Source organism: Notamacropus eugenii, chromosome X (assembly GCF_028372415.1).
Source record: "Notamacropus eugenii isolate mMacEug1 chromosome X, mMacEug1.pri_v2, whole genome shotgun sequence".
Classification (NCBI taxonomy): domain Eukaryota; kingdom Metazoa; phylum Chordata; class Mammalia; order Diprotodontia; family Macropodidae; genus Notamacropus; species Notamacropus eugenii.
Genome location: NC_092879.1, coordinates 28,541,011 through 28,685,189, shown reverse-complemented (window position 1 = coordinate 28,685,189; position 144,179 = coordinate 28,541,011). Strand labels below are relative to the sequence as shown.

The following is a 144,179-nucleotide window of genomic DNA, read 5'->3' as shown; positions in this document are numbered from 1 at the left end:
GAAGGTATCTGATGAGAGGAACTGCAAGGAAGCCAATATTGCTAGATAACAGATAAGAAAACTAGAAAGTTAGGAAGGGGCCAGAGTATGAAGAGTTTTTAAAGTCCAAAAGAAGGTTTTATTTTTTGATCTTAAAGGCAACGGGGAAATATGAGACTTGTTGAAGTCTCTGTTGAAATCTTTGGGATGTATTATGTATGGATAATGGTATGCTCAGACTTGTGCTCTAGGAATGTCACTTTGGTGGCTGAATAGAGTAATGGTATAGGGAGAGCCTTGTAGCAGGTAGCCCCACCAGCAGCTACTGCACTAATCCAGGCAGGAGGTGATGAGGGTCTGCACTAGGGTGGGGGCAGTGTCAGAGGAGAGAAAGGGGCATATACCAGAATTATTGGAGAGGTAGAAATAACAGTACTTGACAACTGAGTTGATATGAAGAGTGAGAGAGAGGGAGAAATTGAGTATGACACCGGCTTTATAGGCTGGGTGGCTGGGAGGAAAAAGATATCCTTGATAATAATGAGAGATTTAGCAAGAGAGGAGGGTTTATGGGGACAGATAATGAGTTTAGTTTTGGAAATGTTGAATTTAAGATATCCATGGGATATCCAGTTCAAGATGTCTAATAGGCAGTTGGAGATAGGAGACTGGAGGTTAAGGGAGAGGTTACGGATGGAAAAGTAGATTTCAGAGCCATCTCATAGAGATGGTAATTGAAACCATGAGAGCTGATGAGTTTCCCAAGTGAAACAGAATAAAGGGAGAAAAAACAGGGTTCATGACAGAGCCTTGGGGGACAGCTACAGTTAGTCTATGTGACCTAATAAAGAGCTAACAAAGGAGATAAAGTGCTCGTAAAGGAGGAGAACCAGGAGAGAGCAATGTCACCAAAACCTAAGAAGAAGGTGATCGACAGTGTCAGAGGCTTCAGAGAGGTCAAGAAGGATAAAGGTTGAGAAAAGGCCATTGGATTTGGTAACTAAGGGATCATTGGTGACTTTGACGAGAGCAGTTTCAGTTACATGATGAGGTCAGAAGCCAGATTGCAGAGTTAAGAGGACAGTGAGAGGAAGTGAAGGCACCAGTTTTAGATAGATTTCTCAAGGAATTTAGTCCCCCAAAAGAGAAGAGACACTGACTTCTCTCAGGGCTCTATGGATCCAAGGGAGAGTTTTTGAGGATGGGGGAGACATGGGTATGTTTGCAGGCAGTAGGGAAGCAGCCAGTAGATTAGTGGGAGATTGTAGATGATAAGCAGGGGCATTCTCCTGGAAAAGATGGGATAGAATGGGGTCACTTATATAGGTAGAGGAATTTGCCTTAGCTAGAAAATGGTTTGCCTCTTCAGGTAAGACAGAAGTGAAGGAGGAGATAGTGGAAGAAGGCATCTGAATAGTATTAGATAAAGAAGGGGAGAAGAGGGAGCTCTCAGAAAGTGTTTTCAATTTTTTTCAGTGAGGTTTGAGGAGGGATGAAAAGGTTTGGAAAAGGTGCTGTGGTAAATGAGATAGTGAATTGATTGGGAAGTTATAAAAAAATTGCCTTGTCTGAGTGAGGGCCCAGTTGAAATTAAGCACTTTAAACTTGTAGTGGACCCAGTCATCACAGTATCATGATTTATTCCAGCTTTATTTAGCTGTATGTCAGTAGAAGAAAAGGCAACAGATGGTGGGAGTGATCCAAGGCTGAGTTTTGGCAGGATCAGATCTTTGTTGGGATAAAGGGACAGGGGACTCGAGAGAATATGACAGTGTAGCATTGAACTGGTTCACTGAGGGGTCAAGATGGGGAAGGGAAGAGAATGTAGCCAGTGTATGGGTGATCGTCTGGGAAAAAACTGAGGGGTGGAGGGACTGGAAGTTACAGTGAGGACAAAGAACAGAGTTTGAGCTTGCAATGCAGAGGGAGAAATAGAATGACAACAGATTGTGATCAGATAAAGGAATTTCTGAGTTCATGCACATGGAAGTGGAACATTTGTGGGTGACAGCAAGATCAAGGTTATGACCATCTCTGTGTGAAGCCGAGGTAGGGTGGAGGAGGAGGTCATGGGAAATGAGTAAGTTGAAGAACTCAAAGGTTAGGGTGTTTGAGGGAGAATCAACGTGTATGTTGAAATCCCCTAGTAGGAGAGCAGGAGTTGGGGAGGAGAGAAAGATTGTGAACCAGGCTATGAAGTCATTCACAAAGGAAGGAGAGCAGCTTGAAGTTTGGTAGATAACAGCTACCTGAATCTTGACTGGGTGATAAATGTGAAGTGAGTGAACCTCAAAGAAGGAGAGGGTGATTGTGCTAGAGGGAGAGCCTGGAAGTGGCCTTGGGGAGCAAAGAGTGTTTCAACTTCCCCACTTCCATGGGAGAGTAGGGGGTGGGGGAGAGGAAGAGGTATGAGCTAACTCCTTCGGCAGCCTTCAGCTCATTCATATATGAGGCAGTCTTAAGTGCTGTACATCTGGGTACAGCCAACTTCCAATTATCCATGCAGGGATTATCCACATTGCAGATTCTTCACACACATGGCCAGCCAGTCCCAGCTGTGCAGATCCCGTATCACCCAGCACAGAGGCAGAGACAGACACAGGGAAATAATGCAAGGAAGATAGCTGCATGGAAAAGCATCCTGACATGGGGAATCAACAAGCTCTCAGCTCTGACCCAGCTGGGGGAATTAGCCATGGATATGGACTCTCCAAATCAATGTTCTCTTTCACTGGGACAGAAAACTGAGACCCAAGACCAACAAGGCAGGGGCACTGAAGAGAATACAGAGATAACTTATCCTGGACAAAGGGACACTTACAGGGGACATGAGATAGATAGATAGATGGACAGATAGATAGATAGATAGATAGATAGATAGGTAGATATAGATATGTATGATATATGATATATATTATATATATGACATGTGATATATAGATGTAGATATGTTACATATATGACATAGATAGATATGACAGATGATATATATGATAGATATATAGATCTATATGATATGTAGATATAGATGATAGATACATATATATATAGATAGAGGTGATATATAGATAGATATGATAGATATAGATAGATTATAGATAGATGACAGATAGATATATGATAGATATAGATAGATATGATATATCTATATGATAGATATAGATAGATATATAGAGAGAGATGGTAGTCGGTCAAGTCAATAAGCATTTATTAAGCACCTACTATGTGCTAGGCACTGTACTAAGCACTGAGGATACAAAGACAAAACAAAACAAAAAAGAAATAAAAAAAATTCCTAGTTCACAGTCTCATGGAGAATAAAGTGCAAACAACTGTGTGCAAACAAGCTGTATACAAGATAAATTGGAGCTAACAAGAGTGGTAAAGCACTAGAATTAAGAGGGATCAGGAAAGGCTTCCAGTAGAAGGTAGGATTCAGCTGGGACTTGAACACTTCAGGGAAGATGGGAAGTAGAGAAAAGGAGGAAGATTGTTCTAGACGTGAGAGATGACCAGAGGAAATTCCCAGAGCTGAGAGATGGAGTATCTTGTTAGAGGAACAACAAGGAAGGCAATATCACTGCATCACAGAGTATTTAGAAGGGAGTAAGGTGTAAGAATATTGGAAGGTTAGGAAGGGATCAAGTTATGAAGGGTTTTGGTTGGTGGTTGTTGTCCTTAGTTCTCAAAGAGGACCAAAATGACATCACTATGATAAAGTCAAGTTTCAGTGTGTACAACTGTGGCTGATCAGACCAACATGAGCTCAGAATGCTCTACCACATTGGGTACAGATAGTCCGTGTGAGCATTTGGGGTAATTACTCCTAATTTGTGCATCCTACGTTTCCTTTGAGCTGTTTCAATTCTGCTTTGCTCATGAAGCACAGCACCTTTTCTGATGTGGGCATGCCATGATGAGCTGTTCTGTGCCAGTGTCTCCCATGTTACACAATCAAATCCAAAGTTTTGAGAGAGAACTTGAGTTTTAAGGTCAAAAGTGTTTTTAAAGCCACACAAGGGGTTTTCTATTTGATCTTGGAGGATACAAGGGGCCACTAGGGGTTTACTGAAAAAGCGAGGGGTGACATTGTCGAATGTACCCTTTAGGAGAGTCACTTTGGTAGCTGAGTGAAGGATGGATTGTAGTAGAGAGAGACTTAGGGCAGAGAGATCAGCCACAATAGCCCAGGAGTGAAATGATAAGGGCCTGTATTAGGGTCAGAGGAAAGGAAGTATATATGAGAGAGGTCAAGAAGGTATATTCAACAGGGTTTGGCAACTGGATGTGGCGATGAGACAGAGAGTGAGAAGTTGAGGAGGGTACCTAGTTTTGAGCCTGGGTGCCTAGGAAAATGGTGGTGCATTCAAGGGAAGTTTGGAAGAAAGGTGGGTTTTAGGGGAAAGAGAATGAAATAAAGTTGAATCTAAGACATCCATGAGACATCTAGTCTGAGATGTTCAATAAGAAAGGGTGGGTTTTAGGGGAAAGATAATGAGATAAATTTGAATTTAAGAGGTCCACGAGACATATAGTTTGAGATGTCTAATAAGCAGTTGGAGATGTGGGTTGAGACAGATGAGGACAGAGAAAGAGCCATTCGATGTGGCAACTAAGAGATCTTTGGTGACTTTGGAGAGGGTTGTTTAAGCTGTATGAGAAAGTCAGACTGCAGAGAGTTAAGAGTGAGAGGAAAGGAAGTGGAGGCACCCATTTTGAACAGCCTTCTCAAGGAGTTCAGCCGTGAAAGGGAGGAGAGATCTAGGTTGATAACTCTCACCTCATAGGGAAGTATGGATCCAAGGGAGAGTTTTTGAGGATGGGGGAGACATGGGCATATTTGTAGGCAGTAAGTAAAGAGCCAGTAGACAGGGAGTGATTGAAGATTAGTGAGAGAGTGGGAATGGGAAGAGGGGGCCTTCTAGAGAAGATAGCATAGAACAACTCACTTGTGCACGTAGAAGGGTTTGCCTTTAAAAAAAGCTATTTTTTCTTTTCTTTATGGGATACTAAAAATGAGGTGGTAGAGCCATTTACTGGTTCTTTACTGGGGCTCCAATGGTACTAGTCACCTCACACATGCTTCTCTGTATCCAGAAAAAACTGGCAGTGGGATGGTTTACTTTTAGAGGAAGCCTGGAATAGGAGATAAGAATGCTGGACTTCGAATCAGGAAAAACAAGACTCAAATCTACCTTCTGGTACTGGCAAGCTTTATGATCATGGGCAAGTTACTTATCCTAGCCTCAGTTTCCTCAGCTGTAAAATAAAGATAACAACCATGTCACCTACTACACAGACCTATTGTGAGGCTTATGGGAGGTAATCAATGTTAAAGTATTTGAGAACCTGTAAAACTTTACAGTTATTAATCTTTATTTACTTTAATTAATTTAATTTTAAAAAAGAAGAAGGGTTTGCCTTGGCAAGGGGAAGGGCCATTTCCTCATGCGATACAGAGGTAAAGGAGGAGAGAGTGGAGGAAGGCATCTGAGTGATACAAGATGAAGAGGAAAGGGGAAGAGAGAGTTCTTGACGAATGGCTTCAATTTTTTCAGGGAAATATGTGGCAAGGTTTTCATCCTATAAGGTGGGGTACCAGTAATTGAGGGGCTGTCATGTGGAAGAGGGAGAGAATATTCTGCTTGGCCACAAAGGGTGGAGCCTGAAGCAGTGGGCAGATGTTATGATGAGAAAAATTTAGGCTCGATTTCAGGAAAACCCTTCCTGGCTATGAGAACAATCCCAAAGCATAGTAGGGCTTTTTGAGAAGCAGTGAGCTCCCCATCACTGGAGGTCATAGAGAAAAATCAGAGGCTCTGAGATCTAGAACCAAAAGAGACCCTAGAGGTCATTTATCCAACCCTTCATTTGATAAATGAGGAAACTGAGACCCAAAGGAGTTAAGTTACTTGCCCAAGGTCACCAGGGAGTAAATGATAGAGCTGAGACTACAGGCTTGGGTTTGATTAGCCTGCTTCAGAGGTTCCTTTTAACATAGAGATGCCCTGCTATCCTTGAGTTCATAGTCTAGAAAGAGGAGCCAAGAAGCTTACAAAATCACCAAGGGTGACACACAAAATACGATAAGAGCAACTATTTCCCGATTGATAAATGGTCAAAGGATATGAGCAGGCAATTCTAAGAGGAAGAAATCCAAGCTAATCCAAGCTACCAATAACCATATTAACAAATGCCCCAAATCACCAATAATTAAAGAAATGCTGAAGTTCTACCTCACACCCCTCAGATTTGCAAAGTTGACTTAAAAAAAGGAAAATGATAAATGTTGGGGGGCCCATGGAGAAAACAGACCCATTAGCACATTGTTGGTGGAGCTGTCAATTGGTCTGGCCATTCTGTAAAGCAATTTGGAGTGATGCATAAAAAGGTACTGAACTGTGCATTCCCTTTGACCCAGAAAAACCACTACATGGTCTATACCCCCAAAAGATCAAAGAAAGGTGGAATATATAGGTGGAAACTGATTTATAGCAGTTCTTTTTTTTTTGAGGCAAAGAACAGGGAACCAAGGGGAAGTCCATCAGCTGGGGCACTACTGCACAAATCATGGAATATCGATACAATGGAATACTAGTGTGCTGGAAGAAGTGCTGAAAGGGATGGTTTCAGAGAAACCTGGGAATGCTTGTGTGAACTGAAGCAGAGGGAAGTGAGTAAAACCAGGAGAATAAAGGCAACTAGATGGTACAGAGGCTAGAGCTCCGGGCCTGGAGTCAGGAAGACCTGAGTTCAAATGTGGCCCCAGCTACTTACTAGCAGTGTGGCTGTGGGAAAGTCTGTCTGCCTTAGTTCTGTCAACTATAAATTGGTGACAGTGATAGCACCTGAGGGTTGTTGGAAGGATCAAACAAGATATTTGGAAAGCATTTAGTACAGTGCCTGATACACAGTAGGTCCTTAATAAATGCTTTTCCCCCTCAAAATTGTACAGACAAACAGATTGAAATTCTAAGAACTCTGACCAACCATAATTCCAGAGGATAGACAATGATCTACCTCCTGACAAAGAGATGATGGACTCAAGGAACAGAATGAAACATATTTTTTAGACATGACCTCTGTTAGAATTTGCTTTATTTGACTACGAACATTTGGTGTAAGGGATTTGTTTTTTTCAAAGGAAAGTAGAAAGGAGAGAAAATAGTTTTTTGTTAATTGAAAAAAATTAATTACCTTTCAAAAAAAGCCAACCCAACAAATTCAAAGGGAGGTCAGCCAAAAGAATGTTCACATCTGCAGGGGAGTTTCAGGAAGAAGAAAGTGGCGTGAATGGGCTTTGGATGCTGGGAAGGATTCTGATGGGCAAAGATGGAGGCAGAGAAGGGAAACATGTCAGACGGAAGGAAGAACATGAGTAAAGATTCTGAGATGGAAAAGGGAGTCCTTGGGGAAAGATGACTAATACATTTCACTGGGTGCAAAGAATTGGGGAGGAAGGGTGTCATGGAGGGAGCATTGGTATAATGGAAGATAAGACTGGTAAGGTAAACTGAAGCCAAGCTATGATGGGCTTTGAAAGTATTTAAGTGTGTGTGTATGCGTGTTGGTTTCTTTTGGACTAGACCTGCAGGAAACTCATAGTGCAGGAAAGTCCCTTTACCAAAGCAGATTGGCACCTTCTCTGTAACTCAGACTCTTCTGGAGTTGCCTAGGGCCCAGAGAGGTACTCCTGACTTGCCCAGTGTCATGTGGATAGTATGCTTCAGAAGGAAGACTCGAACTCAGGTCTTCCTGACTTTGAGTCTGTCTCTCTGTCCATGATTGGTCTCATGCATGGTACATATCATCATCAGGTTAACTGATATGAACATTTTATAAAGCACTTCATACATGCTATGTCATTTGGATTGGACTTTACCCTGGGAGCTATAAACATCATTCTCCTCATTTTATAGATGAGGAAACTAGGCTTCTGAGAGATTGTAGCTCTAGAGCTTGAAGGACATTCAGAGGCTATGTGGGCCAGTCTCGTTCATTTTACAGAGAAGGAAGCTGAGGCACAGAGAGGGGAAGGGTCTTATCCACAATCACATAGCCTGTGTCTGAGGCAGAATTTGAACCTTGGACTTCATGACTCCAAGTCCTGTAATCTCTCCGTTAAACCACTTTTCCCCTATAATCCTCAGTCAGAGAATGTTGGGGATGAAGGAAGTCTTAGAGGTTGCCTAAGTCCAATCTCTATTTCACAGCTGAGAAAACTGAGGTCAAGGCCTGTGTCTGCTTCTTCTTATGTCCCCCCGCAGGCACCCAGAAATGACCAAACAGTTTTAAGCACAGGACAGGAAGCAGGAGAGATGCTGAGTACAATTTTACCCCCAAATAACGACATTATAGCAGTTTCCCTCTGACTATGGAAAAGTCACGAGCCAGTGGGACTTCAACTTTGGTCCCAGTCATAGGACCATAGATTTGGAGACATAATAAACCTTAGATGCCACCTAGCCCAACCCTCCCACCCCAGTTTCATAAGTGAGGAAGAGAGGCCATCTGTTGGGAGCTCGCTCTTCTCCCCAATTCTATCTCAAAACCTCTCTACATCACTCTCTCCCCATTCCTTCCTCCTCTGCCCTAGTCTCCAAGGAAAAGGCAACCCTTATCCATGCCAAAGTCAACCACTCAGCTTGTGCCTTTTTCCCCATGTTCTCAGGGAGCCTTCCCAATGGGTCATCTCCTCAGCTCCATCTAATCCTCAATCTCTCCTTATCTACTGACTTCTTTCTTGTGGGTCAACAAGCATGCCCAAGTCTTCCTATCCTTCCAAAAAAAAAAAGCTTTCTCTTCAGTCTGCCATTGCCTCAAGCTATTGTTTTATATCTCCCCTTCTTTTCACAGTCAAACTTCTAGAAAATCTACCTGCCCTCTACTATTCTTATCTGCACTCATTCCTCACTCTTGTATAATCTTGCCTCCATCCCCACTTCTCGATGTAGTCTCTGAGGTCACCAACAATCTCATAAATGCTCAATTCATTGGCCTTTTTCTAGTATTCTTCTGGATCCTTTCTTCTCTTGGGTGTCATGACCCTGTTTTCCCCTTCCCTGTCTGATTATTCTTCCTCAGTCTCCTTTGTGGGATCATCATTCATGCCCTACCCCTAAACTTGGGTGTACCCTACTGCTTGGACAGGGTCCTTTTCATCTAGTTGTTCAATATGCTTTTTTAAATAAACTCTGATGATGCCATCAATTTCTATGAGTTCAATTTTCATATCTATGCATTCCCAATCACCTTGCCTAGTCCTCATCTATTTCCTGAGCTCCAAGCTCACATCACCAGGTTCTTCAGCTGGCTGTCCCATAGGCATCTCAAACTCAACACAACTCATTATCCATCCTCCCCCAAATCCTCCTTTCTTCTGAACTTCTCCATTACTGTCAAGGACCCCCACCATCTTCCCAGGCACCCTGGCTTGAAATCTCAGGGTCTGTCATCTTTAACTCCTCACCCTTACCACCCTTACCCCATTTATCCAATCTGCAGAACATTTCTCTTTTGTATTGATCCCCTTTCTCCTCATGTGTCCAGCCAGTACCCTTGTTCAAGCTCTTACCACCTCTCACTTGGACTGTTGCAACAGCCTCCTCATTGGCCTCCCTGTCTCCAGTTTTTTCCCTTGTCCATACAACTGAGGCAGTTAGGTGGTTCAGCGGATAGTGTCCTGGGCCTGGAGTCAGGAAAAACTAAGTTCAAATCTGGCCTCAGATCTCACACTCATTGTGATCTTAAGCAAGTCACTTAACCTCTGTTTGCCTAGGAAGCAGCTAGGTGGTACTGCAGCGGATAGAGTCCCGGGCCTCGTGTCAGGAAGAATCATCTTCCTGAGTTCAAATCTGACCTTAGACACTTCCTAGCTATGTGACCCTGGGCAAGTCACTTAACCCTGTTTGCCTCAGTTCCTCATCTGTCAAATGAGCCAGAAAAGGAAATGACAAAGCACTCCAGTATCTCTGCCAAGAAAACCCCAAAAGGGGTCACAGAGAGTCAGATACAACTGAACAAATCAAACTGTCCACACTAATGCCAAATTAATATTCCAAAGCCACATCATTCTCCTGCTCACAAGGTTTCTCTAGTTCTGTATTTCCGTGTAGTATAAAGTACAAACTCCTGTTTGACATTTAAAGTCCTGTATAACCTGACTTGCCAGGCTTCTTGTACATCAGCTGTATCAAAGTCAAATGGAAATAGAGGCCACTAATCATAAGTAAGGATTCCTGCTGGGCTGTATAATGACTTCAAAAATCACAAATGAACATTATCTATGTTCTATTATATTCTATTTATTTTATATCTTATATTCTATTTATTTATATAATATATATGTATATATATATATATATATATATATATATATACAATATATTAGATCTTTCCCAATGACATTTTAATCTGGTTCTGGGAGCACTGGGGAGTAGGAGCTCCCCTTAGCCCATTTTCTGTTCCAGCCATAGTGGTATCCTCACTGCACATCCTACACAGCATTCCTTTTTCTGGCTACACACCTTTGTACAATCTGTTCCCTGAGCCTGATCCATTCTCCTTCCTTATCTCACCCTCTGAACTTCCAACCTTCCTTTCAAGGTTCAAATCAACTACCACTTCCTACAGGAAGCTTCTCCCAATCTCCTCAGTGGTTTACTTTGTATTAATTTATCTAATACAGATTGTTTATCCTGGTAAAATGTTAGCCCCTTGAGGGCAAAATGGTTTCATTATTGTTATTTGTACCTTGGACATAATAGAGACAATAAATAAAAATAACTCATATATTATATATTATATCATATTGTGTTATATTATGTTAAGATATATTATATTATATCGTATTATGTTATACTATATTATGATATATTGTGTAATATTGTGTTGTATTGTGTTATATTATATTATATTGTATATATTATATTATGTTATATTATATTATACCATACCATATTATATTATATGACAGCTAGGTGGTGCTGCAGAGATACAATGAGTCAGGAAGACTTGTCTTCATGAGTTCCAATCTGGCCTCAGATACTTCCTAGTTGTGTGACCCTGGGCAAGTCACTTAACTCTGTTTGCCTCAGTTTCTCATCCGTCAAATGAGCTGGAGAAGGAAATGGTAAACCAGTCCAGTATCTCTCTGTGACTCCATTTGGGGTTTTTTCCATCTGCTTCCCCCGCTCATTTTACAGATGAGGAAACTGAGGCAAACAGGCTGAAATGATTTGCTGGTGATCACACAGCTAGTAAGTGTCTGAGGTCAGACTTGAGGTCAGGTCTTCTTAACTCCAGGTTCTGGACTCTATCCATTGTAGCGCCACCTAGCTGCCCACATAAGATCATACATTTTACAAATGAGGAAACTAAGACCCAGAAAGTCTAAGTGACTTGTCCAAGTTCACACATATGACCCTAGGCCTAAAGTTGGAAGGGACCTCAGAGACTATCAAGTCCAAACCCCTCACTTTAAAGATGAGGAAACTGAGGTCCAGGGAGGGAAAGTGACTTGCCCTTGGTCCTATAGATATGAGCAGCAGAATTGCTATTCTAACCCAGGTCTTCTAACTCCAAATCTAAGCAACAGAGTAGAGTGGAAAGGGTTCTAGTCTTGGAGTCAGGAGACCTGGGTTCAAATACTAGCACTGGCACTTATTAGCTATAGAATATGCAAGTGAAGTTGTACAGTGGAAAGATGGCAGCATGTATTCTGTAGTCCAAGAATCTGGGTTCAAATCTTGCTTGTGATACTAGTAGGCAGTTAAGTAGCCCAGTGAATAGAATGCTAGACCTGGTCTCAGAAAGACCTGAATTCAAATCAAGCCTCAGACACTTACTAGCTTTGTGACCCTGGGCAACTTATTTAACTTCTGTCTGCCTCAGTTTCCCCAAATGTAAAATTGGAATCATAATAGCCTCTCCTTCCTAGGGTTGTTGTGAGGATCAAATGAGATATTATTTGTAAAGTGTTTAGCACAGTGCAAGGCACATAGTTGGCACTTAATAAATGCTTGTTTCCTTCCTTCCTAGTTACTCTCTGGGAGACCTCAGGAAAGCTTCTTATCCTTCCTGGGTCTTGGTTTTCTCTTCTGTAAAATGAGGGTGTTGAATTAGATGACTCCTCAGATCTTTTAGTTGTAGAACTTTGATCCTATGTGTTATCTTGGACAAGCCACTTCCCATGGGCCTCAGTTTCCATATCAGTGAGATGAGAGGGATGGACTAGCTGGCCTCTGAGGTCCTTTCCAGCTCTTATCCAACCTTGGACAAGCACTTATTAAGTATTTACTATGTGTCAGGCACTGAGTCTACCCTTTAACCCTTGACCACCCATACTCACAGATAAAGGAAGGACCTCTCTATACCTCAGTTCCCTTACCTGTAAAATGAGAGGATTGGTCTCTGATGGACCTTGCCAGCTCTAGATCTAGGAGTCTATGCTGTATAAGCAGGTGGCTTCCACTTCTCTGAGCCCCAATTTTCTCATCTGTAAAATGGGGACAATTCTACTTGTATTCCCTTTCTACGGGGCCTCTGTAAGTATAGTACTTTGGAAACTAACATTATGTAGAAATACAAACTGTGTTATGATGTGTGAGTGTTGTACAAGCCACTTGGGGGATCAGGGAAGGTGAGAAGGCCTGGGGACCTTGAGCTAGGGTTCAGGAATCAGTGAATGGACAAGGAAGGAGGACAGAGGTGTTTCAAATAGCTTTTAAGCAGAAATGCCAGGGTCCCATGAAGCACACTAGTTTGGGGAGGCTAACAGCTGGATCCTTCCAGGCCAGTCTCCTCAAGCTAGGTGGAGAGGTGAGGAGGCACATTGGCATATGATCAAGCCAGGTAAGCAGGAAAACACCCTGACATCAAATATCCAGCCATGTAGATGATCTAACTATCGAGTAATGGAAATGCAGACAGGGCATCCCCAGGTTTGGGGATTTGAGGCGGGGGACTTTCCTAGAGTGAAGGTCTAGAAAATGGAAGAGAAGCAAAAGCAAGCAAGAACCAAATGAGGCCTCTGAAAACAGCAGACATTCTAGGGGATGAGAAAGGGTTCCGGATTGGGAGTCAAAATGCTGGAGCTCCAGTGTGACTTTGGATAAATGACGCCCCTGCTCAGAGCCTCAGTTTCCTCAGTGAATCAGAGGGTTGGCTGAGCCAATTTCTAAGGGCCTTTTCCTGCTCTAATGTTGTTGTCTCTGTGTGCATGAGAATGTGAGGCTGTTCAGCTAGCTGCTCCCTTCCCATCCTGCTCAGCCTCGGGCTGACCTCGCAAGCTACCACACCATTCATGTATAGTTCTATTTATACCAGACTTTTCTCATGGCCAAACATCTCATTCCCTGGCCGCTCCATGTTGCTCCAGGGGGTCCCTGGACAACTCTGGACACTAAGCCTGTTCTCTTGCTCATTCTTCATCTGCTCCAATGATTCCACCCCTTAAACCCTGGCCACCCATACTTGCAGAGCCAGGCAGGGCACAGGGAAAGATAGGGATCACTAGCAGGAGAAACAGTCTCTGTTCTGCCCTGGAATGAATTGGACTCAATTTCTAGCTCTGATAGATACTGGCTGCGTGACCCTGGGTAAGTCACTTAATCCCTTGGTGCTCCAGGTTACTTTCAAAGACAATTCATTACTGAAATGTAGAAGTTGACCCCTTGAGCAGGCTACTGGGGGTCTCCAAGGGGTCAGAAGAGAGTAAACCTTTGAAAGTTGAACCAGATTATCTGTTCTCTGAGAACACTTATCAAGTCTTTGCTTCCGGACAGGGCTTCTTCTAGTCTAGTCCCAAATGATGGGGATTAGGGGATGAGAGTCCTCCTTTTCCTAAACACTTGAAGCATAAAACTCTTAGAAGACAGAAATAGGGGATAGTCTGGCATCATGAAAAGAATACTGGGTGGAGTCAGAGGACTGGAGTTCTCATAAATGTCTTTGCCATTTTTTAGCTATAGGACAAATCCTTCCCCCCAGGCCTCAAGGCCTCAGTTTCTATATCTGTAAAATGGATGGGAGGAGCAATAGATTAGATGATATCTAAGGTCCCTTCCAGTTCTGACATTCTATGTTCTAAGGTCCTTTCTGGATTTAACATTCTATGAGTCTATGAGAAACTGCATCTTTCTGGACCCAGTCTGCAAAATCCAACTGACCTGACATCCTGAGGCATCCTAAAACTGAGAAGGAGTCTGCGGATAGAGTTCTTACTCAGTAATGTGTGGAATATGAAGGATGGAGAAGATGGAGAATGTCCTGGAGTCAGGCGAGTCCAGGAATTGGGTACATATGTATACATATATATACACCACATGCAGTTTTTGTATCTGTTCCTAGTATGAGTGTGCTCAAGCTATGAATGAATGAATGAATAACGAAAACATTTTAGCATTAAAACTATATAAAAATCACTGTGCTAAGCTATGGTCACCCAGTAACTGGAGCATAATGCCAAGAATGGGCTCTGTGAAAGGTGCCACACTTTACTTTCCCGGACCTCAGTTTTCTTATCTGTAAGATGAGAGGGTTAGACTAGATAGTCTATGATCCTATGACTTAGTTTGATGCTGAGAGCAAATTCTTTCCCAAGCCAGGTTATGTCTCCTGCCCTGGCCAGCTTTCCCAAATGCCTAGATCTTCCTATTGCTCACAAGGGGTTCTAGACAAGACTTAAAGCAACTTATCTCCATTTTTTGAGACACAATTTCAAGGGCAAGTAGATATTTGATCAGGGGAGCTCCCTGATCCAATAGATGAACTTACATGGTGATGAACCTTTTGAGGGGACTTTTGGGTGTGTCTTCCAAAGGAGGGAGTGGTTATGTCATCTTGAGGAGAGGTCCCATTGATGAGGGCTGCCCCCAAGATGAATTGATTGTTATGCACTAGACTAATGGGAGTAAAAGTTGCCTGCTTGTCTTAGTCAATACAAGAAAGCCTACAGACCTTTTGGACCTCTTTCTTCCATCAAGAGAGATCCTTAGAATAAAACCAAAGATGGAAGATTGACAAGAGATTCGATGCATAACATGAGGGGAACAAGGGACCAAGACTTTGCACTCTTGTATTGGCTCCAGCTATTCAGATGGTGTACATCCTATGGGAAGAGGAATACCCATCTAGAGCCCTAAATGCATTTCTGTCTTGGGGGAGACAAAACCCTTAGGGTGAATGCCTCCCTAAGGCATAAAAGTGAGACTCACTGGAATGTTGTGAATTGCCCACTAACAACTCCAAATTCATTTCCCTTCTGAGAGGAGTCCAAACCACAGGGAGATTCTATGAGTTGGAGGACTTTAGAATCCTAGAAAAATTAGGACTTGCTGGAATTGTATTAGGCTGCTTTGAGCCCTTTGTATGTTTTACTGAATTGCTTTTGAGATATTGTGAGGTATTACGTATGTTTTTCCACGTTCTGTGGGATGGACTAAGGGTTGTTCTGTACTTAATATATGTATTTATTACCTTGAGTGCTTATATAGGATCTAGATATCCTTTTACATTTGTGCAGATCTAGATATGAGCTATATTTGGAGATTTTTCAATAAGCAAACTCTGGATGGGGTCATAACTTGCCAAAGAAAGGGTGATATTCTTGGGGTAGTCCCTGAGATTAAATTCCACCTGTAAAAGCCCTGCCCACGCTTGGGGTGCTGGACCACATGGGCACACATACTCCTGATGGTGAATCGCACATTACAACCTTTTTATAAGGAAAGAGAGAGACAGTGTGGCTTATTCTGTGATTTGTCTGACTTTGTCATTTATTTTCTGGGCTCCTCACTTGCACATCTGTAACATGAGGGGGTTGGGTCAGATGACTTCTGAGAGCCCCTTTGCATTTACTTTTCAATAGCCTGTGACTGTGGTGATATGGTGAACTCCCCAGTGAGGAGTCCTTTTATAACTGCAGGTTGGTACTTTCTGTGCGATGTACCATCCTGGAGTCACCTAGAGCAGGGAAAGGTTAAGTGCCCCGTGATGCAGCTAGTATGCGCCAGATGTAGGGCTCAAATCCAGGTCTTTATGTCCTATACGACACTGTCTCTCATTCATATTCTATGATTACAAATAGATTGTACATCAATAGGTGTGTCTAGCGATACATGTGTGCCTCTCAACCCATGTGACACATGCACATAGTCATCTTTAAGTGCCCATGTGTGTTTGCGTGACTTTTGGTCAAGCCATCATGGTCTCTGTACTCTGTGAGTGCATGTATGTATGAATGGAAGTGTGTGTGGATGTGTGTACTGGAGTGGTAGGGTGGGAAGCATGTGTCTGGTGTCTTGGTGACAGAGAATTTAAATTATGTCCATGTGATAATGCTAGGAAGCACAGAGATGATAAGAGATGCCCTCCACCTTTCTCTCCACTTCCTGGAAACATCCCCCTTCCTCACCACTGCTACCCCTTCTCTCCCCAAAGACAAAGGGGTGGGATGGGATGGGATGGGGCAATAGAGGGATTATAGATCTGCCTCTTCTTACCTTCGACTTTTTGAAGCATGTCCAGAGATCTTCAAAAGGCATGGTGGGTAGATAGAGTGGGTAGGACCGAGGGGAAAGTGAGATGCCTTAGGTTCGAAGTTCCTTGGCTGTCCCAGTGGTGGCTGGACAGGGAGAGCCCATGCAAGGAAGGGAGACAGTGCTGTCAACCCTGAGTGGAAGAGAGAAGCAGCTGGCCTCACTGCTCACTCTGCTCCAACTGGAGGCACCTCAGCTGAAATGCAGAGGGAGAGTGTCAGGGAGGGAGAGGGAGGGATCAGGGGAGAGGGAGAGAGAGAGAGAGAGGAGAGAGAGAGAGAGAGAGAGAGAGAGAGAGAGAGAGAGAGAGAGAGAGAGAGAGAGAGAGAGAGAGAGAGAGGAGAGAGTCAGTGGGGGGAGAAGAGGGAGGCAGGGGAGAGAGGGACAGAAGGAGACCTAGAGACCAAGAGACAGTGGGGAGGAAGGGGAGAGATAGAGAGAAAGGGAGAGAGGGAGAGAAGAGAGATAGAGTGAGTGTGAAGGAGAAAGGGAAAGAGAGAGAGGAGAAAGGAGAGGGAGAGAGAAGGAGAGAGGAGAAAGGAGAGGAGAGAGGAGAAAGGAAAGGAGAGAGAGAGGAGAAAGGAGAGAGAGAAAGAGAGAAGAAGAAGAAAAGAGAGGGGGGAGAGAGGAGAAAGTAGAGGGAGAGAGAAAAAGGAGAGAGAGGAGAAAGGAGAGGAAGAGAGAGAAAAATAGAGGGGAGAGAGGAGAAAAGAGAGAAGAAAGGAGAGAAGAGAGAGAGGAGAAAGAGAGAGAAAGAGAGAAGAGAGAAGAAAGGAGACGGGAAGAAAGAGAGAGGGGGAGAGACAGAGGAGAAAAGAGAGAGACAGAGACAGAGAAATAAAGGAAGGAAACTGAGAGCGAAACGAAGGGAGAAGGGAGGAGGGGCAGAGGGAAGGAGAAAGAGTGAGAGAGAGAAAGGGAAAGAGAGTGAGAAAAGAAAAGGGAGCTGAGGCAAGAGCAGGAGGAAGGCAGTACTGGGTTTTCCACCCTGCACAGCACCACAGTTGAGCTGATGGGGAGAAGGGACCATGGGCTGCCTGCCTTCCCAGCCTTTTTCAGCAGGTGGGCCATGGGGGATTTCCAGCTCCATTCCTGGGAAGGGATAAAGTCGCTCCCCTTGTGGTTATGCCCTCCCTGGCTGGCTGGCCAGCCCAGTGTGCCAGTCCGCCTGCTTGGGCCAAGGGGCTTGGGCTGGGATATCTGACAGCTGCCCCCTTGCCCAGAGCAGCCCTGAGCCAGCATAGGGTGATGGGGGTGAGGGGAGAGGGGAGGAATTAGGAATATGGGACTCCAGGAATCAGAGGCTCCCATCACAGGAGAGGTCCACAAATGTTAGTTATCCATCGTTCTGTCTCCAGATATGGGAGCCCCTGGCCCCCCCAAACAGACCCCAAGGTCTTTTCTGAAAGTTTTTAGAGAATGAGTTATTCCATTCAAGCTCCTTTCATCCCTCATCCTTGTGAAGCATCACTAATGTGTTCAAAAGAGCACTAGGTTTAGGACCAGAGGTCCTGGGTTCAAATCTACCTTCTGGTGCTTACTAGGTATATGACCTTCAGTAAAGCATTTCTCCTCCCTGGGCCTCAGTTTCCTCCTGTACAAAATGAGGGCTTTTGAGGACTCTTCCAGTACTCCCATCTTTCTTTGTCTCATTAATGAAATATCCGAGGCCGTGGAGCCAGAGATTGTAGCTCAAGACCCTTTCCAGGAGGATCATAGCTCTAGAAGTGTAAGGATTCTCAGTCAGACCCTTGACTTCATCACAGAGGGGGAAACTGAGGCCTGAGGAGGAGAAGGGCCTTGCCCAAGGTCACATATGGGATTCTTGATTTCAAGTTGGTAAGACCCTCAGAGACCATTGAGTCCAACCATTTTACAGAGAAAGAAACTGAGGCCCGGTCAGGGGGAGGGCTTTGCCCTAAGTCACCCAGCTAGTAGTGAATCTCTAACTCCAAAGTCAGTGCTCTTTGTACTATACCTCCTTATATACCAGAAAGCTGCCTCTTCTGAAGATTGAACAAGTCTAGGGGAAAATAGGCCTCTTCCCAGAAAACAGAGCTCATCTGTGCTGCATCCAGGTCTCTCCCTCCCAAACCAAAACATCCAGGTTCTTAGGGTATCTCAGAACTCAGAGGCCAGAAGAGGCTCCTTAGGGTAGCAAGGACAGTTCGTGCTCCAGATCCACTGTCCTTTCCCATTCACCCTTGGCTCAAGAGCAGGCAGAAAGTTGGAGAGAGCCTTGCATTTCTAAGCATGGAGGGAACGGTGTCCCTTTTTCTTAATGATTTGGAGCTGAGGAATGTGCTCTGACTGCTGAGACAGTGGGAGGAGTTGGGGAAGAAAGCCCAGAAGGTCAGGAAACCTGCAGCCAGGGCTCAGCACCCCCCCCCCCTTTCATTCCTTCAGATTAAAAATAAATCATTGCTATATCTTTTTTGGAAGCTAGGTGCCACAGTAGATAGAATGCTAAACACAGATTCAGGAAGATAGGAATTTGAATCTTGCCTCAGACACAGAATAAGAACTAGGATTTCTATAGTACTCATTTTACATATCTCATTTGGGCTTCTGTGAGACATTATTAGATCCATTTTACAGATAAAGAAATTGAGGCTAAGAGAGGCCAAGTGACTTGCCCAGGGTCACACAGCTGGTAAGTGTCTGAGGCTGAATTTGAACTCAGGTCCTCCTGACTTCAGGGCCTAGAACTCAGTGCACTGTGTCACCTAACTTCCATTTTATACCCATTTTAGAGATGAAGAAACTGAGGCACTGTCCCTGACTTTCTTCATCTCTAAAATGGGTGTAAAATAGCACCTACCTCCCAGATTATTGTGAGGCTAAAAGGAAGATAATCTGTGTAAAATAATTCACAAACCTTCAAGAGCTATATCAACACTGGATACTATTATCATTATTACATGACTTTCATTTTTTAATAGCTTCCCCCTCTTCTTCCAATGAACTATTCCTTATAACAGAAGAGGGGGGCAAAGTGCTTCAGCAAAACCAACCAATACCTCAACTGAGTCTGACAGTGCATGCAAGATTCCTCACCTTGGCAAAGAAGGAAGATCCCATTATTTGAATTCTCTCTTTGCTCAGTACTGAGTTTTCCTCTTTGTGACAATTATTTCCCAGGGTGCACCAGGGAGTACCTGAATGTCTTGGCTAAGCTGGGAGCCATCTGACCTCCTTGAATAACTCTGGACTTGAGCCTCAGTTTGAGTTTCATCATCAGACATTAGTTGGTGACCTTGAGCCAGTCCTTTCCCCTCCCTTGGCCTCAGTTTCCACCTCTGTAAAATGAGGCAGTTGGGCCAGCTCGCCTCTGACACCCCTTAACCCTTTGACAATCTATGATTCCTCTGCCATATGTCAAGGTTCGTGGACCAGTAGATCTGAGGGGACTGTGGAACATAGAACATAAATGGAGGTGGGGTTGGGGAACATGCACCCAGACAGAGTTCTGGGCACGGCATTGCAGAGGAGTTCAGTCAGGAGCACAGTGGGATGAGAAGCTGGGGCTAGGGACATTATTGGGCAATGGCATTGGCAATTCTAGGACCACAGGCTTGTAAAGAGAGGAGTGGAAGGGGGCTTTCAGTTCATCCAGTTCAATCACCTCACTTTATACTTTCCCAAGGTCATATTGCTAGTAAATGGCAGAGGTGAGATTCAATCTCAGGTCATGTGACTACAAGTTTTTCTCTTTCTGCACAACAGAACAGGAAGCCATCCTGGACTAGGAGAAGGGACTCAGACCCCCAGGACAATTAAAGGGACTCCCCTCCTCCCTGCATTTCATCCCCAGGTTCCCAGGTCCTCATTAAGAGACACACCAAAAACAGTCAACCCTGGGAAGCAAAGCAGGGTCATGGAAAGGGACTTGGGACTTGCCTTCAGGAGAACGGGTTCAAAGACCAGTTCTGCCACTAATTTTCAGGATGGACTGGGAGTAAGTCACTTCTCTCAGTCTCAGTTTCCTCATCTGTAAAACAAACAAATGAACTAAGGAACAAATGAACAAGCAAACAAACGAATGAACTAACTAAAAAACAAATAAACAAATGAACAAAGTAAGGGACAAACAAACAACAAGACCATGAAAAGGTCAGACCAGGTGACAAATTAGGATTCGCTCTAGATGTGTCTGTCTGGGAGAGGGAGCCAGGAGGGCTGGGAGAGGGGATGGAAGCTCAGATGGGCTTGGGGAGCCCACAGACACAGCAGGGAGAAAAAGGAGCTGGCGACTGAGGAACGTCTGAGCACGAGCCCCTGAAAAGTCATTAGGGGCCCGTCAGAGGAGTGAAATTCCTGCTGTCAGAAAGTCTAGTCTGCTAGTTGCCAGGGCCCTGGGTGGGAAGTCTTTTCTCCCGCTTAGGAACGCAGAGTCCCGCCTGCTACCCGCAGCCTGGCAGCTAGCTGGGCAAGCCCTGGACCAGCTTCTATGGAGGCTGAAACGTGAAGCCAAGAAATCATCTAGTTCAAGCCCGTTGCTGGACAGACGGGGGAAACTGAGTTCCAGAGAGAGAATGGCACTTATCCAACGTTGCAGAGCTAGCTTGATGAAGCCGGTATTCTGATACCAAATCTGGTGCTTTTTCCATCAGCCTGTCTTGGAGAATGGGAGAAGGCAGGCAGGAGGTAACTGATGGACCGACCCATCTGGTGCTTAATGTTCCCTGTCTCTCCTCCTGACAAGCCACCCTAGTCCATCCTTTTCTGCAGACAACTCATGGTAGTAGAGAGAGGGCTGTGCTTGCATTTGAATCTCAGTCCTCAGCCTTACTAGCTTTCTAACAATAGGCAAAGTTATTTCACCTTTTCAAGCCTCAGTTTCCTCATCTGTAATAGGGGGATAGAATTGATCATCCCTTCAGTTTTCTCCTCTGTAATATGGGGATAGAAATAATAATTCCACATCCAGAGAAAAAACTGTGGAGTCTGAATGCAGATCTAAGCATAATATTCCCCCCCCCTTTTATTGTTTTTGTTTCTTTTTTCTTGTGGCTTTTCCCTTCCGTTCAATTCTTCTTTACAACATGACTAATGTGGAAATATGTTTAATATGAATGTACACATATAACCTATATCAGATTGCACACCATCTTTGGGAGTTGAGAGTGGAGGGAGGGGGAGAAAATTTAGAACTCAAAATCTTATATAAGTGAATGTTGAAAACAAAAAACCAAACAAATAAATACATTTTAAAAAAAAAGAAATGACATAAGAATAAATTCCAAATGGGTACATGATCTAGGTATAAAGATTGATACTATAAACAAATTAGTGGAGCAAGGAATACTGTATTTATGAGATTTATGGAGAAGGGAAGAATTTTGACTAAACAAGAGATAGAAAGCATTATGAAGTGCAAAATGGATAATTTTGATAACATTAAACTGAAAAGTTTTTGCACAAGCAAATCCAATGCAACCAAGATTAGGAGGGAAGCAGAAAACTGGGAAAGAATTTTTGCAACTAGTGTCTGTGATAAAGGCCTCATTTTTAAAATATATAGAGAACTGAGTCAAACGTACAAGAATACAAATCATTCCCCAACTGTTAAACGGTCAAAGGATATGAATAGATAGTTTTCAGAGGAAGAAATTAAAAATATCTATAGTCATATAAAAAAATGCTCTAAATCACTATTGATTAGAAGGATGCAAATCAAAACAACTCTGAGGTACCACATCACACCTATCAGATCAGCTAACATGACAAAACAGGAAGATGATAAATGTTGGAGAACATGTGGGACAGTTGGAACACTAATTCATTGTTGGTGGAGCTGTGAGCTGATCCAACCATTCTGGAGAGCAATTTGGAACTATGCCCAAAGGGCTACAAAAATGTGCATACCCTTTGACTCAGCAATATCGCTTCTGGCACTGTATCCCCAAGAGATCATAGAAATGGGAAAGGATCTCACATGTACAAAAATATTTACAGCAGCCCTCTTTGTGGTGGCCAAAACTGGAAATCAAGGGGATGCCCATCAATTGGGGAATGGCTGAATAAATTATGCTATATGAATGTAATGGAATACTATTGTGCCATAAGAAATGATGAACAGGAAGACTTCAGAGAGGCCTGGAAAGACTTATATGATCTGATGCTGAACGAAAGGAGCAGAACCAGGAGAACTTTGTCCACAGCAACAACCATAGTGTGCGAGGATTTTTTCTGGTAGACTTGGAACTTCATTGTAATGCAAGGACTTAAAAAATTGCCAATGGCCTCTTGAGGCAAAATGCCTTCCACATCCAGAGAAAGAACTATGGAGTTCGATCACAGAATGTAGCAGATCATTTTCTTTTGTATTACATTTTGGTTTGTTATATGATTTCTCCCATTCATTTTAATTCTTCTATACAACATGACTATGGTGAAAATGTATTTAATAGGAATATATGTGTAGAACCTGTATAAAAGTGTATGCCATCTTGGGAGGAAGGGGGAAGGAAAAAAATCTAAGTTATATGGTAGTGATTATAGAACACTGAAAATAAATAAAAGAAAAAATTTAAATATATAAAAAATAATAATTCCTTCAGTTTTCTCATTTGTAATATGGGGATAGAAATAATAATTCCTTTTGTTTCCTCAGTTTGCTCATCTATAATATGGGGATAGAATAATCATTCATTCAACAAATATTTGTTTAGTGTTTACTGTATGCAGTAACAAAGTCACCGAGATCTAAGGGCCATTTCCCAGTCCTCATCCTTACTGACCTTTCTGCAGCCTTTGGCTTTGTTGACCACCCATTCCTTCTGAATACTCTCTTCTTCCTGAGGTTTTGAGACACAGCTTTGTGTCTCCTCCTACCTGACAGACTGATCCTTCTCAGTCTTCTTTATTGTATCTTTGTCTATGTTCTACTTCTTATGTCTGAGTGTCCCCCAGGGCTCTATCCTGGATCCCCTTTTCTTCCCTCTCTACCCGCTCACTTGGCACCCTCACTGGCTCCCATGAATTAATTCCGCAATGTGGGAGAGAGGATGGTATGGATGGAGACCAGAATATAGGCCAGTGTGAGGGGGGCAGAGTGACATGGCTGCCATTCTTTGTAGAGGCTTGTGTACAGAAGACTCCCAGATCTTCATGTCCAGCTGCTAGTCCTCTCCTGAGCTACAGTTAGTCCTCTCTCTCCAAATATGTAACCAGGTCATCAACCTAGGAGTCATCCTCCACTCCTCAGTTTCACTTACTCTATTGTCAGTTACATCTATTGAATATCATCCACATCTGTCCCCTTCTCTCTAGGCACATCCCAGAAAAGCCTGGAATGCTCTCCCTCTTCATGTCTACTTTTTGGAACCCCTAGTTCCCCTCAAGGCTTCCAGGGTCCTTCAAGAGGAATTTTCTGGCTCACAGTTGGTCACCTCGCTGATTCATCTCTCTGTGTTTGTTTTGTATACAACAGGTATTTATTTCCTGGGCTCTCTCCCTACTGGCAGGGGCTGTCCAGGGTCCTAGGGTAGCAGATGTTGCCTTGAGTGTGGCTTCACTGGCAAAGGCTGATTGATTGTTTTTCCAGTCTGGGTCAGATTAGGGGGCCACAGTAGCAGTATCAGTGTGGAGGGTTGTATGGGGTACTCAAGGAGGACCAGTTCCTCTGGGGTGAGGGCTGCTCATCTACTTTTGGTGTCCACTTGTCACCCAACTCTCATCTGTGGCTCCAAGAAGCTATAGTATGGGCAGTGACCACACCCCAGTAAAACCATCTCAGCAGAGATGGTTAGTGACACAGGTGGGATTTGAACCCAAAGCCACCCTCAGGCTGAGGGTGACCAACAGGCCTCAAACCCATCAGTGAGTTAGGAGATTGTCTACCCCAAGCATGTGAAGACTTCCCTTGGAGCAATGGACTGATGAGAACAATTTGTTCCAACAGTCATGAAGGGGTCTGAAGCAGATGCTAGAGAGCACTTAGAGCTTGGTTGGACACGAATGACTCCAAGGTCATCCTGGGCCATCACCGGTCATCCTGACTTTTGTCATGTCACCGGGCTTCGATAACTCTGGAAGAGAGAATGAAACCAATGACTTTGAGCAGCTCTGCTTCACTTAAATCCAATTCAGGAGTCAAGACATCAACCCATGATGCCACTGATTCTCTTTGAAAACAAAAGAAGAACATAGGTGTGGGATTCCATGCATCTGAGCTGTCAATGGCCACGTTTGTCCTTCTAGGTGAGCACTCAGAGAGTACCTCTGATTCCTGCTTCCGAAGTTTGGGTTCAGTTGCTATCAGGATGTTGGCTTTAACATGTCAGCTATGGCCTGGGGTAGGGAAAGGAACAGAGAAGACAAAGGTACCCTATGGGCACTGACTTATAGGCCAGTCATAAGAGCACTGACTCTGAAGGCAAAGAACTTGGGTTAAAGATCCACTGTTGGCACTAACTGGGTGATCTGGGTGGAACTCTTGGGCCTCAGCTTCCTGCTCTGTAGAATGAGTGGTATCTTCTCCTCTCCACTCCAGCTCCAGAGAGATGATTGTAGCTGTGACTTTGGACAAGTCTCTTCAGCTCCCCAGGCCTTTTGTGTCAAATGAGAGCCTTGATAGTTTTTGAGGTTCTTTCCCTCTAGCATACTATGATAGCTGGGAAGGGAGTGGGATAAGGATTAGAGAGAGGGTTAGCAGGGGAGCCAGAGGTATGTAGGAGTTTGGAGACTGGCATGGGACAGGAGAGGAAAGGAAAGCCTTGAGGCTGAGCCAGGGCCAGGGAGTGGGTGGGGAAAGAGAGGGGATGCTCCCTAAATAGACAATGTGAAGTTTTGGAAAAGGTACAGAGATAGGAATGATCTGGCAGCAATGAGCTTCCCACTGATACCAAGGACACTGAGGGCAGGGGTCACTGCCTAGATATGAGGCAGAACAGGGCTCAGGACTGGAGCCTAAACCTGATGATTTGGTAAGAAGCCAGGGCTCTGAGGCAGGAACATGGGTGGGAAGGGGAGTTGTAGGACCAGGGCTGAGAAGGACTTGGGGGATGAAGATGAGAGTAGGAAGGGTGGCTTAGCAAGCTGGTTGTGGCCTAGCTTTGGACTTAAAACTAAGACTCCTCATACCCATTTAGACTTGGAAGAGACTTTTGAGATTTTTTTTTTAGTTCAGCCCCCTTATTTGGCAGCATAATGTGGTGGGGAAAATACTGCATTTGGAGGCCCAACATGTGTTTGAATTCTAATTTCACTACTTACTACTTATGTGACCTTGGGCGAGTTATTCTGGGCCTTGGTTTCCTCATCTATAAAATGACAGGGTTAGCAAATTAAAACAACTCTGAGGTTTTACCTCCCACCCAGAAAATCGGGCAAAGATGACAAAAGATAGAAGTAGTCAATGTTGGAGAGACTGTGACGTGACAGGCCCACTAATACATTGTTTGTTGGTGGAATAGTCTGACATTCTGAAGGACACATTGGAATTATGCTAAGAAAGTGACTAAAATGTCCATACCTTTTAACCCAAAGATTTTGTTGCTAAGTATATACCACCAAGGACATCAAAGACAGAAAAAAGGTCCCATGTATGTGAAAATATTCTCATGGAAGCACTTTTTGTGGTAGCAAAGAATCAAAAACAAAGCAGATGTCCACCACTGAGGAATGGAAAAACAAATTTTGGTCCACTAATGTAAGTGAATGGCCTCTAACAAACAATGAATAAGCATCTATACAGGGTGAAATATACAGAACCAGGAACATAATAAAGGCAACCACATAAATGAAAACCACAGCAAAATGAAACCAAAAGTCTTGCTATTCTAAAGGCAGAATCGAGTCAAAAAGACCTGAGTTAAAAGCTTGCTTCAGACCCTTCTTAACCATGTGGCCCTAGGCAAGTCACTTTTAACTTCTTTGTGCCTCAGTTTCTTCATCTGCAAAACAGCAATAATAATGATAGCACTGACCTCTTACAGGATTGTTGTGATGGTTAAATGAGATATGGAAAACCATATCAACCTTAAAGTGCTATATAAATGCTAGTGATTATTTGGAATATCCAACATCCATCAGGAAGAGATTAGAAAATGCACCATTCTTCCTTCATTGCAGAAGTGGGAGGCTATCATGGTATTGGTCAGACACAGGAGATATGTAGGTGGGTTGTGTGGAGTTGCTTTTTTCTTCTCCTTCAGACATCCCCAAAGGATGGGCTTGTTGGGCAGAGAAGAGGGGAGGGATATATTCATAAATGCTTGTGATAAAGCAGCATAAGACTTCTTAAAATCAAAGAAATATTTATTGAATTAGAGCTGGGTACCTCCCACCTTTTATTGGAGAGGTGGGGGATGATGGATGTGGAATGTTGAATGTGCTTTGAGACACAGTGTGCCTGTTGGTTTTGATTTGTGGGTTTTTTTCTGTTTTATTTTGCTTTGTTTTGTTTTTAATATGTTGCAAGGAAAGGCTGGCTGAGCAGTGGAGAGACAAATTAGGAAATTATTGTACTGCGGAAAAAAAGCATTAATAAAACTTCAAAACAAAATGATAGGGTTGAAGGAGGCCAAGATACCTCCCAGCTCATCATATCATGATTATAACCATTGCATGGCTATTTGACCTTCATTTTCGAATAGGACCGATGACATCAAAGGGTGACTTGTGCAGGTAAGGAAATGGAGGGCCAGATTGCTAAAGGTTCTTGTCCTGAACTCCAAATTGAATATTCTTTGCCTTAGAACACACTCTAGTACAGTCCTCCCAGATCCTGCTAAAGATGTTCAGAGAACCAGAGAATTGAAGAGTTTTTGAGGGTGTTCATTAGCCATTTAGGCCAGTTTGTACTTGGATAAGACTTCTCTGTACAATTCATCTAACAACTGGGCTGAAAGACCTCAGGGAGGAGGAGTCACTACATTTTGTCTCAGCCCATCCTATTAATGGGCAGCTCTCATTATTTGGAAGTTCTTGCTGACATCAAATCTAAACCTGCCCCTTTATGACTCTCTACCCTCCCCACTCCCCACCCCTATTGCTGCTGCTTTTGCCCTCCGGGGGTCAAGCACTCAAGTCTAATCCCAAATATCTGAATACAGCTCTCTTTTTCCCTCTCAGTTTTATCTTTTCAGGAATAAATATCCTTAGTTCCACCGTGTAAAGCTCTGCCTTATATGGCATAATTTTGAAGCCCTTCTCCATCCTAATAGCCTTTCCCTAGATGTTTTCCAGCTTATTACCATCCTTCTTAAAAAGTGACACTCTGGCTGGAACATGATATTCCAGATATACTCTGATTAGTACGGAGGATGGCAGCAGCATCACCTCCTTATTCCTGGACAATGTGTAATGCAGCCTCAGATCGCAATAGCCTTTTTGGGAGATCATATCACATTGCTTATGCTATTAAGTTTGCAGTATACTAAGACCCCCTGATCTTTTTCAGATGAACTGCTGTCTAGCCATAACTTCCTCATATTCTAATTGTGAAGTTGACATTTTTTAATTGTTAAAAAAATATTTATTTGTTTATTTATTGAAGTTGATTTTTTTTAACCAACTGTTAGTAAATCTCATCTTATTCAATTTACTTTGATGCTTCAATTTATCATTATCTTTGGGTCCTCACTTTACCATCCACTGTGCAAGCTCTCTCTCCCAACTTCATGTTAACTGCAAAATTCTAAAAGCCTGCCATTTATGTCTTCAACAAAGCCACAGAGAGAAATTAAGTGACACAGGTAACAGGCACTATGGGCACTAGATGGTGCTGCAGTGGATAGAGTGCCAGGACTGGAGCCAGGAAGACTCACCTTCCTGAGTTCAAATCCAGCCTCAGATACTCACTAGCTGTGTGACCCTGGGCAAGTCACTTCCTTCTCTTTGCTTCCATTTCCTCATCTGTAAAATGAGCTGGAGAAGGAAATGGAAAATAACTCTAGTATCTTTGCCAAGAAAATCCCAAATGGGATCATGAAGAATGACTGAACAACTACACTGGAGACTTCTTTTCACGATGATATTAAGCCAAAGACCTCTTTCTCCAGGCTCAAGGGAAGCCTTCAGCTTCTCTGGGAACTGCTTCAAACCCTGACTAGTAGTTAAAATTCACTCCTTTCCTTCCCCTTCTGACTAATCTCTAGGCTCCACATCCAGTAATTTACCATGCTGACCCCTGGTGGCCTGACAAAAAAATACACGGAGTTTTAAAAAATTTTTTTAATTTTCCTAGAAATTATCTGGGATTGATGAATTGGGACAGAATAGGAAAATAGAATCCTAGATTTCACATTTAAAAGTTAATCTAGTCTAACCTCCTCTTTTTACAGATGAGGAAACTGAGGCAAACACGATTAAGTGACTTGCCCATGGTCACACAGCTTGTAAGTGTCTGAGGCTAGATTTAAACTCAGATCTTCCTGATTCAAGCTCAGCACTCTATCCACTGCAACATGTTGCCTTCTACTTATATGCAAGATCATCAGATTTAAAGTTGGGGGGGGGGATCTTAGAGGTCCTGAGAGAATGGTGGCCCAGAGAGATGGAGATTATTTTCTTCATTTTATGTATGAGGAAAATGAGGCTCAGAGAAATTGCAAGATTTGCCCATCATGACACAGGTAATAAGTGTCAGAGGCAGGTTCAAACCCAGTTCCTTCCTTATCCCAGAGTCCAAGGTTCTTTACACGACCCTAGTTCAGAAGAATCAGCTGAAAGAGTTAAGAATGTTTAGCTTAAAGAAGACTCAGAGGGGAGGCAATTGCTGCCTTCATGTCATGTGGGAGGAGGGATCAGACTTATCCTGTTTGGCCCCAGAGGGCAGAACCAAAAGCAATGGGTTAGGGGGACAGTGAGAAGAGGGGGGAAGGGAGAGAGTTGCAAGGCAGGCCCATGTAGGCAGGATGTCTCAAAGTAGAAGGGGCTTCCCACTCTCTCTCCAGGCTGGGTGACCATGTGATCAGGGTATTGTCTAAGGGTTTCTAGCTTGGGAACAAACTAGACTAAATGGCCTAGGAGCTCTTTGCCTTTTCTGAAGTTCTATGAGCCAAGTTGAAATTATTCACTTATTCTTCATTTAGTTATTCTTTTCTTTTCTTCATTTGTTCATTTATACTTTCATTCTTTTGTTTATTCATTAGGAAAGCCAATAGGTAAGACAGTCTAAATAGGCAGGTGGTAAGAGCCTAGGAAGATGTGAGCTATAGTAGTAATTGGAGTAGGAGTAGGAGTAGTAGCAGTGGCAATAGTAGTAGTACTTTGTTGCCTCTACACCTAGTGCTTTTGGGGGGAAGTCTCCTGTAGCCCAGGTCTCAGGCAACTTCCAGCAGTCTGACCACCCCAGCAGTCTCCAGGGGCCAGGGGGACAGTAGGGTAGGGCTACAGGCAAAATAAAACTAGAACTGTATGAATTCTGGGTACCTCTCTTCTTCTCATCATCTGAGGCCCAGCCAAAACCCTGTAAAATCCTCAGCCTTTTATTCACAGGGATCAGAGGATCCTAGATATAAAGCTGGGAGGGTCCTCAGAGACCACCTAATTCAACTCTTTTATTTTACAGATGTGGAAACTGAGGCATCAGAAAGGGAAATGACTTGCCTAAGGTTACAATAAAAGCTTACATCTCAGGGGTCATCTAGCCCAGTTTGCTCATTTTACAGAGGAGGAAACTGAGGATCAGAGCAATGGTGATTTGCCCAAGGTCACAGAGGTAGTTAGGTAGCAGAGATGGGATTTGAATTCCTTTGAATCTTTTCCTTTTGATTGGAATGTTGAAAAGTTAGTAGAGGTATCTCATGGAGAACAAGGACGTGGCACATTCTTGGTTATCCTTCTCCACCGTGATCTTCTTCATCTTGCCTCTTGTGAGCTAGGAAAGAAGCCTGGGGTTGGGGTGGGAGGATCTGAGCCCAGGTGACTAAGACAATAGTGATCTTCCTGATGGAAAAAGAAAGTCAGGAGGGAGGGAGATGTGATTTGGAATAATGTGATGATGAATTAGTCTTAGATATATCGAGTTTGAGGTGACACTGGGGCAGGGAGAAATGTCCAGCAGGCAGAGTGATCTGTAGAGGAAAGAACATTGATTTAGAGTGAGAAGACCCAAAGTGAAATTCTAGTTTTTATGTGCTGAGTGATCTTAGACAAGTCACCTACTTTCTTGAAGTCTTAGTTTCCTGATCTATAAAATGGGGAGGTTGGATTAGATGTCACCTAAGGTCTTTTCCAGCTCTGACATCCTCTGAGTCTAGGCCTGGAGTTTGAAGAAAAGCTCAAGCTAGAGACATAGGATTGGAAGTCATTAGACCAGCAGTGATAGTTGGAACCATGGGAACAGATGAGAAATCCAAGAACTGAACCTTAGGCAATGGCTACATTTACGGGATGGGAGAAAGACAGGAAGAAGGGAAGGGTCAATAGAGGAAGCCAAGAAGTGTTCAGGGCCACATCAGGAGAGAATAACATCCTAGGAACCAAGGGCAGAGAAGGGAGAATAGTCAATGGTATTTCAGATTGGGAAACCTGAGGGATAAAAGAGATGATAAAGGATAAGGGATACCTGCCAAAGGGCTGATGAGAAAATCACCGGGGATATTTGATAGACAAAGAATGAAAAATGAAGGTTGAACTCGCATCATGAAGGGTTTTTAAAATAGAAATCTACACAAAAATAGAATCTATACAAAAAAATAGAATCTATACAAAATATACACTTTTAAAGGATACCATTCTACTTGATGAGATAATACAAAATTGTCCCATTTCTTTGGATTCCTGACCTTAGGGACCTTTTGCCTTTGCATCTACAGCCCTAAGCACAGTGTAGTGTCACTACTGACACTTATTAAGGGCTTATTAATTGAATTGAATGCTCCTCTTTTCCTTCTTTCTTTTTGCATCTCTGTCATTACCAACCTCCTCCTTGCATAGAAGTCCCCCCACCCCCCATTAATATAACTATATGGTACAGTGGATAGTTTTAGGTATGAAGTTAAAATCCAACCTGACACATACTAGCTGTATGACCTGGGCAAGTCACTTAACATTTTTGCCTCAGTTTCCTTGTCTATAAACTAGTGATCCCAATATCACCTATCTCCCAGGGTTGTTGTAAGGATCAAATGAGGTAATATCTGTAAAGAGTTGGCATATAGTAAGTGCTTAATAAATGCTTGTTCTGATTGGCAGAACCAAGATGGTGGAGAAAAGACAGCAACTTGCCTGAACTCTCCCCAAAACTCCTCTGAACACCTTTAAATAGTGCCATAAAACAATTCCTGTAGCAGCAGAATCCACAAAACGACTGAGTGAAATGCTTTTCCAGCCAAAGACAACTTGGAAGCTTGGCAAGAAAGGTCTGTTGCACCTGAGTGAGGGTGGAGCACTGTCCAGGGCAGGCCCAGCCAGTATAGACCCAACCCCAGCAAACCAGAAACAAGCCTTGAGAGTTACTGAATCAAGCAGCAGCAGTGGCTGCTTCTGGAGCGCTCAGCACACAGACAGTAGGGAGGTTGAAAAACTGTCAGAAGGAGACTACTCTATTGTTTTGCCTATACACAGATCTGGTTTACAGTCTTGGGTGGCTGTCCCAGGGTGGGAGGAGGACTAGCACACTAGTGAAACCAGGACCCTCCTCATAGTTCCAGGGCAGAAAAGAGTACTTGTGGTCACTCAAAGACTAGAGCACAGGTCAAGAGATTAGTAAACGCATGTCTCCTTAGATCACACCTTCTTGGAAGAACTGAAAACTTACTAGTCCCTAGAAGTACCTCTGAAAACAGCTGCACAAAACTCCTTAATCTTGGGACAGTGTGCCATCCACCCTGGAAGCAGAGCCTTACTTTAACAAAGAGTTAAAAGTTAAGAAATAGGCTGGGAAAATAAACAAACAATAGAAAAAATTCTCACCATAGAAAGTTATTATGGTGACAAGGAAGATCAAAATGCATACTCAGAAGAAGACAACAAAGTCAAAGCTCCTACATCCAAAACCTCCAAGAAAAATATGAATTGGTCTAAGGCCACAGAAGAGCTCAAAAAGTATTTTGAAAATCAAGTAAGAGAGGTAGTGGAAAAAATGGGAAGAGAAATAAAAGTGATACAAGAAAACCATGGAAAGCAAGTCAACAACTTGATAAAGGAGGCACAAAAAATACTGAAGAAACTAATACCTTAAAAACAGACTAGGCCAAATGGTAAAAAGAGGTCCAAAAAGGCAGTGAGGAGAAGAATGTCTTAAAAAGCACAACTGGGGGGGGGGGAGGATGGAGCCAAGATGGTGGAGTAGAAGGATGACCTGTAAGAGCTCTCCCCCCACAGCTCAAAAAATACCAGTAAATAATGACTCTAAACAAATTCTAGAGCAGCAGAAGTCACAAAATGACAGAGTGAAAAAGATTTTTAGCCCAAGGCAGCCTGGAAGGCTGACAGGAAAGGTCTATCGCACCAGGTACGGAGCAGAGTAGTGTGGCAGGGACAGGACTGGAGCAGGCTTCAGAGCGCCACAGGCAGTAGCTGCGGTTCCCAGATCCCTCAACCCACAAATGCCAGAGACAACTTCAAAGGTCAGTGAGAAAACTCTTTCACTTGGGTGAGAAGGGAGCAGAGTCCTCCTGCCCTAGCCCTGGCCCCAGGCAGCCCCAGGTGGCAGCAACATCCATTTTTGGAGCCCTCAATCTAAAGCCCCTGGGGGAACAGGGATGCTGTTCTGAGTCTCAGCAGCTCTGGGGTGAGGAGGAATGCTGGCCTGGTGGAGTTGGTGGAGGCTCTGGAGAAGGAATTCTACCCACAGATCCTGGGCAGAAAAACTTGCAGTAGCTCACAGACCAGAGCACAGGCCAGGAGAGGAGTAAACTCCTCTCCCTTGAGTGTGCCACCTTGGAATAACTGAGAACTTACAGGCCACCAGAGTATATCCTCCTCTTGGAAAAGGACTCAAAAGTCAAGCAACTGGCTGGGAAAATGCCCAAAAAGGGGGAAAAATAAGACTATAGAAAGCTGCTTTCTTGGTGAACAGGTATTTTCTTCCATCCTTTCAGATGAGGAAGAACAATGCATACCATCAGAGGAAGACCTAAAAGTCAAGCCTTCTACATCCAAAAGCTCCAAAATAAATATGCAATGGTCTCAGGCCATGGAAGAGCTCAAAAAGGATTTTGAAAATCAAGTAAGAGAGGGGGAGGAAAAATGGGGAAGAGAAATGAGAGCGATGCAAGGAATCATGAAAAGCGAGTCAACAGCTTCCTAAATGAGACCCAAAAAATGCTGAAGAAAATAACACCCTTAAATATAGACTAACTCAAATGGCAAAAGGGGCCCAAAAAGCCAATGAGGAGAAGAATGCTTTAAAAAGCAGAATTAGCCAAATGGAAAAGGAGGTTCAAAAGCTCACTGAAGAAAATAGTGCTTTAAAAATTAGAATGGAACAGATGGAGGCTAATGACTTTATGTGAAACCAAGAAATCACAAAACAAAACCAAAAGAATGAAAAAAATAGAAGGCAATGTGAAATATCTCATTGGAAAAACAACTGACATGAAAAAGAGATCCAGGAGAGAAAATTTTAAAATTATGGGACTACCTGAAAGCCATGATCAAAAAAAGAGCTTAGACATCATCTTTCATGAAATTATCAAGGAAAACTGCCCTGATATTCTAGAACCAGAGGGTAAAATAAATATTGAAAGAATCCTCCAATTATGTCCTGAAAGAGATCCCAAAAGGAAAACTCCTAAGAATATTGCAGCCAAATTCCAGAGTTCCCAGGTCAAGGAGAAAATATTGCAAGCAGCCAGAAAGACACAATTTGAATATTGTAGAAATACAGTCAAGATAACACAAGATCTCTCATGAAAGAGGCAAGAAAAAGCTTTTTCAATGGAGGGGAAAAGGGAGGGTGAGAGGGAAACAGTGAAGCTTACTCTCATCAGATTTGGTATGAAAATCTATTTTACACTACAGGAAAGTAGGGAAGAAGGGGATAAGTGGGGTGGGGGATGATAGAAGGGAGGGCAAATGGGAGGAGGGAGTAATTAGAAGTAAACACTTTAGGATAGGGACAAGGTCTAAAGAGAGAATAGAATAAGCAGGGGGCAGGATAGGATGGGGGGAAATATAGTCTTACACAACATGACTATTATGGAAGTCTTTAGCAAAGGTACACACATATAGCCTATATTGAATTGATTGCCTTCTCAGTGGGGATGGGTGGAGAGGGAGGAAGGGAAAGAAGTTGGAACTCAAAGTTTAAGGAATGAATGTTGAGAATTGTTTTTGCATGCAACTGGGAAATAAGAAATATACGTAATGGGGTATAGAAATCTATCTTGCCCTACAAGAAAAGAGAGAAGATGGGGATAAGGGAAGGGAGGGTTGTGATAGAAAGGAGGGTAGATTAGGGGAAGGGGCAATCAGAATGCATGGTGTTTTGGGGTCGTGGAAGGGAGAGATGGGGAGAAAATTTGGAACTCAAAATCTTGTGGAAATGAATGTTGAAAACTAAAAATAAATAAATATTTTTTTTAAAAAGCAGAATTGGCCAAAAGTAAAGAAGGTCCAACAGTTCGCTGAAGAAAACAACTCCTTAAAAATTAGAATTGAGCAAACGGAAGGTGATGACTTTATGAGAAATCAAGAAACAATGAAACAAAAACAAAGGAATGAAAAAACACATGAAATATCTCATTGGGAAAACAACTGGCCTGGAAAATAGATCCAGGAGAGATAATTTTAAAAAATATTGGACACCCGAAAGCCATGATCAAAATAAGAAAAGAGCCTAGCCTTCTTTCAAGGAATTATCAAGGAAAACTGCCCTGATGTCCTAGAACCAGAGGGTAAAATAAAAATTGAAAGAATCTACTAATCACCTCCTGAAAGAGATCTCAAAATGAAAACTCCCAGGAATATTATAGCCAACTTTCAGAGCTCCCAGGTCAAGGAGAAAATATTACAAGCAGCCAGAAAAAAACAATTGAAGTATTATGGAGCCACAGTTGGGCTAACACAAGATTTAGCAGCTTCTATATTAAAAGATCAGAAGGCTTGGAATATGATATTCCAGAGGATAAAACAACTAGAATTACAACCAAGAATCACCTACCCAGCAAAACTGAACATAATCTTTCAGTAGACAAAGTGGATTTTAATGAAATAGAAGAATTTCAAGTATTCCTGATAAAAAGACCAGAGATGAATAGAAACTTTGACTTCCAAATATAAGACTCAAGAGAAGCATAAAAAGGTGAACAGAAAAGGGAAATCATAAGGGACTTAATAAGGTTAAACTGTTTACATTCCTACATGTGAAGATGATACTGGTAACTCCTAAAAACCCATTATTAGGGCAGTTGGAAGAAGTATATATAGGCAGAAGGTACAGGTGTGAGTTGAATATGAAGTGATGATATCTAAAACAATAAAATTAAGGTGTGAGAGAGGAATGTACTGGGATAAAAGGAAAAGGAGAGTTAGAATGGTGTAAGTTATCTCGCATAAAAGAGGCAAGAAAAAGCTTTTACAGTGAAGGGGAAGAGGTGGGGAAATAAGGGGGAATAAGAAACCTTACTCTCATCAAAATTGACTCAAAAAGTGAGTATAGAAATCTGTCTTACCCTACAGGAAAGTAGAAAGGGAAAGGGATAAGAGAAGGGGGTGATGATAGAAGGGAGGGCAGATTGGGGGAGTGGGTAGTCAGAAGCAAAACACTTTTGAGAATGGAGAGGGTGAAAGGAGGGAAAATAGGATGGAGGGAAATACAGTTAGCAATAGTAACTGTGAAAAATTTTTGAAGCAAATTTCTTTGATAAAGGCCTCATTTCTTAAATATATAGAGAAGAGAATCAAATTTATAAAAAAAAAAAAGTAAGAGCCATTCCACAATTGATCAATGACCAAAAGACATGAACAATTTTCAGATGAAGTATGCAAAGCCATATAAAAAATATTCTAACTCACTATTGATTGGAAAAATGCAAATTAAAATAATTCTTAGGTACTACCTCATACCTATTATATTGGCAAATAGGACAGAAAAGGAACATGACAAATGTTGGAGGGGATGTGGGGGAAATGAGACATTTAATGCACTGTTGGTGGAGTTGTGAACTGATTCAACCATTCTGTAGAGCAATTTGGAACTAGGCCCAAAGGGCTATAAAGCCATGTATATTCTTTGACCCAGCAATACCACTACTAGGTCTGTATCCCAAAAGACATTTAAAAAAACAAAAAGGAAAAGGACCTATACGTACAAAAATATTTATAGTGTCTCTTTTCTTGTGGTAAAGAATTGGAAATTGAAGGGATGCCCATCAATTGGGAAATGGCTGAACTAGATGAGGTATGTGATTATGATGGGATACTATTGTGCTATAAGAAATGATGAGCAGAATGCTCTCAGAAAAACCTGGAAAGATTTATATGAGCTGATACAAAGTGAAATGTACTGTACACAAAATAACAGCAATATTGTAAGATGATCAGCTGTGAAAAACTTAGCTATTCTCAGCAATACAATGATCCTTATGATAAAAGATGTTGTCCATCCCCACAGAAAGAATTGATGGTGTCTGAATACAAATTGAAGCATACTTTTTTTTTTACTTTATTTATCTTAAAGGGTTTTTTTTGGTGTATGTTTTCTTTCACAACATGACTAATATGGAAATGTTTTTTATGACTTACACATGTATAGCTTATATCAAATTGCTTGCTTTCTCAATGGGGGATGGGGTGGGGAGGTAGGAAGGGAGAGAATTTGGAACTCAGAAGTTTTAAAAATAAATATTAAAATTATTTTATATGTAAATGGGGAAAAATAAAATACTAAATAAAAATTTTAAAATAAAGATGTTGAAAGGCAAAATAATAATAATAATAATAATAATAATGTTTGTTCCTATGCCAAAAAGGCAATCAAACTGTGCATACCCTTTGATTCAGCAATATCACTACTAGGTCTGTATCCTAAAGAGATAATAAAAAAAAGAAAAGGACCCACATGTACAGAAATATTTATAGCAGCTCTTTTTGTGGTGGTAAAGAATTGGAAACTGAAAGAATACTTATCAGTTCGGGAATGATAGATGAATGTAATGGAACACTATTGTTCTATAAGAAATGATGAGCAGGCAGACTTCACAAAACCTGAAAAGACTTGCATGAACTGATGCTGAGTGAAGTGAAAAGAACCAGGAGAGCATTTACACAGCAAGAGCTCATTTTGCGATGACCAACTATGATAGACTTACTTCTCCTCAGCTCTTGATCCATTACTCTTGGATCAATGATCCAAGACAATTCCAAAAGACTCGTGATTGGAAAATGCTATCCACATCCAGAGAAAGAAATATGGAGTCTAAACGCAGATTGAAGCATATTTTTTTCAGTTTATTTTTTTCATGGTTTTTTCCTTTTGATTTGTTTCTTCTTTCACGACATGACTAATATGGAAATATATTTTACATGATTGCACATATATAACTTATATCAAATTGCTTACTGTCTTAAGGAGGAGGAAAGGGAAGAAGAGGGAGAGAGAAATATTTGGAAGTCAAAATCTTAATGAAAAAATGAACGTCAAAAATTGTCTTTACATGTAATTGGAAAAATAAAATATCATTTATAAATCAATTAATCAATAAATGTGTGTTCTCTTCCTTTCCTCCTCCCCTGCTTCCTCCACCCTTTATGCCAAATAAGCCAAGACCAGCAAAAGAGATTAACATTTCAACTCAGTCTGAAAATATCTGCCACCTCGAATTACTAGTGACATTTGAAAGTGTAAGACCAGGAGAGTTAAACTAACAGGAAAATTAAAAAGGAGAGTAGAGAGGACTGAGAATGGGCCACAGATTAAAGGGATCCAGGAAGGAAGGGGTGGCTCCCTCCTTGCCCCTTCCTGTCCCTGGATCATGACTTTACCCTCAGAACTTCCACACATGTATATTCAGAGGCACTGGCTTGTCAAGGCCAGTTTCACATCCTGCAGCATGTGGTGTACTTCTCATCCCTCCAAGGACTTAGATAAATTAAATGAAACACTTTAAAAAATAGAGGAAAAAAATTACAAAATGTTTCAGTATTAGATTGAAGATGTAGGGGGAGGCTTCTCAAGGGTTTGTTTTTGTTTTTGTTTTGGCCTGGCACAGAGCTTCTTGGGACAGCTAGGTGGCACTGCAGTGGATAGAATTCTAGACAAGAAGCTCAAAAGATTTATCTTTATGAATTCAAATCCAGCATCATACACTTCCTAGCTGTGTGACCCTGGGCAAGTCACTTCACCCTGTTTGCCTCTATTTCCTCAAAAGAAAAATAATCTGGGGAAGGAAAGGGCAAACTGTTCCCATATCTTTGCCAAGAAAACCTCAAAATGGAGTCAAAGAGTTGGACATGATCAAATTGATTGAACAACAGAGATTCTTGCTTGCTAGCCACTTGTGTGATGGAGGTCACAGGAATGAGTCTTTATTATTTCGTTAATATTGCTCCTTGTTTCCCCAACTTTCAGGCCAAACCTGTTCAGTTCTCCTCTCATTTCTTCCCTTGTCCTTCTGTAAAAACTATGAAGTGATGGTCACAACCAAGAATCCCAGAACTGAAAGAACCTTAGAAGGATCCTAACTCTAGAGCTGGAAGGGGGCTCAGAGGCCATCTAGTCTAATCTTCTCCTTTTAGATAGGTGGAAATTGAGTCCCAGAGAATTTAAGTGACTTGCCAGGGATCTCACAAGTTGCAGAGGCAGGATCTGAACTCAGGCCCCCAGATTCTAGTACCTGTCTTCTTTCCACTGTGCCCTACTGACTCTCATCCAGGCCAAGTCACACCTGAAGCAGGAATCAGTTAGTCAGTCAACAAGAATTTATTAAGTGCCTACTATGTGACAGACCGTATGCTAAGTGCTAGGGATACAAAAAAAGAGAAACGACAGCATCTACCCTCCAGGAGGACAGTATAATTGAGGAGACAACATGCAAACAGCTATATGCAAACAAGCTCGAGATAGGGGAATTTAGAGATGATCAACAAAGGGAAGGTACTAGCTTTCAAGGGGATCAATGGGGAAAGATTTTTGTAAAAGGTGGGATATTAGCTGGGACTTGAAGGAAGCTAGGGAAGCCAGGAAGAGGAAATAAGAAAGGAAAGAAGTCCAGGCATGGGGTCAGCCAGGGAAAATGCTTGCATTGGGGAGATGGAGGCCAGAATCACTGGAGTGAAGAATAAGATGTAAGAAGTAGAAGGGGGTCAGGTTATAAGGGGCACCGGACACCAAACAAAGAATTTTATATTTAATCTTGGAGGTGATAAGGAACCACTGGGGTTTATTGAATGGGAGGTGGGGTGACACAATTCAGTCTTAAGCTTTGTTGTTGTTCAGTCATTTCAGTCATGTCTGATTCTCCATGACCCCATTTGGGGTTTTCTTGGCAGAACTACTAGAGTGGTTTGCCATTTCCTTCTGCAGTTTATCTTGCAGATAAGGAAACTGAGGCAAACAGGGTGAAGTGACTTGCTCAGGGTCACATAGTTAGTATCTGAGGTCAGATTTGACTCCATGTCTGGCTCTCTATCCACTACAGTGCCATCTAAGCTTTAGGAAGATTAATTTGACACCTGAGTGGATGATAGATTGGAGAGGGGAAAGACCTGAGGCAGGCAAATCCACCAGTTGCCTATTACAATAGTCCATGAGTGAGGTGATGAGGGTCTACACTAGGGTATGAGCAGTGCCAGAGGAAAGAAGGGGGCATATAGAGATGTTGAAAAGGTAGACTGGACAAGACTTGGCAACTGATTGGATATGGGGGTAAGAGAGTGAGGTATGGAAGATGATACCTAGGTTGTTACGGTGGATGTCTGGGAGGACAGTGGTGCCCTTGACAGCAAAGAGGAGGGGAGTTAGAGGAGGGGGTTGGGTGGGGAGATAACAAGCTCAATTTGGGACATGTTGAATTTAAGATGTCTACAGTATGTCCAGTTTGCGATTCCTAATAGGCAACTGGAGATACAAATCTGGAGATTAGTTTTTTTTTTCTCATCCTTCATTCTTGAAGAAGACCAATGGCATCAGGAGGGTGATATCTTGACTTGCAAGTGAATTTGATTTAAATGAGGCAGGGCTATGCAAAGTCATCAGTCTCACTTTCTCCTCCAGGGTCATCAAAGTCCAGTGACAAGATAGATATAAGTCAAAAGGACTGGCGATAGTCCCTGGAGGTTAGAAGAGAGGTTAGGACTGGATAATTGGGTCTGAGAGTTATCTGTATAACTGAATCCATGGGCTCACCAAGTGAAATAGTCTAGAGGCAGAAGGGAAGAGGGCCCAAGATAGAGCCTTGGGAGATGCACACAGTTAGCAGGTGTGAGCTAGATGAAGATCCAGCAAAGGAGACTGAGAATGAAGGATGACCCAAAAGGGAAACCAGGAGAGAGTGGTGTTATGGGAACCTGGAAAGAAGAGAACAGCAAGGAGAAGACAATGATTGACAGTGTCAGAGGCTGCAGACAGGGCAAGAAGGATGAGGATGGAGAAGAGGCCATTCCTGCCAATTATGTATCTAGCCACACCTTCACTGGCAGGGGACTTACCACCTGCCAAGGCAGGCCATTCTATTTTTGGATCACACGAATGGTCAAGAAATTGTGAGATCAAATCTGTCTTGCTGTAGTTTCTCCATTGGGGAAGACCTTTGGAAGCTCACCCAGTGACCCTTTCCATTCTCAGTCAGGCACCAGATACCTAGATGAGACTGTAGACACTCAGAGCATTTCTTCCCTCATGCCCTCTCCTAATCACACAGGCATCTCCCCAATGAAGGCACTCTGCAATGCTCTATGGAGCCTGGGGGTGGGGGGTGCAGTTAATGTGATAGCATCTCTGGAATCTAGGAGTCACCAGGTATTAGCCAAGGCTCCAGCCAAGGTGGGGAAAATCCCTCTACAGATAGAGAAAAAGGTCATCATATATATGTGTGTGTCTGTGTGCGTGTGTCTGTGTGTGTGTGTGTCTGTATGAGCATATATATATATATATATACACACATGCACAGATATATATATATATATATATATATATATATATATATATATATATACACACTAGATAGATACATAGATAGATTGTGTGTGTGTATAGCAAAATTTCATTTTTCCTCAAGTATGTGTTAAAACAATTTTAAAATATTTTTTAAAGTTTTGAGTTCCAAATTCTATCCTTTCCTTCCCCTCCCCTCCCTGAGATTGTAAGTAATCCAATATAGATTATATGTGTTCGTTCAATCACAGAAAACATTTCTACATTAGCCATTTTGCACCTTGATGACTAGAACTGAGAGAGAGAAAGAAGGAAGGAAGGAAGGAAGGAAGGAAGGAAGGAAGGAAGGAAGGAAGGAAGGAAGGAAGGAAGGAAGGGAGAAAAAGAAAGTGAAAAATAATATACTTCAGTTTGTATTCAGACAGTCTCAGTTCTTTCTCTGAAGACAGATAGCATGCTTCATTATGAGCCCTTTGGGATTGTCTTGGATCATCGTATTGCTAAGAATAGCAAAGTCATTCACAGTTCTTCATTGTAAAATATTGCTGTTACTGTATACAATGTTCTCCTGGTTCTGCTCACTTCACTTTCCATCATTTCCTGTAAGTCTTCCCAGGTGTTTCTGAGAGCATTCTGCTTGTCATTTCCTATAACACAATTATATTCCATCACAATCATATACCACAGCTTGTTTAGCCATTCCCCAATTGGTGGGTATCCTCTTGATTTCCAGTTCTTCATCTAGCATGTTTGTAATAATTTTAAGGACTTCCAGAGTCCTTAAAAAAATTCCAGATTCCAAACCCCCAACCTCCTCCTTTTTTAACAAAATTATTTAGTATTTTATTTTTCCCAAGTTACATGTAAAAACAATTTTTCACATTCATTTTTAAAACTTTGAGTTCCAAATTCTCTCCCTTCTTCCCTCCCCACCCCCCACCCCCAATGAGAAGGCAAGCAATTCGATACAGGTTATATATACATAAGTAATCATGCAAAACATATCCATAATAGTCATCCAACCTCCTCCTTTTGCAGAAGTGGAAACTGAGGCCCAGAGAAGTTAAACGACTTGCCAGGGATCTCGTAAGTTGTAGAGGTGAGATTTGGACCCAGGCCCTCAGATTCCAGAACCTGTGTTCTTCCCATTGTGCCCTCTCATGAGGCCAACTCATACCTGAAGTGGGATTCAGTTGGTCAGTCAACAGGTATTTATTTAGTGCCTACAATGCTAAGTTCTGGAGATGCAAAGAAAGGTAAATGGCAGTCCTTGCCCTCGAGGAGTGCCCTAGGATCCCTGGAAGCTTCCAAAAATGGGCTCACTTGAGACTGGGAGGTTTTCTTCTGGTTTTCCAGGGTAGCCCTGGTCTGCTTGGGTCAGATCTGCCTCCTTATTTCTCAGGCATAAGCAAGTTCTTACCCAGCAAGGGACCATCTGGGGGTTTTCTCTCCCTGAGAGTCCTGGATTCCTCACACATCTCAGAGCACAAATCTCTTCACTGGCACAGGGCAGGCCCCAGATGGCAGGCTGGCCAGGGAACCAGTGACTATCTCAAGCCAACAGATTCCACAGAAAATGACACAATCCTTGTTCTTTCTTTAATTTAATCAGCCTGGCAGAAACCACAACCAGAAATGTGATTGTATTCTTTATTTGGGTTTAAGTTTTGTTGATAACTTTGTTTTTATGTCAACTTTACTTCAAAATACATTTATCCCTTTCATATTGCTGAGGTCAGGGGTGTGATGCTCCCGGGGTCTGGAAAATCCATGTAAAATGTTTTGGCCCTCCTTTTGTGCCAGAGGAGAAGTCTGAATTATTATGATATTAAAATATAAAATATGTTGATATTATAAAATACTATACTTATATTTGATGCATGTCTGACTTTCTAAACTTTTTCCGTACATCTCCCCCAAAATTCCCATTTAGCTTCTTATGCTGACCCAAGATATATCAAAACCACCATTGGGCAAGTCAAAATGTGCAAGGGATCACTGTCTATCTGTCCCCCATGCATATGGGTGTTCCCTACCCATAGCCAAACTACCTCAGCAAAGAATGAAGGAAAGTGCATATTTCTTTAATTCTTCACTGGGGCTTTGTGAAAGCAAAAGCATTTGATAATTGTTTTATAATATGACTTAAGCCATGCACGTCTGGAAAGCTCATGTTTCACATCATCATCAGAATGAGAGCTGAACGGGATCATGTGGTCATTGGACCGTAGGACTCAGGGTTTGATGAAACCAGAGACATGATCTTGCTCAGTTCCTTCATTTTACATTTGAGGAAACTGAGTCCCAGAGAGGGGCAGGGACTTGCCCAAAGTCCCATAGGCAGTAGAGCTGGGATTCACACTCAGGTCTCCAGATGAAGTGCTCTTTCCACTGAGCTGTTTGTTTTGAATCACTTTGTACTTCACAAATCTAGGTTAGCCCAAAGTATTCTCTTTGGTTCTAAGGTCAGAGCTTGGCCTGACATTCAAGGACTATAATTGCTTAAATCAATAGTGCCTGGCAAGTAGTTAAGTGGTCCAATACCCTGGAGTCAAGAAGTCCTGAGCTTAAATCCAGCCTCAGGTATTTATTAGCTGTGTGACCTTGGGCATGTCATTTTTACCTGATTTTCCTCACCTGTAAAATGGAGATAACATTATCTACCTTTTGAGATAACACTTATAAAAAGTACTTAACGCAGTGCTCAGTGTATACAAGGGGCTATATAAATTCTAGCTAATATAATTATGTAGGAGATGTCCATTAAATGTTAATTGAACTTAATTGGACTTATAGTATCATGAGTTTAGAGCTAAAAGAAGCCTAAAAAACAATTTAATCCAGGGATGGGGAATCTACAGCCTCAAGGCTACATGTGGCCCTCTAGGTCCTCAAGTGCTGCCCTTTGACTGAATCCAAATTTCACAGAATCCCCTTAATAAAAAGCACTTGTTCTGTAAACCTTGGACTCAGTCAAAAGGCTGCAGCTGAGGACCTAGAAGGCCACATGTGGCCTCGAGGCTGCAGGTTCCCCACCCCTGAATCTAACCTCCTCATTTAATGGATGAGAAAACCTAAGACTGAGGTTAAGTGACTGATCCAAGGTCACCCATATAGAAGTGACAAGCCTTCCTCACTCCAAGGCCAGAATGTTACTAAACTGTGAGGCCTCTCCCCATTTCTTCCCATGTATTTGTCCACTCAGAATGTTAGAGCAGTTTTCTCTCCTAAGGCCTTACTTCTTGGCTTGATTCCCAAAGCTTCCGACCTTGCCTTCCATGTTCTCTCTCCTCAGTCTGCTGTGGCAGGTTTACAAGGTGGGCTAGGGTTGTCTAAAGGACTCTATCTGACGAGGGAGACTGGGCCCTACCTCCTCCACGCTAGTTGTTTTGGGTGGTTTGTTAGCCTAGAAAAGGCAGCAGAGCATGGTTTTTCTGTGCACTAGGCTGAGCCCATGGACCAACAGTCTTCAGTGAGTTTGAGGTCAAATGTCTATCTTTGTTCACTCAGGGAAAGCTATAGGGATTGGCACACCCAGTGCTAACTCTACCTAGAGTGAATAGTCTCAAAACAGTGCCAGGGTACCTCAGAAAGGCCAATGGATTTGGGGTCAAAGGACCTGCATTCAAATACTACCCCTTAACAGGGGTAGAAAAAGGCACAGTCAATTAACCAGCCAACTCCTGTTTTCCCATTGTAGAATGTAGGAGTGTGGAAGAGGTTGTAATACTTCAACAGATATGACCTTAGAAAAGTCATTTTCTCCCCTGGGCTTCAACTTCCACCTCAGTAAAATGTAAGGGATGAACTGAATGGCTTTTAAGGGACTTCTCAGGTATGAATCTAGGAGCCTACCGGTGATTTCACACTGGTCCCTTCACCTTTTGCCTCAGTTTCCCCTACAGTCACAAAAGGGACTAGGACTCTAAAGCCTCTGAAGGCCTTGACAGCTCTAGGCCTAGGAGCCTGTGGGTGATCTTACAATGATCACTTCAGCTCTCTAGGCCTTGGTTTCCTGGACAGTGCAGGGAGGTGCTTCTAGTTTAAATCCTCTGAAGGCCTTGGCAGCTCTAGGTCTACGAACCTGTAGATGACATCATACCAGTTCCTCAAGCTCCCTAGGCCTCAGTTTCCCATACAGTCACAGGGGGTGGTCAGTCTGGCTCTCAAGCCTCTAAAGTCTTTCTCCCTTTTAATCCTAGGCTGCTGTTAGTCATCTCACACCTGTCTATTCTGTTCTCTAGTCCTCAGTTTCCTTTACAGTAAAGGAGTAGCTTGAATTCTAAATCTTCAGAAGGCCTTATCTACCCTATGCCTAGGAGATTGTGGGTGATCTCACAATGGTCTCTTCAGCTCCCTGGCTTTTGTTTCCCCTACAGTCACAGTAGGAGGTTGGACTTTCAAACTTCTGAAGGCATTGTCCTTTTTTGTCCTAAGACCCTGTTAGCGAGCCCACCTGGGTAATTTTAGCTCTCTAGGTCTCAGTTTCCCCTATAGTCACAAGAGGGGCTTAGACTCTAAGGCCTCTGAAAGTCTTGTCAGTTTAAGTCAGTAGAACCTCTTAGAGATCTCATCCTGGTCCCTCCAGGTGTAATTGGCTTCAGTTTCCCCTGGGATTCTAAAGATTTTGAAGGTCTTGTCAGCTCTAGGCCCAAGAACCTCTAGGGGAAGTCCTTTCACACAGGTCCCTTCAGCTCCCTAGGCCTCAAAGTTCCCTCTAGTCACTAGTAGGGCATGGACTCCAGACCAAGAGCCTGTGTGTGATATCACATGGGAACCTTCAGCTCCCTAAGACTCAGTTTTTCCTATGGTCAAAGGGAGAGTTGGATTCCAAAGCCTTTGAAGGCCTTGTCAGTTTTAGCCCTGGAAACCTGTTAGGAATCTCACACTGATCCCTTTAGATCTCTAAGACTCAGTTTCCCCTACAGTCACATAAGGGGCTTGGAAGCTCTGGGTTCTGAAGGTCTTGTAAGCTCAAAGTCTAGAAGCCAGTGGGTGATCTCACATCAGTCCCTTCTATTCCCTAGACCTCAGTTTCCTCTACAGTCACTGTTAGGACCTGGATTCTGAGCCTAGGAGCCTGTGAGTGATCTTATACTCCTTCAGTTGTCTGGGCTACACTTTCCTCTAAAGTTACAGGAAGGTCTTGGAGTCTAAAGCCTCTGAGGGTCTTTTCAGGTATAGGCCCAGAAGCCTGTGGGTGACCTCACAAAAGTCCCTTAAGCTCACTTGTCCTCACTTTACCCTACAATTCAAGAAGGGCCTTTTAGTCTAAAGGCTCCGAACTCCTTGTCAGCTCTAGACCAAGGAAACAATGGGTGATGACATACAAGTCCCTTCAGTTCCTTAGGGATCAGTTTTCCCTATAGTCACAGGAAGCAGTCTGGTTCTCAATTCTCTGAAGGCCTTGTCACATTTAAACCTAGGACCCTCTTAGTGACCTCATCCCTGTCTATTCAGCTCTCTAGGCCTCACTTTCCTTTACAATCACAAGAGTGGCTTGGTCTCTAAGGCTTCTGAAAGACTTGTCTCCACCAAGCCTAGGAGCCTATAGGTGACATCATACCAGTCCCTCAAGTTCCCTAGGCCTCAATTTCCCCTGTAGTTAGAGGAGGGGGTCAGTTTGGCTCTCAAGTCTCTACATATCTTGTCCCTTTTAATTCTAGCATCCTGTGAGTGATCTCACACCTGCCTATTCTGTTCTCTAGGACTCAGTTTCCTTTACATGAGGGTATGAGCCTGGGGGTAAACTCACACTAGACCCTTCATCTAGCTGGACCACACTCACAGCAGGGGGTCTGGTTCTAAAGCTAACACTTTGTGACTTTTAATCCTAGGCCATTGTTAGGGATTTCACAGCTATGTATGTTATTCTCTAGGCCTCAGTTTGCCCCACGGTGACAGAAAGATCTTGGAATCTAACACCCCTGAAACCCTCTAGGCTCTAGGCCAAGGAGCATGGGGGTGACCTCATAAAAGCTCTTTAAGATTCCTTGTCCTCAAGGCGGAGCCAAGATGGCAGAGTAGAAAGACACACATACGCAGGGTCTCCCCATACAGCCCATAAAATACCTGTAGAGAGGGACTCTCAACAAATTTTAGAGCAGCAGAAGTGGAGAACAACAGAGTGGAGGAGATTTCCAGCCCAGGGTGACCTGAAAGGCCCACGGGAAATGTCTGTTGCACTGGACGTGGAGCGGAGCCCAGCCCAGCCTTGGCCACATGGTATGGCTAGTGAACAGCCTTTGGGGGTGGAATCTCCAGTCTCAGAATCCCCAGTCCCAGCAGCAGCATGTTTGCAGATCCCTCAACCCACAGGCACCAAAGGTCAGGGATGGGGGTTTTTTTCAGCTGGCCAGGAAGGGAGAAGGGCCTTCCATAGCTCTAGCCTTAGGCAGCTGCCACAGAGGCCACATAGGCAGGCGGCCACATCGGCAGGCACAGCAGCCAGACCATTATTAGAGCGTAGAAACCCCTGGGGGTACTGAAGAGCTGAGTCTTGCCTCAGCCCTGTGTGGAGGCCCTGGGGGAGTTGGTCTTTGTCTCACACTGAATGGTGGCCCTGCCCATCCAGCTTATCTGAAAATCAGCCCCCAGTGCTGACTTGGCAGAACTGGAGGCCAGGTGGCTGTGGAGAGGTAACTGCTAGGATTCTGGGCACAAAAATCCCTCTCTGCGTCCAGACCAGTGCACGCTTGATTGTGTCACCTTGGAGGAACTAAGATCTTGTAGATTCCCAGAGTATACCCTACTCTTGACAAAGGACCCAAAAGTCAAGTAACTGGTTGGGAAAATGACCAAAAAAGGGAAAAATATAAGACTGTAGAAGGTTACTTTCTTGGTGAACAGATATCTTCTCCCATCCTTTCAGATGAGGAAGAACAAAGCATACCATCAGAGGAAGACATAAAGGTCAGGTCAAGCCTTCTACATCCAAAACCTCCCCCAAAATATGCAACGGTCTCAGGCTATGAAAAAGTTCAAAAGGGATTTTGAAAATCAAGTAAAAGAGTTGGAGGAAAAATTGTTAAGAGAAATGAAAGCAATGCAAGAAAATCATAAAAAGCGAGTCAACAGTTTGATAAGGAGATCCAAAAAAATGCTGAAGAAAATAACACCTTTAAAAATAGACTAATCCAAATGGCAAAAGAGGTCCAAAAAGCCAATGAAGACAAGAATGTTTTAAAAATCAGAATTAGCCTAATGGAAAAGGAGGTTCAAAAGCTCACTGAAGATAACAGTTCTTTAAAAATTAGAATGGAGCAGATGGAGGCTAATGACTTTATGAGAAACCAAGAAATTATAAACAAAGCCAAAAGAATGAAAACTAGAAGACAATGTGAAATATCTCATTTGAAAAATAATTGACCTGGAAAACAGATCCAGGAGAGATTATTTAAAAATTATTGGGCAACCTGAAAACCATGATCAAAAAGAGTCTAGACATCATATTCCAAGAAACTGTCAAGGAAAACTGCCCTGATATTCTAGAACCAGAGGGTAAAATAGAAATGGAAAGAAGTCACCAATCACCTCCTGAAAGAGATCCCAAAAGGATAACTCCTAGGAATATTGTAGTCAAATTAGAGAGTTTCCCAGGACAAGGAGAAAATATTAAAAGCAGTCAGAAAGAAACAATACAAGTATTGTGGAAATACAATCAGGATAACACAGGATTTAGCAGCTTCAACACTAAGAGATCAAAGGGCTTAGAATATGATATTCCAGAGGTCAAAGGAGATAGGATTAAAACCAAGAATCACCTACCCAGCAAAACTGAATATAATACTTCAAGGGGAAAAATGGAATTTCAATGAAATAGAGGACTTCCAAGAAATCTTGTTGAAAAGACAAGAGCTGAACAGAAAATCTGACTTTCAAATACATGAATCAAAAGAAACAAGAAAAGGTAAACAGGAAAGAGAAGCCTTAAGAAACTCATTAAAGTTGAACTGTTTACATTCCTACATGGAAAGATGCTATTTGTAACTCATGAGACTTTTTTCAGTATTAGGGTAATTAGAGAGAATATATATATATGCACATGTGTGTATATGTGTGTATATATATATATATATATATGCACATGTGTGTATATGTGTGTGTATATATACATATATATATATACACACACACATATATGCATAGACAGAGGGCACAGGGTGAGCTGAATATGAAGGGAGAATACCTAAAAAAATAAAATTTACTGTTGAATGGAATGTACTTGGAGTAAGAGAAAGGGAGAGGTAGACTTGCAAAGCATCTTACATACAAGAGGGAAGAAAGAGCTTTTACAATGGAGGGGAAGAGGGGGGAGATGAAAGGAAGTAATTAAGTCTTACTCTCATGGGATTTGGATTAAGGAGGAAATAACACACACTCCGTTGGATATGGAAATGTATTTTACCTTTTAGGAAGTCAAGGGGGAAGGGGATAGGAGAAGGAAGAGAACAGAAGGGACAGCAAATTGGAGGAAGGGATAATCAGAAGCAAACACTATTGTGGGAGGACAGGTCAAGGGAGAGAATGGAATAAATGAAGGGCAGGATAGGACAGAGGGAAATGTAGTTAGTCTTTTAAAACATAACTATTATGGAAGTGCTTTGCACTGTTACACATGTATGACCTACATTGAATTGCTTGTTCTCTCAATGAGGGTCGGGGAGAGAATATGGAACTCAAAGCTTTAAGAATGAATGTTAAAAAATTGTTTTAGCAATGCAACTGAAAATAAAGTTATACAGGCAATGGAGTATATAAATTTATTTTTCTCTACAAAACAGGGGAAGGGGGATGGAAAAAGTGTTGCTAACAGAAGGGAGGATAGACTGGAGGAAGGGGTGGATGGAATGCATGCTGTCCAGGATAGGCGGCGGGGGTGGCGGAGATGGGGAGAAAATTTTGAATTCAAATTCTTGTGGAAGTGAATGTTAGTTAAGAACTGAAAAATAAATAAATTATATATTAAAAAAAAAAAAAAGATGTAGACCTAAAAGACTGTGGGTGATCTCACACATGACCCTAGGACACAGTTTCTCCTCTAGTCACAGAAGGGGGTCTGGCTCTTGTGACTCTGAAGGTTTTGTTCCATATGATCCTAGGTTTGTGTTACTGTTCTCAAACCTGTCTATTCTACTCCCTAAGCCGCTGTTTCCTGGCCAACCACAGAAGGTCTTAGACTCTAAGACCTCTGAGAGCCTTGACAGCTCTAGGCCTACGAGTCTGGGAATGCCCTCTACAACTCCCTTTAAGATTCCTTGTCCTAGCAACAACTACAGTGTGCGAGGAATTTTTCTGGTAGACTTAGTACTTCATTGAAATGCATGGACTTAAATAATTTCCAATGGACTCCTGAGGCAAAATGCTTTCCACATCCAGAGAAAGAACTATAAAATTGGATCACAGATAGAAATAGACCATTTTCTTTTGTATTGTTTTGTTTTATGTTATGGTTTCTTCCATTCATGTTAATTTGTCTATGCAACATGTATTTAATAGGAAAGTACATGTAGAACCTATATGAGATTGTACGCCATCTCAGAGAGGGGGAAATGAGGGGAAGGGAGGGGAAAAAATCTAAGATATATGGAAGTGATTGTTGAACACTGAAAAGAAATAAAATAATTTAATTTTAAAAAAATATTCCTTGGCTTCAATTTCCCCTCAAGTTACCTCAGGGACTCTGACTCTCAAGCCTATAAAGACCTTCTCAGATCTAGGCCTAGGAGCCTGTGGATGATCTCACATCACTCCTCTTAAAGTCCTAGGCCTCCTTTTCCTATGCATTAACCAGAAATATTTAGACTATAAAATCCCTAAAGGCCATGTCAGCTCCAACACTAAGAGCCTCTGGGTGTTCTCACACCTGACCCTTACTCTACCGAGGCCTCAGTAGTCTCTGTGACTCTAGTCACAGTGGGGGGTCTGTCTCTTGTGCCTCTGAAGGTTTCGTCCCTTTTCATCCTAGGCCTTTGTTACTGATCACACACCTGTCTATCAAGCGCTCTAGGTCTCAATTTTCCCCTTATCATTGGAAGGTTTTGAACTCTAAAACCTCTGAAAGACTTGTCAGCATAAGGCCAAGGGGACTAGATGAACTCAAAAGTCCCTTTAAGTTTACTTGTCCTCAATTTTCCCTCAAGGTACCTGAGAGGCTCTGACTCAAAAGCCTGTGAAGGCACGTCAAGCCTAGAAATAGGACTCTGTGGGTGATCTCACACATGAGCCTTAGTTCTTCCTCTAGTCACAATAGGGGGTCTGGCTCTTGTGCCTCTGAAAGTTTTGTACTGTTTAATCCTAGGCTTGTGTTACTGATCTCACACGTCTTTTTGAGGCCTCAGTTTCCCTCCAAGTCACGGGAAGGTCTTGAATTCCAAAACCTATGAGAGTCTTGTCAGCTAAGGGCCAAGGAGACTGGATGAACTCTAAAGTCCCTTTAAGCTTCTTTGTCCTCTATTTCCCCAAAAGTTACCTGAGGGTCTCTGACTCTCAAGCCTTGAAAGGCCTTCTCAGGTCTAGGCCTAGGAGCTTATAAGTGATCTCACACATGAGTCTTAATCTACCTAGGCCTCAGTTTCTCCTCTAGTCACAGAAAGGGATCTGGCTCTTCTCCCTCTGATGGTTTTGTACCTTTTAATCTTAGACCTGTGTTGCTGATGTCACATGTGTCTATGAGGTTTTCTAGGTCTCAGTTTCCCCCCAAATCACTTGAATACCTCTGAGAGCCTTCTCAGCTCTGGGCCTATGAGCCTGGGGGTGACCTCACCAATTGCTTTAAGATTCCCTGCCCTCACTTTCCCTCAAGTTACCTATGGGGCTCTGACTCTCAAGCCTGTGAAGCCCTTCTCTGGTCTATGCCTGGGAACCTGGAGATGATCTGAGATCAGTCCTTTTAATTCCCTAGACCTTCTTTTACTTTACATTTACCAGAAATACTTAGAATATGAAATCCATAAAGGCCATGTCACCTCCAAAACTAGGAGCCGCTGTGTGTTCTCACCCGTGAGAACTACCTTGGACTCCCTAATCTACCTTGGACTCAGTAGCTCCTCTAGACACAGTAGGGGTTCTGGCTCTTGTGCCTCAGAAGGTTTTGTACCTTTTAATCTCAGTCTTGTGTTATTTATCTCACAAGAATATATTAGGCTTTCTAGGCCTCAGGATCTCCCCAAATTACTGGAAGGGCTTGAACACCAAATCCTCTGAAAGCCTTGTCAGCTCAAGGCCAAGGATACTGGATGAACTCTAAAGTCCCTTTAAGCTTCCTTTCCCCTAGAGTTACTTGAGGGCCTAGTGTGCTCAAACCTTTGAAGAACTTGTCAGGTCTAGGCTGTGGAGGCTTTGGGTGATTGCCCATCAGTTCTGTCAATCCTCTAGGCTTCAGTTTCCCTTCTAATCACTAGAAATCTTAGACACTAAATCCTTTTATGGTCTTGTCAGCTCTAACACTAAGAGCCTGTGTAAAAACTCACATCAGACTCTTATTCTATCTAGGCCTCAGTTTCTCCTCTAGGCACATTAGAGTGTCTGGTTCTAATGCCTCTGAAGGCTTTGTCACCTTTAATCCTAGGCTACTGTTAGTGACCTCACACTTGTCTATTCTACTCTCTAGGACTCAGTATTCCCCCCAGACAATAGAAGGAGTTGGTCTCTAAGACCTCTTACAACCTTGTCAGATGTAGGCCTACAAGCCTGTGGGTGATCTCACATGTGACACTTAACCTACCTAAGCCACAGTTTCTCATACAGTCACACTGTTAGTCTGGCTCTAGTCTCTTTAAGTTTTTGTCACTTTTTTTTTTGTCCTAGGCCTGTGTTACTGATCTCACACCTATCTCTTGGGCTCTCTAGGACTCAGTTTCCCCCCAAGTCACTGGAAGGTCTTGAATTCTAAAACCTCTGAGAGCACTGTCAGCTCAAGGCCAAGGAGACTGGATTAATGCTAAAGTCCCTTTAAGCTTCCTTGTAATCAATTTCCCCTAAAGTTACTTGAGGGACTAGGACTCTCAAGCTTGTGAATGCCTTGTCAGGTGAGGCTGTGGGTGATCTCACACATAAGTCTTAAACTACCTAGGCCTCAGTTTCTCCTCTCATCACAGTAGGGGGTCTGACTATTGTGGCTGGGAAGAGTTTATCACTTTTAATCTTACTCCTGTGTTACTGACTTTATACCAGTCTATTAGGCTTTTTAGACCTCAGTTTTCCTTCAAGGCACTTTAAGGTCTTGAACTCCAAAACCTGTGAGAGCCTTGTCAGTTCAAGGCCAAGGATACTGGATGAACTCTAAAGTCCCTTTAAGCTTCCTTGTCCTCAATTTCCCCTAGAGCTACCAGAGGGTCTAGGGTGGTCAAACCTGCGAAGACCTTGTCAGGTCTAGACTGTGGAGGCTGTGGGTGATTGCCCATCAGTCTTATCATTCCCCTAGGCCTCAGTTTCCCTTATACTCAAGAGAAAATGGTAGACTATAAAACCTTTGAAGGTCTTGTCAGCTCTAACACTAGGAGCCTGTGTACAAACTCACATTAGACCCTCAATGTGCCTAGGCCTTAATTCCTCATTCAGTGCCACAGGATGTCTGGCTCTAATGCCTCTGAAGACTTTGCCACTTTTAATCCTAGGCAACTGTTAGTGATCTCACACTTGTCTGTTCTACTCTTTAGGACTCAGGTTTCCCCCCAGTCACTGGAAGGACTTGGTCTCCTAAGACCTCTGAGAACTTTGTCAGATGTAGGCCAATAAACCTGTGGGTAATCTCACACACGAGCCTTAATCTATCTAGTCCACAGTCCCTTCTACAGTCACAGCAGATGGTCTGGTTCTAATTTGTCTAAAGGTTTTCACAGGTCTGAGTTACTGATATTATACCTGTCTATTAGGCTTTCTATGCCTCAGTTTCCCCCATCACTGTAAGGTTTTGAATTCTAAAACCTCTGAGAGCACTGTCAGTTCAAGGCCAAGGAGACTGGGTGAACCCTAATGTTCCTTTAAGATTCCTTGTAATCAATTTCCCCTCAAGTTACCTGAGGGGCTCTGACTCTCAAGCCTGTGAAGGCTTTCTCAGGTCTAGGCCTAGGAACCTGTGGCTGATCTCATACGTGAGCCTTAACATACCTATGCCTTAGTTTCTCCTGTAATCACCATAGAGTGTCTGGCTCTTATGCCTCTGAATGTTTTCTTCCTTTGAAGCCTAGGCCTGTATTATTCATCTCAGGCCTGTATGTGAGGCTTTGGAGGCCTCAGTTTCCCCCAAAGTCACTAGAAATTCTTGAACTCTAAAACTTCTGAGAGCCTTGTCAGCTCAAGATCAAGGAGACTTGATGAACTCTAAACTCCCTTTCAGCTCCCTTGTCCTCAATGTCCCCTAAAGTAACCTGAGGGGCTCTGATTTTCAAGCCTGAGGACTTATCAGATCTAGGCCTAGGAACCTGTGACTGATCTCACACATGAGCCTTAAACTATCTAGGCCTCAGTTTTAACTCCAGTCACAGTAGGGAGGCTGACTCTTGTGCCTCGGAAGATTTTGTCCCTTTTAATCCTAGTCCTGTGTTACTGATTTCCTACCTGTCTATAAGACTTTCTAGGCCTCAGTTTCCCTGCCAAGTCACTTCAAGGTCTTGAACTCCAAAATCTCTGAGAGCCTTGTCAGCTCAAGGTCAAGGAGGCTGGATGAACTCTAAAGTCCCTTTAAGCTTCCTTGTCCTCAATTTCCCCTAGAGTTAGTTGAGGGCCTAGTGTGCTCAAACCTGTGAAGACCTTGTCAGGTATAGGCTGTGGAGGCTGTGGGTGATTGCCCATAAGTTGTTTCATTCCCCAAGGCCTGAGTTTCCCTTCTAGTCACGAGAAATTCTTAAACACTAAATCCTTTGAAGGTCTTATCAGCTCTAACACTGAAAGCCTGTACAAAAACTCACATTAGACTCTTACTCTACCTAGGCTTCAGTTTCTCCTACAGTCACAAAGTGGCTCTGCCTTTAATGCTTCTACAAGTTTTGTCACTTTTAATCCTAGGCCTGTGTTACTGATCTCGCACCTGTCTATTAGGCTTTCCAGGACTCAGTTTTCCTCAAAGTTACGGGAAATTCTTGAACTCCAAAATCTCTGAGAGTCTTGTCAACTCAAAGCCAAGGAGACTGGATGAACTTTAAAGTCCTATTAAGCTTCCTTGTCCTCAACTTCCCCTCAAGTTACCTGAGAGGCTAAGGCTCTAAAGCCTGTGAAGTCCTTGTCAGTTCTAGGCCTTGGAGCCTGTGGGTGATCTCACATCAGTCCTTTCAATTCCCTAGCTCTCGGTTTCCTTTATAGACCATAAAATATCTTAGACTCTAAAACCTTTGAAGGTCTTGACAGCTCTAACTGTAACAGCCTGTGTACAAACTCACAATAGAGTGAGTCCGCCTAGGCCTCAATTTCTCCTCCAATGCCACAGGTCAGGCTCTACTGCCTCTGAAGATTTTGTCACTTTTAATCCTAGACCACAGTTAGTGATGTCACACTTGTCTATTCTACCCTATAAGATTCAGTTTTTCCACCAGTCACTGGAAGGACTTGGTCTCTAAGACCTCTGAGAACACTGTCAGATATAGGCCTACAAGCGTGTGAGTGATCTCACACATGACCCTTAATCTACCTAGGCCACAGTGTCTCCTTTATTCACAGTAGGGGGTCTGGTTTTTGTGCCTCTGAAGGTTCTGTCCCTTTTAATCCTAGGCTTGTGTTACTGATCTCACACATATCTATTCTCCTCTTTAGGCCTACGAGGCTGGAGGTTTCCCTGCCAATCTAGGAACATCTTGGACTCTGAGACCTCTGACAGCCTTGTCAGCTCTAGGCCTATGAGGCTGGAGGTGACCTCACCAAGTCCCTTTAAAATTCCTTGTCCTTGGGTGTGGAACCAAGATGGTGGAGTAAAAGAATGGACCTACTCTAATTCTCTGCCCATAGCCCATAAAATACCTATAAAAATGACTCTAAACAAATTCTAGAGCAGCATAAGCCAAAAAAGAATAGAGTGAAAGAGATTTCTAGCCCAAGGGAGCCTGGAAGGCTGATAGGAAAGGTCTATTGCTCTGGGCTCAGAGTAGAGCACAGCCCAGTGTGGGCTGCATGGCATGTCATGGAAAGGACTGAGTAGGCTTCCGGGTGCGGAATCACAGGTAGCAGCTGCAGTTTCCAAATTTCTCAACCCAGAAACGTCAAAAACAGCTTCAAATTTCAATAAGAAAGCTCTTTTACCTGGGTAAGAGGGGGGGACGTGAGTCTGGCTCAAGCCCCGGCCCCAGGGCTGTGGCAGTAACTGGGGCAGCTGCTTGCAGACCCCAGGGAAACTGAGCATCTGATCTGGGTCTCAGCTCTGAGTGGCAGTTTGAGGATGAGGAGGAGCACTGGTGTGGTGGAGCTGGTGGTGATAGGGGAGAGGCAACCCTATTCACAGATCCTGGGCAGAAAAGAGTGTTTGTGGTTGCTCACAGACAAGAGTCCAGGCCAAGAGAGGAGTAAACTCCTCTCCCTTGATTGTGCCACCTTGGAGGAACTGAGAACTTACAGGTCCCTAGAGTCTACCTTCCACTTGACAAAAGACTCAAAAGTCAAGCAATTGGCTGGGAAAATGCCCAAAAAAGGGGAAAAAATAAGACCACAGAAAGTTACTTTCTTGGTGAAAAGGTATTTTCTTCCATCCTTTCAGATGAGGAAGAACAAAGCATACCATCAGAGGAAGACAGCAAAGTCAAGGCTTCTACATCCAAAACCTCCAAAATAAATATGAAATGGTCTCAGGCCATGGAAGAGCTCAAAAAGGATTTTGAAAATCAAGTAAGAGAGGTGGAAAAAAAATTGAGAAATGAAAATCACGAAAAGCGAGTCAACAGCTTGCTAAAGGAGATCCAAAAAAATGACAACAAAAATAACACCTTTAAAAATAGACTAACCCAAATGGCAAAAGAGGTCCAAAAGTCAATGAGAGGAAAGCTTTAAAAAGCAGAATTGGCCAAATGGAAAAGGAAGTTCAAAAGCTCACTGAAGAAAATAGTGCTTTAAAAATTAGAATGGAGCAGATGGAAGCAAATAACTTTATGAGAAACCAAGAAATTATAAACAAAACCAAAAGAATGAAAAATAGAAGATAATGTGAAACATCTCATTGGCAAAACAACTGACCTGGAAAATAGATCCAGGAGATATAATTTAAAAAATATTGGTCTACCTGAAAACCATGATCAAAAAAGAGCCTAGACATCATCTTCCAAGAAACTGTCAAGGAAAACTGCCCTGATATTCTAGAACCAGAGAGTAAAATAGAAATGGAAAAAATTCACCAAATACCTCCTGAAAGAGATCAGAAAAGAACAATATTCCTAGGAATATTGTAGCCAAATTAGAGAGTTCCCAGGACAAGGAGAAAATATTACAAGCAGTCAGAAAGAAACACTACAAGTATTATGGAAATACAATCAGGATAACACAGGATTTAGCAGTTTCTACACTAATGGATTGAAGGGCTTGGGATATGATATTCCAGAGGTCAAAGGAGATAGGATTAAAACCAAGAATCACCTACCCAGCAAAACTGAGTATAATACTTCAAGGGGAAAAATGGAATTTCAATGAAATAGAGGACTTCCAAGAAATCTTGTTGAAAAGACCACAGCTGAATATAAAATTTGACTTTTAAATACATGAATCAAGAGAAACATGAAAAGGTAAAGAGAAGCTTTAAGGAACTCACTAAAGTTGAAGTGTTTACATTCCTACATGGAAAGACATTATTTGTCCTCTAGTCACTTCCTAAAACTAAGATTCATGACCTTACAATCCTAAAACAAAGGGTTAAGGCCCAAGGAGGAAGATCATTACTGACCAAGGAACTTTTCACTGAGGAGGTGATGTCTGATCTGGAATTCAACTGAGCAATGATGGGGAGGAGACCCTAGGCACAGGGAACATTTTGAGCCATAGGAGTGTAGAGCATCTTAGTGGGCTGAGTAGTTCAATTTTTTTGGAACATAACATGTGAAGAATGATTAAGATCAGAAAAGTAACAATAATACTAATAATCTGAGGCCAGATTGGATGTCTGGCTAAAGAACTTGAACTTGACTCTGGAGGCAATAGGGAGCCAATGAAGATTGTAGAGCCAAGAAATGACCTTAGTAGAGCCATACATTTAAAGATTATTCTGGCAGCAACATAGATAACCTGGAGAGGAATGTAAAGGTGGAAAGACCTGTCAAGATACTACAATAGCCTAGATGAGGGGGTCATGGTGGTAATGAATCAGAAAAGATAACAAATGTAAATGATGTGACCATAGCAGAAGCAACCAAAATTGGTAACTGAATGGACATGAGGTGGGAAGAAAGAGACCTAAGACCCAATGCAACCAAAATCCGGAGGGATGTAGTAAATTGGGAAAGAATTTTTACAGCTAAGCTCGGGGATAAAGGCCTCATTTCTAGAATATATAGAGAACTGACTCATATGTATAATCATACAAGTCATTCCCCAATTGATAAATGGTCAAAGGATATGAACAGGCAATTTTCAGAGGAAGAAATTAAAGATATCTATAGTCATATGAAAAAATGCTTTAAATCACTATTGATTAGAGAGATGCAAATCAAAACAACTCTGAGGTACCACATCACACCTATAAGATTGGCAAACATAACAGAACAAGAAAATGATAAATGCTGGAGAGGATGTGGGAGAGTTGGAACACTAATTCATTGTTGGTGGAGCTGCGAGCGCATCCAACCATTCTGGAGAGCAATTTGGAACTATGCCCAAAGGGCTACAAAAATGTGCATACCCTTTGACCCAGCAATATCGCTACTAGGACTATATCCCCAAGAGATCATAAAAATGGGAAAGGGTCCCACATGTACAAAAATATTTATAGCAGCACTCTATATAGCTGCCAAAAACTGGAAGTCAAGGGGATGTCCATCAATTGGGGAATGGCTGAATAAATTATGGTATATGAATGTAATGGAGTACTATTGTGCCATAAGAAATGATGAACAAGAAGACTTCAGAGAGGCCTGGAAGGACTTATATGACCTGATGCTGAGTGAAAGGAGCAGAACCAGGTGAACTTTGTGCACAGCAACGACCACAGTGTGCGAGAGTTTATTCTGGTAGACTTGGAATTTTGTAATAACGCAAAAACTTCTTATAAAAAAAAAAATCCCAAAGGTGGTTCTCAAGGCAAAATGCCTTCCACACTCAGAGAAAGAAATATGGAAGTCATTCACAAAATGTAGCAGATCATATTTGTGTATGTGTATGTGTTTGTGTATCATGTTTTGATTTGTTATATGATTTCTTTCATTTATTTTAGTCTGACTACATAGCATGACTATAGTGAAAATATACTCAATAGGAAAGTATATGTAGAACCTATACAGAATTGTATGCAGTCGTGGGGAGGGAGGGGGGTAGTGGGGGTAGGTGTGGGGGGGATAAAATCTCAATTGTATGGCAGTGATTGTTAAACATTAAAAAATAATAATAAAAAAAAAAGGAAGAGACCTAAGGCAACAAATACGAATAATTGGGAGAAGTATGGTACTGTGGATAGCAACAGTAAAATCAAAAGAAACCATTGGTCGGCAAAAGATAAGCTGCTTCTTTTTCAATAGAGGGGAAAAGGGTGGAGGTGAGAGGGGGGAAAAGTGAATCTTACTCTCATCACATTTGGCTTAAAGAGGGAATAACATGCACACTCAATTTGGTATGAAAATCTGTCACACTACAGGAAAGTAGGGGAGAAGGGGATAAGTGGGGTGTGGGGGGATGATGGAAGGGAAGGGATCATATGTAAAAAAATAAAATTAAGGAGAGAGGAATATATTGTGGAGGAGAAAGGGAGAAATGGAATGGGGCCAATTATCTCTCATAAAACAGGCAAGAGAAAGACTTTTAAAGGGAGGGAATAAAGGGAGAGGTGAGAGGGAAAATGTGAAGCTTACTCTCATCACATTTGACTTAAAGAAGGAATAAAATGCACACAAAATGATGGAAGGGAGGGCAATGGGAGGAGGGAGCAATTAGAAGTCAACACTCTTGGGGAGGGACAAAGTCAAAAGAGAGAAAAGAAGAAATGGAGGGCAGGATAGGATGGAGGGAAATATAGTCTTATATAACATGACTATTATGGAAGTCTTTTGCAAAACTACACATATATAGCCTATATTGAATTGCTTGCCTTCTCAGTGGGGATGGGTGGGGAGGGAGGAAGGGAGAGAAGTTGGAACTCAAAGTCTGAGGAACAAATGTTGAGAATTATTTTTGCATACAACTGAGAAATAAGAAATACAGGTAATGGGGTATAGAATGTTACCTTGCCTTACAAGACAAGAGGGAAGATGGGGATAAGAGAAGGGAGGGGTGTTAGAAGGTAGGGCAGATTGGGGGAAAGTCATCAGAATGCATGGCTTTTTGGGGTGGGGGAGGGGAGAGATGGGGAAAAAATTTGGAACTCAAAATTTTGTGGAAATGAATGTTGAAAACTAAAAATAAATAAACATTTTAAAAAATAATATTGTTTCCACTTTGGAAAAAAAAAAGATAAGCTGTTTCAGCCATATTGTGTTTGCTGTGTGTTGCATGTAGGTAGGAGAAAAAGACTGGAGCAGCTAGGTGGCTCTATAGTGGACAGAGCACTGGACCTCGAATTAGGAAAAGTCCTCTTCATGAGTCCAAATCTGGCCTCAGACACTTACTAGTTGTGTGATCCTGTGGAAGTGACTCATCCCCATTTGCCTCAGTTTCCTCATCTGTAAAATGAACTGGAGAAGGAAATGGCAAACCACTCCAGTCTCTTTGTCAGGGAAACTCCAAAGGGGGGGTATGGGGAGTCAGACACAGCTGAACAACAGAGACAAAGGTCTGGAGCTCAGAAGAGACCAAAACTGGGAAAAAAAAACAAACCTGGGGATCATTTACAGCGACAATAGTTGAATTTGCAGGAGTGAGATTACAGGAGATTATAGAGGGGGAAGGGACAGTGGAAGGAACTTTGGATTTAGAAACAGCTTCAAATTCCAGTTTGGCCACTTATCTCTGTGACATTGAGCAAGTTACAACCTCCAAGTTCCTTCTCATCAGAAAAATGAAGAGACTGGACTAGACTGGAGGTGACAAATACCAGGCTTCATTAGCCCACAACACTCACAAGTGCAACACAAACCAGATTAAAAAATCATTGGGAAATACTCAACAAAGTAAATAAAAATGCAGTACAACAGAGATAATATTAATATGTGGTTTTTTAAGTCAACATGCAGTCTATTTATTTATGGGTTAGTGGTCTAGTTCGCCTCTACTTACAATTTGACATCAAGGGGACTAGATGACTTCTCAGGTTCCTTCTAGCTCTAAATCTATGATCCCGTGACTGATCTTAACTCTCCCTGGGCCTCAGTTTCTTCCTGTATAAAATGAGAGGACTAGCAGGCCTGTAAGATTCCTTCCAGCTCAACATCTATGAGCCTATGAGAAGGATCATAAGATTCAGAAAGGGGCAAAACCTTAGAAATCATAATATGATAGAGTAGGAAACTGAGGCCCAGGGAGAAATGACTCACTCAAGGCTTTAAGTAGACAGAGCAGGTACTCAATTCCAAACTGCCCAACTCCCAATCTAGCACTCTTTGCAGTACACCCCACTAGCTGGCATTAAATTAAGCTGAAATCAACTGTCCTCTACTGGCTATTTACATATTGAAATTCTCCAAATAATTAGAATTTTTTCCCAGATTGATTTTTTTAAAAGGTTTTTTAATTTTTTTACATCGTTTTTATTTCCCAATATAACCCTCCCCCACCCCATCCAGAGAGCCACCCCTTATAACAAAAAATGTGTCAAAGGCAGTTTAGCAAAACGAACACATCAACAGAGTGACAGCATATGTAGCACTCCACATCCCTAGTCCTCAGTCTCTGCAAAGGCAGTGTATTGTCTCCTCTCACCTTCAGAGCGAACCTTGAATATATTTCAAATTAAAATTCATGCCATCTACAAATGTGTCACTTACAGTGGAAAGAGTACAGTCAGGGTACCTGGGTTCGAATCTTGGCCCTGCTATTTACATGTGTGTTGACTTGGGTAATTCACCTTCCTCTCTAGGGCTCAATTTCCTCCTCTGCAAAATAAGGTTGACCTAGTTCATTTCTGAGGTCCCCTTCAGCTCTAAATCTCTGACCCTCTGAGCCCAAGAGTACTCAAAGACTCTTCTGTAAAGTTCTCTCAGAACCTAATAGTCCAATTTGGATTCAAGATGGTAAGTGTTTAAAACAAAACGGCTCTTGCATCACATGGCCATTAAACCTTGCTGGCCTTTGCAGAAATGTCTATTGTGCTTAAGGTTACTCAGGCTAGATCTCAGCTGTCCATTTGGAGGCATAAATGATCAAAGGAATAATCTCCTTTATACTGAGCTGATTACTGAGTGAACTTTAATTAAACCTTTCTATCTATTTGGTGGATTTTCATGTGAGAAATACAGCCAAGTGCTGGCCACCCTCTGCAACGACAAAATGATTGAGCCCACCTTGCACAACAAGTTTCTCAAAGGAAGGATGACTTGCTGGCCAAGACATCCCTTTTGAAAGAGCAAGCTACATCCTCAAATATGCTGTAATCAAATGACTACTTTTCCAAGTCTAATCTCATCACAAAAGGATGTAATGTGACAAGACACTCTTGGCCTCACAAGCAGTTAATAGTGACTGTTGATGCATCTGGGCATTGCCACCCCATGCTCTGCAGTGACAATATCAAGCTTTCCTGCCTTTAGACCCAATCAGGAAAAGGATAAACAAGGGTTCTGGCTTCCAGAGGCTCGGGTCCCTATATTGGACCAGCTCTGACAACTTCAACATTTCACATTTAAGGAAAGATTTTACACCCCAGACTGACCCACCTCCACTTTTTTTTTAACTTTCATATCTAAAGGAAAAAGAAAAAAAGAAAAAGAAAAAAGAAACAAATTTATTAGTGAATTGACAAATCAGAAAATAAATAAAAACCACCCTGTTCAAGAAGTCACCCATATTACCTAACAGTAAGCAGTGAACACAGAACAAGACATGTTGAAACATAAGAAAAGTTATAAAAAAACAGAAAGGCAAAATCAAAGACATGGCTTTACTTGCTTTCAACCAAATATTCAGACGGAGTAAAATGCGTATCAGAATAGGCTTCCTTCCTTCCCTTTGAATAAACAGTGACCCAGGAAACAGTCCTTCCTTCAAAATAAATTCACATAATTGTCAGGACTGATTATGAGGAACTCTAAAGGAAGAGCTATTTTTAGTGTGAACAAGTTAGGATCCACTTAGTTGGTTCAAAATATCTTCCAGGTCAAGACTTAAGTGCTGACTTTGTCTTTACATGGAAAATTACATAAGCATTTAAGGGTGAATTATAATAAATAAATAGAAATAGAGAAAGGAAAATTCTAACCTGGGTTGCAAAGGAGAAAATTTCATTTAACAAGGCCTTTACTGCTATTGGTCAATCTAGGGACTATTTTTCTTAGGCTAATGTGGGAAATCAAACTATTCTACTCAGAGTACTAATCTATATAGAGCTCACCTTTAAATAGAAAGCTATTCTAAACAAAGTCTATGACACAGAAAATGTATGGGCTAAGTTACGGTCATCTACAGAATTAACTGTGCATCTGCAATGAACGGCCTCCTACAGAATGGATTTTCACCTGTCACCATTCTCCAGTGTGCAATGTCACCAAAGGGAGGAGTCTAGACCTCGCCTTTAAAGGATCTCCAGAATAGTTCAGAGCCTGTCTTAGAACAGCCTAGCATCCAAGTGTTTTTGAAAGGCCTCGCCATCCTTGTAGGACAAATATCCAAGAGCACAGGTAAAGCTGGGCAAAGAGTGTACAGCTACAGAAAAGTTGAGCTGTCTTTATAAATAAATCCAGTCTACAGCTAAAGGAAACCATTTCTCCCAACGTGAAAAGGTAAAGTGAAAAATGTGCTCCTGCTTCTGTGAAGAGTCTACAGCTAACGACAGGGAGATCCTAAGTCCCTCTCTGAGTTCCCTTATCAAGCAGCCATCAAGACGTGAAATGCCATTGTGGGTTTGAAAACCCCATCCTAGTTTTTCTTTGCACCTTCTAAAATTCCTCCGACTAGGAGAGACTCCATTTAGGACGGAGGAATTCCTTAGTTATGCTATATTCCAAACATCCCACTTTGCAGTTAAGAGAATGTGCTTATTATACAGTGATACAAATGAGCATTAGTAACCTACCTAACTTTTCAAAAGTCTTCTACTAGGCTAAGTTCAAGGGTTTCAACACTGATTGCTTTAGCCCAAGGAAAATTCCACGTTGGCTCCGAATAGCCCAGCATGCACGTTGAGGGCTAAAGACTAAGATATGGAGCTGGAGTGTTACCAAGAGGTTGGCATGCTTTTGTGAGAACACATGGCGTGACTGCAGTATGCATATGCACAGAGACAGTTCGAGGTTTACGTGGTCCAAAAAAGACAGGGTTCTTCACATGTGCTTTTAAAAGAAAACGATGCCTGTCCAAATTTTTGAATTTTAATTAGAGTGTTTCCTTTTCCACATGCTCGATGAATCTCCCCTTCTCCTCCATATATTCAAAAAGGGGAAAAGGAAAGGAAGAAGACAAAGAGACAGATCACCCTCCCTTGCCAAAAGAGAAAATACACCCTATGGTGATAAGGCAGTATGTTTGAAAGAGAAAGCTGTACGGGAACTGGTGTTGTCTGAACTTAACTTCAGTCTCCAACTCAACGTGCAATCAATCACCACCTCATTCCTGCAGACACACACATACACATACACATACACATACATACACACACACACACACACACACACACACACACACACACGAGACACAGCGAACCATAATCCTTGAGCAGGGTAGTGCTTTGGCTGTACGTGTATTTTAAAGAAATAATCATATTAAGAAAAATCAAAGTTATGAACCCTGCCAAGCCATTGCTTTTTACCAAAGTGCTGGTGTTGCTGCACGACGTTGGCTTTCTCTTGCCCCCCAACCCCCACTGCCACCTCTACTCCTTCACCATGTCTAGGCTCTCTCTGTCAGTCAAGAAAGGAGAGATGGGAGGCAAAGGTCCAAAGCGGAGCTGGAGTCTTTGGTTCTGCTCGGGCTCCTTGGTTTCTTGTGTCCAGGCTTAATGAGGTGTAAAGGTGAGAATCATCCAGCTGATAACAAAGTAGAAGAGGAAGATGGGGTAAACAGCAAGGGCTTTTCGATTTGGAGGCTGGCTATCAGCCAGGAACGCTGTGGATGCTGAACAACAACAAAAACCAAATTCACAAAGGTTAGAACTGGCTCTAGAGTTGGCAGGGCCCCTTAGAGGTCATGGAGTTCAGCCTCCTCATGTTGTCAAGTTACAGAGAAGAAAACTGAGGCCTGGGGAGTGGAAGGGGCTAACCCAAGGCAAACAACTCGTATCAGAGAAAGGATCCAAACTCAGATATTCCTGGTTCCAAGGCCAAGGCTCTGCCCACTAGATCGCTGTTTCTCAAGTCACTATGATGGATCTCAAAAACAGGTTAGTCAACCCCAAATGTTTAGAACTCTGGGGGAATGAAGAGAGATTTCTTAATAGTACTAAAATATTCTGGGCTTTAGGCATTTTCTTCCCAAAATTTAGGACGGCTCACTTCCCTGCCAACCTAAAGAATGAATACAAAACACAATCTTCTCTTGTTTCATTCAGGGCCCTCAGTGAAGTGACATGTACTGCTCTATACTGCGTGATAATGCCTTTCAGGATCTACTGAATTATACCAAGCTGTTTGCCCCATACTAAAATGGCCAAGATTATTGGGCTTTCCTCATTTGGGGTGCCTGCTTAATGCAATAGGGAATCACTGGAATTAAGAGTGTACAGGGTACATGACAAGGTCAGCTATAAGGTGTAGGGAGATCATTTTGGTAGCAATGTGGGGGATGGACTGGAATGGGGACCATGACTGTTTCCCAGCCCCTACTACTTGCTCCCTTAGTCCCATCTTGTTCAACTCAATCCCCCATAACATCCCTCTGAAGATTTATTCAGCCCCTTCCACTGTGCATTCTGGAATGCTTGTTCCATAGCTAACAATTCCATCCTGTTCAACTGAACCCCCTACAACAAACCTCTGAAGATCTATCCAGCCCTTCCACTGTGTGCTCTGGAATACTTGCTCCATAGCTAACAAACGTGCTTTTATCAGAAACCTTTTCCTTTCTCACTCCCTTGACACAGGATCCCTCCCAAGGACAACCTGTCTCAGAGGTTCCTTTCCAGTATTGGCTACACTTTCACTCACACCCCATGACAATGGCTGCTCTCAGCCTCTTGCTCTACCACCATGACTCAATAACCTTGACTCCTCTGAATTGCATTCAATCCATGTTTATCACCCAATAAAGATTCTCGTGGCTGCCATCTTCCACCCCAGGATAGTCATTCTTTTTTCAATGTGTTTAGTGCCTAGCTCACAGTCTTACTCTCCTGCCCTCACACTGGGGAATGTCAACATAGATTACTGATATTCCCTCAAACAATCGAACTTGCCAGTTAATACCAGGAAACTTCTCATTTTCCATGACCTATTCCTCCACCTCACCTCAGCTATACACAAGAAGATCATACTCCTGATCTTGTCATCACCCACAAGCATTCCTCATGAATGTTGACGAACTCAGAAATTCCTTCCTCTGATCACAATCTGTTGTCAATTCACTTCTCCCTTCTGCCCTGTTCTTCATGCCCATGCTGACCTCTGATCCCTCCATACCCACCCTGACCTTTGATCCCTCTACTCCTCAGTCCTTTTCCAGTCCATTACCCCTACACTGGCTCCACTCTGCTCCTGTGTCCATCTAGATATCTTGGTAAACCAATTCAACTCTACAATGTCCTCTTCTCTCAAGTTCCTTGACCCTTACCTCACCACTGAACATGCTCTGCCAAACCCCAACACTGGGTTACTCTTATCCTTCTCTTCCTTCACTCCTATTCTTATGCTGTTGAACACAGCTTGAGAGAACTGCAAAACCATGTTGACTGGGTCTTCTACAAATTTGTGCCACATAACCTCAACTGGAGCCTTCCTACAACAAGGCAAATCTTTTACTTCTTACTCATTATCCCATTGACCACAGTGGATCTTCCATACCTTTTCATCCTTCCTCAAACCTCACACTGCTTCTCCTGCCCCATCCTCAGTTGGAAACTTTGCCTCCTATTTCAATGAGAAACTTGAGGCTGTTTGAGTCACTTCCCTCTGCCTACAAATATGTCCACGTCTTCCTCATCTTCAAAAAACCCTTCCTTGATCTCTAGTACTTCTATTATCCTTTTCTCCCTGCTGTGGGCTAAACTCCTTGAGATGGCCCTCTACAACGGGTGTCTCGGCTTTCCTTCCTTTCATTTTCTTCTTAACATTCCAGTCTGATTTCCAACATCATCATTCAATTCTCTCCAAAGTTCCCAGTGATCCCTGTCTTTCTTGACCCCACTGTCAGTCACTCTCTTTTTCCTTGACACTCCTCTAGAGACCCTGCTCTCACCTGGTTCTCCTACCTGTCTGACCACTCCTTCTCTGGCTCCTTTGCTAGATTTTCACGCAGGTCACATCTGGTGGGTGGTGGAGTATCCCCCAGGACTCCCTTTTCTGTCTATACTATTTTACTTGATTTCATCAACTCCCACAGATCAACTATCATCTCCATGCTTATGATTCCTAGACTCAGTATCTACCCCTAAACCTTTCTCTCAATCTCTAGGTTGCCATCTCTAACTGCCCACTGAACAGCTCAAACTGATGTCTTACAGACATCTCAAACTCAATATGTCCAGAACTGAACGCATTAGCTTTTCCCCAAAATCGTTCCCTCTTCCTAACTTGCCCATTACTGTCAAGGATACCATCATCCAAGTCACTCAGGCATACAAGCTGGGTCTCTAGGATCAAACATCAACTTCTGTGTTCCCCATCTGGAGTTCTTCCCCAACTAGTCCCAACCTACCATCCCGGCCTTATTAAATGCTGTCTCCTTCCCACATTGTAATATCGCCAGACTGGTTTTTGTGCCATTCCTCACATGACCGCCCATCTTCTCTGTCTACAAATGTCTCCTTCCTCATGCCTCTGCCTCAGAGCATTCCTTTGTTCTTCTGAGATCCAGCTCAAGTCCCATGTTCTACATGAAGGTATGCCTGCTCTCTCTGCTCCTGCTCCTGTCCTACCTGGGCAATCATCTTGTATCTATTTTCTATATGTCACCTTCTTGAGGGCAAGGACTGTTTCATTTTGGTCTCCATATCCTGAGCACCCAGCACGGTGCCTGGCATATAGGAGGCATTTATTGGTTGAATGAAGGAGAGTCAAAGGAGATTCAGATGAGATTTTAGTTCATGGATCTTGTCCCCTTTATTCTGGCTGCTTAGAAGACCTTTAAAAAATCCTGACTGTGATCTAGATAAGCAAGATCTCACCAAACTTCAAAAGGTTAGGCTGGTTAACTTCCAGGGGGGTTTCGGGTTTTCGGTAAATTTTGAGAATGTGAAATAAACAGCACTGGCATGGTGTGGTAAAACGTGTGTTGGATGTAATATCAAAGAATCTGAGTTTGAATCCCAGATCTCCAATTAACTGCCATGTAATCTTACCTGGGACAAGTTACAAGCTCCTGGGGCCTCAGTTTGCTCTTCTGGAAAATGGGAGAACTCTGATCTCTAAGGTCTGTTCCAGCTCTAAGTCAATGATACTAAGAATATGCAGCATTAATTGGTAATCCAGTCTGCTTCATCTTGAAGGGAATCTCCCCTGGGTTAGAGTTAATTAAGCCTTTTCAGGATCCTAATTCAGTTTAGCATGAGATCCGTGCTTGTCCATTATTTTTTAGAAGATGAGATTTTCACCTTGAAAGCCCATGTCCCTACTCCTTAGTAGGTGGGATGTGCTCTAACTAGTACATACCGATGGCAGAAAGCTCCTGTCTATAAGAAAGCATCAGTCATGAGCTTAAGATCAAAATGGGCAATAATTCTATAGTATTTTCACATCTATAGAGTCCATTTCTCATGACAAAGCTAGGCCATCAGTGCAAGAATAGTCCTATTTGAAAGCTCACAGAATCCTAGATCTAGAGGCCATCTACTCTGATCCCCTCATTTTACAAGGGAGGAAACCAAGGTCCAGAGAGGGAACATGATTTGCCCAAGTTAACAAATAGAATCACAGACATAAAGATGGTATGGACCCTTAGAGACCATTCAGTCCAAGCCCTTCATTTTACACATGAAGAAACTGAGGCCCAGAGAGTCTAAATGACTAGCCCCACGTCACAGAAGTACTAAGGTTTTAGCCCAAGTCTTGAGTCCAAATATCCCCCCCACATCTGCCTTCATGAACTGTAGAGCTCCCAGACATGTTGGAGAATCAGAGAATTGATGTTTTCTTACCTAAGGTGGACCAGGCAAACATCGCAATCACCACGATAAACCGGATGAGGAAGTTGATAGGCCCCATACCAGCCAAAAGTACCAGTCGGCATACCAGCATAGCCACTGTTAAGGGCAAGACACAGTAACCCAAGACACAGAGACTCTGAAAGAACGATCTGTGGAAAAGACAAAGTCAGAAAATTATTCATCAGGACAAAGTCCATCACTGCAGGATGGGAGTATTTCCAAGACTCAGCTACATGTGGAAGACCCACACCAAGCACACAAGGTAATAAGAACCTGCTAGACCATGGCAAACCCCAGATGGGTAGGCCTGCCCCAAGCTCCAGTGTAAAAAAGGCACTGCAACTGTTCTCTGTTCACTCTCCCTTCAAATTTTTCCTTCTAATTAAATGGCCTCTTTAACTACCCCGGGCAGCAGGCTGCCTAGTTTGGAGAATGGGAGGCCTTCTCCCCCAGTGAATTTCAAAGATGATGAAGATCACCTAGGTTCCCTCTGCCTGGCAGTTCTACCAAGGTAAGAGAGAGACACACACACATCTCTTTGGCAAGGAGCCAAAAGCCCAGCAATGTTAGTCTGAGTTTTGCCAGAATTCTAGATATGCCACATAGAAAGGAGAAAAAAGTAGTTAGCTTTAAGCATTTCCCCAATACTCACATGGTCCCCCCAAGAAGTTTTGAATTTAGTGTTATGACAACTGCACCAAACCAGATGATGACAAAAACTTCAGCAAACTGGGGTCCACCATCTTCTTTACTATCTGCAGAGCCTCCCTGTAACATCCTAGGGCACGAAAGCAAAGGACCAAGCCAGGATTAATTGGACAGTTTTTATCAACCAACATATATTTCTTAAGCACCTTCTATGTGCCAGATCCTGTGTTAGTTGCTACAGACACGAAAGCCTAAGAGACAACCCCTACTTCTCTCAAGAAACTTACATTCTAACAGCAGAGATAACAAGGCTGTATAAAAGAATAAATGTAAGAGAAGAAACCTAAGGTTGTTGGGGAATGAGGGCACTAGCACTTGGGGCAACTGAGAAAGGCCACATGCAGAAGGGGCTGCATAATCTAGGCCTTGCAAGGTGACAGGGATTCAAGGTCAAGAGGAGCGAGTAGCTTCTCCCTGGCCTGGGGATGACCAGCACCATCTCACCTGAAATTCTTGGTTAATGGGGGAAAGGGGGCTCCAAGAGCCAGCAGGTCAGAGTCCTCTGGCCATACTCTGCTCATGAACCTCCATTTCAGGGGAAGCAGTGTGATAAGTGGAGAGATCAGAAAGACCAGACTCTTTATCTAGTTCCTCCACTTATTAGCTGGATGGCCTCAGGCAAATCAGTTTCCCTCTCTGAGCTTCAGGGTCTTCATATGTAAAAGAATAAGGCTGGACTAGTTATGCCCAGGCACATCCCAATTCAAATTTTCAAAGTGTGTGTTACAGCCACAAGGCAGTGATGCAACCAGACTCTGGAGCTCCCAGACTCCTGTTGCTGAGTGACTTGTTGGGAGCTCCTGGGTTAGGGTCTCAGTTCTAGCTACCTTTAAATGAAAAGATCTGTATTCACTTATGTTTAGCAAATATATATGTGACTTCATTTAAAAGTATAATCTTTCATTTGTGTACTCAGAGGCCACTTAAATGAACTACCAATCTGCTGGAAATTAAAAAATATATATATTAGAGCTGTGATCTCGTTGGCAGGGTTGCATTGTGGGTAGGAAGCTGACCTCTGAGTCAGGAAAACGCAGGCTCAAGTTCTGCCTCTGAAACATCCTGGAAGTATGACCACAGGAAGTCACTGCAATGCCACTTTTATTTTCACTACCCTCTCACTGAAATTGAGCATTTTCTTCAATTACTTCAAAACATTACTCGGATAAAGGGTCCATAGGCTTCATCAGACTTCCAAAAAGGGGTCCATGATGCAAAAAAAGGGTTAAAAGTCCTTGCTTTATAGAAATTAACTAATTTGACAATATCAATTGTCATTTATAGTACTTTAGTTGTTAAAGCACTTTACTTATTATCTCATTAGATGTCATAACCTTATCAAGTAGATATCATGACCATTTTGCAAATGAGGAAACTGAGGCTTATGCAATGTCATACAGTAAGTAGCAGAGTCAGAAGCCCAGTGTTCAGGTCTAGCATTTGATAGGGCCGCATCCTCTACGTTAATAATTGATGATGGTGATCCTCCATAGATGCTACAAGGATCTTATCACTCAAGAGTTTTTAATGCAATTAGGACAGGAAAGGTTTCACTGGCTATGGCCTTCAAATCAAAGACAAGAGAGATGGCCCAAAGACGACTTCTCAAATCAACACCAACTCAGACGCCAAAATGAAACAAGATAAACAGTTAGCAATGTATTAAATTTGTGGTCCAGCCCTCACTTAAACCTGTGTGAGCCTCAATTTCCTCATCTGTAAAATGGAGACATTAGGACAATATATAGATTGCCTATGTCAAAGGGCTGGCAGAATCTGATGAGATGATGAGACAAAGGGCTTCTTACCTTATTCCCTCTCTAGCCTACCCTTCCATATAAACAAGCATACACAACATCAGGGGTCCCCATGAGTTTTAGTAAAGCTGACCCTAGCTCCTGATCAATATGAAAGGCAACAAATTCTAGGGATTATTACACATATGTACAGAAGAAAAGAATCGTGAATAATTTCAATAGGATAACAGCAATCTACCAAATGTCCCCTGTACTCCCTTGACAAGCTTCTTATACAAATTTCTCAAAGTTTAAGATGTCCTGCCATAGGCCACAAACCACCAGATGATCATCAAATGTATCAGGCTGGGTTCCATTTTATCTGCTACAAAACTATGTGCCCCCTCCCTCTAATTCTCTTCTCTCAGTTGGCAGGATTTTCATTTTTATTTATGTTGATTTATAGACAGGTGTTTAGTCTTCTCGGGACAATGAGAGAAAGTACAATCGGAAGGCAGGTGAGGCTAACATGGGATATGAAGAATAACTGATAAACATAGGTGGCATGGTTGGAGGAATGATAACCCTAGAAACTTTGATGGATGGGTTTGTAAGAGACCTAAAGAAGACATCACGGAGTGGGCACTGGGGTTATGTAAACATGATGGGAAAGCTCCAACTGAAATCAGTCAAACATTTCCTCAGTTCTGAAATGTCTCCCACAATGGCTTGGAAAGGCTTACTTCAAAAGGAAGAAATGAGTACTTACAGTGCAAGTGAAACACAAAGGACTAAAGGACCCCAGAGATCCCCTACAAGGCAAAAAACGATCAACGTTAGACTATACTTGGCAAATAAAAGAACACGGAGGTAAGGGTAAGGCACATTGTGATACTGGCATGCTGGGGCTCACAAGCCATGGCAAGCCCCACCCCTCCTGAGGTTTGGCCCTCAAGGAGGCCCTGCCAGAACCCAAACTGGCCAACTGGGGTCCTTTGCTTACTCGCTCTAACTCTGTGCCAGGGAGTACACTTCTTCATCCCCAACTGGCACTCTGCCTCTCTGAGCCTCATCCCCAAGGTGAGTCACTGTCTTCCTACCTAAGGAACCACAGTCCAGTGTTGAGCACCAACACCCCATCAGGAATCAGCAAGCTCGCCTAGAATTGTCTCTGCCACATATAAGCGCTGTGGCCTTCTGCTGATGCTTATTTCCAAGCCTTAGTTCCCTCATCCAGAAAACGGGGATACCATCTACCCTGCCTAACTCACAGGCCTGTGTTGAGGATCAAATGTGACACATGTGAAACCTTGTTGGAAATTTCAAAATCCATTCATACAAATAAAATATCATCTTCATCCTCTAGATGTCCAGAAGGGACTGTTTCAAGCCCATATCCCAACTAACCTGAGAAAGATAAAGATCTACACCAAAGCTCAAGGCTCGGGCTGGGTTGGGTTGAGCTTTTTATCCTGGCGTGAAAGCTCCCTTCACTGGCACACAATGGTAATTTGCTTTGCAATTTACAGTCTGAATGAGGTGCCGAGGACATTGAGACCTCAGGATCACAGACTGTCAGAAGTGGCCCTTGAACTCAAGGCTGGCTGGACCTCTAGCCACACTGCTTCCTACCCTCAATCTCATATACCAAAAAGCATTTGTTAAGAATAAGTATTTGCTTCCGTAGACAAAATGTTTGAAGCAGCTAGGGGGCGCCAGAGTGCAAGGCCTTCACTCAAGGGAGCCAAAGGGCGCAACAGCTCCTGAATTCAAATATCAAGCCTCAGACAGGGATGCCTCGGCATCCCCAACTCTAAAATGGGGATAATAATAGCACCTACCTCCCAGGACTGTTATGAGGATCAAATGAGATAACTGTAAAAAGTGCTTAGTACAGTGAGTGGCACATAGCAGGTGCTTAATAAATGCTTATTTCTTTCCCTGGTCTACTTCCCCCTTTGGCAAATAGCAAGAGGAAGCCATTCAAGGACAAGGAAAAGCTAGGTTCAGGACTTAGTCAGTCATAGCACCTGAGATCTGGCTGAAAAGCAGCCAAGCAGCAGCAGAGAGGAGAGAAGGCCCAGGCCTTAAGGCTACAGCCAGAAGGGCTCCTCTACTTTTACCTGCCCCTGCCCTCCAGGTCTCCCAACCTACCTGCTTCCTTTAGGGTCAGGCCTGGCTAATTTCTCCAGGGTACTTTTCCCTACCTGGGTTGTGGTTAATGTCCATCAGGGATCAAAAAAACCAAAAAAAAAAAAAAAAACCGAGCCTGTGCTGAACCTGGGTTCTGTCTGGTTTTTCTAATTTAACTGTTCTGATTAGGGGACCTGAGGACATCAAAACTGGATTTCAAAAACAAAACAACAACAAAAAACAACCCCACCAACAGCAAGCATACAAAGACAGCCTTGAGGAAGAAGGGAAAAAAAAAGAAGATAAGCCAAATTTAGTATTTTGCAAGGCTATTTTAACACCGTTTTAATAACAGCCCTCCCCACACAAAATCAGCAACCACTGGCTACAGAAGCAAACTTCTTAGGACAGAAATGCCCAAAGAAGAGCGATCTATTCACTTGCTGATCACTCACATGGCAGAAGGTGCTTTGTAATGGTAAAAGACCATTAGAAAGGTGGGGGACTTTTCAAGTAACAACGATTTCTGATCGACATTAACTGCTTGGGAAGGTAAAGAGCCAAAGACAAGAAGGCTCCCAATGAGCCATCTTGGTAATGTGACTGTGGGCAAAATTCAGTTACACCCTCAAGTTGAAAGGAACTCTCTAAAGACTACAAGTTCCAACTGATCCACAGTGGTAGAGGGTATTTCATTTGGCATTTCCCTATACTGGGGTGGGGAACCTGTGGTCTCGAGGCCACATGTGGCACTCTAGGTACTCAGTTACAGCCCTCTGAATCCAAACTTCTTGGAACAAATCCCCTCTAGTTCCTCAAGTGTGGCCCTCTGACTGAACTTCGAGATTTGGATTCAAAGGGTCACATTTGAGGACCTAAAGGGCTACATGTGGCCTCCAGGCTGCAGGTTCCCCACCTCTGCCTTATACTAATGAAATCAAGGTCCAGGGCCTACCCCTACCAGCTCTAGGTAAGACAACATAGGATTTTAAGGTAAAAGGGAATTAGAAATGATCCCAACCAAACTTCTGTTCTATTATAGAGAGGCAGCCTGAAGCCCCACAAAGGAAAGTGATTTGTCATACAACTACCTGACTACAAATCCAGTGTCCTTTTTCCAGTGTGCCACGCTGCTTTTTACTAAATCTCAATTATGTTTGATTTTAAGGTCCTTGTGGACACACACGCTGTCTTACTTTATCTTCATACCATCATACATACATGCCCTGTATACATGGTAAGTGTTGGGGTGGGGGGGATTTGACCATCTAACTGTCTCCATGAGCTCCTTAAAGCCCAAGGTACCATCTTTCTCTTTCCAGATGTCTTTATCCTGGGTCAGCTGTTTCTCTGAAGTCAGCAGCTAGGGAGGTCTACTGGGGCACCATCTGTAGATAAGATGAGCAATGGCTAGCCACTAAGGATGAAAATGTGCAGGGGAAACCTTCCACCTTGAACATGCCATTCCTCACGGACCAGTATGCCTTCCTAGAGTTCTTTTATGATTTCTTTCAGAATCATGCAAAGTTGTGTGTTCCTGCCACAAACATCTTTCCCTCCCTAAAAATCTAACAGAGTTACTTACAATAGAAAGAATGGAATATTGAAAACCTGATACTCACAATCTCTCAAAAGTGCATTGCTTTTTTTTGGGTACATGACATGAACAAATTTTTTCCCAACAGCCTTCAGGTCTCGAATCTGAAAGACGTAAACCACCATCTTAGTGCACTGAGACAGCTTCCCAATACAACCTCATCACTCTCCTGCTCTCTAGTATGGACCCAGGTGAATACAATGGTGGAACTAGAATGTCTCAGAGATTATCTAGTCATTTTACAAATGGGGAAACTGAGGCTCAGAGAAGTTACTTTAAAGCCCTGGACCACTCTGTCCAGGGGTGTTTCAAGTTTTTTCATTAGTGAGTCACATGATCAGAAATTTTTATGGGTAGGGACCAAATGAATTCCAATTCATGTGCTGTGGTGGCAGTCAGTTATACAACAGCAACCTACTAGCTCATCTGTGCCCTGCCTCCCCCAAAAATTCCTAAAAATTCCAGAGGGTGAAATGTTGACCACACTGCCAGTTGTAGTCATTCTATCAGTTATATTTTTGCTTGTCTTCTTTGGTTACAGGGGAGGGCTCAATTGTTGGGGTGGGAGGAGTGAGAATACATCCAAAAATGATACGGGAGCAGAAGGCATAAAGATAATCCATTTGTTTAGAAACTCCCAGGTTGAGCCCCACCCCAGGCCTGGCACCTGGTGCCAATGACTCATTTTATAACTGAAGAAATGAAGGTTCAGAGAAACACTGGGACCTGCCTAGGGTCCACCAGTATGTTCATCCTTCGTTTCCAAAGAAGACCATGCCATCAGAGAACAGGGGAGAATGGCATGCTAGCTCCATGGAATCCTCTGAACTCAGCATCTATACCAAGGGTGGGGAACCTGAGGCCTCGAGGGCACATATGGCCTTCTAGGTCCTTGGGTGCAGTCTTTTGACTGAGTCCAGGTTTGACTGAACAAATCCTTCTATTAAGGGGATTTGTTCTATGAAGTTTGGATTCAAAGGGCAGCCTTTGAGGACTTAGAGGGTCACATGTGGCCTCAAGGCTGCAGGTTCCCTACCCCAGTCTATACTTTTAGAGGTTCACTAGGTTTGTGTTCAGGTTGGAAAAGTTCTGGAGAATGAGAACAAAATCTGATTTTGTTAACACACACACACTCTCTCACTGTCTCTCTCTCTCTCTCTGTGGGCCCTACAATCTCTACCCAAAGGGTGTGACAAGGGCCCATTAGTCTGATCCCTGGTTAAAGGAGCCAATGCTATATACTCAAAGAAATAACTCAAAGAGTTAGACAAAGAATCACCTGAATGTTATTTCAATAAACAAACATTAATACAAATTATGTAATTTTTTTCTTCCCTCAAAGGTGTTGGCATCATATAGGGGAGCGAAGATGAGATTTGGAGTCTTTGGAGTGGGTCAAAAGACCTGAATTTCTGTCAAGATTTGGCCACTCACTAGATGTTCCTCTTCTCTGGGCCTCAGTTTCCTCATCTCTAAATCATTCAAGGACAGGCTTGATCACTCAATCCCAGAGTAGCCCCTTTCACTACATCTCCTGGAGCTGGACTTACAATGGTTTCTTTCACAGGTTCATCTAATGTAGAATAGTCTTCATCCTGGGAGTGAGATGCCATTGGCACCGTGATCTCTCCCTCCACAGGGATATCTTCTGAGATGGATACATCGGAAAGACCTAAGAACTGGAAAAAGTTAAAAAAAAAAAGAATTAAATTAATTAAAACTCAACTACTTTTCATTTTCTTCAGAGACCAGGTCTTTTATATATCAGCTAGTGAAATAAGCTGCCTTAATATTTAACAATGAATGACACCCACATCTAATTCCTTGCAGTTTGAGAAAAAATAGATGCTTTCCAATAGAAGACAATAAAAAATTAAATGTTAACAGGAGCTGCATTTAACCCCTTGGCTTCCTCATTTGTAAAATGGGGAGGTTGGGCTGGATGAGCCTGGCACTCAATCAAGGATATGAAGCAGGAAATTTGAGTCTAGATCAGGGGTGGATTTGTTTTTCAAAGGCTGGATTCAGTCAAAGGGTTGCACTTGAGGACCTAGAGGGCCACATGTGGCCTTGAGGATGAAGGTTCCCTTCCCCCCCCAACTCTGGAAGGTTGAGAAAGTGCTTTCCTCTTCACAACAACCCTGCCAAGTAAGGTCTCATTAGGGTTGGGAGCAGACCTGTAATGACATCACTGGAGGGAGTGCCCAGTGAGCAACTCCCTTGGCCAATGAGCAATTTCAGTCTTAAGAGTTCCAGGGAGGTCCAGGGAGGTCCAGGGAGGCCGAGGGAGGCTCAGATAGGAGCCCAGGTTTTCCTGGCCCCAGGGCCAGTTTTTCTACATACAGTGCTATGTTGTTTCTCTAGTGGTTCATTTTCACCATATAAAAAATGAGGAAAATGAAGTTGAGAGAGGTGAGAAGGTTAACCATATAGTCACAAAGCTAGGATGTGTGCAAAAATTTAAACCTAGGCCTACAGGTCCAAGTCCAGACTCTTCCTACTAGAATACAGTAAATTGTTGTAGTAGGACAGCTGGCAGCCATTCCTATCATGGAGCTTTCTTTGCATTAATGGGGAAAATGGCATCTGATAACATTCAGCACCTGCTCAATTATGATTCTAAGGGAAATCAGGTACAGTAGGTTTCTTTCTGAACATACTCTATCACAATATGGTTTTTAGAGATAATAAGTACAGCAGAGAAGAAACAATGCTGGCTTTAAAGTCATGGGAACCAATTTCAAATCCTGACACTGTATAACCTAGGCAAGTCCCATTCCTTCTCTGGGCCTTGTTTTCTTCAGCTGTAAAAAAAATCTCCCTAGAGGTTTCCAAGCAAGTAGAGGGTGAGTGGTCACTTCAAGGCGATCCGGTAATTAGGATTCTTGGTCAGGTCCATTTTGGACTAGTTGGGCCCCAAGGTGCCTCTCAGCTTTGCAGATCTTGGGGCTCAATGACCCTAAGGCCCTTTACAATTCTGCAAGCTCTAGACAGAGACAGGCCTGGAAAACCTGTGAGTTCACTGGTGTAGGGAGTGTACTGTGAGGAAGTCCCTCTAAAGGGACAAGCAGCACCTCCTTGATAGCTGACATGCCTTCAGCATGCACAGGTTCATGACTTTATGCAAGGTCATGCTGCCACAGTGTGTGAGAGGCAAGACTTGAACCCAGGTCTTCTTGGCTTCCAGGTTAACTCTCTATGACACTGCCCAAAATGTATGACTTGATGAAAATCAAGAACCTATATTATGCTTATCAAGAACCCATATTAAACTGTAGTGACATTTCCCTTTAAAGCAGAATAAGAAAGGGTGTTCCCTGTCACTACTTATATTTAATATGTTAACAGAAATGCTGGCTATAATTATTAGAGAAATAAAAGATAGAATTACAGGAAACAAGATATTACTCTTTGGAGTGACATAATTATATAGAAAATTGATGCAAAAATGATTAAAGATGATAAATTCAGTGAAGTTGAAGGATAAATGCAGCAAAATCAACAGTACTACTATCTAACCATAGCAGAGAAATGCAATTTAAAAATAGTACTTTGGGCACTTAGGATGCACAAAATTTGGCCAAAGAAAATTATTAAAGGTAATGGGAAAAATGAAAAGGTAAGACAAATGCAGCAATATGGGAAATATAATGTATTAGACAAGAAAAAAATTCCCTAAATTAATTATAGATTTAAATCTCAAGGGATTTCATAGTGTTTGACAAACTGCAAGTGACATTCATCAGTAAGAAAGGGAGGCAAGGTTATCAATAATATGTATAGATATGTACATTTTTAAAATTAATCTTGAGAGACATATCCCATCAGATATTAAAACATTACAAAGAGAGAAACAGCACAATTATTATTGGGTTAAAATCAAATCCACTGAAGAGAATAAATTTCACATTCTTTTAAGACTTAACATGATAAGCCAGAAGTAATATAACAATGGGGAAAGGTACTGCTTCTTAATTAACAGTGTAAGACAACTAAAGAGTGAATGATTTGAACTCATACCTCACAATACACTGAGTAAATAAAGCCATTGGGTTTTTTTATATTTACAAAAAGAGCTTGGAGAAAAAAGATTAGTATAGTTATCCCAGTTTTAGAAGGGAGACACATTATTGAGTATTGAAAACATGGAGGAAAACTGGAAATAGTATGATTTTGTGTCAATATATAAAAACTTTTATACAACGAAATATAACATTAAAAGAAAAATCACAGAATGGGAAAAGGTATGTGGTAAATGTAATTCAAATACATACATACATATATATATAACTGAAAAAAGTATACAAGGGGAAAAAGAACACTTATATACAAGAAAAAAGATAACATCTGACAAATGTTGGTTTAAGATTTGGTAAGAGTTTTATGTGCATTATCTCATTTGATCTTCACAATTAAATGAATTATTCCATTAAAAATGTAGATTCACTAGCAATTCAGGAAAGGCTAAAATTAAAACAATCTTAGAACTCTACAAATCTTAGAAAGTATCAAATTGTCAAGGAAGTGAGAGAACACACTTACATGCTGATGTTGCTGGAAATTAGTTCAATGTTTTGGACGGAGAGGAATTGCTTAACAGGCAACCAGAATTATAATAGATAACTTTGACAGTGGCAAGCCTCAGTCAGGAAGCCCTGGCCACGACCTCCCTCAGAAAAATACTACCATGTTTTTCTTCCATTCATTTCATTTCTTCTATGCAACATGACTAAGGGTGAAAATGTATTTAATATGAATGTATGTGTAGAACCTATATAAGACTGTACACAGTCTTGCGGAGGGAAGGGGGAGGGAGGGGAAAAAATTTAAGATATGGAAGTGATTGTAAAAAATCGCAAAAAAAAATAAATTACTTAATTTAAAAAAAAGAAAATTAAAAACAAATTAATTTAAAAAAAAAAAAAGAAAAATACTACCACGTAACTCTGGGCAAGTGGCTCTTAACTTCTTAGCACTCCAAGCAACTTTTACTTAAAGACCAATAGAATTAGAATCAGGGAATATGGGTTCAAATCCTGTGATGAAATCACAGGTCCGGACCCCCACCCTACAAAAAATTAGTTACAAGTGTTCATGGGTGTTGATAATTCTAATTTAAGGAATAATCAAAGGGAGTTGAGGAAAAAGGGGTGTGCTATTTTTCACAAAGAAGTTCTTTAATCATACGATTTAAAATATTGGGGAAATTGGAGCAATAATGAGAAATGAGGTTTAGATCTGGGTTCAATCCTGCCAACCATATTGGATACATCACTCTCCCTCCCCTGGGCCTCAGTTTCTGCTCCTGTAAAACGATGGAGTTGAACTAGATAGTGTCTGAGGGTCCTCACAGCTTAACTATCTTTGACTCTGAACTAATTAAGAAACTCCCAAAGCAGGAAGGAGTAAACAGAACAAGAGGTATGGGAAGGGGAGAAGACTGGCCCATTTCTGAGAAGGTTGGGGGGAGAGGGGAAAGGAGACCTCGGACAGTCGTCAGGATGAGCCCAGAAGGCCTTACGAGGAGGGCGCTAGCCTCCTTACCCCCCGCTTCCCCAAACTCCTGGCCCGCCCGGGCTCCCTGTACCCTTGGCCCTAATCTCACCCCGGGTTTGTTCGCAGTCTCACCCACCGTACGTTCATCGGCTTCCGCCATCTTCAGCCTTTCTCTTCTTCCTCAGGGCGCAGGCGCCAAGAGTGCGACGTGGAACTCCGCGGCTGGGCTGGCGCGCGTGGATGACGTCACAGGCAAAAGCCTATCACGGCCGTTACGGTCGGGAGCCTAGCAACACTTCGTTCCGCCCCTCGCTCCTCCTCTCTTTTGTTTTCAGCATCTGGCCGGATGTTGCTGTTAAGTCCCCGCCTTTTCACCTCTCCTCTTTCTCCCCTGAGCCAACCTGGTTCCTGGGCATATCCTCGCCGCCAAGTTCCTCCCACACCCAAAAGTAATCCTTTCTCTAGACGCTGTTTGCAGACTTCCAGTGACGGAGAGGTCACTACTCTACAAGGTCTTTCATTACCCTTTTGTGAGGAAGTTTGTTTCCTGATATCAAATCTAAGTGCCCTCCGTTGCCAAGCACAACAAATCCAATCCCTTTCCCACCCGACTGCCCTTCAAATACTCGAGGGCAAGTATCTTGTTTTCTAAACATACGCAATAACTTAAGCATAACCTCACCAGGTTGTCTCCCTGGCCCCCACCCCCACCCCGTTCCCTTCTCTGACCAACCACCCTGAACCGTCCCCATAAGTTTTTGATTTATCAATGTCCTTCCTTTTGTAATCCTTAAGCTGCGCAGGGGCTGCCCCCACCCCTTCGTCTCCTCCCCAAACTAACCAAACTGGTACCCAGAATCGAACTCAGTATTCCAAATGAGGTCTGAGGGGGGCAAAGAACAGTGAGACTATATCCCTTCCCTTTTTCTGGAAACTCTGCCCCTCTTAACAGAGCCCAAGATCACATTGGCCTTTTGCCTGGCACTGATATCAAAGTCCTTCATATCCTGGCCCAGGGAAGGGGAACCTGTGGCCTCAAGGCTCCATGTGGTCCTAGGTCTTTTTAGCTGAGGCCAAGTTTTACAGAACAAATCCTTTTATGAAAGGGATTTTTTTTCTGTGAAGTCTGGATTCAGTCAAAGGGCCTCACTTGAGGACCTAGAAGGCATTTATTCTGTGAAGTGTGGATTCAAAGGGCTGCACTTGAGGACCTAGAGGGCCACATGTGGCCCTGAGGCCTCTGAGCCACAGGTTCTCCACTCTGTGACCTGGCTCCTTCCTACCTTTGCAGTCTTCTTACACCTAACTCCTCTCCAAGTACCCTGGGATCCACTAACACTGGCTACCTTGCCATTCTCTTTTTCATTTCTTTTTCTCTTTCTTTTTGGCTCTTAAGGTAATCACTTTTATTCGGTACACAGGTCATAGGATCACAGATTTAGAGCTGCGGGACATTAGATACCATGGAGACCAAGCCCCTCATTTTACAGAGAAGTTAAATGTCTTACCCAGAGTCACACAGCCAATAAGTAGAGTCTTCTTGACTCCATCTCCAGCATTCTATCCTCTATCCAGGGCTTCGTAGACTTTTTTCACTCCCAACCCCTTCTACCTGGAGAAGAAGCTTACTGGTTTAAGTCAATGGGGCAAACACTTCTTAAACAGCTCCTGCATCACATTGCCATTCCTTTTTTATGTAAATAGTATTTTATTTTTTCCAATTACATGTAAAGGCAATTTCCAACATTCATTTTTTAATAAGATTTTGAGTTCCACATTTTTCTCCCTCTCTCCCTCCCTTCCTTCCCCCCTCCCCAAGATGGCAAGCAATCTAACATATATGTCTTGCCATTCCTTTCACAAGACTCTCCATCTCCTGACTCTGAGCACTTTTATTTGCTAGCCTCCATTTGTGGAATTCTCTCCCACATCTGCAGTCCTAGCTTCCCTAACATCTCATCTAAAGTCCCACCTGCTACCCTAAGCCTTTCCCAGTCCTCCAGGATAGTAGCTCCTTCCTGCTAGGATTACTTTCCAACCATCCACTGTATATCTTGTATGTACACAATATTTTGCACATTGTCTCCTCCATTAGGCACCTTGAGATCAGGGACCAGTTTTTAAAAAAACATTTGCTTTGTATCTCTAGCGCTTAGCACAGTGCTTAGCTCACTTAGTCCAGTTGATTGACTGGTAAAATCAGATAACTTACATAAGCAACTTTAATTCATGGATAGAATAAGGTTTTCTTGGATCCTTCTTATCCAATCTATTGATTTTTCACAATTTGTCCATTATCTATACATTTATCCATCCATCCAACAAGTATTGATTAATTACTATGTTCAAAAATATGTCCAAATTCCCAGGGACTATAACAATCAAACTATAAATCACTCTGAAGAAAGTGAGACCTAAATAATTGTTCATGGATCAGTTAAGGCATATAATAAAAATGACAATTCACCTAAAATAATTTTATTTAATGCTCTACTAATCAGACTCCCAAAACAATATTTTATAGAGTCAAGCAAAATGTTGAAATTAATATGGAGGATTAAAAGGTCAAGAATCTCAAGGATAATTATGAAAAAAAGTGGGGAAAACAGGGGCCTTAGCAGGACCAGGTGTTAGGGTACAGCAAAGTAGTAATCATTAAAAAACGATTAAATGAGACAATACTTGTAAAGTACTTAGCATCTGCCTGGCACTTAATGTTTTTTCTTTTTTTCCTTTTCCCCAATACAATGTGGCACTAGTCCAAAAAAAAGAGACAGAAATTAAACAGTGGAACAGATTAGGTACATATCATATATAACAAAAAGAGTAGCTTATCGTTTGATAAACTCAAAGGCCTCAGTCATTGGGAAGTCATTATTTGACAAAGAGTATGAGAAAACTGATCAAAAATCTGGACAAAATTAGGTTTAGACTAACACTTTAAAGAATACGTGGAGATAAACTCTCTGAGATAAATATGAAAATAAAGACCCTCTGATTTTCTTCCTCAAGGGACCAAACCATTTGACTGTCAGTTACATGCCTCCTGCATGTTCACTGTGGAAACGGACAGTTTCTCTAACATGGAAAAGCGAGATAAAATTGAGAAATTTCATGGAACGTAGAAGGAAGGTTGGCGCATGCCTAAACCAAGTAATCGGCCTCTTGCATGCGGAAGCTGACAGAGGAAGTGCTTCTGGGATGCTGGAGGACTGGAGCATGCGCAGACGTTGGGCTACCACGTGGTAAGTTGCTGCCATTTTTCATTGGCTGTGTAGCTGGAAATGTCGGCTCTTGAAAACTTCCTGACTGAGCGTGCCCGGGCTTTTCCTGCCTTCTCCTCGGAGGGTGAAGGATGTGGATCTCGGTGCAAAGTTGGAATGACCTGAGGTCGGCCTCCCACGCTCCTCTGCCCCATTTAGTCCACGTAGCCCTGAGAAGTAGGCCCCGAGTGTGGGCCTTTCCGGCACTAGATACCGGAAGTAGAGTCTCCAGTCCGAGAGCCGGAGCCCCCGGGACCAGAATTCTGGGAAGGCATCGTGGCCAGCCAGGCAGGGAAGCCCTGAGGGGCAAGGGCTCCACGGTGGCTAGCGCAGGGGAGCCGTGGACGGAGCTTGGTGGGGCCAAGGCACGAATCTGAGCCTGGAGCCTCATCCCCTTGCCCTTCCCAGGGACTCCGGTGGTCCTCTGGGCGCAGTTATGTCCTAGACATGCTGGAGGAAAGGCGGAAGTGTTTGTTCTAGTGGTCGCTTTGACGTCAGTGTCGCTGTGTAAAAGTCATAGGACGTGGGGGCGGGTTACCTGTCATAGGGCCAAGAAAAGTGGGAACACATAATCGATGGGGGCCCAGGCCAGTGCCACAGAGGAGAGATCCCCCCATCACGTGGGATCCTGGGGAGCTCTGGGGGATCTCACACATAGCAGGCCCAGTCCTTAGAAGGTGAGGCCAGAGGCCGTGCCTGTTACAGCAGCCAACTTTCCCGATTAGAGGCCAGGCCCCCAGTCCAAATGTTGGGATGACAAGCTTGGCCATCACCACAGGAGCCACAGCTTCCTGCTGTGAAAGTGTCTGCTTATCCCAGGAAGGCTGCAGCCTTCACACCCAGCTGCTCTGCTGCTCCCCGCAGGAGCTGGGCATCTGGGGGTCCCACCGACTCCCCATACAGATAGTGCCCCTGTTCATGGCAGAGGTGAGTGGGTAGATTGTGCCCATGCTGTCCCCCAGGCCACGAGGACTCCCCCATCCCACCTGCTAGGATCCCCAGCTCAGGCAGTGCCTCCTCCAAGGATCTGTTCCTGATTCTCCCAAATGTTCTCTGTCACTCTCCACCTTTCTTGGTTTTACAGTATATATACCCTGTGTTACTTATACATGCTGTATCCTGCCAGTAAAATGTAGCTCCCTGAGGCATGGGTCTCTTTCACCTTTGTTTTCATGTACCTAGCACCCAGTACCCCACATACAGTAAGCACTTAATAATGGCTTGTTGGATTGAATTAAGTTGAAAAATGCATTCACTTATGCAAAGCTGAACCATTCCTGAGGTGTCACTCATACACTGAGGGCTTTGCAACACCAGGCCCATGGGAGGCCCACGATAAATGTGAGGGCAGTGGAATTGAATTCTGTAGGTCTTGTAAGGCTTTTCCTCCCAGAAAGGGGCAACTCACCTATTGGTTGGTGGGAAGGAGAAGGTTCCGAAGGTGTTTGTGATAGGCAGGTAGAGAGGGCATGGGGAAGGAGGCCAAACTCTTCAGTGCCAGAGACACAGGGGATCATTGAGGAAAGGAAGCAGTGTTAGCTCAGTCAAGCAGCAAACATGTCTTAAGCTTTTAGGACAAGAAAGAGAAACTGAGGAAATGAACATAAGCTGGGAAGAAGCAGCACAATCATAGTCTATTCTGAGAACTCCAGAGTCATGTAAATTCAATTGAAATAATAACTTCCGCAAAATTGCAGAATATCTGATGAAGTCACATAAATCATGCATATTTTTGTATATTACCACCAACAAAACCCAGCAAAAAAAGCTAGAAAGAGAGAATCCATTCCAAATAAGTATAGAAGCTATAAAGTATCTAGAATTCTATCTACCAAGATACTACTCATGGATTATATGAATCTAATTGTAAAACATTCTATGCAGAAAGAACGACAGGCCTGAATAATTGGAGAAACATTAATTATTCATGTGTAGGTTGAGTCAATATAATCAAACTGACAATACCACTGAAATTAATTTATTCGTTCAGTGCTGTACCAATCAAACTCCCCATAGAACATGTAGGCTAGGAAAAGGAGATATTGAAATTCACATGAAGAATCAAAAGGTCAACAAAAAATCTCAAGAGAAATAAGGTATAAAGTTGGGAAGGAAGGGTGTCTACCAGGACCACATCTCAGACAATACTACACAGCAGAAATCATTCAAATTACTTGCTACAAGAAAGATTAAGCCTCTAATATAGTACACACACAGTAACCTAGCAGAAATTAGGTTTAGACCATCCCTTCAAAGCATATACCAAAGTAAGCTCCAAATAGATATATGATTGAGATGCAAAAAGTCGCATTGTAAACAAATTAGAAGAGCAAAAATATATATGAATTACCCTTCAGGTATATGAATAGGGGGAGAGTTCATGAATAAACAAGGCATAGAGAGGAACACTCAAGATAACATGAAAGATTTTGATTTTATAAAATTATAATGTCTTTGTACATACAAATCTAATGCAATAAAAATGAGAAGGGAAAGCAGTGACTGGGGTGGGGAGGGGTATTTGCAGCAAATTTCTCTGATGAAGGTCTCATATCCAAGATATATCCAGGAACTGACCCATTTATAAGACTGAGTTATTCATCAATAGATAAATGGTCAATGGATATGAACAAGCCATTTTCTTTTTTTTTTAATTTAATTTTATTATTATTATTTTTTAATGTTTTACAATCACTGCCATAAAATTAAGATTTTATCCCCCCACACCTACCCCCCACTAGCCCCCTCCCTCCGCACGACAGCATACAATTCTGTATAGGTTCTCCATATACTTTCCTATTGAGTACGTTTTTACTATAGTCATGCTATGTAGTCGAACTAAAATAAATGGAAGAAATCATATAACAAATCAAAACATGATACACAAAAACACACACACACACAAACATGATCTGCTACATTCTGCGAATGACTTCCATATTTCTTTCTCTGAGTGTGGAAGGCATTTTGCTTTAGAAAACCACCATTGGGATTTTTTTTTTAAATAAGTTCTTGCGTTATTACAAAATTCCAAATCTACCAGAAAAAACTCTTGCACACTGTGGTCATTGCTGTGCACAAAGTTCTCCTGGTTCTGCTCTTTTTGCTCAGCATCAGATCATATAAGTCCTTCCAGGCCTCTCTGAAGTCTTCTTGTTCATCATTTCTTATGGCACAATAGTACTCCATTACATTCATATACCATAATTTATTCAGCCATTCCCCAATTGATGGGCATCCCCTTGACTTCCAGTTTTTGGCAACTACAAAGAGTGCTGCTATAAATATTTTTGTACATGTGGGACCCTTTCCCATTTTTATGATCTCTTGTCAAAGGGTATGCACATTTTTGTAGCCCTTTGGGCATAGTTCCAAATTGCTCTCCAGAATGGTTGGATCAGCTCACAGCTCCACCAACAATGAATTAGTGTTCCAACTCTCCCACATCTTCTCCAGCATTTATCATTTTCTTGTTCTGTTATGTTTGCCAATCTGATAGGTGTGATGTGGTACCTCAGAGTTGTTTTCATTTGCATCTCTCTAATCAATAGTGATTTAGAGCATTTTTTCATATGATTATAGATATCTTTAATTTCTTCCTCTGAAAATTGCCTGTTCATATCCTTTGACCATTTATCAATTGGGGAATGACTTGTATGGTTGTACATATGAGTCAGTTCTCTATATATTCTAGAAATGAGGCCTTTATCCCTGAGAACAAGCCATTTTCAAAGGAAGAAATCCAAGCTATCAGTAATCATATGAAAAGAATCTCTAAGGCAGTGGTATCAGACTCAAAAACAGATGCCTACTGCTGCGTATTGTCTTAAAAAACCACAAATTAACATTATCTATATTTTTTTATTTTCTTAAATATTTCCCAATTACATTTTAATGTGGTTCAAGCTTGCCACCTCTGCTCAAAATCACGAATGATTAGAGAAATGCAAATTAAAGACACCTGAGGTTCCTTCTCACATCTGTCAGATTTGCAAAGATAACCAAAGAGGAAAATGACAAATATTTGAGGGCCTCTGTGAAATGAGGAGTACTCATGAAAGCACTATTGGTGGAGCTGTGAATTGATCCAGCCTTCTGGAAAACTCCAAAGTCACCAAGCTTTGTACACTCATTGACCTGGCTATATCACTGTTAGGCCTTAGATTAAAGAATGAGGAAAGGTGGTATATGAAAAAAATTATTTGCAATAACTTTTCATGGTAGTCAAATATCGCAAATTAAGGGTCTGTACAGCTATTTGTAGTATAGTTGTGTCATGGACTATTATGCCTTGAGAAATGATGAAATGGACAGTTTCAGAGGAAATCTGGTAGAATCTTTATGATCTAATGCCGAGTAAACTCAGCAAAACTAGGGGAAAAAATTGATAAATGACACCAATATTACAGAGGAAAAACAACTGTAGAAGATTTTAGAACTTTGATCAAGGCCTGCATAAATTATGGCATCTAAATAAAAGAAGATGGAATAAGCCACTTACCTTATGACAAAGAGGTGATGAACTTAAAATGCAGAAAGAGAGATCTATGTTTGGACAGGGCTATTATTATTTTTTGCTGAATTATGTAGTTAAGAATTGAAGAAATTGTTTTTGTTTTTCTTTTGGCATTTTAAAAAATGCTTAATAAGACACCATACACAAGAATAAAATCCAAATGGGTACACGATCTAGGTATAGATTGATACTATGGACAAATTGGTGGAGCAAGGAATAGTGTATTTATGAGATTTATGGAGAAGGGAAAAATTTTTGACTAAAGAAGAGCTAGAAATCATTATGAAGTGCAAGATGGATTATTTTGATTACATTAAACTGAAAAGTTTTTGCAAAACCAAATCCAATGCAACCAAAATTCATAGGGAAGTAGAAAACTGGGAAAGAATTTTTACAGCTAATGTTGGAGATAAAGGCCTCATTTCTAGAATATATAGAGAATTGAGTCAAATGTACAAAAATACAATTGATAAATGGTCAAAGGATATGAACAGGCAATTTTCAGAGGAAAAAATTAAAGATATCTATAGTCATATGAAAAAATGCTCTGAATCACTTTTGATTAGAGAGATGCAAATCAAAACAACTCTGAGGTACCACATCACACCTATCAGATTAGCAAAGATGACAGAACAGGAAGATGACAAATGTTGGACAGGATGTGGGAGAGTTGGAACACTAATACATTGTTGGTGGAGCTGTGAGCTGATCCAACCATTCTGGAGAGCAGTTTGGAACTATGCCCAAAGGGCTACAAAAATATGCATACCCTTTGACCCAGCAATACTGCTTCTAGGACTGTATCCCCAAGAGATCATAAAAATGGGAAAGGGTCCCCATGTACAAAAACATTTATAGCAACACTCTTTGTGGTGGCCAAAAACTGGAAATCAAGGGGATGCCCATCCATTGGGGAATGGCTGAATAAATTGTGGTATAGGAATGTAATGGAATACTATTGTGCCATAAGAAAATAAGAAACAGGAAGACTTCAGAGAGGCCTGAAAAGACTTATATGATCTGATGCTGAGTGAAAGGAGCAGAACCAGGAGAACTTTGTACACAGCAACAACCACAGTGTGTGAGAGTTTTTTCTGGTAGACTTGGAGCTTCATAGCAATGCAAGGACCTAAAAAAATTCCTGGTGGTCTTCTAAGTCAAAATGCCTTCCACATCCAGAGAAAGAACTATGAAATTGAATCACAGAATGTAGCAGATCATTTTTGTGTGTGTATTACGTTTTGGTTTGTTATATGATTTCTCCCATTCATTTTAATTCTTCTACACAGCATGACTATAGTGAAAATGTATTTAATAGGAATGTATGTGTAGAACCTATATAAAATTGTATGCCATCTTGGGGAGGGAGCGGGGAGGTAAGGGGGAGGGAGGGAAAAATAATAATCTAAGTTATATGGTAGTTATTGTAGAACACTGATAATAAATAAAATTAATTAAAAGTTAAAAAGGTGCTTAATAGGTAATAAAGAGTATGAGGGACAAGTTTAAAAAATACTTCTTACCTTAAAATTTAAAAAAAAAATGGTACAGCAAGGCAGTTCTGGAAAACCATTTCTGTCAATATCAGAAATCAAATGACAACTTCCACAAGCAACTTTAATCACTGGATACAATAAATTTTTCTAGGATCCAATGAACTCAATGAGATCTCAAACAATCAGTTGAGATAATAGTATTTGCAAAGCACTTAGCATAGTACCTGGCACATAGTAGTTGCTATATAAATATTTATTGCCTTCCTCTCTCCATTTTCCATCCATCCATCTAACAGGTATTGATTAATTACTATGTTCAGTAGCGTGTTCTAGGCATTGAGGATGCAGAAATTAAAATTAAATCATCTCTGCCCTATAGGGACTTACATTCTGGGGAGGATGGGAGGAGACAACATGTAGACATTTAAGGAAATACGAAATATATGTAATGAGAAGAACAGTTATGGGGATCAGAAGACATTTTGTGTAGGAGGTGGCATTTCAGCTGAACCTTGAAAGGAAGCTAGGACTCCCAAGGGGTAGAGATGAGGAGAGAGGACATTCCAGGCCTGGGGAATCATCTACACAAAGACATGGAGGAAGGAGCTGGAATGCTGAATAAGCAGGACAGTACTACATGAAGAAGAGTTCAGTTATCCCTTCCACATCTCGACTTTCCCCATTGCACTTTCAATATATCCAGGGTCAGCATAAGAAATTAAGTGGGAATTCTTGGGGAGTTTCACAGAAACCACAGACAACATGAAAAGGCTGGCAGATGACATAAAGCCTATGACCAAATAATTAATCCAAATTTTACAATAAGGTAGTGTAAACACCCCATAAAAGAAAAAGAAACAATTCAGATTTTTCTGTTATGAAGAGAGGGTCTAAAATTTTTATGGGGATTTTTCAGATTACTGGGGTGCTACACCCCTAAACCCTCACAATGTGGAAGGCATAACTACCATGAAATCAGTCTACAAAGATAGATTCAAACCAAATCTCCGAGGCCTTTAAATGCCAAATGAAGGAGTCTATATTTTATTTCAGAGAGAATAGGAAACCAGGGGAATAACAGAGTAAGACCTATTCTTTAGGAATATCAATTTGACAGCTGTATGGTGGATAAATTGGAGAAGAGAGAGACTAGAAGTGGGAGACTAATATAGGAGGCTATTGAAATAATTTCAAGTGAGAGATGATAAGGGCCTGAATTACTGATGTGACAAGTGAGCAAAAGAGGATCATTTTGAGTGATGTGGAATTATAATCAACAAGACTTCATGACTGATTTCATGTGGGGGTTAGGGTATTTTCAACTAAACTCTCCTCATGTTGTTGCTTTGAAGGTGTATCCATTATCTGTAGAGAAATCTTTGCATTGGAAAACATAAAAATAAATATAGAAATGTAGAAATTGTTGTAAGAAAAGCAAAAATCTTTATTTGGTTATGTAAGTTTCTGAGGCACAGAGCAATGACAAAAATTTGTATGATAGAATTAATGAACAACAAAGAAAATTTGTCTTGGATCCTTAGTAGATTGGCTGAACAACTCAAATCAATTTGAAATTATTAATTTAGAATCGAAATTCAGTCTTCCTGGGGAAAATAAGCAGACCAAGTGGATAATCTGCTTAAAATCTTTGAATGCTGAAAAGTGAATTTACCCACAGTTTATTAAAATGAAGGACTTCAAAATTGGCTTCCTTTTTGTAGTGAAGCTGGTTTAACAACTGGAAAAAAAAAACACTACTTGACAAATATTGGTTGTTTGCAATGCCTTCATACTGCATGTGCCAATACTGCATATTGAGGTGTCCTATAGACACCTCAAATGCAGTATGTCTAAAATTAACTCATTATCTTTCACTTTACTGTCGAGGGTACCGTCTCCCTTCTAGTTACTCTTTCTCAAACCCTAGTGTCATACTCAACTCCCCCCCACACAATTTGTTGCCAAGGCCTGTCAGTTCCACCTTTGTAGAATCTCACTTTTATGCCTGGTGCAGACCCTCATCATCCCTTGCCTGGACTGCTGCAATAACCAGTTGGTCTGTCTCCCTGCCTCAGGTCTCTCTCCCCAGTCCTGCCAATCTTCCACTTAAATGCCGAAGTGATCTTCCCAAAGTGCAGGTCTGACCATATTACTCTCCTATTCATTAAACTCTACTGGCTTTCTCTCACCTCCAGCATCAAATAAAAACATCCTCTGTGTAGCATTCAAAGCCCTTCATAACCTGGTCTGTTCCTACCTTCTCAGTGTTCTTACACTTTCCTCCCTATCATATATTCCAGGAGCCTGTGACACTGACCTCCCTGTTGTTCCTAGCACAGGACACTCCATCCCCTGACTGTGCATTTTCACTGACTGTCCCTCGTGTTTCGAATACTCTCCCTCCTCATATCTGTCTTTTGGCTTCATTCAAGTCTCTGCTAAAATTCTACCAACTACAAGAAGCTTTTCTATGATGCCTGCCTCTCCCCCACCCCAATGTTAGTGCTTTCTCTTTGGCGATTATCTCTATGTTATCCTGCATATCTCTTGTATGTACAGAGTTGTTTCTACATTGTCTCTCCCATCAGACTGGGAGCTCCTTGAGAACAGAGACCTATCTCTAGTAGGAAAATAGGAATAGTTAGCCCTGGAGTCAGGAAGACTCATTTTCCTGAGTTCAAATCCAGCCTTAGACACTTACTACCTGTGTGACTGGGTAAATCACTTCACCCTGTTTTCCTCAGTTTCCTCATCTGTAAAAGGAGCTAAAGAAGGAAATGGCAAAGCACTGCAGCATCTCTGCCAAGAAAACCCCAAATGGGCTTTCTGTGAAGAGACAGATATGAGTGTGTGTGTGTGTTCGTCCTTTGTTGCCAAAGAAGACCAAAGATATGAGTGAAAAATGACTTAACAACCACAAGTATTATCATGATAATAGCTGACATTTATATAATGCCTATTTATATCTGCTAGACACTGTGCTAAACATTTTTCAAATATTATCTCATTTGATCCTCACAACAATACTATGAGGTAGTTACCATTATTATACTCATTTTACAGAAGGAAAAACTGTGGCAAACTGAGGTGAAGTGACATGCTTAGGGTCATACAGTTGCTAAGTGTCTGAGGTCATATTTGAACTCAGGTCTTCCTGACTCCAGGCCCAGCCCTCTATCCACCATGCCCCCTAGCACTTAAAAAATGTCTGTTGACTTGACTTCACACTTGCGTCTTTAGGATAATTCATTTCACTTATCCTGACTTAGTGATCTTTGAATTCCAATTCTGCTACTTCCTATCTGTGGGAACATAAGCAAATCACTTCCTCTTTGTGCACCAACAAAGGCAGCAGAGTGAAAAGATTCCACTTGTGATGCTTACTACCTGGGTGGCCATGGACCAGTCCCTTTCCCTTCCTGGGCCTCAGTTTCCTCCTCTATAAAATGAAGGGATTGGACCAGATGGCCTTTAAGGTCCCTTCCAGCTCTAAGTCTGCCATATAAGTTTATGAACCTTATCTTTCTTGTCTGTGTAATCCCTGGCCCTGAATCAAAGGCTCTGTGTTTTTATGGCTTTGATCTCAAGAGCTAATCCCAAATCAATCTCTTTGGTTGGTGTTCCTAGCTATGTAACCCTAGGAAAGTCATATAACATCTCTAAGCCTCAGTTTTCTCATCCCAGAAATGGGAATAATAGCATCTATTGGATTAGTGGAATAAATCAGGCATACAATACACAATAATAAATAACTATGGTAATCTAGTATTTGATAAATGCAAAGATCCAAACTTTTAGGACAAGAACTCACTATTTCACAAAAATTGTTGGCAAAACTGAAAAGCAGTTTGAGACAAACAAGGTATAGACCAATACTTCACACCATATACCAAGATAAGGTCAAAATGGATACATGAATAGATATAAAGGGTGATATCATAAGCAAATTAGAGGAGCATGGGATATTTTTACCTGTCAGATGTATGGTAAGGGAAGAATTTATGACCGAACAAGATAGAGAGGATCACATGAAATAAAATGGATAATTTTAATTACATTAAATTACAAAGACAATTCTAAAGGACTCATGATGAAAAATGTTATCCATCTCCAGAGAAAGAACTGATGGAGTCTGAATGAAGATCGAAGTATACTGTTTTCACTTTATTTTTTTGAATGTTTTTCTTTTCCTTTTGGTCTGTTTCTTTTTTCACAACATGACTAATATGGAAATATGTTTTGCATGATTGCACATATATAACCTATATCAAATTGCCTACTGTTTTATAGGGGGGAGATGGGGAGGGAGGGAGGAAAATGTGGAACTCAAAATTTTTTTAAAATGAGTGTTAAAAATTGTCTTCATGTGTAATTGGAAAAAAATAAGTACTATTAAAATTGTTTTTACATGCAATTGAGAAAAATAAAATAACGACATTCTTAAGAAAAGAACTGCCAGAAAAAAAATTTGTACATAAAAGATATTTCTTTTCCCCTTCCTTTGATCTCCTTGGGGTATATAGCCCTAGTAGTAGTATTTCTGAATCAAAAAAGCCTTCACAGTGTAATAATTTTTGGCTCAGAGTTTCAAATCACTTTGCAGAATGGCTGGGGACAAATTAATTCTGCCAAAAGTGAATCAATGTGTATACTTTCCTGAAGTCCCTCCAACATTTGTTATTTTCTTTTTGTCAACTTTGCCAGTATGATGGGTATGATGTGCAACTTCAGAGTTTTAATTTTCATTTCTCTATTAGTTATTTAGATCATTTGTTTCAGATAACTGTAGATAGCTTGGATTTTTTTCCCTTGAAAACTGCCTATTTATATCCTTCAACCATTTATCGGTTGGGGGAATGACTTTCTTAGCCTATCTTTTGTTCTGGCTCAGATTCATGTATATGTCGGGCCAGAGATGATCTTGAAAATGTCTAACTCTACATAAGAAAATTGTCTGGAAGAAAGGATATAATTTCTGTCTAGGCTTAGTCTTATCCCAGGTGCTTTCTTTCTGTCTGGCTTTGTTAGCATGATGTGGTGGCTATGACTTAAGAGCTCTTATCAGGGAGAGCTTCTAGCCACTATACCCTAGCAGACTAAACCTGAGATGATTTGTCTGACCTTGAAGAAATCAAATCCAGAACTTGGTTGCAGGGAGAAGTATCCAGTGAGACAGCCACCAGAGGACCACTGGATAGCGGTGAAACAACACTAAACTGAGCCTTTGTACTTAGCAGTCACTAGCAATTACCATAAAAGCAGTGGAAACCATCAAACTACCCAGGGAGATTATACACCCTGAAGGTCAAAGGCCAAGTAAGAGAAGCACAGTGACACCAACAGAGGACATCAGTAGTCCTACAGTGGGCCTTAGAAGAGGGAGTTGCTCTCCCACACACATGCCCTGGATACATATGTTCCCTATTTGTATAGTCTTCATGACGACGTGTGCTGACTCTCCCCACTGAAGGGGTGTGGCGTTTGTGGAAATGCGTGTTTTGGGCTTAGAGGAAGAAGAGTGTTTTATTGAGACTTTTCTTATTATACTATTCCATTAGGTATCTTTACTTTAAAGCACTTGTGTCATCTGACTGAGTGGAGACAGTGAACACACCAGTGTTTGAGTGGATGTGGACTTACAGAGTGCTTTGATCCTGGGGAAGCTATTCTGGTCACTCCATATCTGGGAGAGGGGTGTCTCAAGTGCTACATAGGAATAACTCACATTTATTTTGGACTTTGCATACACTTCCTCATTGGGTCCTTACAATAACCTTGTAAGGTAATAAAATTTGGACAGGTGGAGTCCAGATTTCATATGAGTAGGGAACTCTTCTACTTCTAATGTAGATACGTACCCACATTTCCGCTGTAATTTGGTCTTAGAGTCACTTGAGTCTGTGAGAGGTTAAGTGACTTGCCTACTGTCCAACAGCTAGTTGAGTTCTAGAGGCCAGATTTAAACCTGAGCCTTCCTGATGCAAGGCAGATCCTCTGTTGGAAGCTATCCTTACGAGAAGATCTGCAGCTCAAAAAAAGTTTCATTTTCCCCTTTAATTCTGTGAGGGTGGGGAACCTGCAGCTTTGAGGCTACATGTGGCCCTCCAAGTCCTCAAGTGTGGCCCTTTGACTGAATCCAAACTTCGCAGAACAAGCCCCCTTAATAAAAGGACTTGTTCTCTAAAATTTGAACTTTCGTCAAAAGCCTGCACCCCCTTAATCTATGGAGTTTACAAACCCTGTAATCAACCCTTTAAGACTAAATTAGGTTATAAAAAAAATCCAACTATGGTCATTTACCCAAGTCCAAAAAAGTAGGCATTATTTGAAGGGAAACTTTTAGTGGAGACATAGTATGTCTTCCTACTCCCATGGCAAAATGTTTCCTATCCTTTAATATTCAACTCTAAATCTACCTTCCCTATGAAGCTTTCCCTTATCTCCTGATTAATTGTAAATTATCTTAGTTTAATAAGACCTCATGTAGAACTGTGTTTTTCTCATATGTACAGAATCTCAAGGTTGGGAAGGACCCTTGGCCTCTCAGATCAGATATAAACTCCTCTATATACATCTTTTTTTTGAAGTTAGTAAACTGTCTTTTTTTTAACATTACTCTTCCACCATTCAGTAGTAATCAGAACTAACAAAAGCATGTTGATACAATATAGTACTTTTGTGAGAACGCTAGTGACTTAGAAAACTCTCATTTCACTCTATATGTCTGAATGTTCCAATGCTTTTTACAAAATAAAATTGTTTTAGCATATAAGCATTTGCTTTTACTGAGATTATCTGAAAATATGGATATTATTATAATTTTTCAATGTAGGAATATTCTAACCATATTACTATGCATGGTTTTTCGAAGATAAATTGATACAGACCATTGCTTCCTTGGGATTTCCATTCTCATCCTTCATCTGAGCAAATATTAGAAATTTTGACTTAGATCATAATGGTTGCAAACAACTCAGTTTGGGAAGGTGAGGTGGGTAGATTTGGCCTCAGGTAGATGTGCATCAGGGGCATCTCATCCATCCTTCTATCTTATAGAACATCTTATTGGATAGGCACAGGAAAAATAGATGGGGGGTAGGGCAGGGATATCAGGACCCAAATGAATTGAGCATCCTGGAATTAGCTTAATCCTGGTCTATACTGATCCTTGCTTCTAAAGCTTCCATGGTCTAGAAAGTAGGCAAGGATTAGTAGTAGTGAGTCATGAACATTTACTGCTAGGCTGTGCTTTCAACTTGAGACCTATGGGGAAGCTATAGTGCTATGGCTTCTGCTTTCACTTCTAAGCCCCCCTCCCCCATTGGGACAGGTCTGGGTTTGGAGCCTCCTTCTTCTTTTCCTCCCTTTGTCCCATGTTGGATAGTGAGAACTATGTCAGTCCTGAGAAAAGGATATTGGATTCAATAGCCACAAAGCTAAATCCCTAAGGAAGATACCTACGCCTAGCTTAGAGTTATTGTCCTGCGGTTGGATGGGTGAGGTCTCTGGTGACCCTGTGTCCTTTCTTCCACAGAGGATTACTTTCTTTTGATTTTCTTATGGCTACTGCCTACAAGACTACTTTATTTTGTTTTTTTCAGTGCAATGTTAAAAGGGAATTTAAAACAATACCTATTTAGGTAGTTACTGGTAATTAAAAATGTTTTCGATTCTGAGGCACCTTCCACTGAATCTAAAAGTTGTCAGGATATGCAGAATAGTTTTATTTATTTATTATTTTCTTTATTATTCTAAGTAAGTTAAAAATGATTTGAATAAGGAAAGTAGAATGCTCTAATTTCCACACTGTACCTATGTGAAGCATTCTGGGACTTCTCAGTGACTTTTGGTAACTTTTTTTAATAAAGAGAACAAAACACATTTTTAAAAAATGTCAGTATAGCATAGTATATGAAGGGCCTTAGTGTCAGGAAAACTTGCATTCAGGTTCTGAATCTTAGTTTCGCAGTGCCCTCAGAAGCTCCCTAAGACTGTATATATAAGTATATAAGACAATACAAATCTGTATTGGTGGAGGAATCTTCCTTATGCTCATCAAAACAGAGAACTGGACCAAATAGCAACAAAAAAGAGAAAGAATAAAAAGAAATATCAATGCCATGGCCAGAAGTACAATTTTTTATGCTGAGTTTTATTGAATTTTAGAATGAGTAAGGGAAATGAAAATCTTATTGTTAAAGTGCACATTAAATGAAGAGAGGCTGCTAACTGATTGATTCACCAACCACAAAATAGAAATCTTTACTTTTTTCTTACTTTTCCCCCCACCCAAAACAATTTTCACAATGAGTAGCCAGTCCAGAAAACTGTTGTTAAACCTTTTCTTTTTCCAACGCATAACAAATGGTCTTCCTGAATGAAGGTCTCCTGATTATTTGATGGCACTTGCTTTCACTTATTCCAGTCAGATGGTACTTTCCCTACTGATTTCTTCTTCTCTCTCTTTTTTTTCTACTGATGTTTCTTTTCTGAAGTTGGTTTCTTCAGGGAGCCATTTGTCTGCCATGAGTCCTGTTGTTTGGCATCCTCAGCGACTGGTTCAGCTCCTGTTTTGATTGCTTCTTTCTTTTCTTTGTCATTCTCATCAGGGAAACTCTTTGACTGTTTAACTCCAAGCTGTTCAAACATATTCAATCTATTTTCAACCACCTCACGAATCAACATGTCAAGTACTACTCTCCCCACCGTGTTGTATTCTATTTTCTTACCTACGTCATTCATCAACCATGGTAGGAAATCAATCTCAATTTCTCTTTCTCTACGATCATAGAAGTAACCACTATCCCGGAGATTCCTAAATACACATGGAAGGAGGTCAGTCAGATAAATCTTAGTATATAAGTGAGCTGCAATTTTCTGGGCAGCCTCCTTCTGTCTCTGGAATACTGCTAGTTGTTGCTCTCGGCGGGTTTCCTTCTCTTTCTGGATGCGCCTGTTTTGCTCTTCAAGCCGCTGTGCTAACGCAAGTTCCATATTCTGTAATTCCTCAAACTGTTGCTGTTGCAACAGTATTTCAGCCAATTCATCCTCCTCCGGGACTTCCATCAGAGCTTGTTCAATGATCTTTGCCACCAAAACTTCTACCATTGGTTGGACTTCCATGTTAAAGTTAAACAGCTCACCATCAAGGATTTGTGTGGCTGCATCTTGGCCAATTTTGGCTGGAATAAAGAATGGTGTTGGTGGTTTGTCCAGAAATGCTTCTGTTTGACATGCCTTATCCACTTCTATCATGCGGTCAGCAAGCACTTCCAGATATAACTCTGTTTGAACACCAACATGCTTCCTACCTTCTACAGGTTCAGGAGTGCTTGGTTGAAGATGTTCTTTGGCTCGCTTTTTGGCAAGAGCTTTCCTCTTGGTCTCCTTCTGTCTTTGGAGCTCAACGGGATCCTGTCGAGAAATCTGTTGAGAGATCGGTTGATAGGAAGATAGAGAGTAAGTGTTGCCTCGGACAACCCTTCTGTCATGCATAATGTTTCCACAGCGAGTAGGCTTTTCACGTGACGACCCAAAGTTGTCCCGGTAGCGGCGGCGCTGGCAGGACAAGGCTCGGGGCGGGCTGGAGTAGGTGTAAATTCTGCTGGATTTGGAACTGGAGTCGGCCACGGTGGAGTTCATTGTGACGCTATCAACCAGCCGACTTACTTGGCCAGGAAGCAGTAGAAGGCTGTGGAGCTGGGCGGCCCTGAGAGCTACAACTGGTGCCACTGGCGGGAGCTCAGTGGCCGCAGAAAGTACGCCAGGCAGAGCCAGAAGCGTTCTGGGGAGGTGGTCGAGGCGTTCCAATCCAGTGACCCTGCAGATACCGCATAATGCTCACCCATAATGACTCGCATGGTTGCTGGGCAACGGGGAGTTGAGTTCTTCCTCGTCTGCCTACTTACAGCTCTTCACACCCTGATGCTAGTCTAGCGTTCCAGGCTTATTGGACACTACTTCCGCTCCTGTGTTCTTCAACTCTGCCAAATTGGCCTTTATTCTGTCCCCCTCATACAACATGTCCCTTGTGCCTAGAGTGCCCTCGATCCTCATCTCCTCCTCATAGATGTCCTTGTCATAGACAGAGTCCCTGTCTTCCTTCAAGATGTGGCTCAAGCACCATCTTCTACACGAAGCCTTCCCTGATTCCCTTAGGTACACCCTGCAACTGGTAGCTCTTCCCTCACTTATATTTAACTAGTATTTAACATAAACACTAACTTGTATTTAACTATAAATATTGTATCTATAGTCATCCTGTGTATACACGTCCAAGGGTGTGCTGATCTGAAAGAGATTGGCAACGTATACAAATCAGGGCTTGATTTATAATTATGTTCATTATCTAGATATAAGAAAGTATTAATAATGCAGATGAACTTAAAAAATGTGTGTGTATATATTGCTTTTCTTCTGGAGAGCCTGGTTGTTAAACATTTACCAGCACACCCCTGTATTACTCTATAAACATTGTTTGAACTCTACAGGAGAACCATAGCTTTTCTTTCATATCAGCCTCATAGACTTAGCAGAGAAAGTAGATTCTCTACGTTCACTAACCCAAGGTGGAACATCTAGCATTGGGAATCTGCTGCTGGGCCCTTATGGGCCAGGGTACTGCACCATTGACTTTTCCACTGAAGGGTCTTTCTGCTCTTAACTCAGGCCTGTAGTTCAGATCTGGGGGAACATGACCTCTGAGGAAAGGAATTAAACTTCCTTTTCTCATATTCTTTAGCTCATTCATTTCCTACTCCAGTGATTTAGGTTCAGATTTACTTAGAGCTTAGGTTATAGCTCATGTCTAGGATTTCTCCAAAAGGGAATAGTACTTAGTGTACAATATAAATCAGGCATGGGACAGCTATTTATTTGCTATATAAAAAGGAATTCTAAATATAGGATACTCACAAGCAGGCATTTGGCAAAAACTTAAAACAGGATTCATTCACTTATAACTATTGTTATAATCTGACGGGAAGGCTATATTTAAACTTTGTCAAAACATAAAGCAGTTTGCAGGACTGTTATATTTTACATTTTGCCTTGGTTCTGCACTATTCAAACAACTACTGGCATATATCTTCTTGTAAAATGAAATAGACTTGGGCCAATCCTCTTGTTGGTGACAGTTTTCTCTGACAGCCATATAGTCACAAGAGATGCCTCCTTGGGCCACCAGTCAGTTCTGACTTGATGGGATCCAGGATATTTACAACCTTCTAACTCACAAGTTCACTTCCAAACCCAGAGTATATCTGGAGAACAATGTTTGATCACCCATTCAGGAAAGGAAACACAAAATGGAAAAGGCAGCCACAAGCCCAGTTTCACAGAGCCGATTGAATGAACTATGATCCTTTGGTAAAGATTGATAGCTTGTTGTTACTCACCAGTGAAAGGGGTGGAGTTGATGAGAGCTAAAGAGAAGAGAGATTCTAGTGTCTCCACTGACACTACCATCACTACCATCCCTCTGGTGCAGGCTGTCATCATTTCATACTTGGATTATTGAAATAATCTTCTAGTGAGTCAGCCTGCCTCAAGTCTCTCCCTACTTCAGTCCACCTAATCCTTGTTCTCCTCATCCAGTCAGCTGCAGTGGCTCCCTATTTACCTCTGAGATCAAATATTAAATGCTCTGTTGCCTTTTAAAGCCCTTTCTAGTCATCTTACACTTAACTTCCTTCATATGTTCTACTATCCAGTGATATCAGCCTCCATGAACACGATGCTCCATCTCTTAGCTGCAGGCATTTTCTCTGGCTGTCTTCCATGCCTGGAATGCTCCTTCTCCTCCTCTTGGCCTCCTGGCTTTCTTCAAATTTCAGCTAAAATCCTACCTCCTGTAAGAAGCCTTTCCTGGTTCCTCAATGCTAATGCCTTCCCTCTGAAATCACCTCCAATTTACCTGGTACCTAACTTGTTTGTGTGTAGTTGTGTGTGTTTTCTCCCCCACTAGACCCTGAGCTCCTTGAGGACAGGGACAGGGCTGTGGCCTTTCTTTGTATCCTCCATGCTTAGCACAATGCCTGGAACATGGTAGGAATTTAAAAAATGCTTGTTGTCTTGATTCAGGATTAGCTGATTCTAGCTCCTCCTCTCCCATTCCGGGGGAAGTCTGTTCAGTTCTTCAGCATGCAGTAGATGGTTGTGGTAGGTCTTTGTGGGAACCTCTGGGAATATCTTGTAGACTGGCAGGATATCCCATCTTTCAACTCCTGCCTCAGACACTTACTGGCTGTGTGACCCTGGGCAGGTCACTTAACCTCTGTCTGCCTCAGTTTCCTCCCCTGTAAAATGGTGACAATAACAGCCCCTCCCTCCCAAGGTTGTGGTGAGGAGCAAATGAGAAATGTTTGCAAAGCAGTAAGCACAGTGCCTGGAACATAGTAAGTGCTATACAATATTAGCTATTTTTTTTTCTTTTTTCTCTGCCAGGAGAGGCAGCATGGTGTACTGGATAGAGAGTTGGCCTTGTAGCCATGGAGATCTGGGTTCAAGTCCTGACTCGGATACATTTGGGATGTGTGACTCAGGGCAAGTCATTTAACCCCCCTTGACTCAGTTTCCCCACCTGTAAAATGAGAATAATACTAGCACCTACTTTCTATCGTTGTTGTGAAGACCAAATGATTGTATAACACAGTGCCTGGCACATAGTAGGTGCTCTATAAGTGTCCACTATTGTTCTTATTCTTTTCTTTGATGACCTGGAGGATAGAAAGGCTCCTTTACTTTCTGTGTGAGGAGGGAGCCCATCTGGAGACTTGCACATAGGCTTCAGTCACTTGGCCTTGGTAGTAATACTGAACACTCATTGCAAATTCAGCCTGCTCTTCATATCGACTGGAAGCAAGCCCTTCCATCTTTTTCATTCTTTTAGGAACGACTGATGAACTGCTGTGGCCAATTGTTAGTGGTAGGTTACGAGCCTGAAGTTGGCATTCTCTTTCTCATCTCTTTAACACCTAATTAATGCCTTGCCAGCTCCAACATCCATTCCTTTCTCTCACTAACTTTGTCTAGCTTCTCCATTAGCCTTCTTTGTCCCTTCCCCCTGCCCCGAGTTTAAGCCTTCTCTTCTGGTTTCTCCTCAAACTCATCTTTCTTTCTGATTCCTTCTCTTCATATCCTTTTCTTCTGCATGTCTTCTTATTCCTTTAGTTTCTGAATTTCTCCCAAATTTTCCCTCCATAAATTCAATCTCTGGCCTTCCTGTCAATCCCAGACCTCTCTGAATCAATCACTTTCTTAATTCCTTCTCCTTCTTCAGCTGAAATCCTTCTTGGACATCTTCTCCCACAACTTTCTTAAATGGTGTGATTGATGACTGTTCTCAGTCTCATGTAGAGATCTTTGTCAGCGTATAGGAATTAGTTCAATTTTAATTCAATGGGCAAGGTATTAAGCTTGGTACCAGGGTCCTACAAAGTTGAATAAGGCAGGGCTGCTGACCTCGCAAAATTTATAATATAGCTTTGTAGTTCAAGTCTCTGCACAAAATAAGTTATTTGAATTTAGGGAACATAAATAATGTCCCACCAAGATTTGAACTTGGATCACTGGATTCAGAGTCCAGAGTGATAACCATTACAATGCTGTGGATAAGTTCACTTACCTTGGTAGTGTACTTTCCAGGGATGTACACATTGACAATGAGGTTGATGCACGCATTGACAGAGTTAGCTCAGTGTTTGGGAGGCTCAGAAGAAAAGTTTGGGAGGGAAGAGGTATTAGACTGACTACCAAATTGAAGGTCTACAGAGTCATTATGCTGACCTCATTGTTATATGCTTGTGAAACATGGACAGTCTACCAGTGCCATGCCAGGAAACTGAATCGCTTCCATTTGAACTGTCTTAGGAAGATTCTGAGGATCACCTGGCAGGATAAGGTACCAGACGCTGAAGTCCTTGCTCGAGCTGAACTGCCAAGTATTCAAACTATGCTTCAGGGAGCGCAACTCTGATAGGCTGGCCACGTTGTTCGAATGCCAAATGTACACTTGCCAAAAGACTATTTTATGGAGAACTTGCATGGAGCAGGAGATCACATTGTGGCCAGAATAAATGATACAAGGACACTCTCAACGTCTCTCTCAAGAACTTTGGATCTGACTGTGCAACAAGGGAGACACTGGCACAGGACTGTGCTCTTTGAGCAAAGCAGAATTGAGACAGCCCAAAGTAAATGCAGGATGCTCAAATTTGGGATATCCACCCCAAATACGGACTATCTGTGCCCAACCTGTGGTAGAGCATTCCAAGCTTATATTGCTCTGATCAGCCACAGTTGGACACACTGAAATTTCACTTTACAATGGTGATGTCATTTTGGTCCTGTTCGAAGACGAAGGACAACAACCACATAAATAATGATAATATGTGAGAGCAGCATAGGCTGTTTTGGGGAGAAAAACCCCCAAACCCTTGTAAGAAGCATGCATAATCAGGAAAAATAAATTCCCATTTTAGCCATGTAAGAATATATGTCTCATTCTGTATCGTGAGTCCACCAGCTCTCTTTCAGGAGGTGGGTAGCATATGTTTCACCGCTGGACCTCTTGGAGTTCTGATTGCACCCTGCTTTGATCAGAGTCCTAAAGTCTTTCAAAGTTATTTGTCTTTACAATATTGCTGTTACTGAATAAATTATTCTCCTGGTTCTGCTCATTTCACTTTGTATCATTTCATACAAGTCTTCCCAGTTTTTTTCTGAGACTATTCCTTTCATCATTTCTTATGGTGCAATAATATTCCATTCCATTCATATACATTTGTTTAGCCATCTATTCCCCAATTGCTAGGAACTCTCTCAGTTTGCATTTCTTTGCCTCTACAAAAAGCTGCTGTGTTTGTGTATAGATGTGTTTTCTAGGGGTTTAGTCTTTGAGAGAGCCTATCCTTAAATTTTCATTGTTAAGTATTTCACTTCAAAACATGGGAAATGCTACAAGTCAGGGCTTGATTTTTTTGTTTTGTTGATTGTCCATACTTAAGAAAGTTATTGGGAAAATGATTATGATGAAAATTAAACTTTAAAATGTGCTGTGTATACATTTCTTCTCCCTTACCCCAAGGCGGTTGTTAAACATTTGCCAGCACACCCTTGGTCCTTTCCTTCTTTCTTTGATCTCTTTGGGGTCTAGGCCTAGTATTGCTTGGGTCAAAGGAAATGCACATGGGGACATGGTTACAATTTGCTTTCTAGGAGCTCATGCTTTTCTCTTTGCAAGTCTCCACAAAATTCTATCACTGTATTCATCAGCAAAGTAATGTAGTATACAATTTGACCACCAGGTGGTGGTGCTCTCAAGGACCTGCCCAAGTGATTTCGTCAGAGGATCCAGGGCAAATGTGTTGGCCTTGTCAGAGTTTGCAGTATTCCCCTGCTCACCAGACAGCTCTTGCCTACAAGTTCTTAGACTAAGTTCCCTCCCATTTGGGGTGGAACTGGGAAGATTTAGTTGCCCTCCCTAGTTGGATTCAAAATTTAGTCTAGAAGAGAAGAAATTGACTATTGTTCTGAATTATTGAAATGATACTCTCAATTTGGCTCTTGCTGCATGCTATTTCTGGGAGATTTCCTTCAATCTGGCTGATCTGCTATAGCTTACATTACATCAACAATCCACAACATGGTCACTTACCTTTTATTTTATTGAATAAAGAATTATTTATTATTTATTGGATAAAGAATTATTAAGATGACTATTAAAAGCTACTCTGCGAAGCACCCAGCCTTATTGCTTCCCTCCTATCCTCCTAAACATCTGTACCATTCCTGAGGGAATGGAAAGAAGGATTAGGGGAAAGAATGATATGTCTAGGACTACCTTGTATCAACTCTCAAAGTAATTGGGGAAAATGGGTCTATGAGCAATATTTCATGGGGGAGGTGACATTTGAGAAGGGTCTTAAGGTCTGTTTCTCCACCATCACTTCTATTTGACTACTGCTTTCACGCTTGTCTCCCTATATACATTTAGAAAGAAACCTCTTAATAGCCTCTCTGTTGTAATTTTATTGTTGTTGTCTTGGGTTTTTGTAATCGTTCATCCTTCTTTTATTTCTGTTACTTGTGGTGTTTGAGGAGGAAATAATTTCTTCAGGTCTGGCTATTTCTTGAGAAAAGTTTTGAACATCTTTTTTAATTGAACCTAAATTAACCCTAAATTCATCTCTTTTCATTAATAGTTAGACTCAGATCTGCAAGATGCAACCCTAAGGTCTCTGTAGGCTCCCTAAGTATCTCCTTTGCTCTTCGAAACACATTATTCCATTTCTTTCTATGGTTTCTGGTGAGTGCAAAATGTCTTGTATTATTTGAATTTCTTTTCCTTTATATTTAAAGGTCTTCCTCCTGGTTGCTTGCAGAATTTGTTCTTTGCCAATGAAATTGTTAAATTTAATTACTATGTGTCTTGGAATTTACAGCACAGATTTTTTTTTCTGGAGGTGATTTGTTAATTGTTTTGATTGGCACTTTGTTTTATTGTTTAGAAGATATGATCAGTTTTCTTATATTATCTCTTTTTTGACTTGTCTTGTTCTTTTGGGAGCCTCTTTCAGAGCAATATGTTTTGCTTGTGTCAAATGGACCAGAACAGGCTTCTAACCTGTGGGAGCCAAACAGAGTAAGCCAGGGAGAGCTGGGACACAAAACAGAAGTTGAATTAATTTTAGAGTGAGCTTTATCTCTTGCACATAATTTCTATTTTCAAGAGATTTGAGAGGTGAGGAAGATTGAAAGAAATGGCTAGTCCTCCACTTGACTGGATTCCATATGACCTAGAAATACTTGAGATAGTCCTTAAAGGATAGGGAGGATTTCAAGAAGTAATTCTGAGAGGGGGATGTAGGAGAGACTGTGTCTCACCTTCACTTAATGATGTCACTTTTCTACTTATACTCTGTAAGTGTAGACATCAAGAAAATTTTTTAAATTATTAATATATTTGTTTTCAGTCTTCTACAGTCACAGAAGATTTTGGGTTTTTTTGTTTTTGTTTTTGTTTTTTTTTACCTAAATCACCCTTAAAGGGAAAAAGGTCATAGAAGTAAGTGTACAAATGAAACTTCTCTAAGGTGCAGCACTTTGATTTGGAGGAAGCTCTTAAGATCTTAAGCGGCAACACTAGAGTATGCTAAATTTTCCTTGTTTTCCATCAGGCTCTATTTTTCTAGCTTCTCTCATAGCGTGATCTTACCTAGAGACTCTGAATGAGTCTCCGTCTGAAAATGTTATTCATGGTGATTAATAGAAAGAGACTGTCTTGAGAGTTCTGGGCTTCCTCCAGATGTTATGCTCTTTGCTGCATTGGCCAGCACTGCTAACTCTCTACAGTGGAGAAGAACAGCCCCCCCAAGGTGAATTACAATATGATTTACAGCATTAGTGACACCATTGCTATTAATAATTGTAATATTTCCACTTACTCTTGGAAAATCATTCATTGTCTTTCACAACAAATACTTGCTCCATAGTCATGAACTTGCTTTCATCTTAAATCTTTTCTTTCCCCATTCCTTTCAACTTCTGGCTCTCACTGAGAACTGGCTTCCTTCTTACGATACGCATTCATTCATATGCCAGCAGATTGCCCCCCTTTAGCATCCTCACTTTTTCATTTCTCTACTATTTTCATTTCTCTACTGCCTACTAACACACCCACATCTCCCCCATCTTCCAGAACTCTTACTTGATCCCTGCCAGCTATCAGCCTATATCTGTTCCTTTTTGTGGCCAAAAAGAGGTCATCTACAATCGGTGTCTCCATTTCATTCCTTCGAACTCTCTTCTTAACTCTTCAGTCTAGCTCCCGATCTCATCGATTTACAAAAGCTGCTCTCTACAAAATTACCAATGATTTAATTGCCAGATATAATGACCTTTTCTCAACCCTCCTCCTTGACCTCTCTGCACCCTTTGAAACTGTTCATCACCTTCTTCTTGATGTTGTCTTCTCTTGGGTTTTTGGGAACCAGCTCTATCCGCTTCCCCTCTATCTGACCTAGTCCTCCTTATTCTGCTTGCCTGGATCTCTGCCCAGGGCACATCCACTAAACTTGGGTGACCCTCAGAGCACTGTCCTGGGCCTTCTTCTCTCCTCCCTCTATACTATTTTGTTTGGTAATCTCATCAGCTCCAGTAGATTCAGTGATGACATCTATGCTGCTGATTCTCAAATTGACTTATCCAGCCCTCACATCTCTGTTGACCTCTGTTCTTGAATCTCTAACTGCCTATGTGACATCTTGAACTGGATTCCAGAAGACATCTTAAACTCAATATGCCCAAAATGGAACTCATTCCTTTCCCCCAAACCCTCCTAATTTTGTATTACTGTTAAGGATGACACCAGTCACCCAGGCTTAAAACCAAGGTGTCACTGATGACTCTCTCAGCCCCCATATTCAATCTATGGCTAAGGCCTGCCGATTATATCTTTGTACGATCTCTTGTATGGGCTCCTTTCTCTTCTCTGACACTGCTAGCCCCTTAGTGCAGGGCCTTCTCACACCTGGATTATTGCCCTAGCCTACTAGATGGTATCCCTGCCATAAGTTTCTCTCTACTTTGCTCCTATCCCTCACCCCACTATCAAATTGATCTTCCGTAAGCACAAGTCTGACCATGTCAATTCCCTGGAATCCATAAATTCCAGTGGTTCCCTATCGCCTCCAGGATCGAATATAAAATCCTTCAGAACTTTCTGTTCTCGTTTTTTACATCTTATTCCCCTCCATGTCCTCTGGGGCTCACTGATACTGGCCTCCTTGTGATTCCTTAAACTAGACACTCCATCTCCTGACTGGGCATTTTCACTGACTGTATCCCCTTCCTGGAATGCTCTCCCTCCTCATCTCCAGCTCGTGGTTTTTCCCTGGCTTTCTACAAGTCCCACCTAAAATCCCACCTTTGACAGGAAGTCTTTCCTCACCCTCTGTAATTCTCATGCTTTCCCTTTGTTGATTATTTCCAGTGTTTCCCTCAAGTATGGCATTTCTATACAGTAGTTTGCATGCTGTCTCTCTTATCAGACTAATAGCTCCTCAAGAACAGGAACTGGTTGCTCTTCCCTTGAACCATCCTAGGTAATCATTTAAAATGGTAGGTACTCTCTTGATCCAGAGAACCCCACAAAATCATGCAAGTCAAGGGGTTCAAATCTCTGGGTCCATTTCGAGAATACCCATGAAACAGCCCAAACTATCAAGGGCATGCATATCTGAAAAGCTACCAAGTATTTGAAAGATGTCACACTGAAGAAACAATGTGTTCCCTTCTGTCAGTATAATGATGAAGTTGGCAGGTGTGCCCAGGCTAAGCAATAGGGTTGGACACAGGGTTGTTGGCCCCCAAGAGTGCTGAATTCTTGCATATTGCTTAAAAATGCAGAGAGTAGCGAAGAACTGAAGGGTTTGGATGCGGATTCTCTTGTCATTGAGCATATCCAGGTTAACAAGGCTGCCAGAATGTGACGGCATACTTACGGGGCTCATGGTCGAATCAACCCATACACGAGTTCTCCTTGCCATATTGAGATGATACTTACTTAAAAGGAACAGATTGTTCCTAAGCCAGAAGAGGAGGTTGCTCAAAAGAAAAAGATATCTCAGAAGAAACTGAAGAAACAAAAACTTATGGCACGAGAGTAAATATAACATTAAAATGCAAATAAAAGTGAAATGAAAACATTTGTTCCAGTTAAAAAAAAAAGAACAGGAACTGTTTTTTGGGCTTTATTTGTGGGTATCCCCAGTGCTTAGCACATCGCCTACCTGGCACATAGTAGGTGTTAAATATATGTTTATTGACTGACTTGTTGACTTTACTGATCAGTGACTCCACTGGGGTTAGGTCATTTGGAATGTGAGGACTATGAACTTGCCAAACAAGTTAGAAAAAACCAGGAGACCTAGGTTACAGTCCCGGGATTGACATTGACTCACTGTATTCTTTAATCTTTGTGAGCCTCAGTTTCCCCATCTATATAAAATGAGGAAATTCTGATCTGTAATCTCCAAAACCTTGCCTACTTTGAATTCTTGTGATTACTGATAACCCATACCTGGTTTTCCATTAGTAAGAGCTTATCTTTATATTGTGTTTTAAGGTTTATAGCCACCCTGTGAGAGATACAGCGTAAGTATTATCATTCCCACTTTAGAGAAGGGAAGGAGCATTTATAGATGGTCTCCTATACAATCTAGCCCATACAAAATGGGGAGACACCAAGTGCTCCCCAAATATTAACCCATTTGATTTTACTGATAAAATGAAACTCAGGATTCTACTTTGCTTTCAGCTATGCAGACAGATGGTAAGGGGCAGCAAACCCAGCTCTTTTCCTTTCAAGTCAAGTGTCCTTCCACTAGAACCCAATGCATCCTCAGAAGAGCTCCACTTCTTGTTTAGGGGAACTGAGGCACAGAGGGAGTCTCTAGACTTGAATCAGATCCAAGGGTTGGGAGAGGGTGAGTGCCCTGTTCATCCAGCTGGCCCTCAGTGGGGCTTGGCATGGTTTACTGGTGCCAGGGTGCTCTAGGGCTAATCAAAGACCAATGAAAGGGGAAATGAGGAAAACCCGAGCGAGAGCAGAATACAAAGAGGAGGGAAAGAGAAGGAAAGAGACAAAAAAGCAGCTGCCTACTAAGTAGCCTTTCCCTATAGTGGCAGGGGACCTGGATTCAAATTCTGGTTCTGCTACTTATTCCTTCTATAACTGGGAAAATCACTTCCCTTCTCTTGGTCTTTAGATTCTCTTCTATATAACAAGAAGGTTGGATTAGCTGACTTCTGAGCTGTAGATCTAGGATCTTTGGGTTCATGGAAATGAAATAAAATAACATAAGACACCCAAGCCGAGGCAGGGTCACTTCTGACCGTCCCCACAGCCGGGGCACCTGCCCTCTTAGACTTTGCCTACTTCCATTAGGACGGGGAGAGAAGGAAGGGATGCTCCTGGTGGGGTGGTGTCCTTTGTCTAGGAAACCGAAAGACTACAACTCCCAGACCGCCTCGCTTTCCAGATGGAAACCGAGGGCTCCAACTGCTCCCCAGTTTCCGCAGGGAAGCGCCGGGCTCCCGCCGCTATTGTATGGGGCTTCCTCGCTCGGTCTCAGTCTCTCTCTCTTTCTTTCCTCGACCCCTCCCGCCAGCCCGAGGAAGGCAGGACTTCCACCCGAGCAGCGTTAACCCTTCCCGTGCCGGCAGCCAGGGAGTTGCGTCGGGAGCCGGGGGGCCAGCTGGAGTGCCTTAGGGAAAGGGCAAGGAGGCCGCCGCCCGCTCAGCAGGGCTCGGGCTCGGGGCGGGGGGCGGCCCGGAACGCTCTCTAGCTCTAAGAGCGGGCCCTGGGAGCTCGGGGCCGCCGGCGAGTCCAGCAGACCCGCAGAGAGGGCCGGGGCCAGCTTGGGTCAGGATCAAAGGAGCCTTCAGAGCTGGAGGGGACGGTCTAACAGCTAATCCCGGGGAGGGGCGGGAGGCACTCAGGCCCCGCCCCTGCTCGCCCCGGCCCGCCCCCCGGCCCGGCCCGGCTGAAGTGGCACGTTCGCGATTGTCCAGGAAGGAGTCGCGGCGGGCTCGAGGGGCCACTTTAACTGCGGCCGCCGCTGCCCTCGGGTGGCTCGTGCGCCGGGGCGGCCGAGGCGAAGCCGGGAGCATGCGGAGCGCTGGGCAGCGGCCGGCCGGGCCCGCACCGCTGTAGCTCACCCGGTCAGCCGAGGGAGGGACCGACAGACGGACGGACGTCCGCAGCCCGCGGCTCCCGTGGAGCACCCGGAGCGGCGGCCCCGGCCCTAGTCGCGCCTGAGCCCAGCTGCCAGCGCTGTGCGGTGCGCTGTGGTAAGGCGCCCCCTCAGCTGATGCGCCCTCCCTGGGCTCGCTCTCGCTCTGTTGGCAGTGTGTGCGGCCCCGCTCCGCACCCTCACCATGGGGCATCCCCCGCTCGAGTTCAGCGACTGCTACCTGGACAGCCCCGATTTCCGCGAGAGGCTCAAATGCTACGAGCAGGAGCTGGAGCGGACCAACAGATTCATCAAAGACGTGATCAAAGACGGTAACTCCCTCATCGGAGCTATGAGAAGTAAGTGACCCTTGCTCCCGGTCTCCTCCACACACACACACACACACACACACACACACACACACACACACACACCTGTCGGGGGTGCCAGCGAGGAGGGGGGCTTCACCTGGAGCTTGCCGATCCAGCCCGAACTCTGCTCACCTCCTTGCGTCCCCTTCGGGAGCGCTGGCCATAAAAGGTCAGTTTCTCCGTTGTATGCCAAGGGATCCCCCCCTCCCTGGCAGATGTCTCGCTCATCCGCCATTCTCGGGGATCTGGGGCCTGGTGACAACAACCTGAACACATGCTTGGTCCCAAAGAAGATTTGTAGAAAGCCTCCGGGATCTAGGGAGTGCTTATCTGGTCCGGAAAGAAAGTCCCCTTCCGATGATGATTTTGATTATGGCTATTGCTTATTGCTATTGTCATGGTTAAGTTTGCAGATGAGCTTGAAGATCGAGAAAAGACCTGGGGAGGTGGGGGCAGGGGCTGCGATCTTCTCCACAAAGTATCCTTTGCCCCAGCAGCATTTGTCTTGAGCTTGCTGGCCTGAAGTCGCAGTCAGTTTTAGCCCAAGTAGGGACACATGGGTTTTCATCTACCGGCTCAGGGCCGAAACAAAAGATATGCCCTTGGATGGGGAAAGATAACGAAGGGAGGATGGGGCTGGAGAACTGGGGGCAGGGGGTCACTCCCTGAAGGAACCTCGCTGTGCCGGCCTTCCTGGATGGTCACAGCTGACTCAGAGGCTTGGAACCGCTGTTTGTGTGTGTGTGTGTGGGGGGGGGGGGGGGGTGTATTTCTGCCTGCTGACGGGAGGCCAGAACGACAGTAAAAATAATAAACATCCCCACCATCGGTTGAGACAGACCCACCCTTTCTGCCAAAGCCTATACCCTGGAGAACGGAGGGCTAAGATTGGGTGGAGCAATCCTTAACTTACTTTCTTCTTGGCTTGAAAATGGATTATGAAATTTAAAACCACTGACAAACATAAATGCTTATAACTTGTTTTTTCTTTTCTCTTTCTTTTTGAGTCAATTGACTTCCCAAATGCCTGTATCTGGGCCCAGTGTGGCTGTCTGAGGGCAGGTGAAGTGGGATTTGCCATGGATGATCGAAAGCACTTAATGCTAGGTTTTCGAAGGCACCTGACATGCTACTTGTGTTTAGCCCTTACCTCTGTGTCACCGTGGGCAAGTTCCTTTCCCCGCTTTGAGCATCAGTTTTCCCCATCTGTAAAATAGGGACAGGATGGTTTGAAATCCTAAGATTGGGGAGTAGAAATAGTGGCAGCCACGTTACTTGTTATTGCTGGTGACCCTTCTCCTGGGAGTCTACAAGCTCCTTTGACTCACTGCTCAAGTAGTCCAAATGGCTTCCAAGTCATTTGGTTGGTTGTGACTGTCTAAGGCTTTATGCAATAGAACCGTGGGTCAGAGCACCTTCCTGGCATCTCCCAGGTGCCCTCCTGGACTTCTAGGACAGGCCCTTGGGTGTGGCCATGCATAATTCAGTTCACCAAAGGTTAAAGAAAGGCATGTTGTTCCAGAAGAGCTGGTAAAGAAGGTGGAGGTGAAGGGCAAGAACATGTGTTTGCTACAGTTGTATATTTATTAATTAGATGGTAGCTTTATTCAATACCTGGAGCCTCTAGCCTCAGAAAGGGACAGGTTATGGGATTCACTAGACTAGAAAACCATAAAAATTGCCTGCTGAGAGGCAACCACTGATCAGGATTATAAACACACCACACTACTTTGAGGGGGAGGAAGAGGATTCCCATCAATGCAGACTTGAAAGGGTTCTTGCAGTCATGTAGTCTAACTCCCTATAAAATGCTTAAATCTAGTCTATAATGTTCTTTAACAAAAAACTGTCCAGCCTCTCCTTCAACTCCCCTAGAGACAGAGGACTCACTATCTCACACGGCAAGTTTATTTCATTTTTGAGACCTCATTTTTAAGTCAGAGTAAAGCCCTTTTTTTTTTTTGACATTCTAGGTGTTATATGCTCTCTCTTAGCCTCTGTCCTCTTCTCCTTCCTTCCCTTCTCTTTCTGTCCTTTCCTCCCTCACCCCTTCTTTCCTGAAACTTGCCGGATCATGTAACCCCAAAATCTATAGATGTGGTTAGAAGAGGCCTGAGAACAGAATGTGGCCAGATGGGCCAACTTGCTAAGGCCTTTGTCCTCTCTGGAGTATGGATGCTGAAAATAGTGGAGGTAGGAAATACACTCCAACCACGAAACCACCCTCCATTTCTCCTGTCAGCTGGAATGGATGTTAAACACCTGCTCTAGCTAGAAGCCCACAGAACTGTTTGGCTTCCCACTCCGATCTTCCTTAAAAATCTCCAAGTCACACAGCTTTAATATATTGCTAAGAATAGCAGTCTCGCTTCAACTTTTAATGATACCTTTTGTTTTAATATCACCTTTATTTTTGGACATGTCCCTTCCCACTCCCCTAACATCCTTTTTGAAAATTTATTTTTTTCTATTATCAAACTTTTTTTCTTTTCCCCTTCTCCAGAAAAAACAAAAGCAAGACCCTTGTAATAATGGAACAGAGTCAAGCAAGACAAATCACCATATTGACCAAAATGTGTGTCTCATTCTCGATATTAATCCACCACTTCTCTGTCAGGTGGTGGGCAACATCCTTCATCACTGGTCCTCCAGAATCATGGTTGAGCATTGCTTTTATCAGAATTGTTAAGTCTTTCAAAATTTTTCAAATTATCCTTTGTAACAAAGCCATTTCTTGCAACAAAGATAAAAAGGGACGGGGAGAGACAGAGACAGAGATAGGCATTTATCAAGTCCAGCCAACACATCCATCACATCTGACAGGATGTGCAATCCCCATAGATTTCCCTCCTTTCCCAAAGAAGGGAGCAAGGTGAATTTTCTCAACTTTTGTTGGAGTCCAAGCTTGGTTATCATAATTTCCCAGCATTCAGGGTTTCTTGTTCTTTCCATTTTCAGTATTGTTATTGTATATATCATTTTCCTGGCTCTGCATCAGTTCATGTTAATCTTCTGATGCTTCTCTGAATACTCTATATTGTCTGGTCTTTACTGCATAATAATATTCTAATATGTTCATGGACAATGATTTATTTAATATTCCCTAATCAATGGGCATTTGCCTTGTTTGTGTTTCTTTGCTACCTCCAAAAAAGGTGCTGTGAATATTTTGGGGAATACAAAACACTTTTTTCTGGCTTTGTTTTCCTTGGGGTACAATAAATTGTGGCACTTTTGGGATTCAGAACTGTGGTTTTATTGATATATTGAATGTCGTGTGAGGGAACTCCCTGTATCAATGCAAATCAACATCATTTTTTTTACCAACTTAACTGTTTTAGAGATTTCCTAGGTCCATTGAGTAGTTTAGTGAAGGGGTGGGGAACCTTTGAGGCCTTTGACTGAATCCAAATTTCATAGACAAAGGGGCACACTTGAGGACCTAGAGAGCCACATGTGGCTTCAAGGCCAGCTGTAGGTTCCCTACCCCTGGTTTAGTGACTTGCCCAAAGTCACATGTACAGAGATAGAAAAGGTAGCCTAGGATTACACAACTAGTAAGTAGAAAAGCCAGAATTTGAACCCAGGACATGGAATTAACCAAAGTTTTTCCTATTCTTCCCCTTTAAGAGGTTGAATTCAATTCAGCAAACATTTATTAAGCTTCTGTTACAGGCAAGGCAAAAGGTCCAGTCTGTATATGAGAAGGCGATAAAATCCTAAGATCAGCACCTGGAGACTGCTTTCAGGGCCGCCCCCTCCAAAACAATCTTTACAATTAGTTTGTGTGCATGTGTCCACGAGACCATTTTGGCATTTAGAATCTGGCATTAGAAATCAGAATTACTAAAGGTTTTTATGAAACCAACCATGGAGCTGCAATGGGTAAATGTTCCGTGGTGCCAGTAAAACTTGGCACATGACATTGGTAAAACCCGGCAGCTGTCTTTCTTTCAATCCTGAACCTCAGGGAAATTTCATTTATTTATTTATTTTTATTTATCTCCTCCTTGATGGAGGCTGATTTTTGTGTAACCTGTAGATGAGGTTTCACTCCTAACAGAGTGTAAGTATGGAGATTTGCTACCTAGGAGGCATGAGACCTGCATTCTGTTCTGAATACCTATGAATTTGCTGTATGTTCTTGGGTAAGTTGTTTCTTCCCTGGGCCTCTTCAAATCTGTACAAATGAGAGAACTGGACTAAATGACTTATAAGGTTCTTTCCAGCTCTGACATTCTGTGTTTCTAAGGCCCCTCCCAGTTGACAGTCCCTGTTCTAAGGACCCATCCAGCTATGACACTCCATATTTCTAAGGGTCCTCCCAGCTCTGACATTCTGTGTTTCTAAGGCCCCTCCTAGCCATGACATTCCCTATTCTAACAGCCCTCCCAGCTATAATATTCTTTGCTCTAAGGGCCCTCCCAACTATGACATTCTCTATTTTAAAGTCTGTTTCACCCTTTGCCTTTAGTCATTTTAAGTAGAGTAAAACCCTGGGCTAATGCTACCAAAAGAAACTCCCTTGTCCTTAGTAAACTTCCATCTAGTTGGTGCTTGGGGGATAGAGAGGCCTATAGAAATTGGTTCTCATTTTACAGAGGAGGAAACTGAGGCCTAGGGACATGGCAAGACACATAAAAGCATTGGCTCTGCAGTGAAAAAATCTGGGATCCTTTATCTCATATGAGATAACAGTCTGTTAATGAGCTTTCCTTCTTTATTTGGGCATATTTTCCTCTGGTCTCCTTGCTCTTTTTCTAACAAACTGAATGTATCACCTTCCGTGGGGAGCAGGGTAATGTGTAGGCGAGGGGTAAATGCTTGACTTGGGATGTACCAATATGACCCCCCCCCCCCCCCTTCTCTCCAAGGAACAGTCTCAAAGAGACTTGGCTAGAGCAGTGGTGGCAAATTCAATAGAAATGGCTAAACCATGTACAAGGTGACTTAGGAAAGCCGTAGAGCAACTGTATTCTTTTGTATTTTATTTATTTTGTTAAATATTTCCCAATTACATTTGAGTCTGATTCTGGAGGCCAATGTATGGTACCTTTGACCCAGAGCCACACAGCCAGGATGCATCAAAGGTGGGACCTGAACCCAGGTCTTAACTGACTTTTTATCCACCAGAAGTACTAGTTAGATGATTAAAAAATGTCTCCACTCTGAGAGTTTGGAGATGACTGCCTTCTTGATCTCTCTGTCTCTCTGCCCTGTCTCTCTCTGTGTTCCTCTGTTTTTCTACTCTGTTTCTCTATCCCTCTGTCTGTCCATCCTTCTGTTTCTCTCTGTCCCTTCCTCTGTCCCTGTGTCCTTCTCTCTGGATGTCTCTCTGTCCCTCTGTCCCTTTGTCTGTCCCTCTGTCTATCCCTCTGGCTGGCCCTCTGACCCTTTATATATTCTGACTGTCCCTCTGTCCCTCTGTCCAGGCCTCTGTCTCTGTCCCCCCCTCATCCCTTGCTGGATTCTCCATCTTCCTTGTTGTGTTGTGAATATTTGCCTGCTGTTGTATAGCATAGATGACATGCTCCTGCATACATGGATTCTTTACAAGGAAACCACCACAATTCTGTTGCCTCGGAATTATGCTACAACCTTGAAAAGCCTGGGAAGTTGAGTTCTACTTTTGGATGTGCCACAAACTGTGTGATCTTGGGACAAATCATTTCTCTTGAGCCTCAGTTTCCTTATCTGGGAAAGGGGTACTGCCATTGTTGCTCTGCCCTGTCCCGGGAGGGTGGTGGTGTGTGGCTGTGAAGATGCATTAAGGTAGAGGGGCCTGGAATGAGCTGTGATTTCATTGGAAGGCTACCCTCTATCAGCACAGGTGACACCCCATGTACTACTTGACGGACAGAATCAGAGAACTGCTACAGTGAAAAGGAATTTGCCCTGCAGCAGCCCGTCTACTAAGGGTGTTCTCCGAACGTAGCCAACCTGTGTTCTGGTGCTGGAGACAGACATCCATCACCAGCCCTATACAGTTGTCCCTTCCATGTTGTAGGGGGATCTCTGTGATCTGGAAAATCCCCGTAAAAGTTTTTGGCCCTGCCTCTGTAGCAGACAAGAAGTCGGAATCTTTTTTTTTTCTTTTATGAGGTATTTGCAGTACCTTATTGTAAAAACTGGGTTTATATTATACAATACTATACATATATTTTATGCATTTCTGAGTTTCTGAATTTTTCTGTGTGGTCTGCGGCTTCCACAAAACTTTCCAAATTCCCATTTCATTTCTTAGGCTGAGTTGGGACTTATTGAAGTCATGATGGGGAAAGTGGTGATGTGGAGAGGATAACTGTACTCGAAACCTTTCTGGGTTCTTAGGACCTGCTTGTCCAGGGGTGGGGAACCTACAACCTTGAGGTCACATGTGGTCTTCTAGGTCCTCGGGTGCGGCCTTTTGACTAAGTCCAAGTTTTACAGAAAAACTCCTTTTGTTAAGGGGATTTGTTCTGTGAAGTTTGGATTCAGTCAAAGGGCTGGGCTTGAGGACCTAGAGGGCCACATGTGGCCTCGAGGCTGCAGGCTCCCCAACCCTGTTTAGGCCTTACCCATTTCTGACCTAGCCCTTGAAAGCCCAAGTTCACCTCTGTGCCACAGTGAAGGAATGTAAGCAGAGTTGGATGGGGGCGGGGCATTTACGTGCCCCAGGAAAGTCTTCAGCATTGCTTATTAAAATAGTGGCTACCAGCACAATGTATTTAGTGTCCATTGGAGACTTTGAGCCTTAATTGTACCACATGTAATTTATCTTATCCCAATAAAAATTGAAAGCATCATGGGTCTAAAGCTGGAAGGGACTGCAGAGGTCATCAGACCCAAACCCCTCATTTTATAGAGGAGGAAACTGAGGCTCATGGAGGGGAAAGGACTTGCCTGAGATCACACATAATACCATAGATCTAGAGTAGCCCAATTTCATCATTTTACAGGGGAGGAAACTGAGGCCCAAGGAAGTGGCATCTCCCTGCTAGGGCACAGTGAAAGGACCTAAAATCCTCCTTCTGATGTCTACTGCTTGTGTGACCCTAGGCATACAAAGTCATTTACCCTCTCTGAGACTCAATCTGAGACTGAGTAGCCTCTGAGATCCAGCTAGGTGGCCAGGCCTGGAATCAGGAAGACCTGAGCTCAAATCCAGCCTCAGGCACTTCCCAGCTGTGTGACTCTGGACAAGTTGCTTCATCCTGTTTGCCTCAATTTTCTCATCTGTAAAATGAGCTGGAGAAGGAAATGGTGAACCACTCCAGGATCTTTGCCAAGGAAACCCCAAATGGAGTGAGACGCAACTAAGGAGCAACAACACATGTTACATGTATTCTGCCAGTGAACCTTATTTGACTACATGAGTAGCCTCTTCTCTTCTTTCTGGACATCCGAAGTTAGCCTGGTCATTGGCCTGATTGGCCTGGCACTCCTGCAATGACCACCCTTAGATCCCAACCTGCAGTGACAGCCCTGAATTTGCACATGATCCAGACTGGTTCTCATTGTCTCTAACTCTCACTCTGTCACGCTCTTGGAGGTGCTTTGGTTCCCTTGGGATGTCCCCAGCTGAAATATCAAGGGGTGGCCCATGGATTCAGCTCACTCTCCCACCTCCAAATTGTTGATGTCACTAGCTTGCTTTCCCTTGAGCTGTGGGAAAGGGGCGGGGTCCTCAGAAATGCACTGGCTCACAGGCACAAGCCAGACAGATGTTTTTCTTTGTTTTCCTTTGCCCCAGAGGAAAAAAAAACAAAACATAACCAGTTGTGTAAGTCCCATGCTACAAACCACTGATTACTGATAGTCTAGGGGACCTTGGGTTTGAGTCCTGGTGTATTGATCCACTTTGGTTCTCTTGTCCAATGCACCCATCTTTTCCAATCTTTTTTCAGACCACCATAATAAGTGAGGAATATAGCATGCCCTTCAAGGGATTCTTGAGGTCCTTCAACTTGAAGAAGGCAATTTTCCTAGAGGGCTCTGGGACAGGTCAGGACTGGCTATGGCATATCGCATGCATTGCTCATCGAGCATTTCCCCTCATGTGATGGGCATGCAGCCCTCAGGACACTGAACTGTTCCTCAGCTAGTCATTCCTCCCTGGAGAGTTTACTGAAGGTGAGTTTCTCCAGATCTACTGATAGAATCTCAGCTCTCTGAGGGCAGGGACTGCACAGAGTAGGCCATTAATAAATGCTTTTCAATAAGACCCCAAATAAATGGGTTGACTGAGTTGGTAAGCTAGTGCCTCTTGTATAATTTTTGCCACCACTGGCCTTTCTCCTCCTCCAAGCGTCTACCTGGAAGGAATGACTTATGGATCAGAGATTCAGAGTTGGAAGGGATCTTTGAGGCCATTGGGTCCAATCCTTTTGTTTTACTGATGACCAGATAAGGAAGTTGAGGTATAGAAGCCTTAAGTGATTTGCTTAGGGTTACATAGTTCATAAGTGTGGGAGGTGGGATATGAACCCGGGTCTTCCTGCCTCTAAGTCTAGTGCTCTGGTCACTATGCCATGCTGACTACCTTAGCTTATCCAGGTGGCTAAGTATTATGTCCTTCATTGTGCCCATCCCATTCTTCCAGTACTCTAAATTGACTGGTGTTGGTATCAATCTGCGCCAGCACTCTGTAGATGCATATTAGGTCTAGACACACCAAGGTTGTGGCCTGAACCTTTCTAATGCCCATGACTTCCCTTGGGAACTTCAAGGTCACCCAGGTATAGTGCCCAGATGGGTAGGTCTCATTCCCTCCACAGATGCCTAACCTACTAGTAAGTAGGTTAGGTACAGCTTATAAATCTATAATTATCCTTTCCACATCGCAGGAGTTTGGAAAATCCCCATAAAATATTTTGACTCTCCTTTTGTACCAGAGAAGAATTCAGAATTATTATGGCATTAAAAGATAACTATATTGATGCTATACAATACTATACATATATTTATATGCATTTCTGAGTTTCTAAACTTTTTCTGTGTTGTCTACTGGCCTTCATGTGACATCTGTGGCTTCTGCAAAACTCCTCCCAAATTCCCATTTAATTTATTTTTTTTAATGTTCTTTAAAAATTATTTTATTTGTTTTCAGTTTTCTACAATTACTTCCATATATCTTAGATGTTTTCCCCCTCTCTCCCTTCCCCCCCTTCTTCCCCTCCTTCCCTACTCCCTCCCCGAGATGGCATGCAATCTTATATAGGTTCTACATATATATTCTTATTAAATACATTTTCACCTTAGGCATGTTGCTTAGAAGAATTAAAATGAATGGAAGAAACCATAAAACAAAACAAAATAAAACACAGCACAAGAGAAAATGATCTGCTTCATTCTGCAATCCAGTTCCATAGTTCTTTCTCTGGATGTGGAAGGCATTTTGCCTCTAGTCCATTGGAAATTTTTTAGGTCCTTGCATTGCTGTGAAGGACTAAGTCTACCAGAAAAATTCCTCGCACATTGTGGTTTTGTGCACAAAGTTCTCCTGGTTCTGCTCCTTTCACTCAGCCCCATTTAATTTCTTATACCCATCTGTGATATACCTAAATTGTGATGGGGAAAGTCATCATGTGGAAGGGAGAGCTGTAATTCCTAAAATGACTCGAATACAATGATCACTTGAGGCCCCACTGTCTAGTGCTGCAGGCCATTCCCTGCACTGTTTACTCACTGTTAGATGGCTACTGTGAGTGTAGGTACAAAGGATTCTGGGACAGTGGGGCAGGCTTTGAGATCTGGGGCTAGAGAATTGTGATCTCAACTCTGTGGCACACTGCTTCCTGGGATACAGGCTTCTCTGACCAAGGTCTTTTGTCATCTTGCTCTCATTTCTCCTGGGTCTCTCCTGGTCTCTCTGGCATTGATGTATGGCATTCCAACCCCCCTGCTCCCACAGTCTACCTTTCATCCTCCCCAGGCCTCTAGCACAAGATGGGATCTTAAACTATTAAACTCCACATGACATGTAAACATGTCTTCTATAATGGCATAAGATAGCAGAATAACTCTGGTGTATCCAGGAAGCATGAGGAGGCATTTGGGGAAAATTTGGGGGAGGTTATTCTAGTTAGCTCCCCATGGTGACAACCTTTAAGGTACCACATCTTGGGGGCTGCAGAGAGTTGGTTAGGAAAGGGAATGGGATAAGCAAATTCTCATCCTATTTCCCACCATCAAATGAGACGATATTTCTAAAGTGCTTAATAACAGGTGCTTAATAAATACTTATTTCCCTCCCCTACCTTGATGTATGCTCTACTACTCTTCTCCTATACTTTTGTTTGAATGTCACCCTATTGACTAAAATACTTTCCTATCCTATCTTTACCGACTGAAATCCACGAAGTCAACAAGCATTTATTTACTATATGGTTTCTATGTGCTGTGTACTGGGCTTAATGTTGGGGATACAACCAAATGGCCCCTGCCCTCAAGGACCTTGCATTCTGATGGGAGAGATAATATGTACATGTATAGGTCCATGTGAGGTACATACCGAGCAGAAGGAAGATGATCTTAGAGTCTAGCAGCTAAGGGAACCAAATGAAGCCATCTGTAGAAGACACTGTTTGAGCTGAGTCTTGAAGGAAGATGGGGATTCTAAGAAGTAAGAGCATCCTAGGTGATGGAGAAAGGCACAGCCAGTGCAAAGAGAAGGAGATGGGAGATAGAGTATATGAGGAACAGTGAATTGGCCAGTGTGACTAGACCATAGAGTGCATGGGGTGAGATGGGCACAGGGATTGGTAAAAAGACTGAAAAGATAGGAAGGGACCAGGTTGTGAAGAACTTTAAATGCCAAATAGAGAAATTTGTATTTTATCCTAAAGGTACTATGAGGCTGAAAGCTTTCCTTGGCATTCCTCCCCCAAGTCAGAAATGTTCTTTCCTTCGGCACTTTTGTTTTTTATCTCTCTCATGCACATGTATTATTATGGTTATTTGGCATGTATCACACTGGATTGGCAGCTCCATTTGGGCAGGGACCAGGTCTGGTTTCATCTGGGTCTCTTTGTCAGTGTGGTGCATGGTGGTCTAAATTCAGTAGGTATTTGGTTTGTGCTTCTTGATGCAAAGGTTTGGCATTCCTTTCTAACCATTCCAAACCTGTTGTTTTAGAAGCTGCTTTGGATTGGCTCATGTACTAGGAGAGGTCATCCAATCAGACCATGAATCGGTGAAGGCCCATTTATCATCTTCTTGGCTTCCTTTTTGTGGCTTGATTTTGTTTATTATGCCTAGCCCAGAAGTCCTATTTCATCTGCCATCTGGTTCTGGAATTTGCTCTTCCATTGAGTTTCTAAGCTGCTTGGAAACAGTTTTCTGAGCTTGTTTTTCCTTAAGTACTCCCTCCATCCCTCCACACACCCCTAGTCTTCCATCCTTGGTCTGATTCTCTTCAGGGGTAAGGTGACAACTGACCTGGCATGCAGGCTTGCTTGGTGAACATTGGGGAGCACTCTGGCCTGGAAGGGACTGTGCCCAATGAGGTATGACCAGTGGAAGCTGGAGAGGACACAAGAGACTTGGTGGTTAAGACAAGTTAGCTAGAAATGAGAGCCCCTCTGCCTCTGAGCTAGTCTAGCAAGGAATTTGGGGGTTTGCCTGGCTCCCAGAAGCAGCACTAAGCATGCCCTGACATCACCTTTCTAAGAATGTTGGTGATGCTTATGGCTCTATTTGCCATCTTCTTCAGTCACCCTCTCCTTCACAAGGTACACCTGGTTGGGGGCAAGTAGGGATTCTTTCTTTCCATCAAGGAAATGTGCAAGTGGATTATGATGTCATCAAGAGAGGAGTTTCACTTCACCTTGATTGATGATGCTACAGTGAGCATTCCCCAACCCTTAGTACTTGGGCGGAACATCTAGGGCCTTTGCCTCCTCCTGCTTGTGATCAGGCCTCTGCCACCATCATTGTGAAGGGGAAGAGATGGATGGGGAGAGGAAGATGCCACCTCCTCCCCCTGCTTTCATCTCATCTACCATTGCTGACCTTCAAGAACCAGTATCACGTCCTACCCCAGAACTCAACAACCTGGCCCACTGTGGACCTGACACGATAGTGTCATCACTGTTCCTCGTCCCTTAGATCTCTGTCTCTGCTGGAAATAACAACAGCCACTATTGTGGAGAGCCAGAGAGAGGAAGTGGGCAGAGGCCCAGTCTGTGGCCACAGTGGAGAGGAAGCTCCCTAAGCTCTGTTGTTACTGAGTCATTAAGAAAGAGGATTCCTAAGTTTAGGAAGTGGATGCTTTGGTTGGCTGATTTTAGTAGCTAATAACTGAAAAATGAGTGAGAATCTTTAACGCAATCTGACTGTGGTCCATTCCTAGAGCTTTCTTTTGGCTCTATTAGCAAGATAATTTGTGCCATGTACAGGCTTCATTTCCTTGTCAGTACCCTGAAGGATAGTAACACGTAAAAGACCTCCCCAGTAGATTGTTGTATGGAATGCAATCTATCAACAGGAATTGTCTTTGGCATCATGGTCATTGATCACTGTGATTCTGTTTTTTCTGTACAATCTCATTGCCAGAAGGGGCCTTATAGACTGACAAGTCTAGCCTCTTCCTCTTCCTCTTCCCAGGTAGGGAAAGGGAGTTACCCAGGGTCACACATCTAGTCAGAAGCGGAGCCAGGATTGGAACAGAGGCCTTCCGTTTCCAGATGCCAAGCTCTTTTCTGTGCTGTCTATACCGTGGCCAGATTGTCTGAGCACTTCTCTCTGAGGATGATAGTGTTTCATTCTCCCTTTCAAATGGTTTGGTTGACAGAAATGGAGTGACTTGGTGGGAGGTAAGCTTTCGATCCACTCTTCCTTCTCCATTTCTGGGCTCAGCTACTTGGCCAGTGGAACAGGCTAGTTGTAATCTAATTACTGTGCAGCTGGGTTTCTTCCTGGGTGAATGGAGAATAGTGATATGTCACTGCCGAGACACCTGCCCCCTTTGTTCCATGTCTCATACTTCCTCCTCAGCTGGGTGGTTTGAGATCCTCTGCCAGGCCATTGGCCTGGGTATTTATCACATGCAGTTGTCAGTCCCATGGTGGATATTGGGAGAGAGTCAGAGGCTCCCCAAATGGCTTTTCTTTTTCCAGAAACGAAATACTGCAGTATAAGACTTTCAAATGTGGCAGCCCACAGACCTAGAAATGGAGTCAGTACCTACTAGTTTGGAAACTTGGAGCCTTGTTTGAGCAAGAGGCAGGAGGGACACATAGCTTCCAACTCTCTCTGGAGCCATGCTGTCGTGGAAAACCCTTTCCCTGGGAGTGGAAAAATTTGTATTATGTGTGTGGCAATTGACAGCTGGAGCCTAATCCTGGATTGACACTCCTTCTGCATTCATTACTAGGTAGGGATAAAAACACATTGGTGTCCTTGCTAAGCTGCTGCTTGGAAATTTGCCTATTTGATTGGACTGGACCTGTGATTACAGTGATGGAGGGAACTCCGAGGAAGAAAATTCCCTCTCCCAATGCAGACCAGTACCTGCTCCGCAGTTTAGAGCCTAGGGAGATACCAGAGGCACTGAGTGGTTGAGTGAAATTGCCCAGTGTCACACAAGTCAGTATAAGTTAGAGGTAGGGCTCAAACCCAGGGCTTCCTGGTTCTAAGGCCAGCTCTCTATCCACTAGGCCATACTGCTTCTTAAATTTTGTTGAGTCTCAAGAATGGGAACCAATGTTGATGAAAACAAGTTCCCCTATCATCATTGAACTGAATTTCATAGAGTTCTAGATCTAGAGTTGGAAGGGTCCTCAGAGGCCATGGAGTCCACCCCCCTTGTTTTACAGGGGAGGAGACTGAGGCCCACAGAGGAGAAATGACTTGCCCAAAGTAATTTGGTACTAAGTAGCAGAGCCAAGGTTCCAACTCTGTTCCTTAGATTCCAAACCAAGCACAGTTTCTACTCTACTCTATTGTCCCCTATGAGTTTATGAATGACTCGTGTGTCAATAGTGCAGCTGCCAGAGCTATCACTATTGAATTCTGTTGCCTCAGAGCCATGGCAGCAACTCCTTGTGGCCTGGTTCCATCACTTTCTTCCCCACTGCTTGGATCCCCAGTTTACTTTTCTCTTTTTTCCTCGTCTGCCCTCAATTCCAGTGGCTGCATTTAAAGTCTCCAATAGCACTGATCTAGGAATAGGGGTCTGCCTTCTCCCCATGCTTTTATGGAGGGGAGGTGTGCTCCTGATATCCAAATTGTGACTTGGAACCCCTCTTTCCATAAAAGTAATGTTTATGGCATAAAATTTTGTACTCAAGTAGTATCTCCATTTTGAGCTGATTATAGTACATGGTGTAAGATGTTGGTCCAAAACTAATTTCTGCCAAACTTTTTTCCAATTCTCCCAGTTCTTAGAAACAAAGTTTAAAAGGTTATTAATAGTTCAGTGCTGTTGTTATAGCTATATTATGGGCTAAATAGACCTTAATGTGCTGTCCTAGCAACCTAACTGCCATTTATAGTATTTATGTTTTGGCCCAACTTGTCATCACATGCCTCTGCGTACTTTTCTGCTGTTCCGTATACCTTCAGTGCTTTCTCCCCTTTCATGTCTGTATTTTGAAAAGATTTCAGTAAACCCATGATCTCTTTGGTGTGGGTACTACCTCTCCTGGTACATATCTCAGTGTGCCCACTTTTCAGCCTGTGGGATCCTTGCCCTTGTTTTCCTGTAAACCTCCCATAAAATCATAAAGACATCAGTGGCTGACCTTTGCCTGAAAAAGAAGTCCCTCTTCTTTTTTAAAATAGTATTTTATTTTTTCCCCAAGTATATAGAAAGACGATTTTTAACATTCATTTTAATAAAATTTTGAGTTCCAAATTTTTCTCCCTCTTTCCCCTCTAGAAGTCCCTCTTTAAAGTGGCCAACAAGTGGTCATCCAGCCTTTCTTTGAAGACCTATAGTAAGAGGGAAGTCACTTCTTCTTATGGCAGTCCCTTCCACATTGAGATGGTTCTAAATATTAGGAATGATCAACCCAATGTGCTGGTTCTTTGAATATACAGTGGATGCCCATGTAGCACTTGATATGTGCACCTGTTAATCCTTACTCTCACTATGGGACTGGTCCCCTCCTTTTCCAGTTATTCATGTCCTTGGTGTCTCTTATACCACTTCTTATGTACAGTTAGGTCTTGATGAGTGTGGTAAATGAATATTGTAAGATGTCTTCAGGTATTCAAATTTACTTTATTTAGAGTTGGATTATATAAAATGTGGTCACTGGTTCTAGCCTGATGGAAATATGCAGTGTGAACTTGAATAATGGAATCACTTCTTGGGATCCATTATTCGAACTCATCAGGACTTAGCCAGACCAGTCACCACTGGCAATATTCTCCAGCCTGTTAACACCCATCATGCATTTCCCTTTGGATCACCTAAAATGAATATTCTCCCGAGATCCTGGTGTTCTGTGACTTACAGCCATATGGCATCCTCAGGAGAATACTGGTACTAAAAATATGGACTTCTGTGGCTGGGAGTTTAGAATCATTGAAACCATTGATTTCTGCAATACAAATCAGTCTTTTCCTTCTCCTTTAGCATTTTGTCCATCTGTAGTACTTGTCCAAAAAACGAATCCTTATTGATCCAGTTCAAATGCTACCTCCTCTATGAAGCCTTCCTTCATAGAAAGGCCCCAAACTCACCCATGATTGATTGAAAGCAGGCAGAGAATATTGGCACATGTTCTATGTATCCCGTCAGGAAAGACAGCTCTGAGCATGCTCATGCTCATTAAACTACAATGGATTTCCTCCCATTTCTCTTGTTAATTTCCTTTTCTTCCTTCAGTTGCCACCTCCTTCATGAATCTCCTGGGTCCCCTAGTACTCTTCCTCTTTTGATCTCTCATGTCACTCTGTGCGAATCCCATGTGCTTATCATAGTCTAACTTACAAAGAGCCAAAAGTTCTAATGCTTACACTATTATTTCTTTATTTTTGTTGTTGAGTCGTTTAAGTTGTGGCTGACTCTCCATGACCCCATTTGGGGTTTCCTTGGCAGAGATACTGGAGTGATTTGCCATTTCCTTCTCCAGCTCACTTTACAGATAAGGAGACTGAGGCAAATAAGGTAAAGTGACTTGCCTGGGGTTACACAGTTAGGAAGTGTCTGAGGCCAGATTTGAACTCACAAAGATGGATCTTACTGACTCTAGACCTGGCGCTCTGTCCACTATGGTGACGTCTAGCTTCCTCTTACCTCTCGATGCATTGGTACAGTGGGATGAGCACTAGCTCTGGAGTCAAAAGACTTGTGCTCAAATCCTGAATTTGGTGATACCTGGGTGAACTTGGGCAAGTCACTTCCCCTCCCTGGGTCTCAGTTTCCTCATCTGTAAAATAAGGGGTTTGACTAGATAGCCTCTTCCAACTCTAGGTTTACAGTCCTGTAACCTTCATTTGTTATAGAAAGGAAAAAATCCCAAGCATTTATTACATGCCTACTATGTGCCAAACCTTGCATTAAGCACTTTAAAAATACTATTTCATTTGATTGTCTCAACAACCCTGGGAGATAGGTACTATTATAACCCATTTTAGAGGTGAGGAAATGGAGGCAGACAGAGGTGATGTGACTTGCCCAGAGTACATGGCTAGTGTCTGAGACTAGATTTAACTCAGCTCAAGATATTTGTGTACAAGTCCCTTTCCTCCCCCCAGATCCTTCCTTCATATATGTGTAAAAGCTTATGAACCTCTTGAAGACAAGGACTGTACCATCTTTCATCTTTTCATCTTCTTCAGTGCCTAACACAGGATGTTGAGGAGGGCAGTGTGGTGTGGTGGATGGAGTCCTAGACTATAAATAAGGAGAGCTGGGGTAGAGACTTGGGTTCACCACTTATTAACTGTATGACAAACAACTTTTCTGACCTCGGTAAAACTGGGATAATGATCTTTGTGTTTTCTGCTTCACAGAGTAGGCAGGATCCAGTGAAAAAGCATAAATCTTAAAGTGCTCTAGGAGGATATTGGAAGGGCTTGCTAAACAACTCTTCAGTTCAGCAAGCTGTCAAAGGGGTTTTCCTAAAGCACAAGGCTGACTGCAGGTTCATAGGTCACATGACATCTATCCATGAGCCCTTTGAGATCTGAGGACTCCAGGTTAAGAAGCCCTGATCTAGCCCAAGTCCCTCCTTTTCCAGATGGAGAACTGAGGCTCAGAGAGGTTTAGTGATGGTCATATGATTTTGAAGTGGTAGAGGTGCCATTCAAACTCAGGTCCTCTGATCTGAATCCAGCATTCTCCTTCTACACCAATCAGATGAATTGTTTCCATGGGAAGATATATTCTACATTCCAAATAGCTCAGTTTTGAACAAAGTCTTGCTTCTGGCCTCACCTTATTTTTGTATCCAACCTCTCCTTAGCATAGTGCTTGGCACATAGTAAGTGCTTAGTAAGTGCACATTCATTGATCCTCTTGTTCCTTCAGAATTTCTTCCCAGCATTTTGTTTTCTGTTCTCATGCCATCCTTCTTATCTTTGGAGTCTTAATTCAAGAAACACTTTGATCGACCCCTTGCAATGAGCCTGCCCTCCTGTGCCTTATTTTGATTTCTGCCTGCTTTGCACTGGGCCTTTCCCTACCCTGCCCTATTTCATCACCTAGCATCTTCAAAGTGGCCCATTTAAAGTAATTTGTGTTCCCTTGTGGCCTGGAGGACCACTGCAGGCCTCTCTGGATTGACTCATAAGTAGAGATTGACCATTGTGATCTCTAGAGTCAATTGCTTTACTTGCCTCCCACCCCTAGTGTTAAAATACTTGGTCTTCTGTGGCAGTGGATAATGGGAATTTTCCTAAATAAAACCCAGTATAAATGTTTTCCATGGCACAAGACAGTTTAATTAATCTTGTCAAACAGGTTGAGCAGGCCTTGTTGGATTATGTGAGGTTGGCATGACCCTACTGGGCAAGGAGACGCTTGCTTGACAAGCTCTCTTCAAGCAGAATCCTTTAGGTACCTGGGCCATTTTAGCAGTGCGAGAAGCCCACAGAGGAAGCTTAGCACATGGAACGTTATAGCTGGCCTTACTTAGATCGGAGGGTCAGACTTAGAGTTGGAATGGACTTTAGAGGTCATCTAATTCAGTCAAACACAACAAACATTTATTAAGTGCTGCTATGTGCCAGGCACTGTGCTAAGCTCTGGTCAAACCCCTTTATGTTACAGAGAAGGAAACTGAGGCTGCAGGGAAGTGACTTGCCTAAGGTCTAGATTTAGAGATAGAAGGGACCTTAGGAACCATTTAGTCCATCCCCTCTCACTTTACAGTGAGAGGCCGCTAGGTGGCACTGCATTGGATAGAGCACCAGACCTGGAGTCAGAAAGACTCATCTTCCCGAGTTCAAATATGGCTTCAGACTCTTACGAGATGAGTGACTCTGGGCAAGTCACTTAACCTTATTTGCCTCAGTTTCCTTTTAACTGTAAAATGAATTGTAGAAGGAACTGGCAAACTACTCCAGTATCTCTGCCAAGAAAACCCCAAGTGGGATCACAGAGAGTTGGACGTGACGGAAAATGATTGAACAGCAGCAGATCACTTTATAGAGGAGAAAAAAATGAGACCCAAGGAAGAGAAGGGACTTGTACAAGGTTATACAGGTACTAAATATCAGAGGTGGGATTTGAACCCATGCCCTTTGGCTCCAGGGTCAGTGCTCTTTCTACTGTAACATATGCCCCCATGAGTGTTAGCATTAGTAAATGCCAAGATGCTGGACTTTTCCAATTGGCAGATGACCTGAAGCTGTGAGGGAGAGCTACTATGTTGGATGATGGAATTGCAACCTTCCAGAGATTCTGATGAGCTAGGAAGGTGGGCTCAATCTAACAAACATCCATATAATGAACATTTATTGACTATTCCATGTGAGGTCCTGAGCTAGGCTCTGAGGATTCAGAAACAATGTGGTCTCTCGAGGAGTATACATTGTACTTGGGGGCATCACACACAACATGTATGTGTATAATAGGATGGATTTAATAGCAATACATGTAAAGCTTCCATTTGGGTAAAAAAAAATCTCAACTTCATGAGTACAAGAGGGGTAGGGCTGCCCAGATAGCAGTTCCTCCAAAAAACAATCCTGGGGATTGGGGGAAGATGGGTGAGAGGAGTGGAGAAGGAGGGGCAATGAGTCATTAGAATGTTGGGCTGCATTAATAGAAGCATGCATCCAGAATCAGGGACGTGCCCATGGAGTTTGGGTTCACTTCTGGGGGCTACCCTGTTGGCAGGTTAGCACGTGTCGAAAGGCTAATCAAGGGTGATTAGGGCACTACGTACAAGCCATGCCAAGTAGCTGGGCCCCGCTTCACCTGGAATGAGTGCTGCCTGAGAGCAGGGATTTTATTTGTGTCTTGGCATGCCTAGTACCTATCATAGAGACGAGTGGGCATTTCATAAAAGCTTGTTGTTTTTAGGCGGGGTTTGCTGGGCCAGCTAAAACTTTGAAAGACTGTCATAGGGAAGAGGAGACAAATTCATTTTGTATTTTGCACTCATTCTGCAGTGATGAGCAAGGAGTGGATGTTACAAGGAGGTCAGTTGTAGGTTAATGTAGGGAAAGACTCTGAAGTATAGGAACAGTCTAAAAGTTGCTTGGGTTACATTGGGAGGTAGTGAGTTCCCTTTCATCAGTGGTACTTGATTGAAAATTGGATGGTCATTTCTGGATAGTTTTGCTGCATAAGACATTCCTGATTCAGATAGGTTTTGGTCTAGATGCTCTTTGAGGTTACTTCCAATACTTCCATGATCCTGGGAAAGGATCTTGGAACATAATATGTTACTGCTAAGAGGATCCCTTAAAGATAAATTATTCTCCCTGTCCCCCACCCCCCTTCATTTCTATGTATGGAGAATTCAGGTCTAGATTTGCTTAAGGTCACACAGCAAGGGAGCAGCAGTCAGAACTGAGCACATGAGGGGCCCAGTGTTTTTAAAGTGTGGTTCTTCTGCTAGGCCACAGTCTGGATCAGGGGGGCCCTGCTAGGTAAAAAATGGGACCATAGGCTGTATGTTTTTCCTGGCAGAAATGAATCCGTATGCTATATTTGAGCTCCAGTCTTTCCATCGAGTTAGTGAGACATTTGGGCGAGGGTGACAAATTTGAGACTCACCAGTGTAGCGGAAATATTTCCCCAACTGTGCACTTTGGGCCGCTCCCAAGCACTTGGATTTCCTTTAGGTTCTAATCACTTCGTAAGTATGTGACCTAAAGAACGTATTTTTCCATACTTTGTAGTAATTTTTCCAACTGAAGTAGAGAAAAATGCCTCTGAAGAGATTTAAGTTTTTTGATAAATGTATGTAAATACTGGCTATAAGTAATGGAGCCAATTTTTATCTGTTGTAGCATCGGGTGTTTCATCATCTGTAAAATGAGGGGGTTGGACCTTCCAACTCTAGGTTTGTGTGTCTATAATCTGATAGATAAAACTAGGTAAGTCATTTCCCTGGGCCTCAATTTTCTTATCTATAAGGTGAGAACTCTGGACTAGGTGAATTCTAAGTTCTCTTCTGTGATCTATAACTTTAAAAATAATTATTACTATTTTCATTCAGTCTTAAATTTGGAGTTCCAAATTCTCTCCTTCCCTCTACCTGTTCTCCCACCCTTTAAGAAGGCAAGCAGTAGGATGCCCATTATACACAGGAAGTCACACAAAACATTTCCATAATTCACTGTGTTGAAAAAAAAACCCAAAACATTTTAAAAAGTGAAAAAAATGATATTTTAATCTACACTCAGAATTCATCAGTTCTCTGGAGATGGAGAACATTTTCATTGTGAGTCTTTTGTAATTGTGTTGATCCATAAACTCTTCATAGAAGATCCATCCACTCATATATTGATATTGGGGGCCCTCTTGGGGTTCCTTAAATCATGAGGATTCTAGTGTAACACTTGGGACATCTCGAAAGGAGCAATGGAAAGGCTTATCCTGACCTAATCATATAGTGAATTGTGTGGTAAAGAGAATTTGAGAGTTCAGTGGCTGAGCTGGCAGAGGAACCCAGGATTGACGAGCCATTCAAGTGCTTGATTCCAAAGCTAAGGCCCTTGCAGTGGGCCAATTTGAACAAAGATTTAAGGCAGAGACTTCACACACTTCCACTTAGACTCCCCTCCTCCCCACCCTCTCAGCAGATTAGAGAATTTCTGGTTTACCAATGAGACTATATGGCAATGGCTTTCATTTTTTGGATTTTTTTGGGGGTTCATTTATTTAGAAAATTACATGTTTGTGTTAATTATTGTAATAGCCCAATTGGCATTTCTGTTGTGCTTTATTCTTTTTCTTTTTTCAAAAAATAGGATTTACTGAAGTTTCTTGTTTTTATATCCCAATAATTTCTGGTTATTTTCCTTCACTCTCTCTTTTCCCCTTCTCCTGTTGCCCCACCATCCTTCACTGCTACAATTGAGCCTTCCCTTGTAACAAAGAAGGACCCTAAGTGCAAACAGCTAATTTTTGTTAGTCTGTCAGTAAGCTTTTATTGAGTACCTACTACGGGCTAGTCCCTGCGCTAAGCAGTGGGGATACAAGTGAGGCATAAGACAGTGGCAGAGATCCCGGTCTGATGGGGGAGAAAGCATCCAAACAACCGTACAAACAAGCCCTCGACAAAATAAATGAGAGATGCTCACCAGACAAAAAGCACTAGAGTTAAGGGGGATCAGGAGGGCAAGATTGTAGCCAGAACTTGAAGGAAGCCAGCGGAGCTAGGAAGTAGAGGTGGGGACTGAGAGGCATGGGGGCAGACAGCCAGAGAGAATGCCCAGAGATGAGAGACAGAGAGTCTTGTTTGAGGAGCAACCAAATGAAAGAGTATGGGGGTGGGGAGGTATAAGAAGACTGGAAAGGTGGGGAGGGTACTTTGAACACCAAGCAGGATTTTGTCTTTGATCCTGGAGGGTAGGGAGCTAGTGGAGTTTATTGAATAGGAAGGTGACATAGACCTACACTTCAGGAAAGTCACTTTGGTTACTGAATGGAGGATAGACTGGAGTAGGGAGAGACTTGTGGCAGACTGACCCACCAGCAGGCCATTGCAGCAGTCTAGGCATGAGGTGATGAGGGCATGCACCAGGGGGGTGACTGTGTCAGAGGAGAGAAGGAGACATTTTTGATAGATGTTGCAAAGGTGAAATCGACAGGCCATGGCAATAGATGGGATATGGAGATGAGAGAGAGTGGGGAGTTAAGGATGACACCTAGGTTGTATAAGTCTGGGTGACTGGGAGAATGGTGTTGTCTTTTGCAGTAATAAGAAAGTTAGGAGAGAAGGAAGGTTTTTATGGGGAAAGACAGTGAGTTCTGTTTAGGGCCTGGTGAGTTTCAGATGTCTGCTGGACTCCCAGTTTGAGATATGTGAAAGGCAGTTGGAGATATGAGATTGGAGATCATCAGGGAGGTTGGGGCAGGAGGGGTAGATGGGAGAATCATTATCATGAAGATGGTGATTACATCCATGGGAGCTGATGAGATCCCCAAGTGAAGTAGGATAGAGGGAGAAGAGAAGCGCACCCAGGGCAGGGACACCCAACATTATTAGTCACAGGGTTGGGAGATGGAGCTACAGTATTCAAGGAATAGAAAGGAGACCACTGTCACCAGATTGCAGAGTTACTTAGAGGAGAGTAAGAAGACCAGAAAGGTAGGAATGGGCCAGGGTTTTAAAAAGGGCTTTAAAAACTAAAAAAGATTTTATATTTATATTTAATATATAAAAATAGTTTATATTATATATGTATTTATAAATAATTTATATATATATTTATATATAATTTATGTATATGTATATATATATATACATTTTATATGTAAAAAACAAAAAGGAGGTAATGGGGAGCCACTGAGTTGTTGACATGAGCAGACCTGACTTTTACAAAGGTCACTTTGTCGACTGAAAGGAGGATGAATTGGAAGGGGGAGAAATAGGAGACAGACATCAACCAGAAGGTCATTGCAGTAGTCCAGGTGAGAGGGGCTGAGGGTCTTCAATGGGTTGCTGGCTGTGTGAATAGGGAGAAGGGGGGAGATATGAGAGATCCTTTGAGGGGAGAATTGACAGGACTTGGCAACACATTAGCTATGGGGGTGCTGTGGGAGAGAATGAGGGTGGGCAGGATGCTGGGCTGAATGAAGCAGGGCTTTCTGGGAAATTGGCTCTCCAGCGCCTCTCCAACACTGACTGTTACTGTCTTTTGTTGTCTTTGGGGGCTGAGAGGAGAAACCTCAGAATTATTTTCGTTTGCTTTTGTCTTCCAGGCAGTTTGTTGTTCAGTTGTGGCTGACTCTTTGTGACTCCATGGACTGTAGCATGCCAATCCTATCCATGGGGTTTTCTTGGCAAAGATACTGGAGTGGTTTGCCATTTCCTTCTCCAGTGGATGAAGGCAAACGGAGGTTAGGTGACTTGCCCAGGATCACATAGCTAATAAGTGTCTGAGGTGATATTTGAACTCAGGTCTTCCTGACTCCAGGCTTAGTACTCTGTCTACTGAACTATCTAGTTGCCTCCTAGGCAAACAGAGGTTAAGTGACTTGCTCAGGGTCACACAGCTAGTAAGAAGCCAGATTGAAACTCAGGTCTTGCTGACTCCCAGGCCCAGCGCTCTATCCACTGAGCCATCCCGTTGCCTCAGTGCACAGAGCACTGAGCCTGAAGTCAGGAAAACCTGAGTTCCATTGTGGCCTCAGACATGTATTGGCTGAGTGACTTTGGGCAAGTCACTCTGCCTCAGTTTCTTCAACTGTAAAATGGGGTCATAACAGCACCTGCTTCACAGGTTTGTGAGGATCAGATGAGGTAATATCATTAAAGTTTATAACATGGTACCTGGCACATAGTGGGTGCTTAATGATGCTTGTTTCCTTCTGCCGCCTCTGTTTTCTTCTTCATGATCTGGAGCATGATGTTAGACAATTTCCTTGACAGCTAATGATGAGCAATGCTCTCCAGCAATGCATGTGACAGTGGAGGCCCTGGAGAGCCAATCTCCTTACTCATTACCTGCTTACATTATAAGTCACTAGCCTCAAAACATCCCACCCTTCCAGGCATACATCTGTTTCCCAGATCATTTACATTATTTGGGTATTTAGCAAATTAAAAAAAGACTTTGCACAGTTGGCAGCTGCTAGAGACACTATCTTGGTATTCACTTCTCTCCTGTGGCAACCACTGAACCAACTGAACATTGAACCTTTGTATACGTGAAATGAGGGTTTAGTGACCCTTGGTTAAAGTAGACCGGGGCAGAGTGGCCCATGTGTGCAGTGGGGGGGCAGCCTTACCTCCATATGTGTAAAAAGGGCTTAGCCAATGCTGCTGAAGATTCCTGCTGAGGCAGTTGTTACTCAACTTGGCCTAGGTTTATTTTTAGCTCAGCTTAGGGTTTTAATAATAATTATTATAATAATAACCAGCATTTAGGTAGCACTTTAATGCTTGCAAAGTCCTTTAGAGATGTTATCTTTTGATTAAAAAATTCAACACCATCTGTTTATAATATTTCATAAATCTTATCACAATTTCAGCTCATTTCTCACTCTTGCCTAGAAATTTAAACTCTGGGAAATTCTTCAAATATAGCTCATACCCCAGTTTCATATGACCCAAGAGGAGAATGCATGTAGCAATACTCTGGACACCCTCTTTCAAAGCAAGGAGGGCTACATTTCCCTTCAGGGTTCTAGGTTATTGGTGTCCCTTCACTAATGCCCTCAGCTCATGCCCCTCTTCAGACTTGTTCTTCCCACTATTAGCCACTATTTGCAGTCTTGTTCCATTTTAACCAATTAACATCAATCAGCAGTGACAAAGGGATATTTATTTCAAGATAGAGCAAGAGCAGAAGTACAAACTTTCCCTCCTTTGCCCCATTGAGGAGCACCTTCTCTCCAGTACAGCCTTGGTCAGTGGGGAGAGTGGCCTCTAAGATGCATATTCCACGTAGCATTGACCATACCTGGTTCATTTCCAAATGTGGTTTGATCAATGGATGAGATAAGTCCACATCTCTGCTGCTCCTGGGTTAAGTCAATCAAGTGTTTTGGGACTATACAGTTATCTTTTCCACAGCATGACTTTCCCCATAGCAGTTTCAATATATTGCAGATTGACATAAGAAATTAAACGGAAATTTTGGGAGAGTTTTATGACATGCAAAGGTTAGCAGATGACATAGAAAGTTTAGAAACTCAGAAATGCATAAACTATATGTATAGTATTATACAGTATCAACTCAAATTTTACAATAAGGTACTATAAACACTGCATAATAGGAAAAAAAATGAAGATTTTCCAGGGATTTTTTTTTATGGTGCCCCTAAGCCCAACAATGTGAAAGTGTGTGATCCACACTGGTGACTTCTACCTAGCATGGATCTAACTCCTGGGTTCTGGTGACTCACTCTTTTGATTTTTCATAGCTTACAAGGGCCGATCTCCTTCACCTAAGAGGAAGGAACAATAAATACCCCAATGATAAGAGGCCACAGCAAGATCATGTTCTCTCAGCTTCATGCTGGCTCTGGATGAAAGAGGACCCAAGGCCCTTTCCCAGCCTCAAGGGCCACTGCAGCTCATCCTTCTCCCATGCTAGCCAGGTTGGACAAAGGCCGTTGGCAAAGCACCCCACCCTGTTTGATTTGTACTTTTTGAATGCACCCCAGTTCTGGCTACACAACCAATCTACAACTGAACTCGATGTCACGTGGTTAGCAGATGGGAATCGGCCCTAGAACATCTGCAAATACTCCAAATCAAGCAGCAGGGCATTTCCATTACAGGTCATCATGCCTTTTCAGAAGCAGGCTTCTCAGCCTCTTCCATGTGGGGATTGCATCAGCCTTTTCTCTCTCTCTCTCTCTCTCTCTCACACACACACACATACACACACACACTATCACAAGAAATAGAAAGGTAATCTAACACATGATTGAGACTCCCCAATGGCTGCCCAGGTGAAGAGTCACTTAGTTCCTGTTGCTCTGTAAATACTTGAGGTCACAGCTTCATATCTTGTGGCCAGTAGTCAGTCCCAAGTGGAGTATAGTTGTTTGACTATCATTTGCTCCAGCTCCTGGTGGGGCAGAGACCCACAAGGCCACAGTTTATGCTGTCCCTGTCTCTCCTGGAGCAGTTCTATTAGATGCCTATTCTAGGCTGCAGGTTCTGCTCCTTCGGCTAGGCTCTGGCATGTCTTGCAAACATTTTAGGTGGTTGTAGCCTCTGATCCCCAGATGTTCAAAGAAGGATAAAGAGTGCCCACCCATCTCAGGTGATCAGGATTCTTCTTGCGATCTGCAACATGGTCATGCTGGTCTCTCTGTTGTCCCATGTGGTTCTTTCTCTAACTGCAATTCAGTCTATTTTTTCCAAGTGCTTGCTTATCCTGATAATTCAGGACATTTCCATTACATTTCATTCTGGGTATGTCTTCCCTGCCCCCTAATTCCATTCCTTGGAATGTCCAGTTCTAGATGGAAGCTAGAGAAAGCACAGGCTGTAAACACAGGCTGTCTGAGATCACCATACCAAACCTCTTCCTAGGTTCCCTCGTATAAAGGTGATAAAGAGAATTTAAACATCAGAAGAGATTTTTGAGAGGATCACCATGATAGAGAGTGAACAAGAGAGAGGAGAAATATAAGTAGTGAGCCATAAGGAGACCAAAGTTTCTGGCCAATGTTACTTTGGGCAAATTATTCTCCACTCTTGGCTCTTTAATGAAGGGGTTGACTAGATGACCACTAAGATTCCTTTGAAATCCCAAATCCTGTGATCTTATAACCTATTCTTGCTTCTTGTTGTTAAGTAAACAACTTAACTATAAACAGTAAACAACCCATTTGGGAAACTCCAAATCTTGGCAGATCTGGAGTGGTTCAACCATTTCCTTTTCCAGCTCATTTTACAGATGAGGAAACTGAGGCAAACAGGGTGAAGTGACTTGCTCAGGGTCATACAACTAGTAAGTATCTAAGGTAGAATATGAACTCAGAAATATGAGGCTTTTGACTCCAGGTCCAACGTTCTATCCACTGCAGCACAGCCTAGCTGCCCATTCCTGTATTCTCGGCAATTTAAATTAGCCTCTCTGAGTCTCTACTATTTCCTGTCTACTGGAATGCAAGGCTGAGATTGTCTTTTGTCTTTATAGTTTAGCACAGTGCTTAAGGCATAATAGTTGTTTGATAAATGCTTATTGAGTCTATCTGTAAAATAAAAAGTTTGCATTGGGCCGTTAGGAAGCTCTCTTCTGACTCTAAATGAATCCTGTGATCCCAGCCCAGACTGTGGAGGGATTTAGGAGGGACTGAATTGTAGGTGTTTCTCGTCTTTAGCATCTATTCTTGTGCTGGCTGGGAGCTATTTTGTTCTGGGAAATGATGGGGTTTGGTCTTTTGGACTCTAATTATGCATTCTCTTTTGCATCCACACACCTAGGAGGCTAGAACTAAACTAGTCAAATAAGCATGGTTGTTTGATGTTGGGTCACTGAGAAGAGGTTTCTGCCTAGAGGAAACTGACCTCAGAATCACTGAATGTCAGAGTTGAGAGACCCTTTAGTACTTGACATCTAGAATAAGAATCTTCTCGACAACATATTCAGCTTTTCCTCAAAGCCCTCCAAAGACAGAAGGGATCCACTCCCATCTCTTCCCACTGTTGTATAGCTCTGATCATTTTGTTTTTATCTCTTGTGTGTAATTACAGTTTTGGAGAGGTTTGAGAGGTCTTGAGGATTGGAGAAAATGGTTAACTCTTATTGGTCATATGATCCAGAAGTCCCACTCTTGGTATCAAGACAAATCCATTGTTCTGCAACTTTCATCTGTAGCTTCCAGTTCTACCCTCAGGGACTGTGCAGATCATGGTTAATTCTGATTCCAGGAGATGGCCTTCCAAACAGCCATCCAGCCCTCCTGACCCCCTACCAAGTCTTCTCTTCAGGTTTAATACTCTTGTTCTTCAAGGAAGTATGGCATAATCTTGATGGCCTTCACCATTCTTATTGTCCTCCATACACTCTCCATATTATCAAAGTCCTTTCCAAATGTGACAATGAAACCTGAGGTGTGCTGGTAAATGATCAAAGAATGTATGCCGGACATGCTTTTCAGTTCAGTCTGCGTTGTTAACATTTTCTCTACCACTTTCTTAAATCTAGACAATCAACAAAAAACTGTCAGTCTCTGATTTGTAGCATTTGCTGATTTCCAAGGTGTAAATACCTTGAAAATTTCCTAATGACTCTGGGAAGTGGTTCAAGGTGGCCTGAATCCTCAGTCAAAGGGTAGCACTTGAGGACCTAGAGGGCCACACATGTCCTTGAGATGGAAGGTTCCCTACCTCACATCCTGTAAACTCTTACCCAAGAATCAGGCTTGCCTGGGATAAAGCTCTTGGTGTGATTATGTGAGTATGTGACTAGTCCGGTTTTCTGGTTCTCAAATTAAGCTAAGAATTCAACTTAAAGTGTTCTTTTGAGAAACTGCCCTAATTCATTAGAGTCTTAAGATTTAAAATGTGCTTTCTCCGTGACTCTGTTAGGCAGTGCCTTCATTATCTCTCCTTTAGAGAAAAGAAAGTTGATTCTCATAAAGGCCGAGTGAGTTATCGAAGGTCACACATAGAATCTTAGAACTGGAAAGACCCTTAGTGACCATGTAATCCAATCCCTTCATTTAACAGAAGATGAAACTGAGCCTCAGGGAAGTGGAGTGACTTGTACAAGGACTCACACAAAGGATTAGAGATGTAGGGCCCTCAGAGGCCATTGATTCCAACCTCTCATTCCATAGATGAGGAAAGTGAAACCCAGAGAGGTGACTTGCTTAAGGTTGTACAGTTAGTAAGCCTCAGGAGGAGGGATTCCAGGCCTTTTCCCCCCAAGGCTTAAAAAGAAACAGCTACTTTGGTTGACAATTTCTTCTATCTGTAGTACTGTGCAACCTGCAGAGTCTTTTCATGGTCATTATCTCATTTGATTCTCAAAACACCCCTATGAAGTAGGCAGAGCAGGTGGCCTTCTCCCCGAGAGTGCCTCCTGCCTCTGGCTCCTTGGCTCAGATCCTTCCCATCTTGCTCTCTTTCCCATTACTCTCTACATTGTGTAGGACAACACTAAGACAGCTTCCTCCTTCCGCCCAGCTGGCAACTTGCTTAGGTCGAGACTAATAAAGGGGGTGGCCATTTGGCAAGCCTGCATATTTCTCTAGCTTCTTACAGCATGGCTCAGGGGAATGAATGCTGAACTGGGAATTGAGAGACCTGGCTTTGCCTCCGGGCTTTTGTCCAGGCTCTGGGGCCTCTTGTGACTTTGGACAAGTCCCTTACTCTTGCTGGCCTTCTCTGTAAAATGAAGGCTAGAACAGGTTCTTCGCCCTTTTTTTCTTTTACTGCTAGCACAGCCACAAGGAGATATGGCACACTATGAGAGAGCTGGGTGATTCAAGCATGCAGTTGTAGGTACAAGTTCTACTCTATACGAGGCATGCCCTTTGAGAATTTGGAAGGCTTTTCCCTTTCTGAATCCTGCATTTCTATGGCTAGATGATAGCCAAGGGTCCTTGTATTCCAGATATTCTAGGATCTTGATATTCTAGGATCTTCCGGAAGGCTCTTGCCATAGGGCCTCATTTGCTGGAAGAATGGGGAGAGTCTTTCTATTTCTTTGCTCCCTGAGGGTGAGTCCTTGGCAGATGGACCTGCTCTATTTGACTGTGGGATAGCTTGCAGTACAAACATAGTAACTGGCCCCATTTGACCCTCAATCCAACCTACTCTTCCCAAAGACTTGGCCTAGATCCACTTCTCCATATTCAATCGTTATGACAAAGAAAGCTACAGTGTGGGCGAATGTACATTAATGAAGATGCGTGTGGAAACTCTCTCCATGAATATACAGTCATCTTCTGTCTCCAATAAAGCTGGCCTTTTCTTGAACCCCTCACTATGGCCCAGCTGTTAGAGAAGTCACTTGGAAAGCCCTAAAGAAATCTATAAATGGGGTATTTAACACCCTGGGCCTTCAGCGCTTTCAAGAGAACTAACTTTGCATTGCTGGGGGAATCTTTGGCTATTCCGAGAGTAATTTGGCTTCTTCATTTCCTCTTCCCCTTCTTCCTGTGCAGCTTTGAGTCATTGTAGTGTCTTTGTATAATCCTCCAGCATTAGCTCCTTGTCTGAGTGGAGAATGGAACCCTGGAATTCTAATTTGGGGTCTAACATCTTGGCCAACCTAGATGAGGATGGACGACTATTTTCAAAGCGGCCAAACTCGAAGAGTGGCCAGTGAGATAAATGGTTTGCATGTGAAAAGCCAAACCCAGCTAATTGGCTATGTTCCTCCCTCTTCTTTCAGTTTCTAAGCAGTGACTCAATGTCCTGGTCCCCAGCAAAGCCCCACTGTCCTTGTATCCCTTCCTATGTACAGTGCCAGAGATCTAATCACTCACTGGTGAGTTTATATTGTATCAATCAGCGAATGCTTACTTCCGTGTCTGCTTTGTGTTAGATACTGTGCTAAGAGCCCAAGAAGGGAAAGACAAGAGTGAAATCATCCCTGTTCTCAAGGAACTATTGTTATATTGGGGGACACAGTGTGTACACATATAAGTATCTACAGAGTAATTTTTTGGGAGGGGTCAGTAAGAAAAGTCCTCATGTAGAAGATGGCATTTGAGCTGACTAAGAAGGTCACTAAAGATGCACAGAGCCTGAGGTGAGGAGGGAGGTCATCCTGACTTGGGCTGAGGGCTGGGGCCTTGGGGGTCGGGGGCCTCTGTTTGGTATATTACAGTGTGGAATTTAGTCCTGGAAGGGACCTGATGGCTCTGAGCTCCCTTCCACTGTCCAAATTCTCTGGTTCCTAGAGAACCTGGGCAAAGGCATGCAGACAGGATTTTTCAATGAAATGTGCCATGCAAAGGGTAAGTTGAAGGCATGTTTGTCTAGAATGCTTCAAGGGGAGGGATGTATAATGAGACTGGAGAGGCAGGCCAGAGTCTGTTTATGAAGGACTTTCGATGTGAAATAGAGGCATGTACATTGGATGCTGGAGTTTGTGG

General features: G+C 42.6%; 3 protein-coding genes across 8 annotated transcripts in view; 1 reads left to right on the top strand and 2 right to left on the bottom strand.

Annotated features, from left to right (window-relative positions):
• Positions 1 to 30,005: 30,005 nt before the first annotated feature.
• On the bottom strand, positions 30,006 to 81,935 carry YIPF6 (Yip1 domain family member 6). 6 transcript variants are annotated; one of them, XM_072626483.1, is made up of 7 exons: positions 81,810 to 81,934; positions 77,728 to 77,856; positions 76,203 to 76,281; positions 73,217 to 73,259; positions 70,656 to 70,781; positions 69,995 to 70,152; positions 30,006 to 30,541 (listed from the first exon to the last, which is right to left on the bottom strand). In XM_072626483.1, the coding sequence occupies exons 1-7, from the start codon at positions 81,831 to 81,833 to the stop codon at positions 30,480 to 30,482; spliced, it is 621 nt and encodes a 206-aa protein (XP_072482584.1). In that variant the 5' UTR covers positions 81,834 to 81,934; the 3' UTR covers positions 30,006 to 30,479. The 6 variants fall into 6 exon arrangements, with proteins under 6 accessions (XP_072482584.1, XP_072482583.1, XP_072482582.1 ...); XM_072626482.1 differs by having other exon boundaries at positions 30,432 to 30,541; positions 81,783 to 81,856; XM_072626481.1 differs by lacking the exon at positions 30,006 to 30,541 and adding an exon at positions 63,478 to 65,823 and having other exon boundaries at positions 81,810 to 81,935.
• Positions 81,936 to 99,098: 17,163 nt separating this feature from the next.
• Positions 99,099 to 100,743, bottom strand: LOC140515146 (radial spoke head protein 3 homolog). Its single transcript, XM_072625696.1, has one exon. The coding sequence runs from the start codon at positions 100,588 to 100,590 to the stop codon at positions 99,421 to 99,423; it is 1,170 nt and encodes a 389-aa protein (XP_072481797.1). The 5' UTR covers positions 100,591 to 100,743; the 3' UTR covers positions 99,099 to 99,420.
• An 11,799-nt stretch (positions 100,744 to 112,542) lies between these two features.
• OPHN1 (oligophrenin 1) overlaps positions 112,543 to 144,179 on the top strand; it is a 292,555-nt gene continuing 260,918 nt past the window's right edge. The window contains exon 1 of the mRNA XM_072626106.1: positions 112,543 to 113,041. Within this exon, the coding sequence (XP_072482207.1) occupies positions 112,888 to 113,041 (154 nt within the window). The 5' untranslated portion in view covers positions 112,543 to 112,887. The remainder of the gene's footprint in view (positions 113,042 to 144,179) is intronic.

Coding starts and splice junctions, on each gene's coding strand:
- YIPF6 (XM_072626480.1), bottom strand. CDS start 81,833: ATGGCGGAAGCCGATGAACGTACGGTGGGTGAGACTGCGAACAAACCC. Junction 77,857..81,782: donor AGACTGCGAACAAACCCGGG/GTGAGATTAGGG, acceptor AACTTTTTCCAG/TTCTTAGGTCTTTCCGATGT. Junction 73,260..76,202: donor CAATGCACTTTTGAGAGATT/GTGAGTATCAGG, acceptor TTTGCCTTGTAG/GGGATCTCTGGGGTCCTTTA.
- LOC140515146 (XM_072625696.1), bottom strand. CDS start 100,590: ATGAACTCCACCGTGGCCGACTCCAGTTCCAAATCCAGCAGAATTTAC.